The 144,179-nt window shown below is 43.6% G+C and overlaps 4 protein-coding genes across 10 annotated transcripts in view; 2 read left to right on the forward strand and 2 right to left on the reverse strand.

The window, feature by feature from the left end:
• The first annotated feature begins 30,210 nt into the window (after positions 1 to 30,210).
• On the forward strand, positions 30,211 to 80,428 carry LOC110534482 (vascular endothelial growth factor C). 3 transcript variants are annotated; one of them, XM_021619353.3, is made up of 7 exons: positions 30,211 to 30,866; positions 51,972 to 52,191; positions 52,490 to 52,680; positions 59,667 to 59,806; positions 69,027 to 69,139; positions 75,066 to 75,456; positions 79,128 to 80,428. In XM_021619353.3, exons 1-7 carry the CDS (start codon positions 30,738 to 30,740, stop codon positions 79,237 to 79,239), a joined length of 1,296 nt encoding a protein of 431 aa, XP_021475028.3. In that variant the 5' UTR covers positions 30,211 to 30,737; the 3' UTR covers positions 79,240 to 80,428. The 3 variants fall into 3 exon arrangements, with proteins under 3 accessions (XP_021475028.3, XP_090043711.1, XP_090043712.1); XM_090187585.1 differs by lacking the exons at positions 75,066 to 75,456; positions 79,128 to 80,428 and adding an exon at positions 70,597 to 74,046 and having other exon boundaries at positions 30,233 to 30,866; XM_090187586.1 differs by lacking the exons at positions 75,066 to 75,456; positions 79,128 to 80,428 and adding an exon at positions 72,361 to 74,046 and having other exon boundaries at positions 30,246 to 30,866.
• Positions 80,429 to 112,795: 32,367 nt separating this feature from the next.
• Positions 112,796 to 116,029, reverse strand: LOC110534484 (signal peptidase complex subunit 3). Its single transcript, XM_021619358.3, has 4 exons — positions 115,761 to 116,029; positions 115,025 to 115,175; positions 113,429 to 113,544; positions 112,796 to 113,001 (listed from the first exon to the last, which is right to left on the reverse strand). The coding sequence occupies exons 1-4, from the start codon at positions 115,901 to 115,903 to the stop codon at positions 112,869 to 112,871; spliced, it is 543 nt and encodes a 180-aa protein (XP_021475033.1). The 5' UTR covers positions 115,904 to 116,029; the 3' UTR covers positions 112,796 to 112,868.
• Positions 116,030 to 116,613: 584 nt separating this feature from the next.
• asb5b (ankyrin repeat and SOCS box containing 5b) lies at positions 116,614 to 126,425 on the forward strand. Of its 3 annotated transcripts, XM_021619357.3 has the most exons (8): positions 118,448 to 118,699; positions 120,157 to 120,214; positions 122,570 to 122,649; positions 123,128 to 123,235; positions 123,405 to 123,555; positions 123,733 to 123,867; positions 124,214 to 124,405; positions 124,934 to 126,425. In XM_021619357.3, exons 2-8 carry the CDS (start codon positions 120,163 to 120,165, stop codon positions 125,059 to 125,061), a joined length of 846 nt encoding a protein of 281 aa, XP_021475032.1. In that variant the 5' UTR covers positions 118,448 to 118,699; positions 120,157 to 120,162; the 3' UTR covers positions 125,062 to 126,425. The 3 variants fall into 3 exon arrangements, with proteins under 3 accessions (XP_021475030.1, XP_021475031.3, XP_021475032.1); XM_021619355.3 differs by lacking the exons at positions 118,448 to 118,699; positions 120,157 to 120,214 and adding an exon at positions 116,614 to 116,952; XM_021619356.3 differs by lacking the exon at positions 120,157 to 120,214 and having other exon boundaries at positions 118,243 to 118,699.
• Positions 126,426 to 126,626: 201 nt separating this feature from the next.
• The window catches only part of LOC110534485 (WD repeat-containing protein 17), a 31,670-nt gene continuing 14,117 nt past the window's right edge, over positions 126,627 to 144,179 (reverse strand). For 2 of the 3 annotated variants that reach the window (XM_021619363.3, XM_021619361.3), the window contains exons 3-27: positions 143,886 to 144,069; positions 143,031 to 143,261; positions 139,130 to 139,381; positions 138,725 to 138,847; positions 138,078 to 138,265; positions 137,710 to 137,878; positions 136,647 to 136,738; positions 136,229 to 136,398; positions 135,864 to 136,028; positions 135,404 to 135,606; positions 134,868 to 135,017; positions 134,495 to 134,625; positions 134,055 to 134,180; positions 133,705 to 133,860; positions 133,237 to 133,301; positions 132,951 to 133,083; positions 132,651 to 132,742; positions 132,384 to 132,483; positions 131,896 to 132,035; positions 131,351 to 131,462; positions 130,914 to 131,158; positions 130,553 to 130,654; positions 130,333 to 130,431; positions 129,960 to 130,149; positions 126,627 to 129,482 (exon numbers count right to left, since the gene is read on the reverse strand). In XM_021619363.3, coding sequence (XP_021475038.3) covers positions 129,363 to 129,482; positions 129,960 to 130,149; positions 130,333 to 130,431; positions 130,553 to 130,654; positions 130,914 to 131,158; positions 131,351 to 131,462; positions 131,896 to 132,035; positions 132,384 to 132,483; positions 132,651 to 132,742; positions 132,951 to 133,083; positions 133,237 to 133,301; positions 133,705 to 133,860; positions 134,055 to 134,180; positions 134,495 to 134,625; positions 134,868 to 135,017; positions 135,404 to 135,606; positions 135,864 to 136,028; positions 136,229 to 136,398; positions 136,647 to 136,738; positions 137,710 to 137,878; positions 138,078 to 138,265; positions 138,725 to 138,847; positions 139,130 to 139,381; positions 143,031 to 143,261; positions 143,886 to 144,069 — 3,738 coding nt within the window. In that variant the 3' untranslated portion in view covers positions 126,627 to 129,362. Of the gene's footprint in view, positions 129,483 to 129,959; positions 130,150 to 130,332; positions 130,432 to 130,552; positions 130,655 to 130,913; positions 131,159 to 131,350; positions 131,463 to 131,676; positions 131,698 to 131,895; positions 132,036 to 132,383; positions 132,484 to 132,650; positions 132,743 to 132,950; positions 133,084 to 133,236; positions 133,302 to 133,704; positions 133,861 to 134,054; positions 134,181 to 134,494; positions 134,626 to 134,867; positions 135,018 to 135,403; positions 135,607 to 135,863; positions 136,029 to 136,228; positions 136,399 to 136,646; positions 136,739 to 137,709; positions 137,879 to 138,077; positions 138,266 to 138,724; positions 138,848 to 139,129; positions 139,382 to 143,030; positions 143,262 to 143,885; positions 144,070 to 144,179 lie in introns of all 3 variants that reach the window. The other variant, XM_090187587.1, reaches the window with a different exon arrangement.

The raw sequence follows: 144,179 nt of genomic DNA on the forward strand, positions 1-144,179 counted from the left end.
TGAATGTACTGCTTTATCATTAAAGAGGATATCTACTTCCATGTTGTGACATCCCTGACCTGTTGCTTTTCTCTTATCTGCTGATATTTCCTCTTGGCAGAGAGCAAAGCACAACCATGTCAAGAATCAACAACAAATGTTTGAGTAAAATGTGTTTGATGTGTTCCCTTTAAACTGCGAATCAAACAGGCAATTCAGTACATAAAATGCTGCCAAATTGTGTTTGTGTAACACCAAGATTCGTGTAACACACCGACGGTAAACCCCACATACTCTAGGTGTGACAGGTTCACCTTGTGTGTGTAGTCTGTGAGGGTTCCTAATGATCGCCAGTTACTATGTTTTCACTGGCATCACTCCTGTGACACTCCACATCACATGTCGACCTCCTGTCACAATTAAAAGAGTTATACCCATGACAAATGGCATTCCAAGTCCTCTTGACGAGGCCTACCCACACACTCGAGATTAGACAGAGGGAGCTCAGGGTTAAACGCTGGCCCTCATCAAAACTATTAAGTACTTATAAGTTGTTCACTCTTGACATTGGCCAGGAAATCATTTGGGGTGACTTGAGAAATTGCTGCTGGAGATTTCCCAGAGAAAATAAGAGTGGAGTGGATGGGTCTGTGGGTCTGTCAGGGCAGTGACTGATGTAGCGGACATCACTGGTGCTAAACGTCTCTGTCTGACCCGCAGGGTACTGTCCAATCAGAGTCCTCTCTCCCACAGGCTGGGTGACACACTGCACTGTCTGCAGACGAGGTCTGGACCAAGACTGAAACCTTGAAGTTATCAGTGCGATGATGATGAAGATGAAGAGGAAGATGATGATGATGAAGCAGAGACGTTCCGAGAGTCAAACCAGGACCGTCCATGGGAAACTGTCAAAGGAGTTGTCTGAATTGTGGCATTACCACAGAGTGAAAGCAGACAATGTTCATGTAGTCAGGTTCCTCAAAAGAGATTTATTACTTAGCATAGCAAACTGAATAATGTACTGTAGGCTACTAACGGAGCCAAAATACACACAGTCTATTACAGTAAAGCTCACATCCTGCAAACCATTTAGACAATATTGGCCCTAAACGAGTCACAGATACCGAGTGGTACATCTCCAAGGCCGGTTCTCAGAGGGTTGTTGTGGGGTAATATGTTGCATGGTCCCACGAGAAGCTGCCAGCATGGCGACCTCATTGTCATCGTCCCTGACCTCTGACCTCTCTCTGCCATCCAATGGTGATCCAGTCTTTGAGACATGTCAAGTGACTGGGATCTTTATTTAGCTCTGGTAGGAAGTGGGAGCAAAGGACGTCTTTATCAAAAGTCAGTTGAGCCAATTGTTTTTTTGTTCTAGAATGTAGTTAGGGCCTGAGAGAGAAGGAGAGAGAGAGAGTGAGAGAGAGAGAGAGAGAGGGGGGAGGTAGGAATGGAGAGGGCATCTATTCAACTCATTCCAGACATGTACAAGGCCTATTTAGTATCGGTATCATCCTGATAGATGATGTGTTGCTGATGTATAGAATGCGATGTAATTTGACTCGCCAATAATGGCCATTTCTCATGGATAATTGCTCCCTAAATGGTAGTAAAGAATGATTGTCTGTCACACTCTGGAGCATTAGGCCAGCCATTATGTCTGCTAGGTGTTTCGTAAACTCATGGGTGCTAGTGACACATGACGCCCCCCACGTGTTGGCAGTGGGGGTAGTGCCTGGATGAATCTGTCATTGAGTCAGTGGGGTGATGGTCGTTATAAGTCACAGGGATATAGAAGCATAGACAGCATAGACATTTGGCTTGCTTCTTCAGAGAGGCTAGGGACTGAATGGGGCAGAATGGGCTCCAAATGCTAATTTCTTGATACTCTGACAATGATTCTGCAATTGGTTTTGTCGTACCTGAGCCTGTCACTTGGGCTTTTGATCTTTCAAATTTTACAAAAGGCAATGAAAGTGTACATAACATTGGAATCTATAGGCCCATTTCTAGGCCAGGTGATGTCCAGCACTGGGTATGAAGTCAATGCAGAGAGGTCACCAGAAAATCATCTATCATATAGAAACAGTTCATAATTGGTGTGTTTTCACACAGAAAGAGAGTATAAAAAATCCCATGAACTACCTTTGGAACCAGGTAATATTTCCGGACGTTATTCCGCTTGACAAAGCTTCCCAATGGATCCAGGAGGAAACCCCTTTAGAATGACTGGAGCAGAATGGCATTCCCGCCTCTCTTGGCATCACCGGAGGAATTCATCCTGAAACAAAAACAACTAGATTCCGGAATCCAGTGGCATTCCACAGTGACATAGACATAACGCTCCGTAGGCATAGTCATAAATACGAGTGACTCTTACCCCATTATCAATGCAGCAATTCACATAATCACATATGTACAGTATATAGCATGAAATACTTACACTACAGGTCAACAGTTTGGGGTCACTTAGAAATGTCCTTGTTTTTGAAAGTAAAGTACCTTTTTTGTCCATTAAAATAACATAATATTGATCAGAAATATAGTGTAGACATTGTTAATGTTGTAAATCAAATCAAATCAAAGTTTATTTGTCACATGCGTCTTTTCCTTTTGCGAATAATTGGGATGCCTGCCCTGTGGGGTGTTTGGAGAATATCGTGTGAGCCCTGCTTCCTGTTGTTGTTGATATTGCTGTAGTTGTTGTTGAAGAAATCTTCGTCTAATCCAAGGTGAGTAATCGCTGTCCTGATGTCCAGAAGCTCTTTTCTTCCGTAAGATACGGTTGCAGAAACATTACGTACAAAATAATTTACAATATCGTGAAAAAAAACACAATGACTATTGAAGGTGGAAACGGCAGATTTTTTTATGGGAATATCTACATAGGTGTACAGAGGCCCATTATCAGCAACCATCACTCCTGTGTTTCTCAAACTAGACACTCTAATGTGCTTGTCCTCTTGTTCAGTTGTGCACCGGGGCCTCCCACTCCTCTTTCTATTTTGGTTAGGGCCAGTTTGTGATGTTCTGTGAAGGGAGTAGTACACAGCGTTGTACGGGATCTTCAGTTTCTTGGCAATTTCTCGCATGGAATAGCTTTCATTTCTCAGAACAAGAATAGACTGACGAGTTTCAGAAGAAAGTGAATTATTTCTTGCCATTTTGAGCCTGTAATCGAACCCACAAATGCTGATGTTCCAGATACGCAACTAGTCTAAAGGCCAGTTTTATTGCTTCTTTAATCAGGACAACAGCTTTCAGCTGTGCTAACATAATTGCAAAAGGGTTTTCTAATGATCAATTAGCCTTTTAAAATGATAAACTTGGATTAGCTAACACAACATGCCATTGGAACACAGGAGTGATGGTTGCTGATAATGGGCCTCTGTACACCTATGTAGATATTCCATTAAAAAAATCTGCCGTTTCCAGCTACAATAGTCATTTACAACATTAACAATGTCTACACTGTATTTCTGATCAATTTGATGTTATTTTAATGGACAATTTTTTTTATTTTCTTTCAAAAACAAGGACATTTCTAAGTGACCCCAAACCTTTGACCGGTAGTGTATGTACTATAAATTAAGATTTTTTATAACCTACAGTATACGGTCGAATGCAGTCATTCAGTGAATTACCTAAATTCTTTAACTTCTAATAAACTTTGTCATCCTAATAAATGGGTATGTTTTGTTTTGTTATGTTCATAAAAAACAAACATTATAAGTCACACAACCTCTAAGAAGATTTGTTATCCAAACCAAATTATATCCGTCTGGGTCCTTTCTTCTGTTCTCTCTGTTCCAGTACATGAAAATTATAAAGTGTTTCCTGCACTAAACTATTGTACTATTCCGAGGTCTTCAACTGAGAGAGAAACAGGAACTGTGTCCCAAATGACACCATGTCCCCTATAGTGTTGCACTACCTTTGACCAGCAAGCATAGGGCTCTGGTCAAAAGTAGTGCACTATATAGGGAATAGAGTGCCATTTGGGAGACACACAGGGGCTTAATGTGAACCAGCACTTAGTCGTCGGCTCTCCCTCAAAAACAGCACAGTGATTGATTTGAACTTCATGTTCAAATGTTCCAATAATAGAATGAAATAACTCTGCTGGGGGTTTTCTTACACAAGTGGACTTGTGGCTCAGGGGATCTTAAGGTCGTTTTAGTACTATGACTTGTGGTTCAGTGGATCTTAAGGTCGTTTTAGCATTGTGTCTTCTGGACCTTAAGGTCATTTTAGCACAGTGACTTGTGGCTCAGTGGATCATAAGGCTAGTGAGAGAATAAAGCATTGTTTTATACAGTTGAAGTCGGATGTTTACATACACTTAGGTTGGAGTCATTAAAACTTGTTTTTCAACCACTCCACAAATTTCTTGTTAACAAACTATAGTTTTGGCAAGTCGGTTAGGACATCTAATTTGTGCATGACACAAGTAATTTTTCCAACAATTGTTTACAGACAGATTATTTCACTTATAATTCACTGTATCACAATTCCAGTGGGTCAGAAGTTTACATTCACTAAGTTGACTGGGCATTTAAACAATTTTGATAATTCCAGAAAATGATGTCATGGCTTTAGAAGCTTCTGATAGGCTACTTGACATAATTTGAGTCAACTGGAGATGTACCTGTGGATGTACTTCAAGGCCTACCTTCAAACTCAGTGCCTCTTTGCTTGACATCATGAGAAAATCTAAAGAAATCAGCCAAGAAAATTATTGCAGACCTCCACAAGTCTGGTTCATCCTTGGGAGCAATTTCCAAATGCCTGAAGGTACCACGTTCATCTGTACAAACAATAGTACACAAGTATAAACACCATGGTACCATGCAGCCGTCATACCGCTCAGGAAGGAGACGCGTTCTGTCTCCTGGAGATGAACGTACTTTGGTGCGAAAGTGCAAATCAATCCCAGAACAACAGCAAAGGACCTTGTGAAGATGCTGGAGGAAACAGGTTCAAAAGTATCTATATCCACAGTAAAACAAGTCCTAACTCGACATAACCTGAAAGGCTGCTCAGCAAGGAAGAAGCCACTGCTCCAAAACTGCACATGGGGACAAAGATCGTACTTTTTGGAGAAATGCCCTCTGGTCTGATGAAATAAAAATAGAACTGTTTGGCCATAATGACCATCGTTATGTTTTCAGGAAAAAGGGGGAGGCTTGCAAGCTGAAGAACACCATCCCAACCGTGAAGCAGTGGGGTGGCAGCATCATGTTGTGGGGTGCTTTGCTGCAGGAGGGACTGGTGCACTTCACAAAATAGATGGCATCACGAGGGAGGAAAATGATGTGGATACAGTTTATTGAAGCAACATCTCAAGACATCAGTCAGGAAGTTAAAGCTTGGTCGAAATGGGTCTTCCAAATAGACAATGACCCCAAGCAAACTTCCAAAATTGTGGCAAAATGGCTTAAGGACAACAAAGTCAAGGTATTGGAGTGGCCGTCCAAAGCTCTGACCTCAATCCTATAGAAAATGTCTGGGCAGAACTGAAAAAGCGTGTGCGAGCAAGAAGGCCTACAAATCAAATCAAATCAAATGTATTTATAAAGCCCTTCGTACATCAGCTGATATCACAAAGTGCTGTACAGAAACCCAGCCTAAAACCAGAAACAGCAAGCAATGCAAGTGTAGAAGCACGGTGGCTAGGAAAAACTCCCTAGAAAGGCCAAAACCTAGGAAGAAACCTAGAGAGGAACCAGGCTATGTGGGATGGCCAGTCCTCTTTTGGCTGTGCCGGGTGGAGATTATAACAGAACATGGCCAAGATGTTCAAATGTTCATAAATGACCAGCATGGTCGAATAATAATAAGGCAGAACAGTTGAAACTGGAGCAGCAGCATGGCCAGGTGGACTGGGGACAGCAAGGAGTCATCATGTCATGTTGTCCTGGGGCATGGTCCTAGGGCTCAGGTCCTCCGAGAGAGAGAAAGAAAGAGAGAAGGAGAGAATTAGAGAACGCACACTTAGATTCACACAGGACACCGAATAGAACAGGAGAAGTACTCCAGATATAACAAACTGACCCTAGCCCCCCGACACATAAACTACTGCAGCATAAATACTGGAGGCTGAGACAGGAGGGGTCAAGAGACACTGTGGCCCCATCCGATGACACAGGAAGAATATAACCCCACCCACTTTGCCAAAGCACAGCCCCCACACAACTAGAGGGATATCTTCAACCACCAAGGGGGTGCGCCAACTCAGACGGGAAGATCACATCAGTGACTCAACCCACTCAAGTGACGCACCCCTCCTAGGGACGGTATGAAAGAGACCTAGTAAGCCAGTGACTCAGCCCCTGTAATAGGGTTAGAGGTAGAGAATCCCAGTGGAAAGAGGGGAACTGGCCAGGCAGAGACAGCAAGGGCGGTTTGTTGCTCCAGAGCCTTTCCGTTCACCTTCACACTCCTGGGTCAGACTACACTCAATCATATGACCCACTGAAGAGATGAGTCTTCTGTAAAGACTTAAAAGTTGAGACCGAGTTTGCGTGTCTCACATGGGTAGGCAGACCATTCCATAAAAATTGAGCTCTATAGGAGAAATCCCTGCCTCCAGCTGTTTGCTTAGAAATTCTAGGGACAATTAGGAGGCCTGTGTCTTGTGACCGTAGCGTACGTGTAGGTATGTACGGCAGGACCAAATCAGAGAGATTAGGTAGGAGCAAGCCCATGTAATGCTTTGTAGGTTAGCAGTAAAACCTTGAAATCAGTCCTTGCCTTGATAGGAAGCCAGTGTAGGGAGGCTAGCACTGGAGTAATATGATCAAATTTTTTGGTTCTAGTCAGGATTCTAGCAGCCGTATTTAGCACTAACTGAAGTTTATTTAGTGCTTTATCCGGGTAGCCGGAAAGTAGAGCATTGCAGTAGTCTAACCTAGAAGTGACAAAAGCATGGATTAATTTTTCTGCATCATTTTTGGACAGAAAGTTTCACATTTTTGCAATGTTACGTAGATGGAAAAAAGCTGTCCTTGAAACAGTCTTGATATGTTCTTCAAAAGAGAGATCAAGGTCCAGAGTAACGCCGAGGTCCTTCACAGTTTTATTTGAGACGACTGTACAACCATCAAGATTAATTGTCAGATTCAACAGAAGACCTATATGTTTCTTGGGACCTAGAACAAGCATCTCTGTTTTGTCCGAGTTTAAAAGTAGAACATTTGCAGCCATCCACTTATGTCTGAAACACATGCTTCGAGCGAGGGCAATTTTGGGGCTTCACCATGTTTCATTGATATGTACAGCTGTGTGTTATCCGCATAACATTATGTTTTCGAATGACATCCCCAAGAGGTAAAATATATAGTGAAAACAATAGTGGTCCTAAAACGGAACCTTGAGGAACACCGAAATTTACAGTTGATTTGTCAGAGGACAAACCATTCACAGAGACAAACTGATATCTTTCCGACAGATAAGATCTAAACCAGGCCAGAACTTGTCCGTGTAGACCAATTTGGGTTTCCAATCTCTCCAAAAGAATGTGGTGATCGATGGTCTCAAAAGCAGCACTATGGTCTAGGAGCACGAGGACAGATGCAGAGCCTCGGTCTGATGCCATTAAAAGGTAATTTACAACCTTCACAAGTGCAGTCTCAGTGCTATGATGGGGTCTAAAATCAGACTGAAGCATTTCGCATACATTGTTTGTCTTCAGGAAGGCTGCGCCACAGCCTTTTCTAAAATGTTTGACAGAAATGGAAGATTCGATATAGGCCGATAGTTTTTTATATTTTCTGGGTCAAGGTTTGGCTTTTTCAAGAGAGGCTTTATTACTGCCACTTTTAGTGAGTTTGGCACACATTCGGTGGATAGAGAGCCGTTTATCATGTTCAACATAGGAGGGCCAAGCACAGGAAGCAACTCTTTCAGTAGTTTAGTTGGAATAGGGTCCAGTATGCAGCTTGAAGGTTTAGAGGCCATTATTATTTTCATCATTGTGTCAAGAGATATAGTACTAAAACACTTGAGTGTCTCTCTTGATCCTAGGTCCTGGCAGAGTTGTGCAGACTCAAGACAACTGAGCTGGTGTAACTGAGTCACACCTGAGTCAGTTACACCAGCTCTGTCAGGAAGATTGGGCCAAAATTCACCCAACTTATTGTGGGAAGCTTGTGGAAGTTAAACCATTTAAAGGCAATGCTACCAAATACTAATTGATTGTATATAAACTTCTGACCCACTAGGAATGTGATGAAAGAAATAAAAGCTGAAATAAATCATTCCCTCTACTATTATTCTGACATTTCACATTCTTAAAATAAAGTGGTGATCCTAACTGACCTAAGACAGGGACTTTTTACTAGGATTAAATGTCAGGAATTGTGAAAAACTGAGTTTAAAACATGTATTTGGCTAAGGTGTATGTAAACTTCAGACTTCAACTGTATATAAACATGACCTACACTTCCGATGAACTTACACCATATGATGACTGCTAGATCAACTGTACTATGCCCCCACATTTCATCAAAATATTATTATATTGATTTTTAAATTGTTAAAGTTGGCCATAGTATTTTCACCGCAAAGCATTCCAGACATTTGGTTTTCCACAATCTGTCCACAAAGGGTCATGTTAAAAAGTTAAAGGTTATAAGTGGCTGCCCCTCCGACAGACCTGCTCCCTCCATGAGTTTCCATAAATCACAGCGTCATTTCCTGTTTAGCATATTTCAGTCAGTCGGCAACCCGATCATGACTCATAGTAGCTTCATGGAAGTCTTTCCTCATGTTTCAGGCAGACAGGAAGTGTACAATCTGGAAGCTGTGACAGGTTGTGAGATGACCTCATCCCTAAATGTGTGCGTGCCTGTGTGTGAGTGTGCATGTAAGCCCTGCAGACTGGTAGTCATAATTCCACCGGAATTCCACACATATGACTCCATCTCCAATGAATTAAATCCCTAAAATAAAACGACTTGTTTGGCGGAGCTGAGGCTCGGTTCTGTACTATGACCTGTGTTTGAAAAGGTGCTCCATTTGCTCCATGTTGGTCTTTTTGTTTCCTTCTGATCGGGGTCACTTGGTATTCATACGCCCTATTGCTGGTAATAATTGTGAATGAATGCTGTGTAAAATTGAAAACACCTGGACGGGCAGTCTCCTGAGCATGGAGCAATTTCATTGGTCAGTTGTGTATTCCAAGATTTTTGTTCTTCCATATATGCAGATGAACACCTTGTTCAACATTTTTTTAAATAATTCTGTCCTGGATATCATTCATATCAACACTCGTAATCATTCTATTACTGTGAAATGTAGCAAAATGAAATTGTCAAAGTTGAGCAATTCCAATCAAATCATACTGTAGATAATGAATTTAGAACAGAGGCCCTGTTGCTGTTCTAGACTGAACCTGGTTGGAATTTAGAGTTCTGAGTTCTAACAAAATAAAGGGTTCAACCTATGGGGATTCCTTCTCTCTCTCTCTCTCTCTCTCGCTCTCTATCCCGCTCTCCCCTCTCTCCTTATCTCCACTGGGGGTCATGCCATAATGCTGTATGGAAATCTGTCTAAGGTTTCGGAACATTACGTTGCATTGCCGTTGCAGTCGTTCCAATCTGGAACCCATTGACATTCCATTTCATTAATGGAACCACTTGTCTCCTCAGATTCTTGTATTTTTCTATGCCAAACGGAATAAAATCCATTTGACATACAACCTCAGCACAACAGCTACTTCTGAATGATTGTGTTTCAGACTAGGTGTGCCTCTCAAATGACAACCTATTCCATGTACAGTGCACTACTTTTTTATCAAACCCCAATGGGCCCTAGTGCACTATATAGGGAATAGGGTGCCATTTGGGGTACAGATTAGTGGTGTTCCCATGCCAGGACCCTTCTGGTGTAAGAAAACAAAGGGACAGCCAAGGCATGTATGTTCTTTGCAGATATTAAACCTCTTAAAAGGAAAAGCCTAAGAAACACACGTTAAGCATTATTAGGAGGCAGATCAGTATCTCACCTCACTATTTCAATAGAAGTATAAAATGTTCCGTATTTTCAGCAACAAAATGTCTTGAAAACAACATACAGTAACTTATCCACTGTTTCCTATAAATGTAGGCTATCTAATTGTTTATTGCTGTTGCACCATCACAATCAATGATAAGAAATCATTAAGTTTGATTTATATGTCTGGACATTTCAGTGACGGATAGTCCCTGTGAGGTTGTGTGAAGGCAACTTGGGTAACTGGAGATTCCTGCAGGTTCCGCACAATAAAACCAAAATGTGCTGTGAGGTTGACAAATGTACAGCATAGAGTCCCCTGCCCTGACCACCCGTTAAAACATGGAGCTGCGGTGACAGCAGCAACATTATTCATAAGTAGAGTGTATTGTTATATGTTGGGAAATCAACACAGAAGAATATGGACACACACACAGTTGATTTGTGACCGAACCGCACTTTGGGCCCATGGCCAACACCATTGTCATCAGTGGGACATTTGTTTTAAGTGTTTGGTTACCTCACTAGCTTAACAGGCCCACTGCTCCTCTCGAGGAGGCAGAGCAAGTGAAAAAGGTCTTGAACCAAAATGTTGACGACAATAAATGGCAGATTGGTAAAACCTTGTGTGTGTGTGTGTGTGTGTGTGTGTGTGTGTGTGTGTAGCGGGAGTCGAGAAGCAAGTACAGGGAGTGAATCATTCAATAATAAATAAAACATGGAACAAACAAGAAACATGAAAGCGTACAGACATGAAACAGAAACATAATCAATAATGCCTGAGGAAAGAACCAAGGGGAGTGACAGATATAGGGGAGGTAACCAGGAAAGTGATGGAGTCCAGTAGAGTGTCATGAGGCGCAGGTGTGCGTAACGATGGTGGCAGGTGTGCGTAATGGTGAGACAACTGTCGACATCGAGTGCCGGGGAGCGGGAGTAAACGTGACAGTGTGGGAGTTTTTCTTCCTTCTTTTTGTCCTGAAAAGCCAAGAACAGAACAGGGAATTATAGTTTAAGAGCAGTATGACCATGAATCTACTCAAAAACTCAGTAGGCAACCAGAGCAAACGGGCAAAGGGACAGTGAGTAGTAACGTAAAATTGTGGCAAGATGTGGCAAGATACCGATACACTGATACATGACCCCTGAACAATAATACTGCCTCATCAAAGGTAGAAATATGTATGGTTTTCCATCAGACAACAGCATACATGTGCAGTTCGTTAGTGAAATAAAACATTTAGTCCTTGCTGGAATTGTGTCTCCTGACCCCTCCTGTCTCAGCCTCCAGTATTTATGCTGCAGTAGTTTATGTGTCGGGGGGCTAGGGTCAGTTTGTTATATCTGGAGTACTTCTCCTGTCCTATTCGGTGTCCTGTGTGAATCTAAGTGTGCGTTCTCTAATTATCTCCTTCTCTCTTTCTTTCTCTCTCTCGGAGGACCTGAGCCCTAGGACCATGCCCCAGGACTACCTGACATGATGACTCCTTGCTGTCCCCAGTCCACCTGGCCGTGCTGCTACTCCAGTTTCAACTGTTCTGCCTTATTATTATTCGGCCATGCTGGTCATTTATGAACATTTGAACATCTTGGCCATGTTCTGTTATAATCTCCACCCAGCACAGCCAGAAGAGGACTGGCCATCCCACATATGCTCTCTCTAATTCTCTCTTTCTTTCTCTCTCTCGGAGGACCTGAGCCCTAGGACCATGCCCCAGGAATACCTGACATGATGACTCCTTGCTGTCCCCAGTCCACCTGACCGTGCTGCTGCTCCAGTGTCAACAGTTCTGCCTTATTATTATTTGACCATGCTGGTCATTTATGAACATTTGAACATCTTGGCCATGTTCTGTTATAATCTCCACCCGGCACAGCCAGAAGAGGACTGGCCACCCCACATAGCCTGGTTCCTCTCTAGGTTTCTTCCTAGGTTTTGGCCTTTCTAGGGAGTTTTTCCTAGCCACCGTGCTTCTACACCTGCATTGCTTGCTGTTTGGGGTTTTAGGCTGGGTTTCTGTACAGCACTTTGAGATATCAGCTGATGTACGAAGGGCTATATAAATAAATGTGATTTGATTTGATTTGGAATAGTTGGTTCTATCAATATTAACTTAAAAGCACTGTCCATGATAGCTGTTGGTCTTGAATACTGTCCACGTGCAATTTTATACACAGTATGTGAGTACAGACAGCCTGTGTCCCTCCAAACTATTTTTGTTTGCACATAGCTGATAGAAGATATTGTCAGAAACGCTGGATTTTGATGATACAACTGATTGTTGTTTTTATTGCTTTGGTTCCCCCAAAGCTGATCTTCCTTAATCAGTTTGGTCAAAATGACAGCTCATCGAAAAGAACACTACAACTCTCCAACACCATTTTAAGAAAGAAACTACATTTCCCATATTATATTATTCTCACTCCATGAGATCATCTAGGTGCCCATATTACCAAACGCAACAACAACATTTCAAGATCCTCGATGTCCATCATCAATGAGAAAAATCCTAACAGATTGGTGACGCCCGAGCCTTCTATTGACCTGATGGAGGGAGTTTGTGCCCTCAGAGATGCAGGGTACATAATGCCTCAGCGTGCATATACAGTATGCGTTAGCATAACCTAGAGAGGCAGCATGCCTTGGGCTAGGATCACAGGCGACATTCCAAATACCACCCTATTCCCTACATAGTGCACTACTTTTGACCAGAACCCTGTGAGCCCTGGTCAAAGGTAGTGCGCTATGTAGGGAATCGGATGCTATTTGGGATGCGTCCACAGACTGCCTGTATTTCAACATGCCCCACTGGGACAGTGAACTGAAGTACCCTGTCTGGCTTCTTGGCAGGCTGCGAGGGAGCTTGAAATCACGTATTTATCAACCAGTTGAAGGCACGAAAGTCCATGAATTCTAGAAGTCGACATCGGGGGTTGCCAGGAAAAGCGGTGATAGATAAAGCGGTACCGCGGCAACACACAGAGGGTCAAGTCGCCAGATGTGAATTACAAGGGAAAGGTTTAGGAGGGGGCAGGAGAGGAGGGGGAGAGGAGAGGGGTGTAAAAGGATGAGAGGAGCGTGAATGGAGGAGAGGAGGGCTAGTGAGGAGAGAGAGCGGAGGGTATAGATAGAGGGAAAGATAAAAGAGAGAGAACTGAACAAAATGCTTGTTTTCTCAGCGGACAAAAGAGAGGGGGATGAGGTCTCTATGGGGTTAACAAGCGGTGGGTGTATAGAGAGTGGGGGGGGGGGGGGGGGGGGGATATTTGGCCGTCCTGTTCTGAGGTGGTCCGAATCCTCTGGCTCGGGTTTCAAGGGCCTCCGACGCCTCTGTTGTGAGAGGGGGGTTTAGACTTGTGTGTACGTCCAGGAAAACCAACAAACACACAAGGTCTATTTAAGTCCCCCAGTCAAAAAAACACAAACACCTCGAAACCCGAGCGGCCGCGAAAACCCAGAACAGCTCAACAAACAAAACAGGGACACTTGTCTGGTTCGAGGGTGAGCAGGGGACACACACTCAGGCATCCCAAAACAAAATGTGTGACAAAGTAATGAAAGGACTCTAGACTCAGTCTGCTTCATTCTGAGTCTATTGAATTCAGCTTGCCCCACTCAGTGCCATATAAGGAGAACGCAAATGAGCTAACTTTCCCTAAGCTAGCTAGCGTGTGGCTAATTGCTCACCGCGGTGCTGAGCTCACCCTTTGATGAGTAGGAGGCAAGCACAGACTGCTAGGAGAGAGAGTAATAATCAGTGCCCTTGTCTAGTGGCACAGCACACAAGCTATCCTACCCTACCAGCCTCCGTAGGCTAAGGAAGGAGACACAAACTTCCCCCCTACCGACATGCAATCAATAGCAGGGTTTTGGTTCCGTTTACGAAGTGCAGTATTAGAGGGGATTACGTTTCCTTTTCCATCAGGTTGTAAGTAAGCATGAACAAGTCCCATGAAGTTAAACAGACTCACACAGCCAGGGCAATGTTTAAGCCAGAAAAAGCCAGGGAAATCGCTCCATACAGTACCCTAAACATAACAGCCATGTGGTCCGGCCTAGGACAAAACAACATTAGTATTCTATAGCACTTCTGTAAGACTCGGTCTCTTCTAATGCGAGAAACGAGAGCGTTTACGCACATCCAAACTTGGAATAGGATTACATTGACATTTTAGTCATCTAGCAGACGCTCTTACAGGAGCAATTAGGGTTAAGTTCTTTGCTGAAGGGCACATCGGCAGACTTTTCACCTAGTAGCTCAGGGATTCAAACCAGCGACCGCTCAGTTACTGGCCCATCGCTCTTAACCGCTAGGCTGTCTGCAGGATCTGGACCATAAAGGACAAGCCAGAGAAATAAGGCAACGTCCACACACTATTCTAATGCATCTGAAAGCGAACCTGCTCCAGGGACAACCTTCAGATGGTTTATGGCTACGACTACACAAACAAACCGAACATAAACCATCACGCAAAGCCGACAGTAAGTAAAAACACATAGGAGGACGCTGGCTTTATGGTTCGTATCGTCTCATGAACGATGTGCGACTGCAAGACATCTCCCATCAGACAACAATGTACACTCGACTATTTCCTGTACTCCTTCTGTGATAGTAGTTACAGCGCAGCTCTTCAATAGGGGGCCGTAAAGAGACACAATATGACTGTAGGGCGCTGAGGTGCAGCGCACAAATCAAAGGCTTTTTACGTCTCGTCGGAACCAAAGCAAAGTAGCGCTGCAACCAGTGTCATAAACGTACCTTTTCCATATGTACTCAGACTGCTGTACTCACGGTCTATGCAGTATTCAGGCTGTTGTGCAAAACCCAAAGCAAATGTACCATTGCTTAGTTCAGTAGCTGTTAATGGCCTGCAACAACACAATTGTGTTTACCCAAAGCAAATGCTCCACCATATGGATTCCATTTACAAACTGTTATCTCCTCAAATAACACACCACAGTAGGCTTATCAAACCGTTTTTATGGGACATTAATATAACAGGCTTCATAATACATTTTATCGTCACGTACACCATAGAGGTGCAGTGAAATGTGTTGTTTTACAGGGTTAGCCACGGTTGTACGGAGCCCCTGGAGCAAGTTAGGGTTAAGTGCCCAGCTCAAGGGCACATCAACATATTTTTCACATTGTCGGCTCGGTTCACCGAACCAGCGACCTTTCGGTTACTGTAACAACGATCTAACTGCTAGGCTACCTGGCACCCTATTAGATCTGTTCCTAACTCCTGAGCTTCCTACAAGCTCTAAACAGACGCAAGATTCGGAGTGTTGCAATGTGGATTCTTGTCACAAAATAATACACCCCTGCAGTCGACTTACTTTTTTAGGACCTGAAAATTGAGACCCACACTATCATTCCCTCCGCAGCCGTATGGGGGTGGTGTTGTCGCTTGGTTCCTTGATCTGATCTATAGGCTATACAGGCTGTTCATCAAAGTAGCTATTTTGCATTGATAACCAAATATAACCCCAGCAACTGTTCAAACAGTAAACGAAACAGCAAGAATCCACCCCAAAGGGTATTTTGTTTAGAACTTAGAACTAGTGATTCCAGGCTATTGTGAAGTGGTAGAACCTGCTGTAGCCAACAAGCTAGCCATGTGCTTTTTTCTCCGTGACCGAAACATGATAACGTTCTATTTGTAGCTGATATGGGAATGAATAAACAAGCAGCCTATCAAAAAGGGATAATGTTTTAGGTTACACCAGAAATATAAGAATATTTGACAGGAAATATTGTTTTACTATAAATCTGATTATTTCACGTGGAGACTAAAAAGGCTGTTTTTAGCTAGGTTTAAGACAGCTAGTGTAACGGTTTTCTTGTGTCGAAGGAGAGGAGGACCAAAACGCAGCGTGGTGATTATTCATGGTTCTTTAATAAAGAAACTATACATGACTAGACTAACAAAACCAGCCCTATCTGGTGCAAACACAGAGACAGGAACAATCACCCACAAAACCCAACACCAAACAGGCTACCTAAATATGGTTCCCAATCAGAGACAATGACTAACACCTGCCTCTGATTGAGAACCATATCAGGCCAAACACAGAAACAGACAAACTAGACACACAACATAGAATGCCCACTCAGATCACACCCTGACCAAACAAAACATAGAAACATACAAAGCAAACTATGGTCAGGGTGTGACAGCTAGCTACTACTAGAAAGGAAAGGCGACTCTTACTTGTTTTCACAAAATGAAAAGACAAAAATAAAATACTTCGCTATCGCCCCTTGTGAATGGGAGTGGGACCGGCGAGGATATCGTGTTACCAAATAGTGTCCGCTACTCCAAAAAAATCCCACGACACCCATGGGCACGCACGTAGACCAACGAAGTGACGCTTTTCTTTCACAGAGGCACAAGCTTTCACCTTTATGTACAGTAAAGAACATACTCTTAATTCCATCTATAAATGTACATTTTGATTGCAATCAAAATACTTCCACTGCAGTTGGCAGTTAGCAGAAGACCTACTCTTTTCTTGACTGTTTATTGCTAGCGTTCAGAGTGACATTCTGTATTTTGAGATATTAAAGTAAAATACAGCTGGTCAGAGTGGAAATCTGTATGTTGAGAGACACTGAAGTAATATACAGTAAGCCCAAGACAGTAAATCACCAATGTACAGCAGATATTCATCATATTGGCATCTTCGGTTGGATGTAATTGAGATTCAGCTGTTTTTTTTACAAATCTTGACAGGACTATTTAATTAAAAAAAAAACTCATATTGTATTCTGCTCCTTGACCTGTGCTAGATCTAACTCCTCTAAACCCACAGAACGCCCCAACCAGTCCACGCTCTCCAGCCATCCAGCTAGCCTTGCAAAACAAGTACTTGTAGGCCAAGCCACAGTTTAACATTTCACTAACATCCTCAAAAGACCACAGTACAGTCAATCTATGGAGCCACCTGTGTATTCACAGTCACGAGCGCCAATGTGTTCTACAGCTGCGACCTGATAAAAATCCACAAATCCACGTTGACAGGTGAGTGGACCGGGGAACGGGGGTTGGCCAGAGTAAAGGCCATATTGACCCAGATCTAGACTGGTTTCCATCTCTGCTGGTCTCTAGGTGGTCGGGAGTTTCTCTCTCCATCTCTCTATAAAGTCCTACTAACAGCATCTCCATGCAGAGTGGTGATATACAGTAATACAGTACAAACACTGATTTATGGCAATAAATTGATTTATGAGCATTAAAATGTATTTTTGCCTGTTTTTCTACACAGGCGGTCAGGAAGGGACGCTTGCACAACACAGTCATGTTACTGTTACAGTAGGTGATAAATCACTCGGCTCCACTGTGAGGTTACGGCATATGGCAGTGGGGTTAGAAATTAAAAGACAGAACGTTGTTTGCTCTGAGGGGTGGGTGGGGGGGGGGGTATATAAACTGCAGGCAATTCCTGTTAGGGGTACACGCATTCCGGCAATACGGCCCGGCAGTATGTCCTCCTTGGCAAAGAGTGGCGTGTCGTCAAGGGTGAAACTGAAAATATATAGCATATAAGATATATGCTTTTAGCCTGATAAAGCATGAGAAATGAGTTGAGGGTGTCAGAGATGTTTGGATGTAAACTCGGTGTTAAGTTATTTCCTACGGAATGAAGCCAGGCCGCCACTATCATTGTTATCAGTTGTTAAACACCTCTACCTTTCTAGTCAAAATAATATTAATGATTTGTGTCACTCAAATATTTGACATACATTTTGTCTAACACAAGGTTGACCTTGTATAGTCCCCAGGGGGGGGAGGGCAATTTGGATGTAGAATCTACATCTTCTCTGTTATTCGTCCACGACTTCAGTCTCGAATTCCCAAATGACTCAAATGAACATTATCAGATAGATCAATCAGGAATATATCAGCAACATCAAGTGTCACTACTGTTTTGTCTCACTGTGTAATCTTGTTTGACTTCCAAACGTCATGCATGCATTTCCCAGAGCTTAGCATCTTGACGATTCAATAGGTTAATTAAAGGGCCAAGTGTTCGCCTAGGCTGCCACATGAACACAACTAGTCGACACTCACGAGACGCTATGGATCTCAGCTCAAGCCTAGTTGGCCTGCTGTGGCCTAGTCAGGGTAATTGGGTATGTGTTTCTCTCTGCCTCCCCTTTGTTCTATAACTAGGTTGGTTAGGAAAACAAACAGTCTTTGAATTGATTTCCCACCTTGTCACCTCCATGTTTTCACAGATAAAAACATCTACAGTCCCTTCAGAAATAATTCCTACCCCTTGACTTATTCAACATTTTGTGATACAGCCTGAATTCAAAATGGATTAAATGGAGAGAAAAAATGTCTCACCCATCTACACACACAATACCCCATAATGACAAAGTGAAAACATGTTTTGGGGATTTCAGGAAGAATTGTCATTCCAAGGACAAGGATGCTTGTTTGGTAATTCGTAAAAATCAGTCAGTAAATTTAAGATGACAGGTATATCAATACGTTGAGCTAAGGACTAAGATAAGACGTCTGCAGTCTCCAGTCTGTCATTAGTTAAGTTTCCCAGTATTGTCTAAGATAGCCTTCTGCATTCCCAAATGGCTCCCTATTACCTATTTAGTGCACTACCTTTAACCAGAGCCCTATGGGCCCTGCTAAAATGTAGTGCACTATGTAGGGAATACAGTGCCATTTGGAACATAGCCCCAGTCTAACTCCATGACTCGATGATGTACACACACAGATAACGGAGCAAATCCCCCGAAATTCTCCCTTGAATCCAACCTTAAACAACATTCTGTCAATGGAATTCCAGCCAAGTCAAAATATATATCGACCAAAGCAATAACAAGAAAAGACATCATCGTCGCTCTCCCAAAGTGCATCCCAAATGGTATCGAATTCAAAAGTAGTGCCCTAGGGAAAAGCCTCAAGACCGTACACACTCATTAGCTAACAAAAGTGTCAGAGTGAATGCAGTTACAAGCAATTTCCTAACGACATCGACGCAGGCCAGAAAGACAGTAAGACTATGGGCTAAGTCCTTGCTTGGTTTGCATCCAACAACATACTTTGCCTCGTTGGTTTGAATTCCTTTGAATTCCTTTGTCCTTTGCACTCATCTGACACTCATGCCAACTGCTTGCTCTGAAACAATCATACGATGATTGGCCCACCTTGCTGACTTTAAAAGAGGTCAAGTAGATGAGATAAGAAGTAAACGAGACGCAGGACAGCAGTATCTGTCTCCTCCTCCCCCAAAAAACAAAAGCCTCATTTGGTCCCATTAAAGATTTGAGAAAGGCAGCCGGGAGGAATGTTCTCATTACTTAAGCAGAAGTGCTTTGAAACAGTGGGTTTGTTTCTGCTACGGGATTATCCTTGACAGAACCTGGCAAACGTTTCTGGGAAATGGCCTGAATACCTCCCTCCTCCCCTCCCCGGTCAAGTCGCTCCGATCCGCTTCTTAGCACGTTCTCATTTTTCCCCAGTTTCCCTCCAACACACACTTTACGATGCTCTTGAAGGAGGAGTGAAGAATTAGCATGTTTCAATGTTCAAAACAATATCCTGGTTATATATGATGGAGTACTTATCCACGAGGTTGCAATATAAAATAATAAATCAAGACATTTCCTCAGATCCAAGTGTTTGAACACTACTTTAGACCAGAGCCATGGGTGCCATTTGGGTCTCAGTACAGGTACAGTGGGGCAAAAAAACTATTTAGTCAGCCACCAATTGTGCAAGTACTCCCACTTAAAAAGAATAGAGAGGCCTGTAATTTTCATCATAGGTACACTTCAACTATGACAGAAAAAATGAGGAAAAAAAATCCAGAAAATCACATTGTAGGATTTTTAATTTATTTATTTGCAAATTATGGTGGAAAATAAGTATTTTATTTTATCTCAATACTTTGTTATATACCCTTTGTTGGCAATGACAGAGGTCAAACGTTTTCTGTAAGTCTTCACAAGGTTTTCACACACTGTTGCTGTTTTTTTTGGCCCATTCCTCCATGCAGATCTCCTCTAGAGCAGTGATGTTTTGGGGCTGTTGCTGGGCAACGCGGACTTTCAACTCCCTCCAAAGACTCCCTCCACTGTATTTTCCCTCCACTTCTCAGAAGGGTGATGTTCCTTACTATTATAGGGGCTTCTCTGATGGCTTCAGGCAGGGGAAGGAGATGAAGGGTGATGTTCCTTACTATTATAGGGGCCTCTCTGATGGCTTCAGGCAGGGGAAGGAGATGAAGGGTGATGTTCCTTACTATTATAGGGGCCTCTCCGATGGCTTCAGGCAGGGGAAGGAGATGAAGGGTGATGTTCCTTACTATTATAGGGGCCTCTCTGATGGCTTCAGGCAGGGGAAGGAGATGAAGGGTGATGTTCCTTACTATTATAGGGGCCTCTCTGATGGCTTCAGGCAGGGGAAGGAGATGAAGGGTGATGGTGTCCATAGCGGCTGACGCCACAGGGAGCCGTCACTCAGCCACCCAGCGAACAGAGGGGCTGACATAGCTGTGGTTTTAGCGCCCATCTTTCAAGTCTGTTGTATTATAAAAGGGTGGGGGGGTATAACCACATACTATAATGTAGCAGAATAATATCAAGAGTATCAACAGACGAGAACCAAGAGGCCAAAAGTGTCAAGTCTGGGGTTTCATCGGTATCCAGCAGTGCCTTTTCTCTTTCCAACATTAGAATATTTCCTTTGGCAGCGGACCTTTCATAATTTCGCATTTCGATGCTCATTTCATATATTTCTACATTCCAGTTGCTCAACGTTTGCGTGGGGTGAGGAGGACATCTTTCTTTAAGCAGGGCTCCACTATTCCAACGTTTGTCCACCGGCCAACCCCTGTGCAGTCACAGAGACACGGATATACAGATACATGCAAACACACACTCGTACACACACACACATACTGTTCTATGTCTTCACACACACCTCTCTCCAAATCAGTTCACGAGCCTGCATCCCACTAGGTTGATTTACGTAGTTTTCTAGACTATAAAATGCTTTTTCTTCTACCCATAAAAGCTTAATGGGATGTTGTAGTATGTCGCCAGGTTTCAGTCAGTCATGGGAATATTCAGAAAGCGTCACTCTGTCTGTCTTCCAACTCTGAAAAATTCCCCAAATTCACATTCCAAGTGACTGTTCCGGAGGGAACCTCTGATGAGGGAAGCCAGTGACACTGCAATATTGGTCGTGTGCGAGAGGCTATCAGCTAAGTCAACTAAGTTATCGCTACAACGCTAAGTCTTTCGTAATCGGCATCTACCCTTCACATATGAACTGTATCCCAAACACCACCCTATTCCCTATAGGGCCCTGGTCAAAAGTAGTGCATTAAATAAGGAATAGGGTGCCATTTGGGAAGAAGCCAAGGCCTTGTGCTGCTTGATTTCCTGTGTTATGGAGACACATACTTTCAACAGCTTTTGACCGAAAGAGCCATAAATTCCAGGTCCTGCCGGGCCGGTTTGTGCCTAATGAAAGGAATGCGTCACGGTTTAATTTGTTTTTCCACAACCTTGAGTGCTTCGTCCTCCATTGCGAGGTTACGATAGGACGTTTGGGGAGCCACACACAACTACATACTGTAGGTCAAAGGTCGGGAAATGCCAAAGAGCGATTGAATGAGCTTCATTTGAAGAGTGGAACAGGGCAAATAGCATTAATTAAGCTGTGTCATACTGACAGATCAAAATCACACACACGGTTGTACACTGTCACGCTATTATAGAGACAAAGCAAAATGGAGAACAGAGTGAATAAGTCGGTGTCCCAATGCCATCCTATTCCCTATGTAGTGCCCATGTATAAGCCCATAGGACTCTGGTCAAAAGTAGTGCACTTCTAGGAAATAGGGCTCTATTTGGGAAACATATCTAATTGTACTTTAGGTAATTTGCTCCTTCCATCAAATAGTCTGACAGTCATCTAATGAGTGGACAGTCTGCGCCCCAAATGGCTCTCCGTTCCCTATAGACTGCACTGCTTTTGACCGAGGTCCATAGTGCTCTAGTAGTCACAATATAGGGAATAGTGCATCATTTGGGATGCCCTGTGGTGCGTTGAACTTTTCACCCACAGCTCATTGCAGAAAGCAGTACTCAACACAGCCAGGGAGGGAACTGCTACATGAGCAATAAGCCATTAGATCTGCCAAACCAGACTCGTTCCAGGACGTTGTAGTCTGTTTTGCACTATTTCAGAATCCATTGAATAATTACCTTTTGTACACACCTTAATTATTTAGAGGAAAAATCACATGAATCACATCCAAATAGCTGAGTCACACATTACGGTTATTATCATCACAGCAACGTTTGTAGGGGGGGGGGGGGGGGGGGGGGGGGGGCAAGCGAGAGAGAGAGGGAGTGTGAGTGTATCCTGGTCAGTGTGTGCGTGCACGTCTCTCTCTCTCTGAGCCTGCCTGATCATGATGGGGTGACCCAAGCTACATAAACAACAGTAACAAATCCTCTGGCCTGTTCTATGGGTAATGGCCTCTTTAAGGTCTGGTAATTACCCACAACCCTCTGGGGGAAAGCAGGCTGCCTGGTCAAGGTCCTTAAGCCTGAGACATTCAGACGTTTTCAAGACTGACCTGAAAATCCTAAGACTTTAGGCCATAAACTCCCAGGCAGGCTGTTTAATGGAATACTTGAATCGTTCTATGTATGGAGAGCTGTGCTATTTGTGGCATCTGTATGAGGGGATAATATCAACTATTCTGCCTTTACTTGGTCATTGAATGTTTCCCTCAGCATTTGGACATCAAACTCGTCGCTATAACAACCACTTGCGGAAAGCAGAACCCCACACGTGTTTAGACTTTCTCATAGGAGGAAACGGCTACATGTAATAAAAACACATGGAATAATCCTACAAATCTGTGTGAAGTAAATGTATATTTGGAGCGCGGGGGTTTTATCGCTAACACACGCGCGGGCCATATTTAATCAGGGCCAGTCGGCCGGCGTGAGGGAGAAGTATGCTCATTAAATGCCGTGTTTAGTGAACTGGGAGCCAGGCTAATCCCCATTCAGAGGTCTTAAACATAAACTTCCCAGGATGACTGATTTCCATACGAATGCCAGCAGGGCCAGAGGTTGGGATAGAAGGGGATCTGTAGGGGCCTTGTGTTGTGGTGTTGCAGCACGGCCCTCCGTGGGTCACGTCAAAGCTTCCCAGTGAGCGAGGAGGGTTGGGGAAAGAGGAAGGTGAGAGGACGGTAGGGGAAGAGGAAGGGGAGAGGAGGTTAGGGGAGAGGAGGGGAGGGGTTGGTAGGGGGAATTGGAAGGGGAGAGTGAGGGTAGGGGGAAGGGGAAGGGGAGAGGAGGGTAGGGTAGGGGGAAGAGGAAGAGGAAAGGGAGAGGAGGGTAGGGGGAAGAGGAAGGGGAGAGAAGGATTGGGGGAAGATGAAGGGGAGAGAAGGGTAGGGTAGGGGAGAGGAGGGTTGGGGGAAGAGGAAGGGGGAGGAGGGGAGAGGAGGGGGGGAAAGAGGAATGGGAGCGGGAGCCCTGTCTGTTAATGGATGGTGCTGAACTGTTAGATTTGGAGTATATCATCCCAAATGGCAGCCTATTCTCTATATAGTGTACCCCAGGTCAAAAGTAGTGCACTATGTAAGGAATTCGGTGCTATTTGGGATGAACTTTGGGAGAGCAATGAGGATGTTTTTTCAATCATTGCCTTGGTCGATACACACTACCGTTCAAAAGTATGGGGTCACTTAAAAAAGTTATTTGTTTCTGGCCATTTTGAGCCTGTAATTGTAACGGTTTTCCTCCTCTTCTGACGAGGAGTAGGAAGGATCGGACCAATATGCAGCGTGGTAAGTGTTCGTCATTTTATTAAACTGAACAGAACACTACAATACAAACTAAACAAAAAGAACAACCGAAACAGTTCTGTCTGGTAACTAATACAAAGACAGAAAACAACTACCCACAAAAACAGGCTGCCTAAGTATGGTTCTCAATCACAGACAACGATTGACAGCTGCCTTTGATTGGGAACCATACCAGGCCAAAACCAGAAATACAAAACATAGAACAAAAACATAGAATGCCCACCCCAACTCACGCCCTGACCAAAATAAAATAGAGACATAAAAAAGGAACTAAGGGCAGGACGGGACAGTATCCCCCCCCCCCAAAGGTGCGGACTCTGGCAGCTCCAGAGTGAAGGGCGACTCCGGCAGCTCCGGAGTGAACGGCGACTCCGGCAGCTCCAGAGTGAAGGGCGACTCCGGCAGCTCCGGAGTGAACGGCGACTCCGGCAGCTCCAGAGTGAAGGGCGACTCCGGCAGCTCCGGAGTGAAGGGCGACTCCGGCAGCTCCGGAGTGAAGGGCGACTCCGGCAGCTCCGGAGTGAAGGGCGACTCCGGCAGCTCCGGAGTGAAGGGCGACTCCGGCAGCTACGGAGTGAAGGGCGACTCCGGCAGCTACGGAGTGAAGGGCGACTCCGGGTAGCTCCTGACGGACTGGCGGCTCCGGCAGCTCCTGACTGACGGGCGGCTCCGGCAGCTCCTGACTGACGGGCGGCTCCGGCAGCTCCTGACGGACTGGCGGCTCCGGCAGCTCCGGACAGGAGGGCGGCTCCGGCAGCTCCGGACAGGAGGGCAGTTCCGGCAGCTCTGGACAGGAGGGCGGCTCCGGCAGCTCCGGACAGGAGGGCGGCTCCGGCTATGGCAGCTCCGGACAGGAGGGTGGCTCTGGCAGCTCCGGACAGGAGGGCGGCTCTGGCAGCTCCGGACAGGAGGGAGACTCTGGAAGCACCGGACAGGCGGGAGAACCTGGAGGGAGGAGATGGAGAGACAGCCAAAACATAGATCAAAAACATAGAATGCCCACCCCAACTCACACCCTGACCAAACTAAAATTGAGACATAAAAAAGGAACTAAGGTCAGGACGTGACAGTACTCAAACCCACAAATGCTGATGCTCCAGATACTCAACTAGTCTAAAGAAGGCCAGTTTTATTGCTTCTTTAATCAGCATAACAATTTTCAGCTGTGCTAACATAATTGTAAAGGGGTTTTCTAATGATCAATTAGCCTTCTAAAATGATTAACTTGGATTAGCTAACACAATGTGCCATTGGAACACAGGAGTGATGGTTGCTGATAATGGGCCTGTACGCCTATGTAGATACAGTGGAAATGCAAATGAATTACTTAAAAATCATACAATGTGATTTTCTGGATTTTTTTAGATTCCATCTCTCACAGTTGAAGTGTACCCATGATAAAAATTACAGACCTCTACATGCTATGTAAGTAGGAAAACCTGCAAAATCGACAGTGTATCAAATACTCCCCACTGTATTCCATAAAAAATCTGCCATTTCCAGCTACAATTGTCATTTACAACATTAACATTTTTCTACTTTTCTTTTGTGTTAGTAACTGTACGTTTGTTTATGTGTAACTCTGTGTTGTTGTATGTGTCGAACTGCTAGGCTTTATCTTGGCCAGGTCGCAGCTGTAAATGTGAACTTGTTCTCAAATGGCCTACCTGGTTAAATAAAGGTGAAATAAAAAATAAAATGAACAATGTCTACACTGCATTTCTGATCAATTTGATGTCATTTTAATGGACAAGAAATGTGCTTTTCTATCAAAAACAAGGACATTCTTAAGTGACCCCAAACTACTGAACGGTAGTGTATATTTTGACTTGGCTGAAATTCCATTGACAGAATGTTGTTTAAGGTTGGATTCAGGGGAGAATTTAGGGGGATTTGCTCCATTATCTGTGTGTGTACATCACCGAGTCATGGAGATAGACTGTGGTTACGTTCCAAATGGCACCATATTCCCTACATAGTGCACAATTTTTGACCAAAGTCCTATGGGCCCTGGTCAAAAGTAGTGCACTATTTAGGGAATATGGTGCCATTTGGGACAGATCATTGGAAGCACCAGAGACACCAGAGCTCTTTAACAAGTGTAATAGCTGAGTCTCACACAAGGCATGTTTATGAGATCATAACACAATCAGTCAGAGCTCTAGGTAGATTAAGCTGAAACCCCAAGATTACACAATTTCAACCCTGAATATTTTGCAAGGTTTCAGTCTAAAATGGATTAGGCACTGAAAGAAACTTGCTGTAATGAGTTAAAAAGTAGAGAAGAATCGCTCAACACATATCCAACTTCTTCTCATGAAATATTACCCATGTTCCTTGCAAAGGGAGGTAATTTCAGTCTTAGAAACTCATTGGAAAGAACATGAAACATTTCCCTCCAACACAGAAACCCAGCCAGCCCGCACACACCGGGTATTTCCACGTTTCCCTTCTTCTTTCAGGGTAATTAATTGTGTTCGGCGTCAACATTCCCAACAAAGAACTCTTATCTTGCTCCCTACATGTTTTCCCTCCATAGATTACCATGCGCTGTGGCCCCTACTGGCCCCTAGTAGTCTCAAGCTGATTAAGCTGGTAGTTCTGAGCTAGGCAACGAAGGCTAAAAGACAATGTAATCATTTGTAATCCCGGCTCAATTTCCTCCCTCAGATAGAGTATGCTGCCTTACCCACATGTATGGGGTAAGTCTTGAAACTTGAAACTGAATATGATTACTTCTAGAGAGTTTTAAACTCTCTTCGAGCATTTCATTTCTCCTCATTGAAATAATTAAGTCACAGATTTAAGAGGGCCTCTCTCCCGTGAAAAAGTTAAGAAAATGAAGGACGGAGAGAAAGCAGAGGATTGTGGGACTGAACAAGATTGGCCGTCTTTTCTACCACCCCACCACCCCTCTTCTCCCATCCCGTCATCCAAACTGATCGCCGCCCAGACACGGCTGAACCTGGGGAGGTTTTCTTAGCCAAAGAGGGAGCGGATGGCAGGGCCGTGTGGACACACACACGCACACACACGCTGCAAATTCCACTTTTTGGGGCCACCAATTCCCAAAGCAGAGGCTACAGTCATATGGTCCCCTTCCATTGTTCCCCAGTTCCGCCCAGCAGTCATTCCCACTGTGGGAACTAGCTGTACACACATGAGCAGACCAGCGGGCTGAACAGACGGGTGGTCAGGCTTCACTCAGCCATGGGATGCTGCCATGGCTTCCTATATGGGGGGGAGGTCTTATGGAGTGCTTATGTTTAACGACACGTGAAAGGTCAAAGTGCCATCCCTCACGGTGGTTTCGTGTGCCAAAAGGTGCGACTGCGACGCTCCCTGTCAGTATAGACCAATCAGAGGAGAGGGTGAAGAAAAGGAAGACAAGTCTTCATGGATGAGAGATGTGTCCATTGTAATGTTTAGCTAAGAGGGGAACTTTTACCACGTGTGAGAAAATCAAGTTGGACAATGAACAATGTCAACAAAGGGTTTTAAATGGGTAATGGCGGACAAATCTACACACTGAGAGTTCCACATCTACATGCATTGACTTGTCGAAGTGGTAAATATGACGCTCAACCAACACACAATTAACGAGTGGTTCACAGCAGGTTGTCTAAGTAACGAGTGGAAAGAGTAGCAGCCTACATTGTCAGAAGCAGGCAATTATTGTCAAACTAGACGACAAAGCCAGACGGAGCGAGAACATTGTTGGAGAGGACGGATTTGACTTCAAATAATTTAAACCCCTTTCAGATTTAAATTGAGTTTGCTGCTCAGTTTAATCCATGTTGACATCTTTTTGTGTTGCTGTTCAGATATTCTGACAGGAAGTTGATCCGGTGCCACCTCTTTAAATGACACTGAGCTTAGAGGTCCGCCGTTATAGGTCAGTGAACATTTCCCAGCTCTCCGTTCCTTCAAGCCTTCTAGGCATTTAACCTCAGAACTCTGCGACAGCGATGGGCGCTACGATGGCCACTGCCGTGGTTGACGTGGTGGATGAGATTGGCTATTTCAAAGAAAATAAACACACAGCCCCAAAACAGAAAGGAGATGCCAAAAAAATGTAATAAAGAGGCCTCCAGTTTATCAAAGTACGTCAAACAATAAGGAAGTCACAAAAACACGATAAGTGTTAATGACTTCCTTCAGGTGACAGCTTAAAACAGACTTCTGGTACCTTTAGTATGCAGGAAGGTTACAGAGGGACACATACTTTGACTTTGTGAGTCATACAGACAACCGTGAATCGGTAGGAACATGCGCATGTATCTGACACCAACGTCTTCTACCCGAGGCTGTCCTAATATGGACACCGTATTTATGGCCTTTACTGATCAGGTATAAGAACAGTATAGCTGCATGGTTGCCTGGTAGTGTATTAACGTACACAGCAGCAGTGCTACCATTCAACCAAACAGTGATTGTGAAATAGTCTGGCATTGGATATGTCTGCGAATAGACTCCATATTGACAGCTATCCCAAAGGGGAAATCAACATGTGAAACACTATTTGCAAATACATGCGGGTTTACTTTACATTACGTCCTACAAATTCTTGGTACACATGAAAACCAAAGCAAGATCCTATATCAGATTAACAATTAGTGGCTGAGTCTTTTATCTACAATCTTTCAGCTTGTGGTAGTAACACAATTGATGTTACCCGTGACCTGAGTCACTCCCAGCAATACCAGCAACCTCTGTAGTCATGGGCCATTCATAACAGGACTTAAGGTTTAGGACTCAAGGCGCAATGGTTCAGCCTACAGGGTTTGGGGAGAAAATCCGTTTATCCACCTCAGCATGATTCAGCTGTTGGTGGATATGGCACATAGATATACTCCTCATCCTAGTGTGGGGAATGTGGCATATCTACCAGCATCCTGAGGTGTCAGTCGGCCATTGCCAACTGATTCAATGTCTGATGTCTATTATACAATAATGACTCAATTTCTACTTTAGATGAAACTTCACCCAACTCACCCAACGTCTAGCAACCCAAAGGTTGCATGTTCGAATATCATCATGGACAACTTTAGCATTTTAGCTCATGTTTAATAATGAAATTACCTATCAAAAGGAAAGAAAAACAAACTGCAAATATTTAATACTTTGTAGCTACTTTGCAACTACTTAGCATGTTAGCTAACCCTTCCCTCGGCACTAACCTTTTAACTTAACCCTAAACTTAAGCATTTTAGCAACTTTGCAAATACTTACAACTTTTTAGCTACTTTGCAACAACTTAACATGTTAGCTAGCTCTTCCCCTAACCCCAACTTTAACCCCTAACCCTAACCCCTAGCATAGCTAACGTTAGCGTTAGCCACCTAGCCACAACAAAGCAAACGTTTAGCAAATCCTTATCCTTGGTGATCACACACCAAAACAGAAACATAAAACACAGCGAACATGAAAACACAGCAGCACCTAAAAAGACGCCACCATGTGACTAACTTGTATTATAATGGTTTACATCCCATAAACCGTATAATAAATATATCATCCTCAATTGATGTAGATGGAACAAACTTTAACTAAGCGGCTAGCATAATACAATACAGTTTAACAGTGTGTGTTTAACGAATCCATGAAAACTATTTGAGATTCTCTAGCTAAGTGAAGAGGGGCCACTTACAAGACTGTAAAGGGGGTTGGAAATCCTTCAGTGTGGCTTGCATCTCAAAGTATTATAAGAGCCCTCAATGAATTTGAGTAGAGAGACCCTGCAGAGCAGAGCACTCCAAACTGCGCTGATCTCTCTCTCTCTCTCTCTCTCTCTCTCTCTCTCTCTCTCTCTCTCTCTCTCTGTCTATTCAATTGCAATTCAAGTGGCTTTATTGGCATGGTAAACATATGTTTACATTGCCAAAGCAAGTGAAATTTCTAAACAAAAGTGGAGAAAAAAAAACAATAAAAAGTGAACAGTAAATATTACACACACACACACACAAGTTCTCTCTCTCACGCTGATGACGCTATACTCATGTTGGGCAGCGTTTCTGTAAATGATTTCGTTCTAAATTGCCACACCGAACCCACACAAATCTGGTTAAATGAAGTATAAAGCTTAAGACATATGGCAGTGCCCCGTGGCGTGGATTACATAAATAACTCGTAAATATATTATATACTTAATATGTCAGGCTTGAGATTATAAAACCCCACTTGCATTATGAAATTGATTGTTATAGGTTAAATAAAATCTGTAAATCATTAGTAGCGGCCACAGAATGCACCTTGCAAAAGTTTGTAATGATGGCAATACAGGGAAATGAATCGTATCCTTGGGGTTTGATAATTGGTAAAAGTGTTGACTCATGGCGATTTTAAGCATAGTTCTGCTATATACATATGCAGTACAGTCAGTGTACAACCATTGAAATACAGCAAGGACATTTAACTCTGCATGTTGAGTCCACAAGAGATTCGTCTCCAAGAGAAGGTGCGCGTGTCCTAACTCATGTTTCTAGTAGTAAATTGCAGCTATTCGGTGGAGAAACAGACTGAGCTGCTGGAAAGAAAAAACGCATGCAGGGGGAGGAGGAAAATCTAGTGACACCGTGAAATTGCATTAAACATGCCATTCTCTGCTCCGAGGACGTTCATGCTCCCCAAACTCTCATCTGCTCGCTGGATGGATGCCGCCGCCGACACAGAAGTTTGACGCAGAAAGCTCTCCAGCAGCTTTCGTTTCACGGAGAAAATAACGGCCTTATTTACCTGTCTCCATCATTTCTATGACAGTGGTCTCACGAACATTCGGATATCTGATGCGCTATTAATTTTCTTTTGAGGAAAAAGAAATCGAGAAAGAGCGCTTGACCAAAAGAGGTCAATAAATAAGGAGTACGTTTTTTTGCTCCGGATAAAGACATCTAAAATGCACTTATTTGGAATATCTGTTCTCCTTGCCAATTCAGCGATTCTCTACGCAAATCTAGCCAGTGAATCGAGTCATGAATTCAGTCATGACTATTATGATTATGATCAGGATCAAGGGGATGCACCGGTATGTATTTGGATACAAGTGTTCTATTTAACGCAGGCTATTCACATTACTTTATGCATTACTATTATCCATTGTAAATTATTCAATTGATATTCAAACACACTTTAACATTATATTGGGGAATGAGGGAAGGAGTGGAGGGTATGCAAGTCATAATATTTGACATAATAAGTCAAGCCATAATGCAAGTCATAATAAATTGGTGATGATGTAAGTTACTGAACATTCACTACCGTACAGCATGTAGTGAACATAGACATCACTGAAACAAGGGGGCACATCAACAGGAGGTCCTTTAATCTGAACTTTTAATGGGGAAATGGGGAAAAGGCTCGAAATACATGGAATTTGATTTACTAAGCATATACCTTTTCAATTAATGAAATCATAGACAGGATAATATTTATCTCCAGTATGTTCCCTCTCACAGCTGAGGGGGAGGGGAGGGGGGGAGTCAGCTATCATGGATGAGAGGGAGCGAGAGAGCAGTGAGAATTCCTCACAGTGAAAGGATGAAAAGGAGATTAAAGAAGAGCACTTTCAAATTAGCAGAAGAAAGGGGGGTGGAGGCAGGTGTCACTGTGTGTGTGTGTGTGCCTCAGTGTTTGTGTGTGTGTGCCTCCGTGTGTGCCTCAGTGTGTGTGTGAGCCTCAGTGTGTGTGCCTCAGTGTGTGTGTGTGTGTGTGTGTGTGTGTGCTTCAGTGTGTGTGTGTATGTGTGTGTGCGTGTGTGTGTGTGCGTACCTTGGCGTGTGTTCCTCAGTGTGTGTGTGTGTATGTGTGTGCCTTGGTGTGTGTCCCTCAGTGTGTGTATGTGTGTGTGTTCCTCAGTGTGTGTGTGTGCTTCAGTGTGTGTGTGTGTGTGTGTGTGTGTGTGTGTGTGTGTGTGTGTGTGTGTCTGTGTGTGTGTGTGTGTGCGTGTGCGTACCTTGGCGTGTGTTCCTCAGTGTGTGTGTGTATGTGTGTGCCTTGGTGTGTGTCCCTCAGTGTGTGTATGTGTGTGTGTTCCTCAGTGTGTGTATGTGTATGTGTTCCTCAGTGTGTGTATGTGTGTGTGTTCCTCAGTGTGTGTATGTGTGTGTGTTCCTCAGTGTGTGTATGTGTGTGTGTTCCTCAGTGTGTGTAGGTGTGTGTGTTCCTCAGTGTGTGTGTGTATGTGTGTGCCTTGGTGTGTGTCCCTCAGTGTGTGTATGTGTGTGTGTTACTCAGTGTGTGTGTGTGTTCCTCAGTAGCAGTAGGAGATAAGGAGACAGGGATAATCTTAAACACGTGGCTATTTGATCCTATAATATGACACTTAGTTGGAGGGATTAACACTGCTACTAGTTGACTTTTAGTGTCTCAAATGAGCCTGCAGCTGTTGATGATGCACTGAAAACACAGGTTCTCATTCTTAAACTCTCTTCTCCTTTCTCTCTCTCTCTCTCTCTCTCTCTCTCTCTCTGTGTGTGTGTGTGTGTGTGTATTCAGTAATGATCTTGTTATGTACTCCCATTGGCTCATAAAGATTATTTACAGTAATACATCTGTATGACCTGAAAAAACAAGATTTCCTATCTGGATAGTTTCACTTCCAGTACCTACCTCTGATATTAAGTAGTATCATAATGGCTTATGAAATTCACTGTGTAAATAAATGACCTCATATGCCATACATTTATAAAATCTAATGAAAACATTAAACACCTCCCATAGGGACTGGTGTGATTGGTCTGAGTGTGTGTGTGTGTGTGTGTGTGTGTGTGTGTGTGTGTGTGTGTGTGTGTGTGTGTGTGTGTGTGTGTGTGTGTGTGTGTGTGTGTGTTTAGGTGTATGTAATCACAGTTATGTTAACCCCCTGGAGTCGTTATTAAATTAAAAGTAATTAAGATAAATTTCATCGGAATTCAAGGACAACATGTTCAACCTTACTTTTTTTTAAATGCAAGTGGGAGGTATTTATCCTACGATGACTATGGTTAGGATACAGCGGTGAATATTTGTCCAATAACTACACTGGAACCCAGACCATGTGTGATTTCATAGTAAGAAACACATCCTGTGCAGGTTCAGTGTGTCTACCTCTTCAGTACTGTAACTACACTATAACTCACCTACAACTAGAGGTCATTTGGATGCATCAATCAGTGTTGGGTTCACACACACACACACACACACACACACACACACACACACACACATACACACACACGTCGAAGTGAGACATCCACTTCGAAAGAGTACTGAGGATGAATGGCTGTTCTAATGGGGCTGGAGAGTAGAAGAGGGCTGGGTTGAGAGGGTTGAGAAGGGGTACGCCCATGGGAGGTGAATAGGAGTAGGGTAGGTGCTGTTAGGGATAAGAGGGGCGGCTGTAATTTGTGGTCACCTTGAGGTTTGGATCAGACCTCAACCCAACCGTAGCATAGACCTTTGTGCATGCCGGTGGGTCTGTCTCAATAGTCTGGTCTGGATAATTGGTCTGGAGCTATTTCATGTTGAAACGTTGATTGCTTTGTGACTGATTGCTTTATCACACACGCACACACGCACACACGCACACACCTCTGTAAGGGGGGCTCTTGGTAGTGTAAGTACAGGAGGCCTGGGTGTTTGTGTTACAGTTGGTGAAGAATGCAGGGTGAAAAACTCCTGAGGCGATGAAGCGTACGGACCTGGAGTGTCAGAGAGTGGCTGTGGGATAGGGTCCATTACCTACTGCTCCCTAAGACAATGGACCTGACCTGGACTTAGCACTTAGCCTAGCTTCCCACTGTGTTGTTAAGGGGAATCCCTCTGGGCATTGTAAGATAGGGCCCCTGTATAGAGACATCCCCTAGCTCTTAGCCCAACATTTACCCCCTAGGCCAGTACCCCCTGTATAGAGAAATCCCCTAGCTCCTAGCCCAACATTTACCCCCTAGGCCAGTACCCCCTGTAGAGACAACCTCTAACCCAACCTTTACCCCACAGGCCAGTACCCCCTGTATAGAGACAACCCCTAACCCAACCTTTACCCCCTAGGCCAGTACCCCCTGTATAGAGACAACCCCTAACCCAACCTTTACCCCCTAGGCCAGTACCCCCTGTATAGAGACAACCCCTAACCCAACCTTTACCCCCTAGGCCAGTACCCCCTGTATAGAGACAACCCCTAACCCAACCTTTACCCCCTAGGCCAGTACCCCCTGTATAGAGACAACCCCTAACCCAACCTTTACCCCCTAGAGCACTTCATGTAGATGTGGCAGAAGGGGCTATACGTGCAATCAATATGGTTGTAGCTCCACCTCATCTTCTAGTAGAGTAGATGTGATTTTCACCATATTTCTTACACCTATAATATGGCATGTAGCAGACAATTTTATCCGAAGCAACTTGTTTGCATACATTTCATGTTTGGGTGGTCCGGGGTGTCGAATCCACTACCCTGGCGTTACAAACACCATGCTCTACCAACTGAACTACAAAAGACCACTAGCCAGTCCTCCCAGATACACTCAAGAGACTAGGTAGGGAGTAGGGGTTAAAGGCTGTTTCCTGTCTTCTCCATGACAGTCAGTATACTATGTGAAGAGACTAGGTAGGGAGTAGGGGTTAAAGGCTGTTTCCTGTCTTCTCCATGACAGTCAGTGTACTATGTGAAGAGACTAGGTAGGGAGTAGGGGTTAAAGGCTGTTTCCTGTCTTCTCCATGACAGTCAGTGTAGTATGTGAAGAGACTAGGTAGGGAGTAGGGGTTAAAGGCTGTTTCCTGTCTTCTCCATGACAGTCAGTGTACTATGTGAAGAGACTAGGTAGGGAGTAGGGGTTAAAGGCTGTTTCCTGTCTTCTCCATGACAGTCAGTATACTATGTGAAGAGACTAGGTAGGGAGTAGGGGTTAAAGGCTGTTTCCTGTCTTCTCCATGACAGTCAGTATACTATGTGAAGAGACTAGGTAGGGAGTAGGGGTTAAAGGCTGTTTCCTGTCTTCTCCATGACAGTCGGTGTAGTGTGTGAAGTAATCCGTTGTTCTCGTAAGCCCAACAGTTAGAACCCAGGTGGAAGAGATTACCTCACAGCTGCTTTCCTCAGCTCGACGTAATCTCTAGGTTATCTCTGTTACACAACCCACCTGTCCCAACTCCTGGTCTTACGACTGGATATCACTTTCAGCACTTTATCCGTTTTCACCAAGAAAGAACACCGGGTCAGAGTATCAAATAGGAGCTAGATGAGTCGGTGACATACCGTAGGGTTTGTATGTGGCTTAGGCAAAGGGAGAGAGGGTCAAAGTTCAGCCGTCCTTTGAGTTAGGACACTGTTGCAATTGAAGTCAGTATTACAAGAGAGCTGTCACTTTTATGGACAAACTAACCATTTCAATGTGGTTATGAATTGTCTACAATGGCAAGTATTTGAGTGCCTGCCAAAATGAAGAGGGAAAAACCATGTCAAAGGTTCAGTGGAGTATATAGGAGTCCCAAGCACTGGAATACAATAAGAGGACAAACATATAAACACATACAGTATATACAAGGCATTTTTCTTTAGAGGATGTTGATGTTGCTTTAACAATTGAGTTAATGCTTAGACGCCTTAATGTATACATGCCTGTACCCACCCAGGAGTACAATGCTCTCACTCTCTCCCTCTCTCTCCCACACAAACACGTTATTCTCTCGCTCTCTCTCTCTCTCTCTCTCTCTCTCTCTCTCTCTCTCTCTCTCTCTCTCTCTCTCAGTTGCTTCTCATGCCATCTTTCCGCCTCTCTCTTCTCTCTCTCTTTCTGCCTCATTCAGTCTGTGCTACTAAAGCGCCACTAACGACCCCCTCGTAAACCCAGGCCGTATGGTGAACCTTATGAACAACAAGCAGTCAATGATCCTCAGTTGAATCCTCAGTGTGTCCATATGTCTGTGACAGTAGCACAGTAGGAAGCCTTTGACTACCAGTACTGTCTGCATGTCTGCTACTGAACCCTCCAGCTCCCTCACACAGCAGCCAGCAGGTGGTAGCTCATAACAAAACTAGAGCTGTAAGCTAGGATCAACATCACTGTCAGATGTATAGCTGTGTGCTAACTCTGTCTGGTTAATGTAAAGCTGAGAACAGAGAGAAGAATGTATTCCCATGGTCCTTCAGGACAACTAATGGTGCCTCTCTGACACTCTCTTGCCCTCACCTCACCAACTTCCTGGAAACAGTGCAGTCAAGAAGAGGCCAAATGAGTTCACGGTCCTCAGAAGAAGTTCTGGACGTTTTCAAAACACATTTATCTGCAGTGGAGACCCTTTAGTTCAGCTCACGTGAGCTGGAAATGAACGGTAGCCACAGTGCCAGGTGCTTAGGGTGTAGTGTGACCAAACAATGCTTAATTCATATTGTTAAGATGATGCAACAAGTGTTTCATGATTTAATGAAGGCTGAACGCATTTTCTCTTGAAGTGCCCCCTAAAAATATGGTGCCTAATTGGTGCAACAATTGCTGTTTGATGTTAGCACCAGCTAGCAGTGATGTTATGCAAGTCTCATTTCTTCCTAACATCGAACATCTGCTTTCGTGGGGTTACTGACAGGGGCTGTCACTGCGTACAGGTGTAATCCTATCAGGGCAAATAGTAATTCACTAATCTGCCTCTTCCCCCATGTTTCCTGTACCATGTTTGACAAAGACCAGAACATCCCATAATAATGGAGGTACTGAACCGCCAAGGACCGTTCCATTCTTTTCACAACCTATTTGGATGAATGCTTTAACTAATAAACGCAAAATCTCTCAGAACACAAAAACAACAAACCCGGGCTAGAGAGTGTCAGTATAAATATGGACCTTTTAGCATGTTATCACCTACCATAATACTACACCGCCTGTCACTGCAAAGCTTCAGCGTTTATTTGTCACGTGCACAGGAGACAGCAGGTGGTAAACGGTACACTGAAATGGTTACTTGCGAGCTACTTCACAGCAAATCAATATCAAGGTGAGGGAAAATAATGTTAAGGAAATGATACAAAAAGTAAGAAAACACACGAGAAATACAGAGAAAGTAACACAGCAATAGAAGCTATACTTGCCCAGTTAAATGAAGGTCAAATAAATATTAAATATATACATACTGAATGTACAAAACATTAAGAACACCTTCCTAATATTGAGTTGCATGGACTCTACAAGGTGTCAAAAGCGTTCCACAGGGATGCTGGCCCATGTTGACTCCAATGCTTCCCACAGTTGTGTCAAGTTGGCTGGATGTCCTTTGGGTGGTGGACCATTCTTGGTACACACAGGAAACTGTTGAGAGGGAAAAACACAGCAGCGTTGCAGCTCTTAACACAAACCGGTACGCCTGGCACCTACTACCATACCCTTTTCAAAGGCACTTAAATCTTTTGTCTTGCCCATTCATCCTCTGAATGGCACACATACACAATCCATGTCTCAATTGTCTCAAGGGAAAGTAAAAATCCTTCTTTAACAGGTCTCCTCCCCTACATCTACACTGATTGAAGTGGATTTAACAAGTGACATCAAATAGGGATTCACCTTGTCAGTCTATCTCATGGAAACAGCAGGTGTTCTTAATTTTTTATACATTCAGTGAATTGAGCCTGTAGCTTAAAAAGACACATTTTGATGGGGATTTCTGTATTATGTTACCTAGATTGATGTAGGTGTGTGTCAATAGACTCTTAATGATTAATTAGATATGGCAAAATAGGACATTTATTATAGTAAATGAAGCAAACACAGATTTTTACAATAATTCCAAATATTTATCACGAGCTGAACCATTTAGAGATACTTTAAAAAATGTTCCTAAGCACAATTGAACCAGGCGCTGTAGACTGGAGCGTCCGTAGAGTCAGTGCAGCAGGCTGAACGCTTGACGTTCCTAGTATACCTAACATCTTCAGACTGAAGAGTAAAGAGTTGGATTAGACTCACAAAGGATATACAAGACTCCCAACTCCCATTTTGTGCAGTGGGGAGATTGAATGGGGGTCAATGAGGTTAGAATGCATCGTGAACAGGCTCAGCTCAGGCTACTTGTTGGTAGCAGACATTGTATAAAGCGGTGCTCCTGAGCTCTTCAGGTGTTAACATTTAACCTGTTTCTCATTGTTATGCTGATCCTGCCTCTCAACAACAGGTCTTTTCTGACTAGGAAAATGAAAGCAGATTAAAGAGAACGTGAAAGGTGCCCAGTTTGTTTTTCTGTGGTGATTAGATAATCAGATCCAACTCTCTGTAGTCAGAAATGTGTGCTAGACATGGTCATGGTCCTTGATTTTAAGCAATTTTGCTATGATAACATCTTAGTGTTTGAGAATATCTTCTGGAACGAGATATTACATATTATGCAGCATTTCAAAGCTGGACAAATGGGACCAATTTCATATGGGAGACAAATTCTAACAGAATCACAACAGCTAAGATGAGAGACAACGCTAGTGTACAGAGACCATGCTAGTCTACAGAGACCACGCTAGTCTACAGAGACCACACTAGTCTACAGAGACCACGCTAGTCTACAGAGACCACGCTAGTCTACACTGACCACAACAGTCTACAGAGACCGCACAAGTCTACAGAGACCACGCTAGTCTACAGAGACCGCGCTAGTCTACAGAGACCGCAGAAGTCTACAGAGACCACGCTAGTCTACACTGACCACAATAGTCTACAGAGACCGCACAAGTCTACAGAGACTACGCTGGTCTACAGAGACCGCACTAGTCTACAGAGACCACGCTAGTCTACAGAGACCACACTAGTCTACAGAGACCGCGCTAGTCTACAGAGACCGCGCTAGTCTACAGAGACTGCGCTAGTCTACAGAGACCGCGATAGTCTACAGAGACTGCGATAGTCTACAGAGACCACGCTGATCTACAGAGACCGCGCAAGTCTACAGAGACCACGCTACTCTACAGAGACCGCGCAACTCTACAGAGACCGCGCAACTCTACAGAGACCACGCTAGTAAGATGTAGCCGGAGCAGAAGGCAAACGTTTTACGTGCCCCCAACCGATTGTGTTTTTTTGTTCATTTATCTGCGTTGTTTGTAACTTATTTTTGTACTATTTTTGTACATAATGTACATAATGCTGCCGCTACCGTCTCTTATGACCGGAAATAGCTTCTAGACATAAGGACTGCGATTACTCACCACGGACTAGCAGAATCCTTTTTCTCTTTCACTACTCTGACGGAGGATATACGGCTCACTCGGGAACAGGCCCCGACCCCAGTGATCTGCGTGAAGAAGAGGCGGAGAAAGAGAGGCCAGAGGCAATCGAATAAACCCCCACTCTCGTCAGTTCTGCTTGCAAACATGCAATCTTTGGACAATAAAACGGATGAGTTATTGGGAAGATTAAACTACCAACGGGACATTACAAACTGTAACATTTTGTGCTTCACGGAGTCATGGCTGAACGACGACAATATCAACATATAGCTGGCTGGTTATACGATGTACCGGCAGGATAGAACAGCGGCGTCTGGTAAGACAAGGGGCGGCGGGCTATGTATTTTTGTAAACAACAGCTGGTGCACAAAATCTAAGGAAGTCTTGAGCTATTGCTAGCCTGAGGTAGAGTATCTAATGATAAGCTGCAGACCACATTACCTACCGAGAGAGTTTTCATCTATATTCCTTGTAGCTGTTTACTTAACACCACAGTCTTAGGCGGGCACTAAGATAGCATTGAATTAGTTGTATTTCGCCATAAGCAAACAAGAAAACGCTCACCCAGAGGCGGAGCTCCTAGTAGCCGGGGACTTTAATGCAGGGAAACTTAAATCAGTTTTACCAAATTTCTATCAGCATGTTAAATGTGCAACCAGAGGGAAAATAACTCTGTACCACCTATACTCCACACACAGAGACACATACAATGCTCTCCCTCACCCTCCATTCGGCAAATCTGACCATAATTCCATACTCCTGATTCCTGCTTACAAGCAAAAATGAAAGCAGGAAGCACCAGTACCTAGATCAATAAAAAAGTGGTCAGATGAAGCAGTTGATAAGCTACAGGACTGTTTTGCTAGCACAGACTGGAATATTTTCCAGGATTCCTCCAATGGCATTGAGGAGTACACCACATCTGTCATTGACTTCACCAATAAGTGCATCAATGACGTAGTCACCACAGTGACCGTACATACATACCCCAACCAGAAGCCATGGATTACAGGCAACATCCGCACTGAGCTAAAGGCTAGAGCTGCTGCTTTCTAGGAGCAGGACTCTAACCCGGAAGCTTATAAGAAAACCCGCTATGCCCTCTGATGAACCATCAAACAGGCAAAGCGTCAATACAGGACTAAGATCGAGTCGTAATACACAGGCTCTGACGCTCATCGGATGTGGCAGGGCCTGCAAACCATTACAGACTACAAAGGGAAGCACAGCCAAGAGCTGCCCAGTGACACGAGCCTACTGGACGAGCTAAACTACTTTTATGCTCGCTTCAAGGCAAATAACACTGGAACATGCATGAGAGCACCAGCTGTTCTGGAAGACCGTGTGATCACGCTCTCCGCAGCCGATGTGAGTAAGACCTTTAGACAGGTCAACATTCACAAGGCCGCAGTGCCAGATGGATTACCAGGACGTGTACTGCGAGCATGCGCTGACCAACTAGCAAGTGTCTTCACTGACATTTTCAACTTCTCCCTGTCTGAGTCTGTAATACAAACATGTTTCAAGCAGACCACCATAGTGCCTGTGCCCACGAACACTAAGGTAACCTGCCTAAATGAATACCGACCCGTAGCACTCACATCTGTAGCCATGAAGTGCTTTGAAAGGCTGGTCATGGCTCACATCAACACCATCATCCTAGAAACAATAGACCCACTCTAATGTGCATACTGACCCAACAGATCCACAGATGATGCAGTCTCTATAGCACTCCACACTGCTCTTTCCCACCTAGACAAAAGGAACACATATGTGAGAATGCTATTCATTGACTACAGCTCAGCGTTCAACACCATAGTCCCCTCAAAGCTCATCAATAAGCTAAGGACCCTGGGACTAAACACCTCCCTCTGCAACTGGATCCTGGACTTCCTGACGGGCCGCCCCCAGGTGGTAAGGGTAGGTAACAACACATCTGCCACACTGATCCTCAACACAGGGGCCCCTCAGGGGTGCGTGCTCAGCCCCCTCCTGTATTCCCTGTTCACTCATAACTACATGGCTTGGCACAACTCCATCACCATCATTACATTTGCCGATGACACAGCAGTGGTAGGCCTGATCACCGACAACAACGAGACAGCCTATAGGGAGGAGTTCAGAGACCTGGCCGTGTGGTGCCAGGACAACAACCTCTCCCTCAACGTGATCAAGACAAAGATGATTGTGGACTCCAGGAAAAAGAGGACCGAGCACGTCAACCATTCTAATCGATGGGGCTGCAGTGGAGCAGGTTGAGAGCTTCAAGTTCCTTGGTGTCCACATCACCAACAAACTAACATGGTCCAAGCACACCATGACAGTGATGAAGCGGGCACGACAAAACCTATTCTCCCTCAAGAGACTAAAAAGATTTGGCATGGGTCCTCAGATCCTCAAAAGGTTCTACAGCCGCCCCATCTAAAGCAACCTGACTGGTTGCTTTACTGCCATGTAATGGCAACTGCTCGGCCTCCGACCGCAAGGCACTACAGAGAGTAGTGCAAACGGCCCAGTACATCATTGGGGCCAAGCTTCCTGCCATCTAGGACCTCTATACCAGGCGGTGTCAGAGGAAGGCCCTAAAAATTGTCAAAGACTCCAGCCATCCTAGTCATAGACTGTTCTCCTTGCTACCACATGGCAAGTGGTACCGGAGCGCCAAGTCTAGATCCAAGAGGCTTCTAAACAGCTTCTACCCCCAAGCCATAAGACTGCTGAACATCTAGTCAAATGGCTACCCAGACTATTCGCATTGCCAACCCCCCCCCGTCCCCCACAACACTGCCACTCTCTGTTGTCATCTATGTATTGTCATTTAATTAACACTCCCTACATGTACATACTACCTCAACTATCCGGTGCCCCCACACATTGACTCTGTACCGGCACCCCCCTGTATATATTGTTATTTTTTACTGCTGCTCTTTAATTACTTCTGCGCATGTGAATAATACACATTTGATTTGATTAGTCGACAGAGACCACAATAGTCTACAGAGACCACACTAGACTACAGGGACCACAATGGTCCCGGAAAACATCAATAGCAGGTGACGAGATCTGCCTTTCATAACTGCACCAGTTTTCAGCCCGTCTCATTTCTTCTCTTCCCTGTTCAGCCTGTTCTGTTCACATATGGAACTACATCTAATCCCATACATGTGTTTTACCACTTCTCAAACAGTAGCGTAGAAGAGCATCCATCAGCTGAAGTTTAATTAGAAAAGAGAGAGCCTAGAGAGGGAAGGAGAATGAGATGTGGAGGAGATGTGGACTTTAACCTCCCAGCCTCTCCTCCTAAACTCTTGGCCTCTCTGCGTTGACTTTGTGCACGCGCCTTTAAATGCAGCCCTACAGAACCGAGGTGATTGGCGGTTTTATTCATACCGCCAACATACGGACTTGCCATTTGGAAGTGCACAAAGGTGGTAGAGGTGCAGAGAGAGGAGAAATCCCCCATTCATTATTAGCCTGGTTTCCTTTAAGCTCTGCCGGCTTAAAGAAAGGGTTCATTTCAAATGTCCTGGACCTCAAACAGAGGAACGGTGCAGTCAGAGGGAAAAGATTTACCGGTCGACTGGAGAAGACCCAGGGTCATAGTAGATAGTATCTCTTGATTGTGGCAGTATTACTTTCAAAATGGAATTCAACCAATAATTTCTCTGTCTACTGCCTTATAACCTAAGCCTGTCATGGTACATGTGACATACGAAGTCCGCCATAGTGATAATTTCAGTGGGTACACCAATTTGATTGACTTTCGTTACAAGTTTCACAATCAACTGTTCTGTTTGCCTAATCTCTATTGTTCTGTTTGTCATACCCCTCAGAAAGCAAAGGGTCCTCACAAGCTTCCCTGTTTGTCATGGGTACATGTTTAGGGGCCCCAGTAACTCTGAATGCACTGACACCGTGACTAAACAAGAGGGCTAGATAGGTGGTCTCCTCATCAGGAGTAGCAGAGTGTGCATATAGACTATCTGTAAACTGGTTTGGAGACAACAGGTTAGCTTAGAAGTCTTTGATTAATCGAGAACTCACTGAGGCAAGACGTTTGTTTAGAAGAGGAGTGTGAGCTGCATGCCTGGTCTGAAGTTACGACAGTGACACACCCGTACTCACAAATGAGCGCACACACATAAACGCAAGCACACACACAACAACACACACACGGCTCTGCGCTCCTAAGTCAGCTTACACCACACCACGACTGCCAGCGTGCAACCGCAGCACTCCAAGCGCTAAAACAACAAGTCGTGACGTAATGCCCTAGCGGCCAATACCGCTAAAAGCGATGAGCTCTGGGGAGCGGGCTCCCTCTGTACTGTATCAGCTTAGCGCTTCCAACTGCTCTGTGAAAACAATTACAATTAGACATCTGTGAGTGTAGTTCAAATTTTCACACAATTCTCTCTTGACAATACACGGAATTCAAGTTATTCAAGTGTATCTCAAGGATTTGCACATACAGGACCTGCCCTTTCAAGAGAAACCAACAGGTTAACTCTCAGACTCAAACGAGGACAATTAGCATAGAACAGCATGTAAGATACATGTTTTCTCCTGTCCTATACTTTGAGGTTTTCTCTCGCCCTTCAACCTGCTGCAGTATTTGAAAGTTGAGATTAAGTTGGAAAGACTCAGCATGCATTGGTAGACCAGTGTTGGGATCATGGCTTGAATGGATCTAGCTTTTGTCAAATGTACATCAAAAGTAGTTTTTTGTGCATTTCAGCTAACCCAGTGCAGGCTAGCTAACCCAGTGCAGGCTAGCTAACCCAGTGCAGGCTAGCTAACCCAGTGGAGGCTGGAGGTTGATGTGTGGGGATGTAAAGTCGGCCAGGCAGAACACCCTGGAAGGGGAGCTCAGAAGGTGGGCTATGCTACATCAGGCTCTAGTTCCCGGTGGTCCTATAGAGCCAGATAAATAGGCTGAGCTGATTGCTTTATTGCAAAAACCCTAAAGCAAGCAGCCATTCACAGATAAACATGTCTAATCCCACTAAAACACATCCCTCATGTCTGTCAGATATCTGCGAAACGAATCTGCAAATCTGTCAAGGAGGAAGGGTGACAAAATGGAAGCCAGTTGAGGATTACAAGATCAGTGTTCAAAATCCCTTTTCCTCCAAGTTCTTCTGCAAAGCTGATTGTATCTGGGCAATTACTCAATAATAGTTTATTGGGGTTTTCAAGGCTAATCCTATACTATGTACATTAACACTGACTATGATATTTTATTTGCTCAGACTTTGCACAGTGCAAGTTTTACATCTAATGACTATAGCAGCTCTAGCGCTAGGAATGGCAAAGCCATTCCCCCAAGGAAGAAGGCAAGTGGGTGAGTGAGTGTGGAAGAAGGAGGGTGGAATGATGCTGGCCTTGGGATGAGCTGTAGCGTGATGTACATGAGGAATTGTTGGAGTCTTCCTACCTACCGGGAGACATTTCAATCACGCCAGGTCTGCATCCCAAATGGCACCCTATCACCCAGTGATGACAGGGTTCCCATAAGGCTCTGGTCAAAAGTAGTGCACTAAAAAGGGAGTAGGTGCCGTTTGAGATGCAGCCCAGGAAATGATTAGTGATGAATAGCATTATTCAAATGAAACCTGCGGTCTGTCTGGGTTCAGGTCTGCTGAGCGGTCCCTACATGGTGATTTGTATCTCAGTTCATTTCGGGTCCATATCAGTAGAATAGGACAGATATCCCTGATATTGGCTAACCCTGCACACCAGATGGATGGAGGCATGGCGGTGCATGGGGCCCTCTCTTCCCCTTCCAACTCCTTCCATCTATATTGTGGTGGGAGTCTGCTCAGCCATCCAGAGCTGGTGTTTGTGCTGTGTAGCTGGGTCAGTGGAGTCTGGTGTTTGTCCTGTCTTACTATAGCTAGGTCAGTGGAGTCTGGTGTGTGTCCTGTCTTACTAAAGCAAGGTCAGTGGAGTCTGGTGTTTGTCCTGTCTTACAATAGCTAGGTCAGTGGAGTCTGGTGTTTGTCCTGTCTTACTGTAGCAAGGTCAGTGGAGTCTGGTGTTTGTCCTGTCTTACTGTAGCAAGGTCAGTGGAGTCTGGTGTTTGTCCTGTCTTACTGTAGCAAGGTCAGTGGAGTCTGGTGTTTGTCCTGTCTTACTGTAGCAAGGTCAGTGGAGTCTGGTGTTTGTCCTGTCTTACTGTAGCAAGGTCAGTGGAGTCTGGTGTTTGTCCTGTCTTACTATAGCTAGGTCAGTGGAGTCTGGTGTTTGTCCAGACTTACTGTAGCAAGGTCAGTGGAGTCTGGTGTTTGTCCAGACTTACTATAGCTAGGCCAGCTCCCCCAGTGCAGTGCTCTCTAATCCTGTCCTGTCTTACTGTAGCTACGTCCGGAGTGGTATACAATTGAAGTCGGAAGTTTACATACACCTTAGCCAAATACATTTAAACTCCCGTTTTTTCACAATTCCTGACATTTAATCCAAGTAAAAATTCCCTGTCTTAGATCAGTTAGGATCACTACTTTATTTTAAGAATGTGAAATGTCAGAATAATAGTAGAAATAATTATTTATTTCAGCTTTTTTTTCTTTCATCACATTCCCAGTGGGTCAGAAGTTTACGAACACTCAATTAGTATTTGGTAGCATTGCCTTTACATTTTTAAACTTGGATCAAACGTTTTGGGTAGCCTTCCACAAGCTTCTCACAATAAGTTGGGTGAATTTTGGCCCATTCCTCCTGACAGAGCTGGTGTAACTGACTCAGGTTTGTAGGCCTCCTTGATCGCACACGCTTTTTCAGTTCTTCCCAGACATTTTCTATAGGATTGAGGTCAGGGCTTTGTGATGGCCATTCCAATACCTTGACTTTGTTGTCCTTAAGCCATTTTGCCACAACTTTGGAAGTATGTCTTTGTCCATTTGGAAGACCCATTTGCGACCAAGCTTTAACTTCCTGACTGATGTCTTAAGATGTTTCTTCAATATATCCACATCATTTTTTCCCCTCATGATGCCATCTATTTTGTGAAGTGCACAAGTCCCTCCTGCAGCAAAGCACCCCCACAAAATGATGTGTATGTAAACTTCCAACTTCAACTGTATATGTAGATATATGAATATGGTTCTGGCTAGGTCCGTTTCCTCAGTACAGTGTTCTCTAAGCCTGTCCTGTCCTACACTAGCTAGGCCTGTTCTAGGTCCATTACAACCTATTCTCTGTCTCTTTGCCTGTCCTGTCCTACTGTAGCTAGGCCTGTTATAGGTCCATTACAACCTGTTCTCTGTCTCTATGCCTGTCCTGTCCTACTGTAGCTAGGCCTGTTCTAGGTCCATTACAACCTGTTCTCTGTCTCTAAGCCTGTCCTGTCCTACTGTAGCTAGGCCTGTTCTAGGTCCATTACAACCTGTTCTCTGTCTCTAAGCCTGTCCTGTCCTACTGTAGCTAGGCCTGTTCTAGGTCCATTACAACCTGTTCTCTGTCTCTAAGCCTGTCCTGTCCTACTGTAGCTAGGCCTGTTCTAGGTCCATTACAACCTGTTCTCTGTCTCTATGCCTGGTCCTGAGGGTCTAATAAATATGGATCAAAGTAATGGCTGTAACAGATGCTACACGTGTAATTCCTGTGTTTGTGCAGGTAGCTAGTAGTGGGATCAGGCTATGGAGAAAAAGACCATATCCTACTTTAGCAGCCTTCTGTTCCACCTTGCCTTTGGCTACATGCCATTCCATAATCTCTTATCCCCATTTAGCAGTAATGGTTCCTCCTCATGTACAGACCGTGGATGATATGCAGACATCAGAGATATTACGGTTCGTCATGGATCTGTTTTGGTTTGAATATTTAGTGGTTTCACATCTGGGGCTATAACATAATGTCGTCAGATCAAACTACAGATGACTGAATGTTGGATCTGACTTGACCCAAAGAGGATATGCCTTGGTTTTAAAGGATCTGTTTCGTGAGTTTTGTCCTGATGTACAACAGCGAATACAATTCTTTGTTTGGTTTCAAATAAAAATACTTTTATTTGGGAAGTCGAAGACTATTCAGTTTTAAATTGTTGGATGGAGTTAACAGAGTAAGTTACTATCACAAGTTAAGGACAGGAATAGTTTGAGGTTTTCCTGTCACTCCGTTGACATCAAATACATCATTATAAATAAGAATTTGTTCTTAACTGACTTGCCTAGCTAAATGTAGGTTATAATAATTTGTTGAGTAACTATCAGACCTATTACCTATTGGCCACTGCTATAGCATTTTTTCCAAACCAGGATGCTTGTTTGTTCTTAAGGGAACCATTTTCAATCGGTTATTTTACTTTCAATATGACTCATATCATTAGATTATGCGGTTTGGACATATTAGGAAATCTTTAATTCACTATTTTTGCAATATCGATGAGTCACTGTCTGACTTTGGCAGTATTTTGACTGTGTTTTTATTGATTATTGAAAATCTTGTCAGGCGGTTGGCTCACTAAATGTCACTCTAATGCAGAACATGACATCAGGCTCCGTCTTTAGGCAGTGTAAAACAGATACAAATGGACCATACAGTATCATATACATGGCAATACATTCATGGTAATATATTTGAAGAGGTAGATTCTAGTTGATTCCTGGCAACACGGATTAAATCCCTGGCCCTGCAGGTGAAGGGAAGAGAGGAATTCCAGGCTCAGATTGAGATGATCGTTTTGGGCTGCTGGATCCCGGATCTTAGAGGGGAGGGGGGACGGGGGCTTGCCTGGTACCCATAAACCTGCTCTGCTCTGCTTAGTCAGAGGAAGCACACACACTGCTCCTTCACCGTCCAGCCCAGGCTCAGGCTGTGGTTTATACCTGTCATCATAGGAAATACCTAGAGCCGTACTGTACAGTATAGGATGTAGCAGCCTTCCAGTAACTCAGTACTGAGGCCATCACTTCGGCCACAGGTTTCTCCTGTTCGTTACAGAAAGTAACTCCCACGCATATGATTCCATCTTGACATTGTTTAATTGTCCATTTTCCCTGACTAGGGGAATCTCACAGCCCTGGTTGTAATCTATGCAACCAGGGACTGGAGTTTTTCCTGGTCAAATCACATGGTCAGGGAAAACTCCTGGCCCTAGCCACTCCCTCCTAATGGTGTCAATTGAACAATTGAAAGTCAGTTAAATTTGCAATACTGTTAAGAGGTCATTCAAGTGCAAAGACAACAGCTTTTATGTTTGCTTGGTAATTGGAACCACACATGCTGATGATTAAACCACACTGGCATGTTATTACTGTCATAGTGGTCAGGAGGATTTCCTGTGCCTGCTTGTAGTGTGGCAATACTGTTCCATGACCATCCCTCAGTCATACATTCACCTTCCTGTGCCCGTGGCAGTGCATTTCACTAACAGCAGAGATTCGTCCAAAATGGCACCCTATTCCCTCTATAGTGCACTACTTTACTGCACTATGAAGGGTATACTGTGCCATTTTGGATGAAGACCAAGACTGACAAAAATGAACTTTGGCTGAGGTTTTATGTGTTACATTTTGAACATTCTTTTATCCGGACTGTATGTCTGTCCGCGCGGTCATTCATATCCTGTGACTTCCAACTTTCACCGCATGAACCCTAGTCAAAAGTAGTTAATGTAAGTGTCATCAGTGGGATTGCTTGGCAGAGTTCTGAACTGCATGGAACAAATGAAAGTGGTGTGTTTTGTGGTGGACGTGATTCATTTGAAGCTTTTTACTGCAGGGGGCTAAATCAAGGTCACACAGTGTTTCTTGGTAGTCTTAAACAAATCTACTTTGAAACAAAGTATACACCTCACACACATGGTTATGGGCTTAAAGAAGACACCTGTACCATGTCAGATATAGAGTTGAAATGTATTACATTTTGAGTTTGCATCCCAATAATATACTTTATATACATCAAAATAGACTGAAATATAACAAAACTGTTTGACATAGAAACACCGGAATTATTGGCGTGATTTAAAAACAAAAGTGTATTAATTATGAAAAATAATAATAACAGTCCACCCATGAGGCCACTAGGTCATTTGACTGCAGGAAAGGACTACCTATCAAATGTTCTGCCTTTCTACTGTACTATACTGTCAAGTGTCTACTGCCTGGTGGATGCATTCCACTGTGGATCCACTGTGGATCCTTATTCTGTGTTTACTTAAAATTGATTTAAGACGTCAGATGCCTCTTTCCCTAGTGAAAGAACGTGAGGGTGGACCAAGGTGTGAATAAGCTTACACACACACACACACACACACACACACACACACACACACACATACACACACACACACACACACACACACACACACACACACACACACACACACACACACACACACAGTGTCTATTGTTTCTGGTAGGAAACAGACCATTGCGTGTTATCTCTAGAACCATTGACAACTAACACATGAAAGGAGTCTAATACAATAGTCTTGTTCAGGCTTTCTCTGGTGTTTGAGTTTCCTGAATAAATCAAGGGGAAAATGGCCGCTTCCTACAAGGAATTGAATTCTACCTTTTCAACTGATACTTTGTTGAGGAAGCAGTGCTTGGGAGAGAGATGGTCCATGTCTAGAGGACCAGAGTTGAGCACCACCCGCTGTACAGGCGGTACACTATAGATTCCAATATATGAACGACTCTAAGGTTCCACTTTAACCTGATAGAAAGGTCAAGCTCTTTCTCTCTTTGTTTCTGGATCATGTCAATTACAGAGGAGCTGAGGTCGTATTGTCAGTTAACTGTTGGCGACACAGGAGTAAAAGATGGAACTGCTGTTCCATCCCGTTATCTGCTCTGCCTTGTTTATTAAGTCATGACATCTGATATCAAATCAAAGGCTTGAACCGGTGTCCTTGGAGGGTATCAGAGTCCAACAAGCATTCCCTGGACTGAATAATACAGCCAGTATGTTTACAATCTGTCAATTGTCTACGAACTGCAAAGCACGTCCCCTTTCAGTTCAACCCACTTCCTTGTCGTTTGGGTGAAATGTTTGCAAACAGCGCATAGCTCATCTTCGAAGACAAGATGAACTAGACAAATCAACATATTATTAAGTACCCTTCTCTGGAAACAACTCAACTAGGGAAAACATAATGGTTCATGTCTTTGTTGAATTTGCCTATCCTGTCAACGTGTTTTAAAACACTCAACATCCCACAAGCTTTAAGGCTAACATATGAGTCATGTGTATTTATAATTTATCATGTTCTCCAAGCCAAGCATTTAAGAGACGTGTTCTCTGTAAATTAGAGTCAAGAACCTTACATATCCATGGTTGTCAGCACAGAATAAAATGTAATGTCTATTTAATAATCCCAGCTCGGTCTTTGATAATAAACTATGATGAATTACCCAGATAGAGTCTGTCCGAAATTAAAAAAACATTTATCCTCCCCTTTTTTTTAAAACTTTCGCTTTTTGACACCTTGAAGGGAGACGAATGTGAGGGAGGGAGGTTTTCTCTTTCTTTCTCTCTCTTTTTCGGTTATCATCGGGGGTGATCAGTCATGACTCATGAGGGTCACTGGGCATGTTTCCTGGAATGTTCCAGGCAGCAGTATCACTTTTCATCGGCGACTCCTGTACACTCTGTTAGACAGTGCTCATGTTTTCACACTTTGCAAACTCGTATCCCCCAAGGAGTGGCGGGGTGGAGGGAGGGTTACGGGAGAGGGGGAGGCACGGCTGCACGATGAAACATTCTCACTGCGGACGCTGCTTCGGCTCAAGATCTCAACTCCCGGGCCGCGTTTAACACCCTGCTCGGCTTACTGAGTAAGCAGCCTGTCAATGGTTTGGCCGGTGAGGGACGACCGGGTGCTGAAGGTGTCCTAGACGATTCGGATACAGATGTCTTCCAGGGGTTGGTTGTACTGTTGAAGGAGAACAGGTCATTAGCTATAGTAGCGCCTCCCTACCCGTTCAGACAGTATTGGCCTGCCTCTCCACTGTGTAGACACCCCGAAGGCGTAACCGATACGTGTTGGTGTATTTTAATCATGTCTTAGCCCGTACGTTAAAGGATTTTTTCATCGTTCACTCCGCACCTATTTGTGGTTATCCTTTTTATTTTTTTCATTTCAATACTGGTCTGTGGTTTGATACAACTGTTAAAGGCAGCACAATACAAAGGGATTCTCAGCATTGAACGAGAATTATGTTTTGGAATGAATAGTAAAACTAACACAGTCGATTGAACTGATTCATGGCAGGTCATGGCAGATCAACAAGTACAGTAGCCTACTAAGGCCTGGTTTGCAGTCCGTGAATGAATGAGTGGCTTATTGTTCAAATAGCTTACATACAGTGTGGCAGGTAGCCTAGCGGTTAAGAGCATTGGGCCAGTAACTGAAACGTTGCTGGTTCGAATCCCCGAGCCAATTAGGTGAAACATCTGTCGATGTGCCCTTGAGAAAGGTACTTAACCCTGGCTGCTCCAGTAAGTCACTCTGGATAAGACTGTATGTAAAATGCATATCACCTGATTCCACTGCATCTTTGTTGGCCGACAGGAAATGCTTTACCAATGCAATTAAAATGGTTTAATCCAAAAGACCAGCACACAGCAGAACCCAAACTATATCAACCAATGAAAAGGCTCAATATGGCTAAACAAGCATTTATTGCACTTTCTAGGGAGTTAGTGACATGTATGTCTATGTCCGTGAGCCAAAACCATCACCATGAGATTCCTTTCTAAACACTCTTCCTCCTCCTAACAAATAACAATAAGATCTAAGTCAATTCACCAGATCATAATATTGTCTCCGACTGAGTTGACTCTGGTAACACAGTTCCTCGTGAACCCTGTCTGTATCATTCACCACACTATTGTGGGAGGTCTCCTCAAACCAAACAACCTTCATGTCTTCTCCCCAGTCCTTAATGTGTGATAACGGTACCAGTACATCAGTCCTTATATGGTCTCTCTGTTCTTTCCATCCAGGAGCCGTCGGAGCCAGACCTTGAGCAGCAGCTGCGCTCCGTGGCCAGTGTTGAGGAACTGATGAGGATAGTGTACCCTAACTACTATAGCGTGCTCAGTTGCCGGTCGAAGCGGGGCGCACGTTTCCCCCTGAGAGGGGAACACACAGCCACGGAAACGCGGTCGCGCAGCGAACTGCCGGCGTACGCTGGTGCTCCCTTCAACCCTGACACACTGAAAAGTAAGTGTTTGTTTTCAGGAGATGCTTTTTCTGTCACTGTTTGGCCTGTCTAGATTCGTTGGGTGTTGACCAACTGACCTTGTAGGATAGTAGCACTTGACTATAACAAACAATTAGATCAGTGCTTAGTTTTAGCAAACAAATTTATATCACCTAAAAAATAAAAGACATTTGATTGGCCACTTACCTTGACTGACGTCAATACAGGAAGTGCAATACAATACATGGTTTGTCGAATGATGATGTCATTTTAATGCTCTGGTCTTCCTGTCTGATTCTCTCAACGTGCATCCAACAGGTATTGAGTCAGAGTGGAAAAAGACCCAGTGCATGCCACGAGAAGTTTGTTTAGATGTGGGGAAAGAGTTTGGGGCGGCTACAAACACCTTCTATAAACCACCCTGCGTGTCTGTCTACAGATGTGGGGGCTGCTGCAACAGCGAGGCGCATCAGTGTTTGAACATCAGCACCTCCTACATCAGCAAGACGGTGAGTTACACACAGCCTGGGGGACCGCAAGAGGGAGGGGTGGACTGTGGTGTGTGTGTGGGTGGGGGTGTGTGTGCGTGCGTGCGTGTGTGTGTGTGTGTGTGTGTGTGTGCGCGAGTGTGCGTGTGTGTGTTGGCTAGTATGTTGGAGTGGGGTTCTTAAACAGCGGCGGTACTCAACTTCAGTCCTCACAGGCCACAGTATCGTCAGGTTTGCTTTGTCCCCAGGGGCTTAATCGATCAATCAAAGTCATTGATTGACCACAGATCACTCACAGATCATCATTTTACTAGTTGAACGGCAAGACCTGAAAACCGTTAGACACACAGGCCCCTGAGGACTGGAGTTGGGTTAAAGCCTTGCTTCATATGATTTAGAAATGGTTTAGTTGATTTGCATGAAAATGCCAAAACAACGCATTGTTTTTACTGAGTGTGATCTGTGGAAATTCCAATGACGTATTGGATGTACTCTGATGTGCTTATAGCTTCTTTAAAGCCTGCGCTTAGTTTTTCTCTACTAGACTGAGGGCAGTAAGGGGTTCATTCTCAGTGTCCCACCTTGATTCAGGGGGTAAACGGCAGGCAGGGGGTTCTTCCGCGAGGTTGTGTGTGTTGGAGTTATTAGCAGCTAGGCCTCTTTTAATTGTCCACTTATTTTGGGTGGGCTGACCCCAGCCTGGCTGTTCTGAGTCTGTGTGATTTAAAGCATGACACGCTCACAGTCAGGGGTTTGAGTTTGAGTCCTCCTGGTCAAGGCCATAACATTTCAACTGTTGTTAGACTGCTAATGTTGCTATGGAGACTTACCACAGCCTCTGTAAGTGTAGCTCAATGACCTACGTGACTTAATCCTGGTCACCCCTGGGAACCTAAGGGCTTTTCCTATAATATTTTCTGCCCTAACACATTTTTTTTGTATAGTATTAACATGGACCATCAATATATTTGAATCTCTATTTTAGGGGATCAGAAAAAAATACCGTAATAGTTGAGCAATTGTTTTCGTGCAAATCAACAGTGTAGTGTTTTTTATGACCAGTGAACTAGACTCATAAGGCCCTGAGATGTGATCTGCTGTGGGGTGGGGTGGGGTGGGGGTGGGGGGGTGGGGGTGGGGGGGGGGGGGGGGGGGGGGGTTCTGCTCTGTGTGGTACAGTAACTGATGTCTCTGTTTATGCTGTGTTTGCGTCAGAGAATAAGTATGTGTCAACATTCAAGGAGACACTGGGGGAGCATAGATGTTAGATTAGGACCCGTCTGTACAATTCAGTTGAGTGCTGGTGTGCCCTGATCTATGCAGATAAAACATATGTTCTCCATCCAAAGGGTTCTATATTTCTACATAGCTCTCATTAGCAAGACGCAGAGCACCAAGAATGAAATTGAAACCTGCAGTTCAATAACACAGCTAAGTAATATAGCCTACATGTGTTTGGTAACGTAACTACTTGTTCAACATTGGTGGTTGGATACAAACTAAGTTTGATTGGATTCAGATTGAAAATTTAAGCATGTATTTTCCATGCTATTCTGTCCATACAGATTTGATTGATTTCAAGCCCAACTACAGCTCCCATGACTATTTGATAGGCTTACTTGGAGACTCATAGCTAAACCACTGACTCATGTTACTACTGGGTATCCCCAGAGAAAGGCTAGCTTGTTGTGTCTACTCCCCCTGACATCACCCACAACCTTTGGATTATCTGTCGGTCTGTAGCCAGGCAGGCTGGTCTGTGGCCAGGCGGGTTAGTCTGTAGCCAGGCGGGTTTGTCTGTAGCCAGGCGGGTTTGTCTGTAGCCAGACGGGTTTGTCTGTAGCCAGACGGGTTTGTCTGTAGCCAGGCGGGTTTGTCTGTAGCCGGGCTGATTTGTCTGTGGACAGGTGGGTTTGTCTGTAGCCAGACGGGTTTGTCTGTAGCCAGGCGGATTTGTCTGTGGACAGGTGGGTTGGTCTGTAGGCCTACTGTTTGATTTCCACTACCAGAACTAATGGCCAATCAAAAGTTTCTCTAGATACCTCAAATTTTATGTCCACCTTATTTTATGCCCACCAACTCATGTGTTTGACAGGTCCGTCAGTCAGACAGATTAACTCGCTGAATAGTTAAGATGAACTTAATTAATAAACAGTTTACCTGACTTTTACTTTACGCGGCCTGCAGTATCATGGCGCCAACAGAGATGGTCTCCTCGCTTCAGGTCCTTAGGAAACTATGCAGTAAATAGTTTTTTATGTATTATTTCTTACATTGTTAGCCCAGAAAATCTCAAGCGTGATGTTGTACCCACTGTGACTATTAGCATTCGCACAAAACTGAAAGCGCAAACCACCGCATTAAATCATGGCAAGGCGACTGGAAACGTGACCGAAACGTGACCGAATACAGCTATTCCCTCTGCAAGGCAATCAAACAAGCAAAGCGTCAGTACAGAGACAAAGTGGAGTCGCAATTCAACGGCTCAGACACGAGACGTATGTGGCAGGGTCTACAGTCAATCACGGATTACAAAAAGAAAACCAGCCTCGTCGCGGACAATGACGTCTTGCTCCCAGACAAATTAAACAACTTCTTTGCTCGCTTTGAGGACAATACAGTGCCACTGACATGGCCCACTACCAAAGCCTGTGGGCTCTCCTTCACCGTGGCCAACGTGAGTAAAACATTTAAACGTGTTAACCCTCGCATGGCTGCAAGCCCAGACGGCATCCCTAGCCGCACCCTCAGACCAGCTAGCTGGTGTGTTTACGGACATATACAATCAATCCCTATCCCAGTCTGCTGTGCCCACATGCTCCAAGAGGGCCACCATTGTTCCTGTTCCCAAGAAAGCTAAGGTAACTGAACTAAATGACTATCGCCCTGAAGCACTCACTTCTGTCATCATGAAGTGCTTTGAGAGACTAGTCAAGGATCATATCACCTCCACCATACCTGACACCCTAGATCCACTCCAATTTACTTACCGCCCCAATAGTTCCACAGACGACGCAATCGCCATCAGACTGCACACTGCCTTATCCCATCTGGACAAGAGGAATACCTATGTAAGAATGCTGTTCATTGACTACAGCTCAGCATTTAACACCATAGTACCCTCCAAACTCATCATTAAGCCCGAGACCCTGGGTCTTGACCCCGCCATGTGCAACTGGGTCCTGGACTTTCTGACGGGCCACCCCCAGATGGTGAGGGTAGGAAACAACATCTCCAGCCTGGTAATCCTCAATACTGGGGCCCCACAACGGTGCATGCTCAGCCCTCTCCTGTACTCCCTGTTCACTCATGACTGCGTAGCAATGCACGCTTCCAACTCAATCATCAAGTTTGCAGACGACACTACAGTGGTAGGCTTGATTACCAACAACGACGAGACGGCCTACAGGAAGAGGTGAGGGCCCTTGTAGTGTGATGCCAGGAAAATAACCTCTCACTCAACGTTAACAAAACAAAGGAGATGATTGTGGACTTCAGGAAGCAGCAGAGGGAGCACCCCCCCATCCACATTGACAGGACAGTAGTAGAGAAGGTGGAAAGTTTCAAGTTCCTCAGTGTACACATCACAGACAAACTGAAATGGTCCACCCATACAGACAGTGTGGTGAAGAAGGTGCAACAGCGCCCTTCAACCTCAGGAGGCTGAAGAAATTTGGCTTGTCACCGAAAACACTTTTACAGATGTACAATCGATAGCATCCTGTCCTGTCGGGCTGTATCACCTCCTGTTATGGCAACTGCTCCGCCCACAACCGCAAGGCTCTCCAGAGGGTAGTGCGGTCTGCACAACGCAATACCGAGGGCAAACTACCTGCCCTCTAGGACACCTACATCACCCGATGTCACAGGAAGGCCAAAAAGATCATCAAGGACAACAACCACCTAAGCCGCTGCCTGTTCATCCCGCTGTCATCTATAAGGCGAGGTCAGTACAGGTGCATCAAAGCTGGGACAGAGAGACTGAAAAACAGCTTCGATCTCAAGACCATCAGACTGTTAAACAGCCATCACTAACATAGAGGGGCTGCTGCCAACATACAGACTCAAATCTCTTGCCACTTTTATAAATGTAATTAATGGAAATTAATAAATGTATCACTAGTCACTTTAAACAACGCCACTTTAATAATGTCTACATATCCTACATTATCCATCTCATATGTATATACTGTATTCTATAACATCTACTGTATCATGCCTATGCCGCACGGGTCATCGCTCCTACATATATTTATATGTACAGTTGGAAGTTTACAGAAGTTTACATACACTTAGGTTGGAGTCATTAAAAATTGTTTTCAACCACTCCACAAATTTCTTGTTAACAAACTATAGTTTTGGCAAGTCGGTTAGGACATCTACTTTGTGCATGACACAAGTCATTTTTACAACAATTGTTTACAGACAGATTATTTTACTTATAATTCACTGTATCACAATTCCAGCGGGTCAGAAGTTTACATACACTAAGTTTACTATGACTTTAAACAGCTTGGAAAATTCCCGAAAATTAAGGCATGGCTTTAGAAGCTTCTGATAGGCTAATTGACATCATTTGAGTCATTTGCAGGTGTACCTGTGGATGTCTTTCAAGGCCTATCTTCAAACTCAGTGCCTCTTTGCTTGATATCATGGGAAAATCAAAAGAAATCATCAATTGTAGACGTCCACAAGTCTGGTTCATCCTTGGGAGCAATTTCCAAACGCCTGAAGGTACCATGTTCACCTATACAAACAATAGTACGCAAGTATAAACACCATGGGACCAAGCAGCCATCATACCGCTCAGGAAGGAGACGCGTTCTGTCTCCTAGAGATGAACGTACTTTGGTCTGAAAAGTGCAAATCAATCCCAGAACAACAGCAAAGGACCTTGTGAAGATGCTGGAGGAAACAGGTACAAAAGTATCTACATCCACAGTAAAACAAGTCCTATATCGACATAACCTGAAAGGCAACTCAGCAAGGAAGAAGCCACTGCTCCAAAACCGACATAAAAAAGCCAGACTACGGTTTGCAACTGCACATGGGGACAAAGATCGTACTTTTTGGAGAAATGTCCTCTGGTCTGATGAAACCAAAATAGAACTGGCCATAATGATCATCGTTATGTTTGGAGAAAAAAGGGGGAGGCTTGCAAGCTGAAGAACACCATCCCAACTGTGAAGCACGGGAGTGGCAGCATCATGTTGTGGGGGTGCTTTGCTGCAGGAGGGACTGGTGCACTTCACAAATAGATACCATCATGAGGAAAATAATTAGCTGGATATATTGAAGCAACATCTCAAGACATCAGTCAGGAAGTTAAAGCTTGGTCACAAATGGGTCTTCCAAATGGACAATGACCCGAAGCATACTTCCAAAGTTGTGACAAAATGGCTTAAGGACAACAAAGTCAAAGTATTGGAGTGGCCATCACAAAGCCCTGACACCCTTCCTATAGAAAATTTGTGGGCAAAACTTTAAAAGCGTGTACTTGTTAGATATTACTGCACGGTCGGTACTGGAAGCACAAGCATTTCGCTACACTCACATTAACATCTGCTAACCATGTGTATGTGACCAATAACATTTTATTTTATTTTATTTGAGCATCGCTAGTTGATTTTACGGATAGTTGATCTTAAGCATTTCTTTCCTCTGCCCTCAATGAACTATTCTGTGGGTACAGTGGGAGTGTTCTTTAAGACAGCTCTTGGGTAGTGCTCACTTTCTTTCCCTAGATGTGAGTCCATTGTTAGGTACGGTACATCAAGACACCTTAAGGAATTTCTCTCATGTACGTTGCCAGCCTAACGAGGGGTTAGTGTGTTGTCTTTAGAGCGGTGGGGGGGTGTGTGTGATGCAGTGTAAGTGCATAAACACGGCTGTAAGGAGCCGGGTGTGGATGGGAAGGAGGGGCAGGTAGGGGAAGGTAGGGAAGCACCCCTCCCGGTCACCAGGGAGGACTTTCTGGGGCGACGTTAGGGCATGGGGGTCAGATCATCCCGTCATTACAGTATTTTTGCTATTCCTGGCTATTCCCCTCACGTATAAACCATTCCCAACCTCATCAATGTATTGGGATAAGGGTTGCAGTATTTATTGCGGGGGCATTTGTCAGGTTTTACTGCTTTCTTAAAAGGAAGCTGGAATGGCCTCCGCCAAAGCCCATGCCAGGGTGCTGAGACTAATCAGACTGGGCTGCCTTGGTAACATGTCTGCCAGGTGGAGGATCGGGGCGATTGCTTAGGTCAGTTTTAATCATCCAAAAGGACTATAGTCCTCATTGAGTGGCCTGTTATTTTTTTTGAGTGAATGTGGACTGACTTGAAACGTTGAAGGGAAGAAAAGTCTGGATTCAAGTCACAGAGACGTTTGTTTGCTATTCATGCTTTGGAGGCCAATGGCCATTCAGAGACTCACTCTCAATCACTGCTTGAGTCTACTCTATTCCTCCCTATGCGGCCCTAGGACTGAGTAACCTCAATGAATAGTGTTTAATTGATCAAGGCGTGATACAGAAAGCTCCTGCCGACACTCATAAAAACAAGCTCTCTTACCTCATTCCCTCTTTCATGGCTGCTATCCCGTCCACTTCAATGTTGTCTGTAGTTGTGGTTAGAGAGTTTATACACAGTGTGGTTGTGTGTCAGTGGTCTGCGAATTTAGAGTTGCACAACATGCCCCATTCTTAGCCTCACTTATCTGGTTGTTTTTAGATTTAATCTTCAACCCTCAAATGGTCCTGACTAGAAAGCTGCAAAGAAACTGTGGCAAAAGGTTGATCATCAAGTTTGGTTGTGCTGTGACATCAACTAGACAAATACAGGTTCTACAAAGTACTATTATCTCTGTCAGTTGCTTGATAATTATTATTTTTTTCTCTCATAAATGTCTGAAAACCACTATTCATTGTAGGTTTCACCATTATGGTGACTAAAGAAAACTGTCTAAAAGTCCTACTATCTGTTACTTGACTCATTTTCTCTCTCTGTTTCTCCTAGCTGTTTGAAATCACAGTTTCCAGCAGTACAAATAACAACCTAGTGACTATCAGCTTTGCCAACCACACCGTGTGCAATTGTCTGTCCAAACTGGACGCCTACAGACAAGTACACTCCATCATACGACGATCTCTACCAGAGTAAGTGTTCCTTTTCTTAATCCAGTCCTCTAACTTAGCTATGTTGATCTGCTCCTACCCCTGTAGGAGTTAGGGGTAATAGTGATAGTAGGAGAGGTTCTGTAAAGTATCTTCTTATATAGGCCTCTTCTAGTGCCTTTTTCTGGATTCCTAATCCAGTCTATGCCTTGTGTTTTCACATCCAGTACATTGGGTCCGCTGAATTAACTGCTCAAAGTGTTCTAGCAGATATCTGTCACAGGGACTTTTCCAAATGCCCAGAAAGTGAGAAGGAGGCATTGTCCACCACAGGACAGGAAATACACTTCAAGAACAGTTTGCAAGATGTTGCGGATGTATTTAAGCTTGCAAAGAGCTCGTTCCCGCACCAAGAAACTTAGGATAGCGTCTCCGCTGTCAGCATGCTAACCAAAAGTCCCCAGTTCCAACAAACTCGCTCAGTTTTTCCAGTCAGTTCCTGGATTCTGGTTCTCTTTATTGGGAGTATATGTGGTGAAAGGGTTGTGTGTGTTTTGGATACAGTGGGAGGTTGCCTTATGTTGTACAGCATCAGTATTTTCCCTTGAACGGATATAGAGGTTCATATTGGCCAATTTAGTGTGGACACCTATTGTTCCTGTGCTGTGAAGGCTTCCTGTCAGTGTGTTGATATAAGAGGTGCTACTACAGGAAATCCCAGCAGTGAACCGTGATTAACTTTCCATTTACGCAGGGCAGTGCACTGTGGAGCATTATGGACTGAGTCCATAGTCACTACGTGGAATGAGGACAGTTTAAAGGATTGCGTTTCTGTCACCAGACCTGAAATCACTTTTACATAATTAGAGTTAGTGTCATTTCCTCAATCATACACACACCTGTGCAGCACCCACTTGGTTGATGTAAAGATGAGATGTTGCTACTCCGGCAGTAAACGTCCAGAAGCATAACTTAACCTGCCTCAACTTATGAAAACTGCAGTATATCGTGAGCAAGAGGTTACACGGGAGATGTATCTACAGACAGCTCCTCGTCTTGTCTGTCTGCTGTGTTTACGTCAGAGGAGCAGAGGAGTGTAGACTTGGCCCCGGACCCGAACACCTAGCCCGGCCCCCAGTCTCACGCCCCCACATGTACTGTACATTAAGCCGTGTTTTCATACAGTCGTTTTCTGGGAGCGGTGGGAGAGTTAACTGTTGTTTGGCTAAATCAGAACAAGTCGGGAGACAATATTGTTTCCAGAGCCTCCACCAGACTTAGAGCAGTCCTTCTTCTACAGTAGGGTACATGTATCTAGAGGTTTTCCACCAAGCAGTAGCAATAATAGTAGTAGTAGCAGTAGTAGCAGTAGTAGGAGCAGTAGTAGCAGTAGTAGTAGCAGTAGTAGTAGTAGTAGTAGTAGTAGCAGTAGTAGTAGCAGTAGCAGTAGTAGTAGCAGTAGTAGTAGTAGTAGTAGTAGTAGTAGTAGCAGTAGCAGTAGCAGCAGTAGTAGCAGTAGCAGTAGTAGAAGCAATAGCAGTAACAGTAGCAGTAGCACTAGTATTATCAGTAGTAATAGCAGTAGCAGTAGTTGTAGCAGTAGCACTAGTAGTATCAGTAGTTGTAGCAGTAGCAGTAGCAGTAGTAGAAGCAGTAGCAGTAGAAGTAGCAGCAGTTGTAGCAGTAGCATTAGTATTAGCAGTATCACTAGTAGTAGCAGTAGCAGTAGTAGTAGCAGTAGCAGTAACACTAGCAGTAGCACTAGTAGTAGCAGTAGCACTAGTAATATCAGTAGTAATAGCAGTAGCAGTAGTAGTAGCAGTAGTAGAAGCAGTAGCAGTATTAGTAGCAGTAGCCCTAGCAGTAGCACTACTAGTAGCAGTAGCACTACTAGTATCAGTAGTAATAGCAGTAGTAGTAGTAGTAGCAGTAGCAGTAGTAGTAGCAGTAGTAATAGCAATAGCAGTGGCAGTAGTAGTAGTAGAAGCAGTAGCAGTAGTAGTAGCTGTAGTACTAGTAGTAGCAGTAGCACTAACAGTAGCAGTAGCACTTACAGTAGCAGTAACAGTGGTGATATAAGGAGCAGCAGGGTGGGGACGGCCTGTCAACACCCCAGGGAGAGGAGAGCAAGACCAGGGCTGCACAAGGCAAGCAAACAGGCTTAAGAGCAACACTCCATAAACACTTAGAATATACTATAGACAATGAGCTCATAGCTAAAAATTCAGGCCCAATGTATAACTCTGGAGCCTAGGTATACTCAACAAGGGCCCAGAGTTTGACCTGTTTCAGTTTACGTGTTCAGGAAAAACTCCTCGCCCCAAAATTGAATGGCTCATTTCAAACCGAAATAAGAAACTCAACACCAACCGACGTGTTCACTGGCCTTGTGATGTCATGTACTGTCAATTCATAGTCCCTAATGTGACACAATGTTTAGATCAATTGTAAATCTCTGTAAGTCTCATACGTGCGCTTTGTGTACTAACAAGGGATCTTGCTCTCTATTTCTGCTCGGCATTGCGCTGTTACAGTGCGACTAGTGTAAATGTTTATTGCCCTTGTGTCAACCCCACAGACTGAAGGATTAGCCTTTCGTCCGTTCTTGACATGCGCCGGCATGCCGAGAAATGACTCATTCCCCAAGGTGAAAAACTCTCTTCTAGCAATGCAATGGCAATTGGAACACCATTGATCTGTAAGCCCTAATATTCTCCATGTCCTAAAGCTGTGGTGTTGTTGTGACCGACCAGGGAGGACAGTATTGCCAAGAGAGAGCTGCAGATCGATCCCAGATGAGAGACCTGCTACAGCCAGATCCAGGGCTGCGTTACAAATGGTACCCTATTCCTTTTATAGTGCTCTACTTTTGACCAGGGCCCATAGGGAATAGGGTGCAATTTGGGATGGAGACCAGAGGTCCAGGTCGTGACTACCTGGCTGAAAGATCTATGGCAGGATATGAGCCATGCTACAAGGCTGTTTTGCACGAGCCGTGTCATAGGGGCCAATCAATAGGATAGGTTGAAGCACAATGAATTACAATGTAGGTGTTTTTGGTATGGAAAAGTTTATTTGTGTGTGATTAATGGATAGCATTACCTGACGTAGCAGGATAGCATTACCTGACGAATCTTACCTGACGTGACTAATTGAAATGCCTGGTCCTCTTTATGCCATTGCTGTAAATAAGAATCTGTTCTCAGTCAATTTACCTGGTAAAATAAGGATTAAGTCAAATAAGGCTGAGAGTCCATATTCAGGATGCCTATGATATCTGGCTGTGACATCACTACATATCAAATGATGGAATAAAGGTCTTATTTCAGAAGGAATGAAGTTGACAAATGATCAGCCTTCGTCCCCTAAGACCCTGAGTTGGTCCTGGAGTTGTCAGAACTATCCTTCCAGAGCGAGTCAGCAGACCAGTTTATTATTACGTGATATTTTACAGCAGGGGAAGGGGAAAACGCATCATCCCTCGGCGAGTAAGCTGCTCTCTCTCTCTCATACATAGCCAGGCATCGCTCAGCGCTTCGCGTAAGAAAAAGCAGATATGTTCCTAAGGCGAGCAGAACTTTGTTCTGCTAGTATGCATCCTAAATTGCACCCTTTTCCCTTTATAGTGCACTACTTTTGACCTGGGCCCATTTGGCTCCATCAAAAGTAGTGCCCTATATAGGGAATAGGGTGCCATTTGGGACACATCCCTTGTGTTTTTCTTCTTTGCCTTGACACTAAGGGGTGTCTCTTTCCACCATTCCTTTCTGCCTGTAGCTCTAGTGGGGGTATGGTTACATAGCAGCAACAGTTTATGTTATGATTGCGGATATAGAGGCATTAAAGCTGTATACAACATCTAAAAGTGACCTAATGGAGTCTAGTCTAGACCAATCCATCCCCAGAATTATTCTGGATCACAGAAATAGGACCAAATTAAGCTGTGAGGGCATATAAAGACTGAAACAGACCCGTGGGTCCAGTAGTAGAGCTCTGATCTTTCTCTGGTCTGTTTCTCTGCGGTTCTTTTCCATGGACCTTTACTCTTAACTGTTGTGAATGCTCAGGACACACAGACCATTACAAGCACAGGTCTCTCAACATGTGTCAACATCTCACCTATTGATATGAGTAGAAAAATCACAAGGAGATGCTACGGAATGGTCGTCCAGTTCTGTCGTCATATAAATAGACACGTATCAAAACCTACGGAGAATGCTGTTGTCTGAATGGCAACATCTCGTGATCATATAGTAGTCTGTAGGCTGCCACCGTTAACACAATGTGGTCTAATGTTACTTATCAAGACCCAGGGCTAAGAAGTGCCAAAGAAGGAGCTCTCTGCCCTCACACATACTGGACATAATAAACCATTAGAGAGATGAGCTACTCTTCAGAATGAAGAGAAATGCTTTCAACTTGAGAGTGTAAGGTCATCCCAATTCCTCAAATGTCAAATAATAGAGTGTGTGTGAGGTGAAAAGACTGGTAATAATTACGAAAAGTTGGCTAAGAGTTTCTCGCTCCCTTGCTTGTTCTTTGGGATGGAGAATTTGGGAATTACTCACAGGCGTAATGAAAATAAAATCTCTCTCTGGGATACCGCAGGATAAACAGTTAGCCGTTACCCGAGCGAGAGGAGCGAGGAGGAGCTCAAAGGGCACCCCATCCGTTATCTAAGATGACGTTTATCCTGGCGTGCGGCTGTCCGTCAGGCGGTGGGGAAAAAAACTCAGTGCCAATAAAACGCTTGATGTCAAGAGACGTAACACAGATGTGCTGCTGAAGCTTTGTTCCTCCCATTTTAAAAGATAAATATCTTTGCTTGAGCTTGTACAGTATGTGTGGGTAAAATGTTGAGTGAAGCTAGTCTTTCTACTCTGAAAGATGAAGGCTTTTTGCAACAGATGCGTAGCTAGTTTTACAGATGGACATTTAATGGGGGACCTATTCAAGAAGAGGACGTTTGGCATATGGAATGCTGACGTGCGTACTCTGTAGACCTGTGCCATAAATTGGAGCAGGAAAGGACAATGCAGCAGGTACCGCCAAGACTGCAGAGCTATAAAATATAACATTATGTACAGTGATGCTCTATATCACCAGATCAATTTAACATAAGAAAAGCTACTAAATCAGGTGGATGGCAACCTAACACACAGTCTACCTTCTATTGTATGCACACAGTTATTATTCATTTCAAATCCATCACATTCCAGAGGAGGCCCTGAACATACCAATCCATTTCTCATAGGAAATATAGACAGTATTTTATTTGCTATATGAATCAAAACAACACATACCAGAGGTCTGCACATACCACATACAAATCCCATCCCGATGTGAATTATAGACAGTAGTTGTACTATATTAATCAAATCACATGCAGCAAAGTCTCCTGGCTGAAGAAGAACTAACATGTTCCTGGGATTACCCCAGCCTATGTATTATCAAGGGGGGGTGACACCTTGGCTGTCTAAACGGACACGTCTGTTGTGTGTTACGAAAGGTGCACAGTGCACGTGTTGTTAATCAGATTACGTGTCTTCCTACGAAGCCACAAACATGCCAGGAGGGTGATTTTGATTATTTTTTCAGCCCTCATGAATGTGGTGTCTGCTTAAGCCACTGCGTGAATGGTGATTGAAAGCACATTGACAGTCCCTCAAACGTGTAGAGCTGCCACTGAGCCGTTTCATGGCAGCTTTTATTTCAAATAAATAGTCAAAAGGATATGTTGTTGTTTTCCGTATATAATCAACACAAAACTTTAATTTAGCCAACATCTGTTTCCATTGTTGCATTTGAAACAAATGCATTTGTGAATTCCAAACAGTTCATTTTTTCTGAAGTGCTCTAACCACTAACTGTAATTTGTTATCAGGTTGACTAAGCTCACTCTTCACTTTCAAGCAGGGGCACAACTTTCACTGGGGACGGGGGGGGGGGGGGGGGACATGTTCTGAAATGGCATTTTTGCCCCCCACAGTGTTATCATTGGAATGTGATACAAAACAAGGCAACTGTGTGCTTTAGGGCCATGCGGATGCCGCCGAACGGTCGGGTAAGCTGTTTGGAGTGTTTGTCTGACTGGATAAAAAAATGTAGTGAATTATGTCCCCCCCACTTCTAAAACGAAAGTAGCGCCCCTGCTTTCAAGCATATGGATGCTTACTGTGATTAGCACACCAATTGTGGAATGTCTAAGATATGTTTTTGGAGTTTCAGAGGTTCTGACCTCAAAGAGGCCTGACAAATTTTGTTATTGCGGGGATTTCCATAATAAAAGTGTCCGCCCATCCCCCTTACTCACCCCAACGCCCTCCGTTGACAGAATGTTGTAACAGGGTCACATACCAGACAGGACCTCCATTTAAAGACAGGATGATCTTAGACCTGGGGAGAAGAAGGCAGAGAGAAGGAAAGAGGTGAGAGGGCAAGAACGTGAGATGGGGAAGGTGAAGGAGGCTTCATGCCTCCCTCCCTGACTCCCAGGCCTACCTGAACGTTTGTGTATGATAAACCCCTGACCGTGCCACTTGTCTCACTCCCTCACCCCCCCCGACAAAGGGGGCTCAATCAATCGCAGATAGGGGGTAACCTTAGCTGTTACACCTGTCCACTTTCTCAGTGGGGCTCGGTGCAAAGGTGAGGGGGTGCTTCTCGGGGCAGGGATTGGCGGCCTGATATTGGGGTGATATATTAGAGATCAGGTCTGATATTGGGGTGTAACAGTATATTTGAGATCAGATCTGATATTGGGGTGATATATTAGAGATCAGGTTTGATTTTGGGGTGATATTTTACAGATCAGGTCTGATATTTGGGTGATATTGAGGTGTGATGCCCTGGTCGTTTGTTGAGCTGCCTGCCATGACTGGACCATTTAAATCAAACTGCCAGAGCAGAGGGGGAAACGGATGTAGAGACTGGGGGGGAGACGGAGGTTGAGTTGGAGGGGGAGAGTCATAAATCACTACCAGAGAAGGGTAAGACCTGCTTTTTCACTTCCATGAGGAAACAAATGGTCTACATTTTCATGGAGAAAAAAAGTTTAAGTTCCACTGTCAAGCCGTTAGTTTGCCTCTCGCACAGCTTGTGTATGGTTGGCATTTCCTCAGGACAGAGTTATAGAAAAGGATATATTACTGAACCAGAGGCCCGTTTTTTTAACAGTGGGTTTGCCCTTACGGATGCCTTTTCAACTGCACTGACCAGCGGAATGCACTGTAACACTTTACACAGTTGTACTGCACATCGAATAAAGCCTTAGACCTGCATGCACTCACAGTACGGTGGCTAGTTACGCAAGTGTGCGTCGAACGCAGCTTTATCAAACTGTTTAGGAATGTTCCATGCTGAGGGTAGTAGAGTTTGTTAGCATTTTTGCACCTAAACACATGAAGCTTCAAGTGTGAGTTCCAGGAGCTACAGCGGAAACCTCAGCTCTAGCACAGCACCTACCCTGGTGTGTAGCACACCGGAAAGTAAACACAATCATTCGTTTCATACACTTGTTTTCTTTACCGTTCCCACCTGCTCCATTCATATTCTCCCCCCTCTTGAAAGGATGACAACAACGATCCCCCATAGAGGCGCTAAGTGCTATTTGTTGGCTCTCTCTTCAGAGGCTGAATGGAGCTAATGTGGTTCTCTTTTCAGTGCAGTTCCTATAAGTAAATTAATCAATTGAAATAAATGCATTAGGCCGTAATCTATGGATTTCACAAGACGGGGCAGGGGCGCAGCCAATCAGGGGCGCAGCCAATCAGGGGTGCAGCCAATCAGGGGCGCAGCCAATCAGGGGCGCAGCCAATCAGGGGCGCAGCCAATCAGAATTAGTTTTTCCCCACAAAAGGGTTGTAAAACAGACAGAAATACTCCTCAGTATGTTCAGTGTAAATACCAATTCACTTCAATACATTTTAACTGGATATACTGCCATTTTATGTTTGTGTCCAAGCTCTTGCAATTCTACTGCTGTTGCATTCATGTGGGTTAGATGTCGCATAACAACAGTCCTTCTCCATATGAAGCTTATATAGAAGTGTTTTAAATGCATCTTCGATAGTACAAACATTTCACTCCACAACTCCACCCTGCTGAGAGCTATCCCTTTTCTTTCACAGCAGTTAAAGCAGCCAGAATCAAGTTTAGCTTGGAATGCGGCCGTGCTTCCACTGGCCAGCGGTTGTACTGTAGCACGAGCCGCGCGTTTGTCTCAGAGCAACAAGGCAGATGGATGGAGCTGACACTGGCTCTGATAAAGTCCGTGTGGGTCGGTTGCCAGTATGTGATTTCAACTGGACTCTCAGCAGTGGTCTAGCCTAATGTGTAACAGTATGAGAAAAAGCAAAGCACTGGGCTTCGAAGTGGATGATATCAGAAATGTCAAAACTAAATAGACCCATATTGGTCTGGCAAGTGTCAGATGTGCGTGTGAAACACGCTGGCCACGATGGTCAGTCATTTGTCGAATGTGTTTTGTCAATGGAAAGTGTGTGAGTAGGGAGGGAGAGAGAGAGAGAGAGAGAGAGAGAGAGAGAGAGAGAGTCAGAATCAGAATCATGTGGCGTGTGTGCCAGCCTCACCATGTGCTTCGAGTTATAGCGACAGACAGTGTCTCCGGTTTTGATCCTTTTCACTTTCCTCCCCCTAAATGATCATCTTCGTTGACAGATCCAAGGGCGATTGAAGTGCTACGTTCTAAAGTATTACTATGTGGAGTGGAAGGAAGCTCAAGAAGAGGTGAATGCAGCTCTAATCTAAAGTGAAGGGTCTTACCAATGCTAACCAATGTTTACTAGGCTACCAAATATATTCTTCTTACTTTTTTTCCATTGCTTTCCATTGTCTTCCCGAGAGTCCTCTCTCTTTGATGGTTGTTTGTCTAAACTCAGCCAATCAGCATCCCTCTTATCTTTAAGGGGGCAGAAATGTTTCATGTCATCAGACCCAATTGGCTTATTCACTCTCACTCTAAGATAGATGTGCTGAAAACCCTTAAAACAGCACTATCAGTCCAGCCCTGTCACATTTCATCCAACAACCAAAACAACATCAAATGCTACATAGCTTAGTGTCGTTTGGGCCAGGTTAATGAATGTCGATGAAGTGAGGAATTCCCTCTCCAGCTACTGGCACCCAAATGGCACCCTATTCCCTATATAGTGCACTACTTTTGACCAGGGCCCATATGGCTCTGGTCAACAGCCTCTGTCTGTCGGTTTCCTCCTCTTCTAATACTGTTTTCCCCTTACAGATGTCTGGTAGCCAATAAAACCTGCCCAAAGAACCACAGCTGGAGCAACCGCTTGTGCAGATGTATGGCGGTGCAACGTGACACCCCTCCCCCGCCCCAGATACAACACTCGGGTGAGTAGGCCCTCGTACTGATGCTGATACTGCACTTGTTGCACAACTGAATTACCGCTTATTAGACTGAATTACCACTTATTAGACTGAATCACCGCTTATTAGACTGAATTAGCTACCGCTTATTAGACTGAATTACAGCTTATTAGACTGAACTACAGCTAATTAGACTGAATTACCACTTATTAGAGTGAATTACCGCTTATTAGACTGGATTATCGTTTTTCGACTGAATTAGCTACCGCTTATTAAGCTGAATTACCATTTATTAGATTAAATTAACACATATTAGACTGAATTGCTGCTTATTAGACTGAATTAGCTACTGCTTATTAGACTTAATTACCTGTTAATAGACTGAATTACAGTTTATTAGTCTGAAATACAGCTTATTAGACTGAATGAGCTACTGGTTATTAGACTGAATTAACTACCACTTATTAGACTGAAATACCGCTTATCAGACTGAATTAGCCACTGCTTATCAGACTGAATTAGCCACTGCTTATCAGGCTGAATTAGCTACTGCGTATTAGACTGAATTACCGCTCATTAGACTGAATTACCGCTTATCAGACTGAATTAGGTACTGCGTAGTAGACTGAATTACCTCTTATTAGACTGAATTACCGCTTATCAGACTAAATTAGCTACTGCTTATTAGACTGAATTACCGTTTATCAGACTGAAATAGCTACTGCGTATTAGACTGAATTACCTCTTATTAGACTGAATTAGCTACTGCTTATTAGACTGAATTACCGTTTATCAGACTGAAATAGCTACTGCTTATGAGACTGAATTACCTCTTATTAGACTGAATTACCTCTTATTAGACTGAATTAGTTACTGCTTATTAGGCTGAATTACCGTTTATCAGACTGAATTAGCTACTGCTTATGAGACTGAATTACCGTTTATCAGACTGAAATAGCTACTGCTTATTAGACTGAATTACCTCTTATTAGACTGAATTAGCTACTGCTTATTAGACTGAATTACCGTTTATCAGACTGAATTAGCTACTACGTATTAGACTGAATTACCTCTTATTAGACTGAATTAGCTACTGCTTATTAGGCTGAATTACCATTTATCAGACTGAATTAGCTATTGCGTATTAGACTGAATTACCTCTTATCAGACGGAATTAGCTACTGCTTATTAGGCTGAATTACAGTTTATTAGACTGAATTACCGCTTATCAGACTGAATTAGCTACTGCGTATAAGACTGAATTACCGCTTATTAGACTGAATTAGCTACTGGTTATTAGGCTGAATTACTGCTTATTAGACTGAATTACCTCTTAATGTGGTGAATTATGTTTCTCTTTGAGTTCAATATTACTAAGATAGGCTGTTCTGAGGGTGTCCTAGTTGTGGTATGGATTGAAATGTGGAGTCAAGAGAATGTGTTGTGCACGATTTAACTGTCTTTTAATGTTCTCTTACAAGACTGTGACAGAGTGAAGCGATGATGCTAGAGTATCATAAAGAAACTAAAACGGACACAGAGAAGGACAATGTGCTCTTGGTTTTCTACAACAGCCCTCAAAATCCTCACAGAGACACAGACCAGCACTTGAGTCTCTTCAACAACTCACCAACAAGAGAACAACTCATTCCACTCCACTCAATGTGACGCGAGAACGTACCCGTGATCCCCATACACTATTTACAACCCAAGTCCACTTTTTCTCTAAGGCAGATGTTGAAAGCACCCAGTGAGTTGTCACTATGAAAACACAACATGGCAGTTGTTTTTCAGTAGACGTGGCTACGCAGTAGAGAGAACAAATGAGAGACAGAAGAATTCAAAAAGAATCCCAGAGCACTGGATTCCATGGCTTCGTCCCAAATGCAACCCTATTCCCTTTATAGTGCACTACTTTTGACCAGGACCCATAGTGGACTATGTAGGGAATAGGGTGCCCTTTGGGACGAAACCCATGGCTCGCGCCTCTCTACCCCAGCCACAAAATGTTTATGAAGCACTGAAAGCAGGAAGCCAATCAAACAACTCTGTTGTTGCATGAAAGTTAATCTCTCTTAACAGACCTTGGCTTCAAAGTTTACTTACTCATATTAAAAAGCGTCTGGGTAAATTGGGAACATCGAGCCATCAAGATTTGGTTTAATGGGGGGGGATCACCCTTTTTCATCAGCTGATATTGACTTTATGATCAAAGCACAGCTTTATCATGCAGTTGCCAGATTAAAGGTGTTGGTCATCTGTAGGTTTATTGTCCAGTCATACAATGACATTTACTGGCTGACAATTCATTGAATTTCTCATTGATTATCATTCAACCCCATTGCCATGTTCTACAATTTGATGGAACCCAAAGAAACATTTAGCTAGGCCTATATCTTCCACATTACAGACGACTAATTCAACGGGAGGACTCGATAGCAATAGTCATATGAGAGCAGCAGAGCTGATTTGGGTTTCCTCTTCACACTAATCAACTTTGACAGGCCCAATCAGAGGTAGATCAAGAAGCTTAGAGGTGCGTGCTCTGCTCTACTCCGCTCACAGGGACAGTTTATCCCAAATGGCCACATTTGAGACGCAACCATGGAATAGAATGCCTCCGCTATGCAGTCAGAGGCTCCCCAGGTCAGTATGAAACACCAACTGAAGTCTTCAGAGGAACAGACACCAAAACCTTAGAGCTGGACAGTTATAGCGCCTGTTTAATATACAGTTGGGGTCATTACTCCTATAGGGGATTAGGACTTTGATTTAAGGGAGACAGATACGTCATTGTGCCGTGGTTAATGTCCGTCCGGATTTAACCATCATCTAGAGTGCGGTATCATTCACAGAGGGAGGTGAGGTAGCTAGACCTGGGTTTTTTTTTTGACATTGGTTCGACTGCATCAGGGTTGTCACTAATGACTAATAGAGGGCTCTCGCTCCTATTTCTCTGCGGTCACATCCTCTTGCATGAAGAGAGTGAGTGATTGAGTGAGAGTGAGAGAAAATGAGAGTGAGAGTAAGGTAGAGCGAGAGAAAGAAAGAGAAGAGAAGAGAGAGCGTGTGTGAAGAGGTAATGAACGTTTATTAATTTTTTTCTACCACGTCTCAAGGTTTGTGGTGATCTCATAAGTCACATAAGTAATGGTAGTTATGGGTGACTCCCTCTGCAAATCAACCAGAGTTTGGATGTCAGCTAGATCCTTACTCCCGCCTGTCTCTCTGTCTTATCTCTTCAGATAAGCAGAACATTGGCTTATAATGATCTCTACCCAAGACAGAGGAGCTGGAGATCCGTGAGAGACCTTTCTAGCTCCATTAACTACAGTACACTACCTCCCTGACGATGACCAAAATCACAGAGACACCGTCGACACATCGTTAATTGCGGTCGACGTCAGCGGGCACAGTGTCAATCTTCTGTGAAAAACTGTTAAAAGAAAAAAGTTGACTTGGATGCCACTGAAAATGTGGTGATTATTTTCAGATTGCGCAGTTGTTGGACCGTTCCAAATCAAGCCAAACTTGATGAATGATTTACTGTAAATGCAACTCAATAATTGACAACTGACATTGATTCATGATTCATGATAAACCACAGTGCAACATTATGCATATTCAAGCATACCCCATAAGGGATACTTGACCAATTTTCGGATGTGTTATTGAATAGCATCAATCACTAAAGGCTCATGAATTATGAATTGATAGTTTGTTCAAAGTGGAAATGTATTTTTCTCTTTGTCTGAAGCACCACAACAGCCCCATATGCAAGCAAACAGTCCATTAATGTGTTAGGGTTGGAAAACCTCGCTGTGGTAAACATCTCCACGCGTTGCCATCGCAATCTGGGTCTGTTCATCAGCAAACACATAAACACAGAAACGACAGGAATTTAGTTCCTGACTGCAGCCAAATCTCTCTCTCTCTCTATCTGGAAGATATCCCATTTGTTTATTCGCCCGTGTTGTAAAGAAAACATCTGTTTGCTCCACTGGGGGTAAAATATATTGTGAGGAATTTAGGGCAGGAATGCTCATTCTATTCAATCTATCTCCAATAGTTTGCTGCTGTGATGTCAAACAACCTCTCTAGCTTTCAAGTCTGCAGAATACTGGTATGTTCTTCATATGTACAGATACAGGATCTAAATTTGACCAGTTTCTCACAGCAGGAAAATAATCCTGCAGCAACAGCAAATATAGAGGTTGATACATTTTTAGTTAGGGCAAATTAAGTCGGACATTTTTAAGTGGGAATTACAAACTTTAGAAGCTTTTAAAACCTTGAATACATTACGAGTTTGCATTTCCTGCTGTACAGGGAATTTCCTGCAACAAGAGGGTGATCAAATTAAGATCCTACATCTGTAAGCTCTTGAGAAAAGTGTTCCATACCATCCGATCCAGGGGGTTACAACATCAACGTCTCCACACAGACGACTAGCCGAAAATAGAACATTTCACAATCTGTTAACAAGTGCTGACAACTCACAAATGATAGCAACCAGGGATATAAAACACATCTGTCTTTAGAACACCTGCATGTGTTCAGATCAGATCACATCCTGCCTCTTCCTGGGTTGGGGTCAATTCCATTCCGATTCAGGAAGCGCCTCCTGAATTGACTGAATGGAAATATAACTGACCTCAACCCTGGTCTCTCAATAAGAATATGGTGAACTGACATGGAAATGCTAAATGTGTGTAATGTGAATGTTTTTATGCTTTTAATGTATGTTTTTATGTCTGTTTTTATCCTTTCAATGCCAAGAGTGCCAAAGCCAATTTTCAATTTTGTGCAAACCTAATGGGCAATAAAGTTTTGTAATGTACACTGAACAAAAATATAAGTGCAACATGTCCCATGTTTCATGAGCTGAAATAAAAGATCCCAAAAATGTTCCATAATATTATGCATAAAAAGCTTATTTCTCTCACATTTCTTTGCACAAATTTGTTTATTTTCATGTTAGTGAGTATTTCTCCTTTGCCAAGATAATCCATCCACTTGACAGGTGTGGCATGTCAACAAGCTGTAGAAGGTCACTCTAAAATGTGCAGTTTTGTCACACAACACAATGCCACAGATGTCTCAGGTTCTGACTGCAGGAATGTAAACTAGAGCTGTTGCCAGATAATTGAATGTTCATTTCTCTACAATAAGCCACCTCCAATGTTGTTTTAGAGAATTTGGCAGTACATCCAACCGACCTCACAACCGCAGACCACGTGTATGAGGTCGTTGCTCATGTCAACGTTGTGAACAGAGTGCCCTATGGCATTGGGGCACTCTGTTGGGTTATGGTATGGGCAGGCATAAGCTACGGACAACAAACGCAATTGCATTTTATCAATGGCAATTTGAATGCACAGAGATACCGTGATGATATCCTGAGGCCCATTGTCATTCCATTCATCCACCGCCATCACCTCATGTTTCAGCCTGATCTGTACACAATTCCTGGAAGCTGAAAATGTGCCTACTCACCGGACATGTCACCCATTGAGCTTGTTTGAGATGCTGTGGATCGACGTGTACGACAGCGTGTTCCAGTTCCCGCCGAATTACCAGCAACTTCTCACAGCCATTGGAGAGGAATGGGACAACATTCCACAGGCCACAATCAACAGCCTGATCAACTCTATGCGAAGGAGATGGTTTGTGCTGCATGAGGCAAACGGTGGTCACACCAGATACTGACTGGTTTTCTGATCCACACCAGATACTGACTGGTTTTCTGATCCACACCCCTACCTTTTTTTTTAAAGGTCTGTGACCAACAGTCATGTGAAATCCATAGATTAGGACCTAATGAATTTATTTCAGTTGACTAATTTCCTATGAACAGTAACTCAGTAAAATCTTTGAAATGGTTGCATGTTGTGTTTATATTTTTGTTCAGTATAATTCCAATCTAATCTCCTCCTCTGTATCTCTCTAGACTCGTTTGAAATGGATGTCTGCGGGTCAGATAAGGAGTTGGACGAGGAGACGTGTCAGTGTGTTTGCAGGCGACAGCTCCGGGCCTCGGGCGCATGCGGACCCCACCGCTACCTGGATAAGAACACGTGCCAGTGTGTGTGTAAGACGCTCCCATCGTCCTGTGGGCCACACCAGCTTTTCAATAAAGACACGTGCCAGTGTGTGTGTAAGAAGCTCCCATCGTCCTGTAGGCCGCACCAGCTTTTCAATAAAGACACGTGCCAGTGCTCCTGCGCCAGGACGTGCCCCAAGCACCAGCCGCTCAACCGCACCAAATGTGCCTGCGAGTGCAACGAGTCACCCAACAGGTGCTTCCTGAAAGGCAAAAGGTTCCACCAGGCCACCTGCAGGTAAATACAGCTTGATGATGATGATGATGATGATGATGGTGATGGTGAGGATGGATGAGAAGGATTGTTGAAAAGGAGGAGGAGGACAACATGGAGAAAGGTAAAGAATGGAGGATAGGGATGATGATGACATTCCAAATTGCTACCGGGACAGCCTTTTCAGGTCTTTTCAGAGCATATTTCCATAGCAGACCATATACATTAGCATAGTCATTGGTAATTCAGGTAGCCAGTCAAGACGAAGGACTGAAGGGGGGGATGAACATCTCCTCCGTTGAGCAATGTGGAAAGAAGAGACTAAGTGACTTAGAGGAGAGTGTGGTTTGGAGCGTTCCTGACTTATTAATGGCATTCCAGTTCCAGTTGATCCCAGTACTCTACTGGAGACGAGACTAGGGCATAGGGCTCTTGGCCAAAGAAGTGCACTAAATAGGGAACAGGGTGCCATTTGGGACGCAGCCTAGGTAGAAGTCCTGTTAGATCCATGCCGCGAAGCCACAAGGCTGTACCACAGCTGTGTTTGCCAAACCCTAAAATGACATGGCCTGTGTAAGACTAACCCTCTCCAGCTGGTGTGTAGCAGAGCCATGCTTCCAGACTCTGGGTAACGAAGAGAATGTATGCGGCCGCACATCCAGAGCTGTGGCGTGTTCTATCACTGACGCCAACAAAGCTAGAATGACGGGCTCAAATAGAACGTGAAGAGTTATTATGTCAGCAAACCACTGGAATATATGAATTATGTTAACTGATGACTACAATTGAGGACTCAAAAACATGTCTATTTGCACACAGGGAAACTCATATGAACTGCTATACTATATAGACTACATTGCCAAAAGTATGTGGACGCCCCTTCAAATTTGTGGATTCGGCTATCTCAGCCACACTCGTTGCTGGCATGTGTATAAAATTGAACACACAGCCATGTAATCTCCACAGACAAACATTGTCAGTAGAATGGCCCGTACTTAAGAGCTCAGTGACTTTCAACGTGGCACCGTCATAGGATGCCACCTTTCCAACAAGTCAGTTCGTCAAATTTCTGCCCCGGTTAATTGTAAGTGCTGTTATTGTGCAATGGAAACATCTAGAAGCAAAGTGGTAGGCCACATAAGCTCACAGAACAGGACCGTCAAGTGGTGAAGCGTGTACCGAGTAAAAATCCTCTGTCCCTGGTTGCAACCCTCACTACCGAGTTCAAAACTGCCTCTGGAAGCAATGTCAGCACACAAACTGTTCGTCGGGAGCTTCATGAAATGTGTTTCAATGGCCGAGCAGCTGCACACAAGGCTAAGATCACCATGCCAGGCGTCGGCTGGAGTGGTGTAAGACTCGCCGCCTATGGAGGAGTGGAAACATGTTCTCTGGAGTCATGAATCACACTTCATCATCTGGCAGTCCTACGGATGAATCTGGGTTTGGTGGATTCCAGGAAAAGGCTACCTGTCCGAATGAATAGTGCCACCTGTAAAGTTTGGTGGAGGAGGAATAATGGTCTGGGGCTGTATTTCATGGTTTGGGCTAGGCCCCTTAGTTTCAGTGAAGGGAAATCTTAACGCTACAGCATACAATGACTTTCTAGACAATTCTGTGCCTCACACTTTGTGGCAACAGTTTTGGGAAGGCCCTTTCCTGTTTCAGCATGACAATGCCCCAGTGCGGCCTCCCGGGTGGCGCAGTGGTTAAGGGCGCTGCAGCGCCAGCTGTGCCATCAGAGACTCTGGGTTCGCGCCCAGGCTCTGTCGTAACCGGCCGCAACCAGGAGGTCCGTGTGGTGACGCACAATTGGCATAGCGTTGTCCGGGTTAGGGAGGGCTTGGCCGGTAGGGATGTCCTTGTCTCATTGTGCCACAGCGACTCCTGTGGTGGGCCGGGCGCAGTGCACGCTAACCAAGGTTGCCAGGTGCACGGTGTTTCCTCCGACACATTGGTGCGGCTGGCTTCCGGGTTGGATGCGCACTGTGTTAAGAAGCAGTGCGGCTAGGTTGGGTTGTGTATTGGAGGACGCATGACTTTCAACCTTCGTCTCTCCCGAGCCCGTACGGGAGTTGTAGCAATGAGACAAGATAGTAGCTAAAACAATTGGATACCATGAAATTGGGGAGAAAAAGGGGTAAAAAAAAAAGAATAAAATACAATTTTAAAAAGACAATGCCCCAGTGCACAAAGTGAGGTCAATACAGAAATGGTTTGTCGAGATCAGTGTGGAAGAACTTGACTGGCCTACACAGAGCCCTGACCTCAACCCCATCAAAGACCTTTTGGAAGAATTGGAACGACGACTGCGAACCAGGCTTAACCAGGCCCGACCTCACTAATGCTCTTGTGGCTGAATGGAAGCAAGTCCACGCAATGTTCCAACATCTAATGGAAAGCCTTCCCAGAAGAGTGGAGGCTGTTATAGCAGCAAAGGGGGGACCAACTCCATATGAATGCCCGTGACTTTGGAATGAGATGTTCGACGAGCAAGTGTCCACATACCTTTAGTGTATATATGTTGGTGACATGAGATCGCATGACTGGTAGTCATACATGTTCATTTTCCAGATGCCCTCACACACAAATTGGACATAAATCATTTTAATTTCAAAGCTGACAACTGCTTTATTTTTAGAAGTCTGCAAGGAGAGAAGTCCTGTGAACACAAATCCGCCCAGGGTTGTAAATGAACTTGCAGTCCTGCACATTACACTGCGATAAAAACACTGGAATAAGGGCTGCCCAGTGATCTCACTCAGGTTACGCTGCCAGTTCTGCTCCTGTGGTCTTAAACCAGTGCCAGTTAGTCAATATGAGCCCTCGTTAAGGGCTTGGTGTTCATTGGTTACAGTACAACATATTTCACTGGCAAATAAAAGGTTTCACTGCCTCACTGCTGTAAGTTAACTGCTAGTTCCCCCTGCCTGAAGGAACAACCCACAACCCACTTCGGTGACCCCTTGTAAAACCACGTTAATATGATTTATGACTATCCATCTGCAGTAAGGATCCAATGTCGGGAACACGGCCGATAGAAGAGAATCTGTTTTCGTTGATTCCTGTTTTTAAAAGGTTAATTTCCCAAAGAAAATGTGTGTTATTGATTTCGACCCCAACTGAGGGAGTTTTTGTCAGACACCTGAGGGACTTCCTTATATCCATGCCATACCATTGACATATACTGAGTCAGAGGTTGTACCTAATAGGACAAATATTAAAAGACAGAGTATGCCAGAATTGAGTAATAAAAATGTGTCTTTATACATATTGTTAAAACTCCTGCACATTACATGATTTAAAGGGAAATTTAAAAAAATGCAACTTCATATTCATCCTCTCCAGTACCACCCCAACCTTAACATGTCTGAAAATGGCGCATTTCTGTGTTTTGTAGTAAAATATATAGAGGGACGTAAGTGTTTTCAATGACATCTTCGGTGTGCATCATGTGATTTTAACCAACTATGAGCATTGCCTACTATTTGCCTACTAATTGTCTACTAATAGTCATCTAATTGGACGATGATGTCATTGGAAACACATCTTCCTTTTTTTACTACAAAACATAGAAACACAACATTTTCCCATAGGTTGGGGAATTGATGTTGATGTTGGGGTGGTGCTGGAGATGATGAATTGTTTTAAAATGTCCCTTTAACATGAATGGTCTTTGTCTTCCCCTACTGTAGTTGCTACGGACCACCTTGTGACGTGCGGAGGAATCGGCGCTGTGCATCAGGTTTTTACTTCAGTGAGGAGGTCTGCCGGTGCGTACCAACATACTGGAGAAGACAGGATTAACTTTGAGTTCACATTATGCAGCTGACCTGCTAACCGATTATAACGATTAGAATCTATTATGCTAGCCGCAATCGTGTGGAGAAGTACCTAGCCTGGACCTAGGTCGGGAAATGGTTGAAAGGACACCGAGTTTGTGGGCTACTTTGGAATTATAAAGTGGCACTTGGGACATATTATGGACATATTGATGTGAACCCCAAATATCATGAGAGGATCTAATGAAAAGACTGAAGGATGGGGAGCAATTTTGTATTTGTTTGTTATTCGTATGTCAGATATTGATGATATAATTTATTGCCACTAAATGTTTGCCACCTCGTTGCCTATTGCCATTTCAATCTTTCCAAGAAAATACACTGTGATCAATATGTGTGTATCATGTGATGCCTCTTTAAAATTAAAGTTGTATATTGTTAACTTATTTCTAATCTAGTTTATCATATTGAATTGGAGTTACTGATTGTAAATAACTATTGTACACACGTATCTTACAATTATGATCTTATGGCAGGCTATATTTACGCAACAAAAAAACGTCATTTAAATTTCCATTATGAATTAACGCAAAATAGCATGTCATTTCTGAACTGCCATCCACAGCATACACATGTATGTTAGATACTTGACAATATACTATATGTCACTTTTATCTTTGGTCAAACCACCTCACCAGCAACACTAACATTGGACTCTCAGTTCTAGGATCATGATGATAGGGCCACAAGTTTTCCCAGGTTTGGCCCATTTTATGACATGATGAGGATATCCTATGAATGTATGTCACCAGTAGGAGACCTCCAAGGAAGGGATACCGTGAACTAATACATGTATCCTGCCTTGTCAATGAATGAATACTACTACTATAGAAAACCCTAATCAGCCAAATGGACAAGGATATCCAATCTACAGTACAGCAGTATGAAGACCAGTATGAGAATGCTCCTAATCGTCTGACCAAAACTCATTGGACAAGTGAATTAATGTTTCAAAGTCTACCATGAAAGAGACAACGGTCTAAGGACAATTGGTTACTAAGATGTTTCTAAGGTGCTCACGCCGTATGGGTTTAAACAAGAGCAGGTCGAGTTCTTGTTATAGTGTTGAAGTATGTCATGGTCATTTTCTACGTCAACTGTATATGTATTGTTCCTATGTTTTTCTACTGGAAAATAAATCACCAATTTCGCAAGACGCACAGCTATTCTGAGTTCAGTGTTTGGACTGATGTAACTGACTGTTGAAAGATTATGTGGAAGCAAATTGTTCCTTTTTACTTGTCCTGTCTTTTGTCTTGTGTGTAGAGAAACTAGAAATGGACGCAGAAAAGCGTTTGGGCGGAAGGGCAATGAAAGAAGGCAAGATAGATGGACTGTGGGTTTTGGCTTATTTCAACTGGAGAGTTGGAACGCTTTAATCTTGACATGGATATGCAAGCTAGCCACCGGGTTGGTATGTGAAAGACCACAGATGGCACTTAATAAATGTGTATTTATGAGCTTTGGAACTGGCCTGGGTCCACCTGATATTCACGCACACTTTTCGTCTGAGCACTGTAAATATAGTAAATCATTTGCTGCTCTTGTCCCACGCCAATGTTTCAGTGTTAGTGTGACGTGTATGTTTTTTTGTTGCTGTGCGTCTGTGCCTGTGTGTGTGTGTGTGTGTGTGTGTGTGTGTGTGTGTGTGTGTGTGTGTGTGTATGCCATATTCCTGGACATTCCCATTTTGGGCCTGCCTCAACTACTAAAGGTACCGCTAATTACATTATAAAGTATTTCAAAGTGCATAGCCCCCGAATAATGCCATACATTCATAGTTCCATTGGGAGGGGAGGGGTGAGAGGTAGAAAGGGGCTTATTGCTGGTCTCCCCAGTTAAACAGAGCTTCACCTCTTTCTTATTTACACACCAGGTGGGCCCTTGTCCTCTTGAACCCCCAACCCTCACCCCTTAATCATTGTTCACTTCACCAGTGTAAAACATCTGGAGCACTTTACCTCCATTACCTCCAACTATTCACTCTCTGTTACACTTTATCCAGACTCTTTATCTTCCACCCAGACTCTTTATCAACCACTCAGACTCTTTATCTTCCATCCAGACTCTTTATCTTCCACCCAGACTCTTTATCTTCCATCCAGACTCTTTATCTTCCACCCAGACTCTTTATCTTCCAGCCAGACTCTTTATCTTCCACCCAGACTCTTTATCTTCCATCCAGACTCTTTATCTTCCACCCAGACTCTTTATCTTCCATCCAGACTCTTTATCTTCCACCCAGACTCTTTATCTTCCACCCAGACTCTTTGTCTTCCACCCAGACTTTATCTTTATCCATACTCTTTATCTTCCACCCAGACTCTTTATCTTCCAGCCAGGCTTTATCTTTATCCAGACTTGTTATCTTCCATCCAGACTCATTATCTTTATCCAGACTTGTTATCTTCCATCCAGACTCTTTATCTTTATCCAGACCCTTTATCTTCCACCCAGACTCTTTATCTTCCATCCAGACTCTTTATCTTCCACCCAGACTTTATCTTTATCCAGACTCTTTATCTTCCACCCAGACTCTTTATCTTTATCCAGACTCTTTATCTTCCAGCCAGACTCTTTATCTTTATCCAGACTCTTTATCTTCCAGCCAGACTCTTTATCTTCCACCCAGACTTTATCTTTATCCAGACTCTTTATCTTCCATCCAGACTCTTTATCTTCCAGCCAGACTCTTTATCTTCCATCCAGACTCTTTATCTTTATCCAGACCCTTTATCTTCCACCCAGACTCTTTATCTTCCATCCAGACTCTTTATCTTCCACCCAGACTTTATCTTTATCCAGACTCTTTATCTTCCACCCAGACTCTTTATCTTTATCCAGACTCTTTATCTTCCAGCCAGATTCTTTATCTTTATCCAGACTCTTTATCTTCCAGCCAGACTCTTTATCTTCCACCCAGACTCTTTATCTTTATCCAGACTCTTTATCTTTATCCAGACTCTTTATCTTCCAGCCAGACTCTTTATCTTCCACCCAGACTTTATCTTTATCCAGACTCTTTATCTTCCATCCAGACTCTTTATCTTCCAGCCAGACTCTTTATCTTCCATCCAGACTCATTATCTTTATCCAGACTCTATCTTCCACCCAGACTCTTTATCTTCCACCCAGACTTTATCTTTATCCAGACTCTTTATCTTCCATCCAGACTCTTTATCTTCCAGCCAGACTCTTTATCTTCCATCCAGACTCATTATCTTTATCCAGACTCTTTATCTTCCATCCAGACTCTTTATCTTCCAGCCAGACTCTTTATCTTCCATCCAGACTCTTTATCTTTATCCAGACTCTTTATCTTCCAGCCAGACTCTTTATCTTCCATCCAGACTCTTTATCTTCCACCCAGACTTTATCTTTATCCAGACTTTTTTATCTTTATCCAGACTTTTTATCTTCCAGCCAGACTCTTTGTCTTCCAGCCAGACTCTTTATCTTCCACCCAGACTCTTTATCTTCCACCCAGACTCTTTGTCGTCCAGCCAGACTCTTTATCTTCCATCCAGACTCATTATCTTCCAGACAGACTCTTTATCTTCCAGCCAGACTCTTTATCTTCCACCCAGACTCTTTGTCTTCCAGCCAGACTCTTTATCTTCCAGCCAGACTCTTTATCTTCCACCCAGACTCTTTGTCTTCCAGCCAGACTCTTTATCTTCCATCCAGACTCTTTATCTTCCACCCAGACTTTATCTTAAACCAGACTCTTTGTCGTCCAGCCAGACTCTTTATCTTCCATCCAGACTCATTATCTTCCAGACAGACTCTTTATCTTCCAGACAGACTCTTTATCTTCCACCCACACTCTTTGTCTTCCAGCCAGACTCTTTGTCTTCCAGCCAGACTCTTTGTCTTCCACCCAGACACTTTATCTTCCACCCACACTCTTTGTCTTCCAGCCAGATTCTTTGTCTTCCAGCCAGACTCTTTGTCTTCCACCCAGACTCTTTATCTTCCACCCAGACTCTTTATCTTTCACCCAGACTCTTTATCTTCCACCCAGACTCTTTGTCTTCCAGCCAGACTCTTTATCTTCCAGCCAGACTCTTTATCTTCCACCCAGACTCTTTGTCTTCCAGCCAGACTCTTTATCTTCCATCCAGACTCTTTATCTTCCACCCAGACTTTATCTTAAACCAGACTCTTTATCTTCCAGCCAGACTTTATCTGTATCCAGACTTTTTTTTATCTTCATCCAGACTCGTTATCTTCCAGCCAGACTCTTTATCTTCCAGCCAGACTATTTATCTTCCACCCAGACTCTTTGTCTTCCACCCAGACTCTTTATCTTCCACCCACACTCTTTGTCTTCCAGCCAGACTCTTTTCTTCCACCCAGACTCTTTGTCTTCCACCCAGACTCTTTATCTTTCACCCAGACTCTTTATCTTCCACCCAGACTCTTTATCTTCCACCCAGACTCTTTGTCTTCCAGCCAGACTCTTTATCTTCCACCCAGACTCATTGTCTTCCACCCAGACTCTTTATCTTCCACCCAGACTCTTTGTCTTCCACCCAGACTCTTTGTATTCCAGCCAGACTCTTTGTCTTCCAGCCAGACTCTTTGTCTTCCAGCCAGACTCTTTGTCTTCCACCCAGACTCTTTATCTTCCACCCAGACTCTTTATCTTCCACCCAGACTCTTTATCTTCCACCCAGACTCTTTGTCTTCCAGCCAGACTCTTTATCTTCCACCCAGACTCGTTGTCTTCCACCCAGACTCTTTATCTTCCACCCAGACTCTTTGTCTTCCACCCAGACTCTTTGTCTTCCAGCCAGACTCTTTGTCTTCCAGCCAGATTCTTTGTCTTCCAGCCAGACTCTTTATCTTCCACCCAGACTTTATCTTTATCCAGACTCGTTATCTTCCATCCAGACTCATTAACTTTATCCAGACTCTTTATCTTTATCCAGACTCTTTATCTTTATCCAGACTCTTTATCTTTATCCAGACTTGTTATCTTTCATCCAGACTCATTGTCTTTATCCAGACTTTTATATTTATCCAGACTCTTTAACTTCTATCCAAACTCTTTGTCTTCCACCCAGACTCTTTGTCTTCCACCCAGACTCTTTATCTTCCAGCCAGACTCTTTATCTTCCAGCCAGACTCTTTATCTTCCACCCAGACTTTATCTTTATCCAGACTCTTTATCTTCCACCCAGACTCTTTATCTTCAAACCAGACTCTTTATCTTCCACCCATACTCTTTATCTTCCACCCAGACTTTATCTTTATCCAGACTCTTTATCTTCCAACCAGACTCGTTATCTTCCATCCAGACTCATTATCTTTATCCAGACGTTTTATATTTATCCAGACTCTTTAACTTCTATCCAAACTCTTTATCTTCCACCCAGACTCTTTATCTTTATCCAGACTCTTTATATTAATCAAGACTCTATCTTTATCCGGACTTGTTATCTTAATCCAGATGCTGGTTGAGAGAATGCCAAGAGTGTGCAAAGCTGTGATCAAGGCAAAGGGTGGCTACTTTGAAGAATATGAAATCAAAATATTATGTGTTTAACACTTTTTTGTTTACTATATGTTTTCATATGTGTTATTTCATAGTTTTGATGTCTTCACTAGTATTCTACAATGTAGAAAATAGTCAAAATAAAGAAAAACCCTCGAATGAGGAGGTGTGTCCAAACGTTTGACTGGTACTGTATGTATGTCTGTTCAAAGTAAGTTCCTTCCTTTCCAGAAACAGGGCTTTCCAATGACATGGTAGAACACGCTCTGTCTCTGAATTCCGTCCAAATGGTTTTCCCATTGGTTCACCTCAGAAGGAGTCGGACAGAACATGTGTGACTGTGGACCGTGAAATAGACAGAAAACCAGAAACAGCCATCGCATCAACAGAGGAAAAAAAGAAAGCTGAAAGAGAGAAAACATTGTCTCACTGATTTAACCCTTCTTTGACTTTTGAGGTCAACGATTAAAGTTTACATTCCACTGTATTAAAGTGGGTCGCCACGGGAACGGGATCAGGCCTTTGTTTGGTATTGGTGTGATCCGCCGAGCGGGAAACAAAAACACTTTGCAGGATGGAACAGACAGCCGTCTAAACAAACCAGGGTCTTGTTTAGGTGATTTGTTCTACAGTTCCAGACATTGAACACGGTGTGTTTAGGTAGAAAATTTACTAAGACTGTGGTAAAAAAAATATATATTTTTTTTTTTCTATAATCGTATAGGAAACATACATTGATATGAATTAGATTACATTGAGAATAAAAAATCTCGGGGTAGTCTAAAAAACAAATAACATTTATACAAGCATGCGATATGTGACACCGGCTACATCGAGGTCTCTCTCTGTGTGTGGTCTGTGTGGAGTGTGGTCTGAGTGCAGTGCTCATGGCCTAAAATCATTATGAAACAATTCCAGTCTCATTGTCAGGCTGCATAGTAGTTATAACACATCTGAGTGACCTGGCTACATCTGGGCTGAGTTATGTGTTCTGTGTCTGTCTGCTGTTAGTCCCAGGGCCAGGTCTCCTGTGGTGAGCAAGGCCTGTGTTAGTCATGTTATTTATTGTTGCTCTATTTAGCCACTCTCCCTAATCCAGTGTAATGTATGGTACATGGCTGTCAGGTGTGGTGCACTGTGGTGCACTACTATATATAAACGGTGTGGTTCCAGCCCTGAATGCTGATTGGCTGACAGCTGTAGTATATCAGCCCGTACACCACAGTATGCCAAAACATACATTTTTACTGCTCGATTTATGTTGGTAAACAGTTTATAATAGCAATAAGGCACCTCAGGGTTTGTGATATATGGCCAATATACCACGGCTAAGGGCTGTTTTTTTTATACCACGCAGTTTTTAATACTATATACAGTTGAAGTCAGAAGTTTACATACACCTTTGCCAAATACATTTAAACTCAGTTTTTCACAATTCCTGACATTTAATCCTAGTAAAAATCCCCTGTCTTAGGTCAGTTAGGTTCACCACTTTATTTTAAGAATGTGAAATGTCAGAATAATAGTAGAGAGAATGATTTATTTCAGCTTGTATTTCTTTCATCGCATTCCCAGTGGGTCAGAAGTTTACATACACTCAATTAGTATTTGGTAGCATTGCCTTTAAATTGTTTAACTTGGGTCAAACGTTTCAGGTAGCCTTCCACAAGCTTCCCACAATAAGTTGGGAGATTTTTGGCCCATTCCTCCTGACAGAGCTGGTGTAACTGAATCAGGTTTGTAGGCCTCCTTGCTCGCACACACTTTTTCAGTTCTGCCCACACATTTTCAATGGGATTGAGGTCAGGGCTTTTTTTGTTCTATTTTTGTTTCATCAGACCAGAGGACATTTCTCCCAAAAGTACGATCTTTGTCCCCATGTGCAGTTGTAAAACGTAGTTGGGCTTTTTTATGGCGGTTTTGGAGCAGTGGTTTCTTCCTTGCTGAGCGGCCTTTCAGGTTATGTCGATATAGGACTTGTTTTACTGTGGATATATATACTTCTGTACCTGTTTCCTACAGCATCTTCACAAGGTCCTTTGCTGTTGTTCTGGGATTAATTTGCAGTTTTCGCACCAAAGGACGTTCATCTCTAGGAGACAGAACGCGTCTCCTTCCTGAGTGGGATGACGGCTGTGTGGTCCCATGGTGTTTATACTTGTATACTATTGTTTGTACAGATGAACGTGGTACTGTCAGGCGTTTGGAAATTGCTCCCAAGGATGAACCAGACTTGTGGAGGTCTAACATTTTTTGGTGAGGTCTTGGCTGATTTCTTTTGATTTTATCATGATGTTAAGCAAAGAGGCACCGAGTTTGAAGGTAGGCCTTGAAATACATCTACAGGTACACCTCCAATTGACTCAAATTATGTCAATTAGGCTATCAGAAGCTTCTAAAGCCATTACATCATTTTCTGAAATTTTCCAAGCTGTTTAAAGTCACAGTCAACTTAGTGTATGTAAACTTCTGACCCACTGGAATTGTGATACTGTGAATTATAAGTGAAATAATCTGTCTGTAAACAATTGTTGGAAAATGTGATTGTGTTATGCACAAAGTAGATGTCCTAACCGACTTGCCAAAACTATAGTTTGTTCACAAGAATTGTGTGGAGTGGTTGGAAAAACGAGTTTTAATGACTCCAACCTAAGTGTATGTAAACCTCCGACTTCAACTGTTGGTCAGGTGTGGTGTAATACTACCAAATTGTTGTATGTTATATAGCAACAGAACCATGTAGAAGGTTTTATCTAGAGGGGCTACTGGAATAGTGTTTCCCTCTTTCACAGGAAGGTACGGACAGAGGAACTGCTGAGCTTTGGGTAAGGTTAAGTCTACCTTATGGGTCTTACACCTTGTACTTCTTCTGTTCCCCTAAACTTCTATCAGTCACCGGCAGATCTTCCACCTGTCTAAGGTTTCAGGATGTAATGTTAGTCTGCCAATAGTTTCAGGCTACATCGATAGCCAGCAAATAGTTAAACCAAAAAGCCTTTTGGTCATAAGGGGATGTGTTCCTCAAAATTCATTTTAATTCGACAATCAACTAGAAATGATCCTAAAAACGATTATTCATCTTTGTAACGCACTGATAACTAACCTCTGGTGCATTACTGAGGCCAAATGGAACACTGTCAAAACTGTACGGCCCGTAGCCAGTAACATACTGTACGAGAGTTGATGTCCACACATATATCCATTATGATTTACTTCTTAAGTAACTCATTCTCAGATTACCGTTAAACACAAACTGGATTATGGTTATGGAGTTATTATGGCGTCTGAGGGGTCTGTTGTCTGTACTGTTTTGCCTTTAAAACAGCTGTTGAGGTGAAGCTTATTTTCACATCTGATTAGGGAACACACCTCCCCCTCAGCCCACCAGAGAGGTCTGGCTTTCACCTCAGTCCAAACTCGGTGGTCTATCCTTATATTTTCTTTTTCTGTAGGATTATCCTACTGTCTACAACGCACGCACGCACGCACGCACGCACGCACGCACGCACGCACGCACGCACGCACGCACGCACGCACGCACGCACGCACGCACGCACGCACGCACGCACGCACGCACGCACGCACGCACGCACGCACGCACGCACGCACGCACGCACGCACGCACGCACGCACGCACGCACGCACGCACGCACGCACGCACGCACACACACACACACACACACACACACACACACACACACACACACACACACACACACACACACACACACACACATTAGCCACATTGACTGCATTCCAGTTACAACAACAATCCTGCCATTTGGTATTGTCCACTACAATGCGCTGGTGTGAACGTGTATCCCAGTGACATGTACTTGGAATCAGATATAGACTGAGTGACAGGTATGGGAAACAGACTCTGTGTCTTTCTGTCTTCTCAGAACTCATAAATCATGTTAGTGTTTGGCTGTTATGTGACGTGTTGGAAAAGACCATTGTTCTCTATGGGTGCGTACCAAATAGCACCCTATTTCCTATATAGTGCACTACTTTTGACCAGGGCGCATAGTGCACTACCTAGGAAATAGAATTCCCTTTGGGACGTATCCTCTGTCTCTCCGTAGGTTTATGGATCTGGCTGGGATGTGTAGTTCTGCTATTGTTTTATGGTTCACGTTCTTCCTTTAGAAAATGAGTGACATAAACGACTCATAAGGTTGCTCTAATATTGATCTCTCTCAAGCTGATAGTGTTAGGAATTTGGATCAAAATGGGACTTTTGTGTTATTATTGTATGAAACGGTACATTTCATGTGGAACTGGGCCTACCACAATTAGTCAGCAATATCCACAGGGATCTTATAGAAAGTTTGGAATTTAAATGAATTGTACGTTATGAGGAACAATGCCCTCCTCTTTCTCTCCTCTGTTGAATAGTCCAGGGCCTGTATTCTAATAGAGTAGGAGTGCTGATTTAGGATCAGGTCCTCGCTTTCCATATAATCTTATTTATTATGATCTAGATCTGATCCTAGATCAGGCCAAAATTTCCTCCACCCCCCAGTGGTCTGACTACTCCTGCCTCTGGACCTCACCCTCTTCCTGCCTTAGTACTCTGACCACAGTCCTTTTCTTCTACACCCGCTCAACAATCAACAGGAGAAATGTACCAGTCTATACTAGCTACAATCGCCTACCAAGAGGTTCCCAGGCGAAAGAAAGCTATGACCGCATGGACATACTGCTGTAGAACTTCAACCCCCATCCTTTTTTCTCACACACCTCATAACAAAAACAACATATTCTCCCATCCCCTGCCTTTTTACAATCCCATATATCTGACAGTCATAAAATAACTTGGATTGAAATTAATTGAGAGAAAGATATACGTTGAACGCCAACAGGTACAAGTCAAATCAAATGAAGAGAGAACCTTGTGGGAGAGTTCCAACGCCCTGAGAGTCAGAGTACCTTGAGCCCGATCAGAGGGTGTGTGTGTGTGTGTGTGTGTGTGTGTGTGTGTGTGTGTGTGTGCGCGTGCGTGTTGAGGCCAGCCAGGGTGAACATAAGGTTTTTCTAATGGTTGGTGTTTGTTTAGGCTGTGGGAAAGGGAAACCATTAAGTAGTAATGAAAAATGGATCTAAAGGCAAGAAAGGGAGGATGTGGAAATTACCAAGTGGGAGACTGGGTGTGTTTTTCTCTCTGCAATGAAAACGTCCATACGTCCACCTGCAAAGAGAAGAAGTCAATAATTGCAACACACTCCCTCCCACCAGCACACATTCTCGGATTACCGGACCTCAGAAAGCCTAACGCTCGGGGCCCATTCCTACAGGATGTGCCTGGTGAATCTGGATGTTGTATGTTGTATGTTGTATGCTGTATGCTGTATGTGTCATATGCAGAATTCTCAAGGTGCTTGACGTTTTCCTTATCTTCAGGTCAACTTGATTGTTAAAATCTCAGAGGCACAGTTTCCTTTGGTAACTCGGTCATGTGATTATGACATTTAAAACCTGCATTAAATTATGACTGTGAAAAGACTTACCAGAAACTGAAACTGCACAATTCGCCCTGACAATTTAGACCCTTGACCGACAGTTGGTGCGCTGTTTTTTGCTCCATCTATCTCTAAAATCCGCTGTCTGAAATGGATAATTATTGTTCATTTAGTAGTATTATAGACTAATAACAGTGATTGATGTCAGACGTGGGTCCCTCAGAAACAGAGTCTAGACAGAGAAACCAAATCAGAGATGGCTAGTAAAACCGACAGAGGACCTTGATTAGGGACACTGTTTGGGTGACTGGTTGACTGAGTAACGGACTAGGCATGCTAGTCTCTCTAAAAACCCACAGGGATGTGTTGTTATGCTGAGGAGGAAAGGTCCAGCGTGTGAGGAATGGACAGAGAGAGATGGTTGGTGGTCCACACCAAGCATGAGCCAATAGTCGGGTTACAGAGTAAACAAAAACACTTGTCACATCAAGACGAAGAGGGGCAGCACCAAATTCAACCCACAAGGCACACAGAACACTGTTGAAACAAGTAGAAGAAAAGTAAACAGAATATTAATCTAATTTTGAGTAACAGTAGTTCTTCTGCCCTGTCTTGACATATTTTTTTCTCAACTGTTGGATTGTTTCATTTGGCTGTAATTGGTTGTTTTAATCTTACACATTTTTTTAGACTTGGAGCTTTTCATGATAACAATATAATATATTTCGGACATTTTTCAAATGAGACTTTCTTCATCTTCTTGGAATACCTGTCACTTAAATACGTTCGATCTCGCTATTGCTGTGTAAACTGAAAAACAGACATTTTTCATTGGAAAGCATAAGTGGAATCAAAAAGATGTCTTGTCATTGCTTAGCAATTAGTAGCGGGGTAAAGGATGAGTATTGAAATGCATCGTTACTGGTCCAATATTACGTTTCCACCATAGAAACAATACACTACATCTGTTTAGTATTTTACACCATGGATAGCTTTTTAAACAAGACTTCCGGGGGGAGGAGGCAGAACCTCGGTTGTACTACAGGCAAACCGTTTTCTCAGAGTTTCTGTCCATTTAAATGGTGCGGTGATGTTGCTCCTCAACGTAAATGGCTCCAAGAGACAGCTGAGGAAAACCACTGATTGTTTAGACCAACTAGAAGAGAATAGAGACAGAGACGTTATTCTGTTCCAACCTTACTACTCAGACACAGGCACTACTGTTTCTCACAGGCACTAAAGTCACTGTAGCCCGATTTCGGTATAATGTAAGTAACACAAGTTAAGCAGACAAAGTTGGAACTGAACATGTTTTTATTTTCACTTGCAATTCTCGTTTGTGTCCGTGTAAAACAATTGTGGTTATGAATTTAATCAACCATTGCTTTCATAGGGGAGAAAAACAGCACAGGGCACTTAAAAAAAGATGGCTAGAAAGTGTATTTGTGGCACGGCTAGACAATCACATCAAACGTTCAGTTTTCTTTCAAAACATACATCTTTCATCAAATCCAAAAATCTTCTGTCCACTCAGCTATGATTCAGTCTTACTTCCTCTCAAGGTGTAAAGCCATCTGACCATATTCTCAAGTGGTCCATAGATCATGCAGACGGAGTTATACCCAACAGACTCCCCTGTGTTTATGGGTGGTTTTAGCTCTACGTTCTCATAGGCCACACACTGGTGATGCTAACTGAGATGACCTTCTCAGCAATGGATCCCTGACCCCTGACCTCTAGGTCAACTCCAGCAGTGTGCCTGCCTGACTACAGTGAGGAACTAGTGAGGATCCAGATTTTTCCAACACTACTACTAAGACTGAGAAAAAAAACTCTGATATAGCAACAATTCATCCAAAGAATGGGCACCAATTAGAATATATGAATCCTAATCCTATCCATAAAGAAAGCCTATACAGTAGTAGGTTCTATTGTATATGTAATGGGGTGTGTACTGGTGGCAGAGAATTCAGGCGCAGGAGAACGAAAATGGTATAAACGGAGTTATTTAATAAATGCTTACTTAACTCCGAAAACCAACACAAAATAAAGAAAGTGGGTAAAAACCTGTCGCACACCATAACATACTTGGCACCAATACATACAACGAACAATTCCTGACAAGGACATGGAGGAAAACAGAGGGAAAATATACAACATGTAATTAGGGAATTGAAACCAGGTGAGTGTGAAAACAAGACGAAACAAATGGAACATGAAAAATTGATCTGTGATGGCTAGAAGGCCGGTGACGTCGACCGCCGAACACCGCCTGAACAAGGAAAGGAACCGACTTCGGTAGAAGTCGTGACAGTATAGTTCTTCCATTATATCAGTAACGTCACTCACTAAAGCAAGAGGGTATGAACACGAGTTTAGAGATTGGGGCTTAGCTCCGTGTATCAGTTGCGCTTGATTTGAACCGTAATTGCCACCCACAGTCCCAGATAAACATGTCCTCCAATCATTTTATTTCAACTACATGCATACAAAATTCACTGGCACCCATATTAGGACGAAAAAAAAGTTCTCAAAGTTCTCAAAAAAAGTGAATATTTTCTCTTTGTTTTCTCCTCGTTCCATAACTCAAGCGCTTGCAGACGTTGGGGTGCATCGTAGTCCTCTCTAGCTGAGTTATGACCCAGCGTTTCCACATCAATCTGATAGCTTCCATCTGTCCACAACACTGACGCTCCTTTTTTGGCCCTCTCTGTACCCCATCAAGGATGATCTTCTTTACACTTGGAATGAAATTCAAACAGAATCAATGGCAATCGCCCCATTAACTAGTAAGTACAATTTAAGCCATAAACACGGAACGCTACCTAGAAAGGAAAGGCTTTTGTGTCTCTGCCTAAAGATGTCTTTTCTCACGTTTTAGAACGGCTTAATTGTCACAGACACTTGTTGGTATGCTGTTTTTGAAAATGAGAAAATGCTTTAACTTGCTTTTTTTAAACAAACATGAGTTGTACTATGTCTCCCCTTCTAAGGTTCATGGTAAGCTTAAGCAATAGTGAATTTATAAGAGGTTCATGAGCACCCTATTAAGTGTCTAAATGTATTTTCGTTGGGAATTGTGGAGATGTCCACCATGTTGAAGACTGATTCGCTACAGCGTTTAAAATCTAATTCTCACACTCCTTCTGCAAACCATGAAATACTGAGTAGGCCTCGGCGTGCCAATATCGCCACGGGGAGACACAGACGCGTTTATGTTCATCACGGCCACAAACTGCAACACCCCAAAAAATACTGCTGGGCTGTGTTAGAATTTGAACTTCCAGCTCAAGAGACGAAGACTAGAAGCTTGGCACAAGCTTGGTACAGCTAACTGGCTCCAACTATCTAACTGAGTTACCTTTGACGACTTTGTGTATGCCACAGGCAAAGGTCGGATTTCCATTCCTAGTCTAAATCCTATCACACACCTTGGTCTAAGCTTCCATACAGATGGAGGACCTTAATTTGAGCCAGTTTGCTATAGCAGGAAAGTTATCCTGCAGCAACAGGAAATGTGAATTATTTATGTGGATTATTATTCATGGACATTTTTTGGTAGGGGTTGATTTGACCTTTGTAAGGTAAAATCATGTCTGACATTTCAAAGTGAGAATTATAAACTCCAGAAGCCAATTTAAACCTCAAATACACTACAAATGTTACATTTCCTTCATTATAGGAAAGTTCTCAAATTAAGATGCTACATCTGTGCTTCCTCTTCATATTTTCCTCACTTTGCTCCTTTCCACACTGCAGAAGAGGGCCATCCATTCTAATCAAGGGGAACACGCCGCCCAAGCTTTGTCAGCGTTTTGGAGGGAACTGTGACAGGTTTGTTATACAAATCATCCATGTTCCTTTATGTTTCACAGGTCTCTCTCTCCAGCCAAGAGACAGACGTCCTACTTTCTCTATGGGACACAAATACAAATCCCATGAGACATTGAGTTTAGAGACAAGTCTCCAAGTCCTCTTAGTTACCAGTAAAGCCTGCAGTTTGTTTTTCAGTGCTATTCAAACTTTTGTCGGAGCATTGAATTTCAAACTAGAAAGGGCAGTGCAGCATCAAACCTTACAGTCCATAATTGTAAAACCAGCATTCTTAGTTTCGCTGTTTGACAGTAAGACCTTTGCTATAGAAGAGTTGCAAAATTAGGCTGCATCAACAAAAATAATATATTTGATGATTTGTATAATTTGCTGAAAATGAAGTTTTCCAGATGTTTTGCTTTTCATTTAAACTTCAATATTTTGCAAGCACCTTGTAGGTTACACAGAGGTCCTGAAGAAAAATACACCAGTCTCAAATTAAAATTATATTATATAAAACAAAGCAAATCTTTTCAAATGTGAGATAACCACCATTACAACTAACCAACCCACATCCTAACACCAATGAATACATCTAACTTCAGAGGATGTCTTTGGAATATAGGTTGTTGTCTGTGTTGTCCCCTTGGATACGGTTTGACAACAACAAACGCCTTAACCACTGAAAAAGGTTCTTAAAAGGATGGTCAATATCCTCCGCCAAGGGAAGGAAACCGTGTCAATTGCCTTGGTCTTACTGATGGTCAGATAAGCGTTCATGGCACAGTCGAAGCGTTTACACCGTATATTACATCATTGTGCCCATTATTTACTGTGATGCGCTCTTCCTGCTATTGAAATTGTGGATGACTTATGACCTCTGTGAAGGGGTGGGGGTGTAGGGGTGTGGGGGGTGTAGATTCCCATTATAGGTGTGTGTCTCTGTGATAGGAACGGGGTGTGTCTATGACTCAGTGGACAACAATGGAGAGGGTGGGTGTAAGGGTGGAGGGGTATAAATTCACAGCCCTCACAAAGCCTTTGCGTTCAGAAGCCAGTCGTTGCCCTGCATGCGTCTGTTTAGTGTGTTAAACAAGCAAATGTTGACTTGTTTTTATGTTATTTCAGTTACTTGTAGCTCCATAAAGTACTGAGTGACTGAGGAATAAAAACTCAAACCTGTCAATTCAAAACTAGAACTATTGGCCGCCTATCCAAAACAAACTGTGGTTTGTTACCCGTGTCCACAGCAGAAACGCCAAGAAAATCATCAAAAGCTGAATGAGATATAATACAAAGTAAATATGATTGTGTTTGAGAAATATTGTTTTATATGAAACACACTTAAAGATAGAGGTTTCAATTATGTTCACATCATAATTCGATCATTTGTGTAAATATCACAGTCATAATGGTACAAATTCATTTGATACTGGATATTTAAAGTGCTTTTAGAAGCCCTTAACAGGAAGATATTAAAATTGGACAAGAGAACCCTGCCAAATGGAACCCCTTTCCCTACATAGTTCACTACTTTTGACCAGAATCCCTTTGAGACCTGGTCAAACGTAGTGCATTATATAGGGAATATGGTGCAATTTGGAATGTAGCCCAGGTTTGTGAATGTAGCTGGCAAGAAAGTTATTTTGGTACCGTCTGTCCAATGGACTGGTGGTGGGGAAAACACAATCCATGAAAAAACGATGTAGTATAAGCTTGAAATGGAAAACCATGTATTTTAATTTCTCTAAATGAAATACTGATTTAATAATGATTTTAAAACATTCCTCTGTGCCATTGTTAATAAACATTACACAGGTTCCAGACAGAGGCCTCGTGCAGGTAGTCTACTAACTAAGGAAAAGGGTCAGCAATATAAGCCTTGCTAATACAAAGATGGCATGTGGGTCTACTGCTCTCTACTTAATCTCCATCAGGACTTTACAATGTGAGCACCAGCCCATCATACCACTTTGTACATCCGGCCTAATTTCCTGTAAACCTTTGTGGTGGTTAAATAACACGCAAGGGGTCTACTTCACATTACTGAGTAAAGTTGGCTGTAAAACTCAAGCCAAGGAGACCCTCCTCACACCACTACCCCACTATGGTGGGTGTCTTCAGGTGGGTGGAGGGGGAAACAATCTCAGTGCTGCCTGCCTTTAATGCTGGCTGGCTGGCTGACTGTGACTGAATTTGACGCTGGCTAGCTAGTTGATTGACTGACAGACTGATGGGCTGACTGGCTGGTTGACTGACTGACTGGCTGACTGATTGACCAGCTGACTGGCTGGCTGGCTGGCTGGCTGGCTGGCTGGCTAGCTGGCTGGCTGGTTGGTTGAATGACTGACTGACTGACTGACTGGCTGGCTGGTTGACTAACTGACTGACTGGCTGGCTGGTTGACTGGCTGACTGGCTGAAGAACTGACTGATTGACTGGCTGAATGGCTGACTGACAGACTGACTAACTTGCTGGAAATGAACTCGGCCCATTGTTGTGTTAGGTTATTAACATATCCATGTAACAGAACAGAAACACGGGGCGGCTGCCAAGACGGAAATGAGTCCCAACGCCTACAACTGGATGTCTGGGTTCCTGGTCTACTTCACTTTACTGAGTAAAGTTGGCTGTAAAACTCAAGCCAAGGAGACCCTCCTCACACCACTACCCCGACTATGGTGGGTGTCTACAGGTGGGTGGAGGGGGAAACAATCTCAGTGCTGCCTGCCTTTAATGCTGGCTGGCTGATTGACTGACTGGCTGGCTGGCTGGCTGGCTGGTTGACTGACTGACTGACTGGCTGACTGATTGACTGGCTGAATGGCTGGCTGACTAGTTGAATTACTGACTGACTGACTGACTGACTGGCTGAATGGCTGAATGGTTGACTGACTGACTGACTGGTAGGCTGGCTGGCTGACTTGCTGGAAATGAACCTGGTCCATTGTTGTGCTAGATAATTAACATCTCCATGTAAAAGAACAGAAATACGGGGCGGCTGCCAGGACGCAAATGAATCCCAACGCCTACAACTGGATGTCTGGGTTCCTGGTACCACACAACAGACGTCAACTGATAAGGAAAAACACTGGTAACAAAACAAGGAGTGGAGGACTGAGAGAAGTAGACATACATGACAGACAGTATGTGGACTGGGGACAACGTGTGCACTTACATGTGTTTGATTTGAAGGGAACAAATGGAAAGCTCATTCAATCACTCATATTGAAGAGATAACATAATTCACAACGTGTGGATAGGCCTACATGTATGGCTTTAATGTAAACGTGTGGTGCAGTATGAAATGTGTTGCTGCGCAAGGAATGCAGAAAACAAATTCTAAATGCCATGTGACAAATGGTTTTACTCTGGTATTCCTACTCTAAGTGCTTTGATGTCCACAAACAGTGGAGGCTGCTGAGGGGAGGACGGCTCATAATAATGGGTGGAACAGAGCAAATGGAATGGCATCAAACTCATGGAAACCATGTATTTGATGTATTTGCTACCGTTCCACCAATTCCGCTCCAGACATTACCACGAGCCCGTAACCCCAGTTAAGGAGCCACCAATCTCCTGAGGTCTACGTCAGCCACCTATGCCTCCATTCAGTCCACGGAACAGACCTGGGGACTGACTGACTGACTGACTGTATTGACTGTACTGAAGTAATAACTGCTGGAAAACAAAGCCACAGGAGTTGTTGCTGTTGATAGTCCACATACTGTCTGTCATGCATGTCAGTTAGTCAACCAGTCAGCCAGCCAGTCAGTCAGTCAGTCAGTCATTCAACCAACCTAGCTACAGTATCTTAAGATGAATGCAGTAACTGTAAGTAGCTCTGGATAAGAGTGTCGGCTAAATGACTCAAATGTAAATACGAATATTATTTTATGGTTGAGGGTTGAGGAGAAATTGACTAATCTTATAGTATTTTTTAATAAGAAACATGTGTTGAAAATGCCTAACCACTTGTATAATGTACACTTCAAACAGACATACATACCCCACCAGACACACCACTATGGGTTTCTTCACGGTACCCAAACCAAAGACAGACAATGCGTTGCTAAGTTACGTATACAGCCGTGTAGGTACGTGTTACATTTCGGCGACAGGGAAGACAGAATGAGGAAATACCAGAGAGAGCGGAAAAAAAGAGATGAATTCTAGAAATAACTCTGGAATGACGTCATCCACAAAGAGTCACACATGACACAATGACACAATGAGTGACATTGGGGTTATTTCCAGGAGGATGCACAGGGACTGGCGGTAAGAGCGAAACAACAGCAACGACTCCTGTGGCTTTGTTTTCCAGCAGTTCTTACTTCAATGCTAGGGGATTTACAGTAGGTACAATAGCAGGGGTCTCACCGCCTATTTGGAATTACACATTTTATCACCAGGGTTATTCTTTGTGTTTGGACTTTGGGGATCGGATCATACAATGCTGTAGCATTCTGGAGGTACTAGTCACTGCCAACCATTGGCAAAATATGTCTTGGCTTTGTGCTTGGAATGCCAACTGTGCCACCCTGGGCTCTGGGTGGCATTGGATCAGGACAAGAACAATGGAGCATTATGACTAACACACACAGACCTAACATCAACAACATGATAGTCTGTGATATGTGGTTGTCCCACCTAGCTACAGTATCTTAAGATAAATGCAGTAACTGTAAGTAGCTCTGGATAAGAGCGTCGGCTAAACGGCTCAAATGTAAATACGAATATTATTTTATGGTTGAGGGTAGAGGAGAAATGTACTAATCTTATAGTATTTTTTAATAAGAAACATTTGTGTTGAAAATGCCTAACCACTTGTATAATCTATTTGCGTACACTTCAAACCAGACACACCACTATGGGTTTCTTCACGGTACCCAAACCAAAGACAGACAATGCGTTGCTAAGTTACGTATACAGCCATGTCCTCGTGGAATAATCTGCCACCAGAGGTTACTCAGACAAAAAGCAAGTAAAGCATTTTCTGGGATAAAAAACATTGTGTATCACAGCGCCCCTCCTCTTTCCAAAGATCTAATTTAACTGTGTTTTATATTAGGAATACGAATATGTGTATATGAATAGTGTATAAATAGTATTTTTGGAGTAAAAATGTGCTTATTTGGAATTGAATGAAATACCTTATGTTGTTCTAGTCTATTATTGTTCTGTACATTTTCGTGTATTTCTACGTTTTATGAGGACCCCAGGAGGAGTAGCTGCTGCATGTACAATAGCTAACGGCGATCCTAATAAACTAAACTATAATCTCTTGGTTTCTATATTCATACACACATTAGCAGACACTGTTCCTCTCTCACTGTAACTCATTCTGTTAGATACGCGTGCCGAGGTGACAGCATTCTTACCAGGATCCAGGGCGAGCTCTGTCTTGACTCGGTTGTCAGCCAACCCAAGCAGATCATTAATGTTGAGGCTAATGACACAAACTAATAATGGAAAGACGTGAAAAATGCATACTATCGCAAAAATGTAGCAAACAAGCGCGGGAAGGCTACTTAAATCCACCTGTCCACAATGATTACCTGTGAGCAATCACTTGCTTATCACTCACCTGGCCCAGTTGCTGCTGCCTTCCAGGGTTGTGATGTGTGTAGAGTAAGTGTAGAGGGAAAGTTGACCTATGCCCTAAACAACTTCCATTCATAACAATACTATGTTTCTACGGGATTGGGGCAGATAAGTCAGCGTTGGGGGTCAATTCCATTTCAGTTCCAGTCAATTCAGAAAGTAAACCAAATTCCAATTCTAATTCTAAATGTTATTCTTTGAATTGCGTAAAAGAGAATTGGAATTGCAATTTCAGTATGCTCCCTGAATTGACTGGAATTGAAATGGAATTGACCCCCGACCCTGACAGGAGTAATACTCCACCAAGGAGGCTGTGCCTCCCAGACACTGGGAGAAGAGCCAGAATGGCATCATAACTAGGGCCAAAGATACAGAGGCTGCCAGAGAGGAGCAGCGCTTGCCACGGGTGAATGAGGGGGTAGCAAGGAGAATCTGTCTGCCTCAGAATTACCCCCTGCATTCCTCAAACCTGACTGAAAAGTAGCTAAACAAGGCATCACATGATATCAGGTATGACAAAGGGGAATTACAGTAAGGATTTTTTCCCAGTATGATCAGCATATTCCCCGTGAAGTCGTTTTTTCTTAAAGGGGATTGTATTTCCACAGGGATTGAATTTCCAATGAACAACATCTGAATGCTCTCACAAGCATATTTTATTTAACAGGAGAGCAAATTCAATTCGATTTTGGTCATGTGGTGGTTGCAATGTGTATGAATTCACTTTGCTTGTTGGCTCATTAGCTCACTGCACACTAAGGGAATTATAGTAACCTGTTAGTCACTGGCACACCAAACCATCGTCCCACCTGAATCATTTTTATCTCCCCCACATGGCTCCGAAAGGCCCATTTCCTTTCCAAATCTTGAATATTCCAATGTAGCAGCTCTTTCAACCTTCCCCTACCCAGACTCTGCATAATCGCATTGGGCTATCGTGAAGCGACTGGGAGTTGTGCCTCACACAAAGCATTAGCAACACTACACTTGAAAGGTACAATAATAGCAGCAGGCAGGCTGAACTTTGACCTCCCATGTCTCGTGTGCATTGTGATATGGATGCCATGAAGGTGCCATGTAATTGTGACCATCTGCCTGATGACCTAGTGTGATTCTCTCTCTCTTTCTCTCCCTTTCTCTCATTCCCTCTCTCTCTCTCCCTTTCTCTCTCTCCCTTTCTCTCTCTCTGCTCTCTCTCTCTCAGAGACTAGAGGGGCTTGAGGCTTGGGAATAAGATGAATGTTGTTTTCTTCCTGGAAGTTTGTAAGGGGGAGGGTGAATTTAAATTGTCATGAGGCTCTGCTGTTAAACTGCTGTTAAACTTTCCAGAAACTTAGACTAAAACACAAACCTGCCCGTCATCAATCTCTTTGTCTTTTGAAATGTCTTTAAAAAGTCCATTCATCAATGTCTATCTAACCCTTATTTGACCTGTCACATTAAGATTCAACAATGTTGTCAACGTGTGGATCCAGGGCAAGAGTCTAGAAGATCATAATGCGTTCACTATTCTTCTTCCATACAACTGTGCATGACTGAGCTCTCCTATTCGGCTATGCCCTGTCAGCAACATCACAGTTCTATGATCCAAGCTCTCGTTGTAATTTTGGAAAAGGACAACCCCAGAACTGTCTGCCTATTTTCTTTGTTTACTGATGTGTAACCAGAAGGGTGTCCCACTACTGCTGAAACATGCAGATTTTGGATGAGATAGCCCCCTGGCCGCAACACAACTGGCCTCTACTTGGTGGGGTGTGAATGTGACTTCAAGGCTCCAGGGTATCACTCAGCCCTTAGCTTACACACACACTCCCGACACACACACTCCTGACACAATAATATAATATAACAATGACATAATAATAATAATATATGCCGTTTAGCAGACGCTTTTATCCTAAGCGACTTACAGTGATGCGTGCATACACACACACATGCTCCTGATACACACACACACACTCCTGACACACGCATCTTTCTCCCTCTAAAACAGGTTCCCTCCCTGTTCGCCAGACAGGTGGATAACGTCGCCCTCCCGCGCTCTGTGTCTCTGACAGGAGGAGTTCCCAGGGCTGCTTAATACATGCTGATCGTGCCTTAGGTTTGCCCTTGAGTGATTACAGAAGCCCCTGTGCGATGCTTCTGAAGAAAGAGGTTGTGTGAAGTGGATCCACTCTGGTACTTCTGCTCTGTGTCACAACATGACAGAGAGACCTTTTATGTACCCTTCTCACACTACTGAGCTGTACTGGTAAAGCATTCACTATAGCTGGTAGATAGGATAATGTTTAAAAAAATCTGAGTCAACACAGTCCAGTTCGGCAAAATAGTGTGAAAAGGTTATCAGTGACTTTGTCACGTTCTGACCATCGTTCTTGTGTGTTTTCCTTGTTTTAGTGTTGGTCAGGACGTGAGCTGGGTGGGCATTCTATGTTGTGTGTCTGGTTTGTCTATTTCTATGTTTGGCCTGATATGGTTCTCAATCAGAGGCAGGTGTTAGTCATTGTCTCTGATTGGGAACCATATTTAGGTAGCCTGTTTTGTGTTGGGTTTTGTGGGTGGTTGTCTCCTGTGTCAGTGTTTGTCGAGATTGACATAGTCTGTTCCCTCCCTATCGTGTAGGCCTACTCAGTATCGAAGGTTTAGCTTCACACTCTAAATGTCAGTAAACTTTTTTGTGTTTTGTAACAGATGTCTCTTTCCATTCATCACATGGCACAGTTTGGATTGATTGATTGATTTTTTTTGTCAGTTACAATACAATACATACAGTATATTCGGAAAAGTATTCAGACCCCTTGACTTTTTCCACATTTTGTTACGTCACAGCCTTATTTTTTTCTCATCTATCTACACACAATACCCCATAATGACAAAGCAAAAACAGGTTTTTAGAAATGTTTGCAAATGTATAAAAAATACCCTTTGCTATGAGACTCAAAATTGAGCTCAGATGCATCCTGTTTTCATTGATCACCTTTGAGATGTTTCTACGACCTGATTGGAGTCCACCTGTGTTAAATTCAATTGATTGGACATGATTTGGAAAGACACACACCTGTCTATATTCGGTCCCACAAGCACGACTCCAACACCATCATTAAGTTTGCTGACGACACAACAGTGGTAGGCCTGATCACCGACAACGATGAGACAGAGGTCAGAGACCTGGCAATGTGGTGCCAGGACAATAACCTCTCCCTCAATGTGAGCTAGACAAAGGGCTGATCGTGGACTACAGGAAAAGGAGGGCTGAGCAGGCCCCCATTAACATCGACGGGACTGAAGTGGAGTGGGTAGAGTGTTTCAAGTTCCTTGGTGTCCACCAACAAACTATCATGGTCCAAGCACACCAAGTGAAGAGGGCACGACAACACCTTTCCCCCCTCAGGAGACTGAAAAGATTTGGCATAGGTCCCTAGATCCTCAAAAAGTTTTACAGCTGCAACATCAAGAGCATCCTGACCGGTTGCATTACCGCCTGGTAAGGCACCTACTCGGTATCTGACCAGAAGGTGCTACAGAGGGTAGTGTGTACGGCCCAGTACATCACTGGGACCAAGCTTCCTGACATCCAGGACCTATATACTAGGCGGTGTCAGAGGAAGGCCCCAAAAAATTGTCAAAGACTCCAGTCACCCAAGTCATAGACTGTTCTCTCTGCTATCGCACAGCAACAGGTACCGAAGCATCAAGTCTAGGACCAAAAGACACCTTAACAGCTTCTACCCCCAACCCATAAGACTGCTGAATAACTAAACTAATCAAACGGCCAACGGGACTATTTACATTGAAACCCCACACCCACCACCTTTTTGTTTTCACAGAGCTGCTATTCGCTGTTAATTATCTATGCATAGTCACTTTACAAATGACCTCGATTAACCTGGACCCCTGCACATTGACTCAGTAACCCCTGTATATAGCCTCGTTATTGTTATGTACATTTCTTGTGTTACTTTTGCATTTATTACATTTTTTAAACTTCAGTTTATTTAGTAAATATTTTTATTAACTTTATTTATTGAACTGCATTGTTGAATAAGGGCTTGTAAGTAAGCATTTCACAGTATGGGCTACACCTGTGTATTTGGTGCATGTGACAAATATAATTTGATTTGATTTGATTTGACAGTGCATGTCAGAGCAAAAACCAAGCCAAGAGGTTGAAGGAACTGTCCGTAGAGCTCCGAGACAGGATTGTGTCGAGGCACAGATCTGGGAATGGATACCAAAAAATGTCTACAGCATTGAAGGTTCCCAAGAACACAGTGGCCTCCATCATTCTTAAATGGAATAAGTTTGGAACCCCCAAGACTCTACCTAGAGCTGGCCACCGGGCCAAACTGAGCGATCAGTGGAAAAGGGTTTGGTCAGGGAAGTGACCAAGAACCTGATGGCCACTCTGACAGAGCTCCAGAGTTCCTCTGTAGAGAAGGACAACCATCTCTGCAGCACTCCAGACCTTTATGGTAGAGTGGCCAGACTAAAGCCACTCCTCGGTAAAAGGCACATGACAGCCCACTTGGAGTTTGCCAAAAAGCAGTTAAATGACTCTCAGACAATGAGAAACAAGATTATTTGGTCTGATGAAACCAAGATTGAACTCTTTGGCCTAAATGCCAAACGTCATGTCTGGAGGAAATCTGGCACTGTACCTACGGTGAAGCATGATGGTGGCAGCATCATGGTGTGGGGATGTTTTTCAGTGACAGGGAGTGGGAGACTAGTCAGGATCGAGGGAAAGATGAACAGAGCAAAGTACAGAGAGATCCTTGATGAAAACCTGCTCCAGAGCGCCCAGGACCTAAGACTGGTGCAAAGGCTCACCTTCCAACAGGACAACAACCCTAAGCACACAGCGAAGACAACACAGAAGTGGCTTTGGGACAAGTCTCTGAATGTCCTTGAGTGGCCAGCCAGACTTGAACCCAGTCGAACATCTCTGGAGAGACCTGAAAATAGCTTTACAGTGACGCTCCCCAAAACAGAGCTTGAGAGGATCTGCAGAGAAGAATGGGAGAAACTCCCCAAATACAGAAGTGCCAAGCTTGTAGTGTCATACCAAAGAAGACTCAAGGCTGTAATCGCTGCCAAAGGTGCTTCAACAAAGTACTGAGGAAAGGGTCTGAATACTTATGTACAGTACCAGTCAAAAGTTTGGACAAACCTACTCATTCAAGGTGTTTTCTTTATTTTTACTATTGTCTACATTGTCGAAGAATAGTGAAGACATCAAAACTATGAAATTACACGTGGAATCATGTAGTAACCAAAAAAGTGTTAAACAAATCTGAATATATTTTATATTTGAGATTCTTCAAAGTAGCCACCCTTTGCCTTGATGACAGCTTTGCACACTCTTGGCATTCTCTCAACCAGCTTCATGATGAATGCTTTTCCAACAGTCTTGAAGAAGTACTTACATATGCTGAGCACTTGTTAGCTACCTTTCCTTCACTCCGTGGTCCAACTTATCCCAAACTATCTCAATTGGGTTGAGGTCGGGTGATTGTGGATGCCAGGTCATCTGATGAGGCACTCCATCACTCTCATTGGTCAAATATCCCTTACACAGCCTGGAGGTGTGTTTTGGGTCATTGTCCTGTTGAAAAACAAATGATAGTCCCAATAAGCACAAACCAGATGGGATGGTGTATCGCTGTAGAATGCTATGGTAGCCATGCTGGTTAAGTGTGCCTTAAATTTAAAAAAATCAGAGTCACCAGCAAAGCACCATCACACCTCCTCCTCCATGCTTCACGGTGGGAATCACACATGCGGAGATCATCCGTTCACATACTCTGTGTCTCTCAGAGACACGCCGGTTGGAACCAAAAACCTCAAATTTGGACTCATCAAACCATCAAACGCCGGTCTAATGTCCATTGCTTGTGTTTCTTGGCCCAAGCAAGCCTCTTCTTCTTAGTGGTGTCCTTTAGTAGTGGTTTCTTTGCAGCAATTTGACCATGAAGGCCTGATTCACACAGTCTCCTCTGAACAGTTGATGTTGAGATGTGTCTGTTACTTGAACTCCATGAAGCATTTATTTGGGCTGCAATCTGAGGTGCAGTTAACTCTAATGAACATATCCTCTGCAGCAGAGGTAACTCTCCAATACCTTGACTTTGGTGTCCTTAAGCCATTTTGCCACAACTTTGGAAGTATGCTTGGAGTCATTGTCCATTTGGAAGACCCATTTGCGACCAAGCTTTACCTTCCTGACTGCTGTCTTGAGATGTTGCTTCAATATATCCACATAATTTTCCTCCTTCATGATGCCATCTATTTTGTGAAGTGCACCAGTTCCTCCTGCAGAAAAGCACCCCTACAGCATGATGCCACCCCCATGCTTCACGGTTGGGATGGTGTTCTTTTGGCTTGCAAGCCTCCCCCTTTTCCTCCAAACATAACGATGGTCATTATGGCCAAACAGTTCTATTTTTGTTTCATCAGACCAGAAAATACGATCTTTGTCCCCATGTGCAGTTGCAAACCATAGTCTGGCTTTTTTTATGGCAGTTTTGGAGCAGTGGCTTCTTCCTTGTTGAGCCGCCTTTCAGGTTATGTCGATATAGGACTCGTTTTTAGAGATAATTTTGTACCTGTTTCCTCCAGCATCTTCACAAGGTCCTTTGCTGTTGTTTTGGGATTGATTTGCACTTTTCGCACCAAAGTACGTTCATCTCTAGGAGACAGAACACGTCTCCTTCCTGAGCTGTATGACGGCTGTGTGGTCCCATGGTGTTTATAGTTGCGTACTATTGTTTGTACAGATGAACGTGGTATCTTCAGGCATTTGGAAATTGCTCCCAAGGATGAACCAGACTTGTGGAGGTCTACAATTTTTTTCGGAGGTCTTGAATGATTTATTTTTTATTTTCCCATGATGTCAAGCAAAGAGGCACTGAGTTTGAAGGTAGGCATTGAAATACATCCACAGATACACCTCCAATTGACTAAAATGATGTAAATTAGCCTATCAGAAGCTTCTAAAGCCATGACATCATTTTCTGGAATTTTACAAGCTGTTTAAAGGCACAGTCCACTTAGTGTATGTAAACTTCTGACCCATTGGAATTGTGATACAGTGAATTATAAGTGAAATAATCTGTCTGTAAACAGTTGTTGGAAAAATGACTTGTGTCAGGTACAAAGCAGATGTCCTAACCAACTTGCCAAAACTATAGTTTGTTAACAAGACATTTGTCGAGTGGTTGAAAAACGAGTTTTAATGACTCCAACCTAAGTGTATATAAACTTCCGACTTCAACTGTACAGGGGGTAACGGTACATAGTCAATGTGCGGAGGCATCGGTTAGTTGAGGTAATATGTACATGAAGGTAGAGTTATTAAAGTGACTATGCATAGATGATAACAACAGAGAGTAGCAGCAGTGTAAAAGAGGGGGAGAGGGGCAATGCAAATAGTCTGAGTAGGCATTTGATTAGCTGTTCAGCAGTCTTATGGCTTGGGGGTAGAAACTGTTTAGAAGCCTCTAGGTCCTAGACTTGGCGCTCTGGTACAGCTTGCCATGCGGTAGCAGAGAGAACAGTCTATGACTAGGGTGGCTGGAGTCTGTGACAACTTTTAGGGCCTTCCTCTGACACCAACTGGAAAAGAGGTCCTGGATGGCAGGAAACTTGGCCCCGTTCGCATTACCCTCTGTAGTGCCTTGCGGTTAGAGGCCGAGCAGTTGCCATACCAGGCAGTGATGCAACCATGCTCTCGATGGTGCAGCTGTAGAACCTTTTGAGGATCTGAGGACCCATGCCAAATCTCCTGAGGGGGAATAGGTTTTCTTCTGCCCTCTTAGTAAAAGTTAGCTTGTGGAAAAGCATAGTGCATAAGGGAAGTACCAAAACCTCTTGATATAGTGGAGGCGCATGCAAGCAGATGTGGAAATGTGGCTAGGATGGATGAAATTAGATAGTACAACCTGCAAAAGAGCCAATGTAAACCATGAAAAAAATGCACAACCCTCCCATGTTCTTGTACTTCCGGCACCGACAGAGATGGCCGCCTCGCTTCGCGTTCCTAGGAAGCTATGCAGTATTTAGTTTTTTTATGTGTTATTTCTTACATTGTTACCTCAGGTAATCTTAGGTTTTATTACATACAGTCGGGAGGAACAAGTGAGCAACGTCAACTCACTAACATTACAACCAGGAATACGACTTTCCCGAAGCGGATCCTCTGTTTGGCCTACCACCCAGGACAATGGATCGGATCCCAGCCAGCAACCCAAAACAACGACGCCGTAGAAGAAGGGGCAGACGGAGCAGTCTTCTGCTCAGGCTCCGTAGACGGGCACATCGCACATCGCTCCCGAGCATACTACTCACCAATGTTCAGTCTCTTGACAACAAGGTTGACGAAATCCGAGCAAGGGTAGCATTCCAGAGAGACATCCGAGACTGTAACGTTCTTTGTTTCACGGAAACATGGCTCACTCGAGACAAGTTATCTGAGTCAGTACAGCCACCTGGTTTCTTCACGCATCGCGCCGACAGAAACAAGCATCTCACTGGTAAGAAGAAGGGCGGAGGTGTATGCCTTATGATTAACGAGACGTGGTGTGATCATAACAACATACAGGAAATCAAGTCCTTTTGTTCACCTGACTTCCTCACAATCAAATGCCGACCGCATTATCTACCAAGAGAATTCTCTTCGATCATAATCACAGTCGTGTATATTCCCCCCCAAGCAGACACATTGACGGCCCTGAAAGAACTTCATTGGACTCTATGTAAACTGGAAACCACATCCTGAGGCTGCATTTATTGTAGCTGGGGATTTTAACAAGGCTAATCTGAAAACAAGGCTCCCCAAATTCTATCAGCATATCGATTGTGCTACCAAGGCTGGAAAAACCCTAGACCCCTGTTATTCTAACTTCCGCGACGCGTATAAGGCCCTCCCCCGCCCTCCCTTCGGAAAAGCTGACCACGACTCCATTTTGTTGCTCCCAGCCAGACAGAAACTAAAACAGGAAGCTCCCGGACCAACGCTGGTCCGACCAATCGGATTCCACGCTTCAAGATTGCTTCGATCACGTGGACTGGGATATGTTCCGCATTGCGGCAAACAACAGCATTGATGAATACGCTGATTCGGTGTGCAAGTTTATTAACAAGTGCATCGGTGATGTTGTACCCACAGCGTCTATTAAAACATTCTCCAACCAGAAACCGTGGATTGATGGCAGCATTCGCGCAAAACTGAACGTGCGAACCGCTGCTTTTAATCAGGACAAGGTGACCGGAAACATGACCGAATACAAACAGTGTAGCTATCCCTCCGCAAGGCAATCAGACAAGCTAGGCGTCAGTACAGAGACAAAGTGGAGTTGCAATTCAACGGCTCAGACACGAGGCAGGTATGTGGCAGGGTCTACAGTCAATCACGGACTATAAAAGAAAAACAAGCCCCGTCGCGGATCACGATGCCTTGCTCCCAGACAGACTTTTTTGCTCGCTTTGAGGACAATACAGTGCCACTGACACGGCCCGCTACCAAAACCTGTGGGCTCTACTTCACTGTAGCCAACGTGAGTAAAACATTTAAACGTGTTAACCCTCGCAAGGCTGCAGGCCCAGACGGCATCCCCGGCCGCGTCCTCAGAGCATGCGCAGACCAGCTTGCTGGTGTGTTTACAGACATATTCAATCAATCCTCATCCCAGTCTGCTGTTCCCACATGCTTCAAAAGGGCCACCATTGTTCCTGTTCCCAAGAAAGCTAAGGTAACTGAGCTAAATGACTACCGCCCTGTAGCACTCACTTCCGTCATCATGAAGTGCTTTGAGAGACTAGTTAAGGACCATATCACCTCCACCCTACCTGACACCCTAGACCCACTCCAATTTGCTTACCACCCCAATAGGTTCACAGACAATGCAATCGCCATCACACTGCACACTGCCTTAACCCATCTGGACAAGAGGAATACCTATGTAAGAATGCTGTTCATCGATTACAGCTCAGCATTTAACACCATAGTAACCTCCAAACTCATCATTAAGCTCGAGAACTTGGGTCTTGACCCCGCCCTGTGCAGCTGGGTCCTGGACTTCCTGCCGGGCCGCCCCAGGTGGTCAGGGTAGGTAACAACATCTCCAGCCCGCTGATCCTCAACACTGAGTCCCCACAAGGGTGCGTTCTCAGCCCTCTCCTGTACTCCCTGTTCACCCATGACTGCGTGGCCATGCATGCCTCCAACTCAATCATCAAGTTTGCAGACGACACTACAGTGGTAGGCTTGATTACCAACAACGACGAGACGGCCTACAGGGAGGAGGTGAGGGCCCTCGGAGTGTGGTGTCAGGAAAATAACCTCACACTCAATGTCAACAAGACAAAGGAGATGATCATGGGCTTCAGGAAACAGCAGAGGGAGCAGCCCCCTATCTACATTGACGGGGCAGTAGTGGAGAGGGTGGACAGTTTTAAGTTCCTCGGTGTACACATCACGGACAAACCACAGGTGGCTGAAGAAATTCGGCTTATCACCAAAAACACTCTTTTACACATGCACAATCGAGAGCATCCTGTCGGGCTGTATCACCGCCTGGTACGGCAGCTGCTCCTCCCATAACCGGAAGGCTCTCCAGAGGGTAGTGAGTTCTGCACAACGCATCACCGGGTGCAAACTACCTGCCCTCCAGGACACCTACACCACCCGATGTCACAGGAAGGCCAAAAAGATCATCAAGGACAACAACCATCCGAGCCAATGCCTTTTCACCCCTCTAACATCCAGAAGGCGAGGTCAGTACAGGTGCATCAAAGCGGGGACCGAGAGACTGAAAAACAGCTTCTATCTCAAGGCCATCAGACTGTTAAACAGCCATCACTAACATTGTGTGGCTGCTGCCAACATACTGACTCAACTCCAGCCACTTTAATAATGGAAAAATGGATGTAATCAATTTATCACTAGTCACTTTATATTATGTAATGTTTTCTTACCCTACATTACTCATCTCATATGTGTATATACTGTATGCTATACCATCTACTGCATCTTGCCATCTTGATGTAATTAAATGTATCACTAGCCACTTTAAACAATGCCGCTTTATGTTTTCATACCCTTCATTACTCATCTCATATGTATATACTGTACTCTATACCATCTACTTCATCTTGCCTATGCCGTTCGGCCATCACTCATTTATATATTTTTATGTACATATTCGTATTCATTCCTTTACACTTGTGTGTATAAGGTAGTTGTTGTGAAATTGTTAGGTTATATTACTTGTTAGATATTACTGCATGGTCGGAACTAGAAGCACAAGCATTTCGCTACACTTGCATTAACACCTGCTAACCATGTGTATGTGACAAATACATTTGATTTGGCCAATTAGATTTTTTTTAAACACAACCCTCCCGTTTTGGAGGTTTGAACTGTTCCTTAAGGCTGTCAAATCCACCAGCAGCTCGTGGCATTATATCTAAAGCAGACATATCCATTGGCTGCACAGTCGCATTAACATATAAATCCCATGCAGCCTTGTTTACAAATTCGAACAATGGAATGTAACCTACACCTCGATTAGAATTATAGAAATTCTCATTTCGTTTAATGATTTTTCATTTTGAGCGTAATTATTTCTATATAGCCTACACTTTCTCGTTCTGAACTTCTAACGCCAGTGGGGCGGGTGTGGCTTCGTGACAGTGCACAAGAGGCTGCTCACCAATTTGACAGCTCCCAACCCAGTTCCACCTCCAACACTGCCTAAACATCAGCTATAATGCGGGTGTCAGCTATCGCTTGTTAACGCATGATCTGATTGAACCTAGGCCTTCGTTTAGGAGATACCCTGGTGAGCTTTCCCCTTGTCTTACAGTGTAAGTCACTTTGGGTTTAATAACCTGTACAACTCTTCACTAAACACCCTTCGTCTAAATAGCAGGGCGCTCTGCTATACGCAGCTGAATTTCCCCAACTCTTGTTTGGTTCCCCTGCATATCACATATGGTCTAAGAACAACTCATATGAATTTGTTATTTTCCAAGTTATTTTCCAAGATTCAAATCAGTCTCTTGAATACAAATATCTTGCTAGCTATAATTACATTTCCCCTTCAACTGTGGCTGTTGTGTCAACAACCTTGGGCTTTTCTGTTCCTATTGTGTCATACAATGGATGTTTTTCCCCTCGCTACCACCCCAAACCCACTCAAATGTGAGGCCTTCAATTAAATGTTGAAATCGCCAATCTGTCTAGTCTACTACCTATGGACATTATTTAGAGGGACATTGAACTATGTTCAGTTATTTGGAGCACAAAGGCACATTTCAAACGATGCCGTTGTAGCCATTATATTCATATACCATAATTTCAAAACACTATGAACAGGACATATATTGTTTTGTGGAACTCAATTATAAGACATCGAAAATTATCTTATGGGCCTATGTCCATCATTCTAAATGTGGCAACTGTTTGTGGTCATATGGCGCCATCTGTCAGTAAAAAGTAACATTAGGCATGTTTTATTTTATTTTACTAGGCAAGCCAGTTAAGAACAAATTCTTATTTACAATGACCGCCTACCGCGGACGACGCTAGGCCAATTGTGCGCCGCCTTATGGGACTCCCAATCACACCCGGATGTGATACAGCCTGGATTGAAACCAGAAACCAGTGACTGTAGTGACACCTCTTGCGCTTAGACAGCTGCGCCACTCGTAAACCCTTTTAAACCAATCCTCTTCCGCTTCTCTACTAATAACCAATTGTACAGAATTATCTTTCAGATATTTTTTATAAAAAAGAAAGCAGTGAACAAACAACGTAATTATTCAGCGATTTCACATTGCCATTCATTACACAGGTACTGAGTACTACTGTAGAGTTACATGAAGCATGCTGATTCCTGACTTTCTAGTTACTAAGTCCATCTCAGCAATGACCATTTAAACCAAGGATTACTAGCAGGCATATCCTTGTTTACTCCTCGTTATTTCCTCACCTCTCTCACAGTGCATTAAGTAGAGGATCCAAGGTCTCTCCTGTAATCAGCTTTGAGAGGAATTTAGGGAAAAAAAGACAAGGACTTCACTGCTAGCAACATTTAGACAGTCTTTTTTCCTGCAGCAGCATCAATGCAAAAGGCATACAATTGAACCATTCCCAAATGTCCACTTTTATTAAAAGTCATAAAAGATGACAACAAACACAAACAATAGAACAGTTTAGTAGCTCTTGGTGGTCTCGTATGATTCGGGGAAGGGGACAGACATGTGGCCAGAGCCCATGACCAGGGGCAGGATCCCAGCGTTGGGCACCACATTCCAGGACAGAGTCAGGGTAATGTTTTTGTTCGCCCTGGTGGAGAGATCATCACACAAAGGCCTTAAACATCGTAGAGCATTCCTACAGAATTTCCCTTCAAAAGACTGCGAGACAAGCGGGAGAGGTGCCAAAAGCTGTCCTATACTGCCCTCTGCTGCATACAAAGGGTGTTCCATAACTATTCAACATGTAGGCCTAAATGCAAAACAAATACTTGTTTCTCTATGTAAAATCAGATGAAATTGTATTTGTCAGAGTTTATAGCAGGTTTAAAAGGTGTCGCAAAATGATTGTGGATGTGCCTTTTATACCTGCTGTAAACTGTGTGTGACAAACTATTTGATTCAATAAAATGACATCAAGTCAGATTCCACACCAATGCTATATCAAAAACATGATTCGTTATCGCTAGGTTACTGGCAGCAGAATAAAAGTGAGAGGGTGAACAGAGGGCGCTTACCGAAGACCGTTTCCGTCATCGAAGAAGAAGTACTTGGACTTCATGTCTCTGAGGTTGAGCTTGGTGCTCTCTCCTCTCAGCACGATCTTATCCCACAGAACCACCTGGTTCAGGGCCTGGAAGAAAGCACAACACGTCGCAGTTAAATATCCCTAGTTGGCAGCTATTTTACCATGCACTCCACCTTCCTAGGTGTCCTGATCCCAGATCTGTATCTAATCTAAATGTATTTGTCACATGAGCAGAATACAACAGGTGTATTCACTGTGAAATGCTTACTTACGAGCCCTTTCCCAACAACGCAGCGTAAAAAGCAAGAAATATTTACTAAAAATAAACACGGAAATAGTAACAATTAAATAACAACGAGACTATATACACAAGGAGTCCCGGTACTGAGTCAATGTGCAGGGATACGAGGTAGTTGAGGTAATATGTACATGTAGGTAGGGGTAAAAGTGACAAGGCAATCAGGTTAGATAATGAACAGAGAAGCAGCAGCGTTTGTGAAAGTGTGTCTGTGGCGTCAATATGCATGTGTGTGTGTGTGTGTGTGTGTGTGTGGGTAGAGTTCAGTAAGTGTGCATAGAGCCGGTGCAAGAGTCAGTGCAAAAAATATATTAAAAAAAAAGGGTGTCAATGCAAATAGTCCAGGTAGTCATTTGATTAACTGTCTTATGGCCCGCTGGTGGTGCGGTAGCAGAGAGAACAGTCTATGACCAGGGTGGCGGGAGTCTTCCTTCCTCTGACACCACCTGGTATAAAAGTCCTTGATGGCAGGGAGCTCGGCTCCAGTGATGTACTGGGCCGTACGCACTACCCATGTAGCGCCTTATGGTGGGTTGTCAAGCAATTGCATTCCAAATGGTGATGTAGCCAGTCAAGATGCTCTCAATGGTGCAGCTGTAGAACTTTTTTAGGATGTGAGGAACCATGCCAAATCTTTTCAGCCCCCTGAGGGGGAAGAGGCGTTGACGTGCTGTCTTCACGACTGTGTCCAATTCCTATAGTCATAGTTTACATTGAACTATACAGCACAGACAGACCTGAGACCAACCCAGGCTACTTCTTAGGATACACTATTTATAAAATCTCACCCATCAAACCATATTGCCTTCTTGGTTCCCACCAATTAAATGTGTGTGATCTGTAGAAGAACCAATGTGTCAACAGCGTGTGGCAACCATCCTACCCATGCCAATAGGAGGAACGTGTGATACTGATCATTGATACATCATAAAGGAAAGAGGTCAGTTCTTACATTGCTCCTGGTGGTGTAGAAGTATGACTATTTTTCTGCATTTCTATATATAGGGTAATCTACCTATAGAAGGTCATCCCTTCAAAGCAAGCCAAGAGGAACGTATGATAATTGATAGCTCAACAGGAAAGAGAACAGGTCTGGGTTGTGTTCATCACGGCGATTCTGCAAAACATTTCGCAACAGAAAACGTTTAGTCGAAAAGGAAAACAATTTGCAACGAAAACAAGAGTTCTATTAGATAAATTCAGGTAGGTACCTCCCCGATTATTTCTTAAATGGTCAACCGTTCCCGTTGCAAGACGTAATGTATGCACCCGTTGTAAGACACTTACGTTGCTCTTGGTGGTGTACTCGGCAGACAAGTAGAGGAAGAGCTGCTTGACGTTCCAGTCAAATATGGGCTTTATGTCAGCAGAGAGGTCAAAGGTGATGAACCCCAGGTCACTTCTTTCCCTGGGTCCTGTGAAGTCATCCACGTTTTTCCTGTCAAATGGTAAAGGCCGAGTTAGTTGTGTGCAGTGCATTGCATCCTAGAATTAGGCCAAGACATTCCTTTCACCACGTGGAACAGTAAGCTGTCAAAATATCTGTTTTTTTTGTCTTGGCTACACCATAGATAGTAGGCTACATTTACTTTATGGTTTCTGGCTGTGTGAAGATAGCTACATGTCAAAAGTAAGGTCGGAAACATTCCATCTGCTGGCAGCTCGTTTACAGTTTGACAAAATATACCGCGCTGACGTGCTGTTCAACTATTGGATACAATGTTGCAAGCAGCAGCTGGCATCCGGTCTGGCTGGCAGGCTACGTTGTAGCCAAAGACAAAAACAACGGTTGTTCATTGCTCAGGCAGTTTAATACACTGGTGTCTGTTAGATTGCCTGGCGTCAATATTGCCATATGGATTCAATGATCACCTCGAGATGGAATTAGTTAGCACCATTGCAAAGACTCATACACCGATCTAGCTATGTAGCCAACCTATACCTATGTATACGAATAAAAATGTGATCTATCTAAACCAAAGCAATGCATGTTCAATAATAATAATAACTAGTCATCACTCACAGCATTACTCTCGAGACGTGGATATCCACCGGTACCCTGCGGTCTTTGAACGCCGTCGTGATAAAACAGCCAAACGTCAAAGCTGCCATCACGCTGAGCGAGAAGGCGAAGAGGGAATTTGCCCTCGACAACACTGTATTCATTTTGAAATACAATTATATTACAGTTTCCTACACAACGATGCGAAACACTTTTACCCGCAACAGCAGGAAGTGTAGTTTGACACAAAGAAATACGGAACTGGATGTTTTTTCCGTAATCGATGGAACATTAAAGTGAAACATTGCCCCCATGTATTATGGAGGTGAACTACAGTTCGCACAACCAGTAAGAACTTGGAATGTCATGATAGTAGACAATTGATTGGATAATATAATTTTGAAGTAAAAGTATATGAGTCAAGATAATGTTAAACCTCAAGAGAAGAAATACTCAACACATATTTTTGAACCTTTCTGAAGCATCACAACAAAATGGAACAAACCACAGGTCAACTAAGTTTTTTTGTAATCATAGGTCACAGTCAGAAAGCCCCTGGCTATAGCTGTACTGTATTCCCTGCCCTAGGGCTGCTGGCAGAGTCTAAATGGCCATAGGCCTGTATCCACAAAGCGTCTTAGAGTAGGAGTGCTGATAGTGCTGATCTAGGTTCAGTGTTGCATTTTAGATCATAATGAAGAAGAATACATGGATAGGAGTGGCCTAAGCCTAGATCTGCACTCATACTCTGAGACACTGTATGACTATGGGCCCCAGTTGTCCCACAGGCAGGCAGGCAGCGCTATAATACAGCTGCTCTCTCCAACTTATCCTATCTGGTCTGGACCCAGCTGCTGAGGGGAATTTCTGTGTCACTCTGGGCTGGCATATGACCCAGTACCAGAGTCAACACAACACAGATAGCCAGGCCCCCCATTTAAATTTCCAAAACATTAGCAGCCAGCCACCGACAGCCAGGCAAGACATAAGCAAGGCTAGACAAGCAAGGAAGCAATGACTCCAAATGTGGATAGCCAGTCTTTTGGAACAGTACACTACTCCAATGTCTACCTCTCCATATTCGCTCTGTTTTGCGTCAAGCTCTTTGTCAAGATCAGCCTGAATATTCTCACCCACTTCTATGTGGTGAAGGGGAATCGGAAGGAGGCTGCCCGCATTGCAGAAGAGTTTTATGATTTTGGACAAGGGCACAGTAAGTAGCTGTTTCTGTGAAAGGCAACAGACTATTATTCTATAGTAGAGGGTCATACACACACTTTCCACAGTAACGTGTGTGTATTAGGGTATTCCAGCTTTCTAAAAGCTCTGTGTCTGTAACATGCCAGGCCAACTGTATCCAGTCTGCCCAGGAACTACCCAGCCTATCGTTGTGGCCCGGGGACATTAGAAACACTTAGATACATTGTGTATTAAATATACTTTCTTCTTGATGTCTTTCAATGCTCTTTTCATGCTGACGTATTGGGGGAACAACCACACCTGCATTGTAACAACAGCACCTGGGATGAGGGGAAAGACCCAGAACATTTGGCATCATGACGGCATGTTGGGTTGGCATGACAGAAGTCTCTGATTCAACATTGCTTCCGCCCTTGGCGTATTCCATGCACTGCAATCATCAAGTGATCTGATTAGATGACACATGAAATGTACATTTTTGAGCGTCTGTCAAATTAATATATTCAAGCCAGAGGTTTGCTGCTGTCCGTGTTTGCACAATTGCGCGTGCCCCTTGGATGGGTGTCATACCGTGGAGCTGTGCCCTTATTAAAATGCCTCACAATTCATAGACAGTTTCTATCACAGCTGAGACTTGGCAGTTACAGGCTGCAGCCTGTTGTCATACTCCACCTAGGTTACGCACAGCGACTGTCAGCCAGGAATGTTTTGAGCTGAACAGAAGCATGTTAGAGAGAGGTTAGAGAGGCTCTAGCTTTCCATCCCCAAGTACAACTAGTTTAACTAGTCTATTATGATTTGAAAACCTATAGTAGGTCTATTCAAATATGGCTCTGGAAAGACAAAATACTTATTAACTAGGTATTAAAATTCCCCTCTAATCAAGGACTATTTCAGACCAGGGACATCAGGTATGTGAACTCTCTGGTCGATCAAGAACTGATCAATGAATTTAGTACCAAAGAAAACCTGCATTATGTTGGTCCCTGAAATATAACCTGACAATTATGACCTTATAACATGACCAATGTTATAAACAGTACATGGTTTTTGCATTTGAATATTGCAAGCAAATGATTGTTACATAAGCAACTAGGCATACTCAAAAGAGCAAATACTGTACTCAACTCAAAGGTCAAACTTTAATATTTCAAACCATGCAGAATGAATCCTTTACAAACAGAACAGTTCCTAAGCCTGAGACCAGCGGGGTGAAGGCTTTTCTGGTCTAAGCCATTTCTTAACCTCTGATAAAAATAGCAGGGTGCCACTGCCACAGCCACCACATTCTCTTCATCCCCTCAGTCGTCTCTCTCTCTTCTTCACCCTATCACAATATCTCACCACCACACCTTCTTATCGCTTTCTCTCTCTCTCTCTCTTCTTCACCCTATCACAATATCTCACCCCCACACCTTCTTATCGCTTTCTCTCTCTCTCTCTCTCTCTCTCTCTCTCTCTCTCTCTCACTCTCTCTATCCCTACCTCACTCTCTGCCTGTTCATGTTATTGTCGTGCTTGTCCTTGGCTGTGAAACGACAACAAGCCGAGCAGCCAACCAGAGAGCAGGATTTAGACTGGATCATGGTGCACAGTGCTGCGGGGACAGATAGCTGATGTAAACATGCCTGAAGTTCCACCTGCAGAGAGCTCGAGCGAACAGCAGCCAGAAAACACGCAGAGGAAAAGAACGTTAGAGAACACAGACGATTACACCGCAAAAAAGAAACAACGCTGCTGGGGTATTTTAACTAGCCAAGGTCAGTAGCGTTTTACGCACACACAATTGCGTATTTGCGCACTGGGTGAGTGCGCCTCGGACTGTCACTGTGCAATGTTATTATAAGACACCTGTGCTGTTCGTGTCAAGTTTATTAGAGATAGACAGAGGGGTTGACATGGAAATGTTTCGTGATCACCTGTTCTGGAACATTCTCATAGGCATCCAGCCTATTTGGGACTGTGCTATAGCATGTGAAACGAAGCTCTATGATATAAGAATATCATGACATAATCAAACAAACGCCTTGGACACATCTGGTCAAATGGGTCCCTAGAGCAGTCCAGTGCTTATCCTATTGATGTGGATACAGATCCATATATCTTACATCATAACACGAATGCATGTTTTATTTATTTAACACATTATTATAGTGTATTATTATTTGTAGTAGTATTACTAGGCCTATGTGTAGTAGGCCTTGGGGTATGTGTCTATTAATGACTGGCCTACAACAGCTGAAGTTACCATGTGCTCTCATGACTCTTTCACACAAGACAATAAGAGTATGACCTTTGAACTGGACTAAGCAGCAGCTTCAGTCAATTAAACCTGATTATATCTCTTTAAAGGTTGTATCCAATCTAAACAGTAGCTGGGTCACATTAGGGTTGTAACTGGGTGATTACTAATTGACTTTGGCCTTTGACATTCAAATGTTCTAAATGCAGTAGTTTGTTATTTAAGCAGAAGAAATCAACAGAAATACAAATTGCAGATATGACAGCCCTTTCTGCTTCCTGTGTTCTGGCTCAGTGTGGCAAAAGCAAAGTCACATGTTCAGTGCACTGTTGCAATATTCATGAGAGCCACCATTTTACCCTGCTAGAATAGAGACACCCTGTGCTGTCCGAATGAGAATAATGGGCTTCAGCCGCACCAGGCAACCAGCTACAGAGGATCACCACCGTGGGAAAGGTTGGCTGGTTTCCTGGAGAATGGATAGAAAATAGAGAGAGGTGGGATTCCAGGTCACTGTTGCTGTTGTGACTGGAATTAACTACTTACTGTGGTTCTGACATGTGCTTCATAAGAACAGCTTCCAAACTCTACTTATCTCTGCCGCAGTGGTGGTCCCCATTGCCACAATGTTATGTTATGTATACCTTGATAGAGGAATCTCTGTTATTGTCCTTTCCCCCCCAAAAAATATATCAAAATGAATGTCATTTTTGGTCTATATATTAAAAAGGAATTCAGAATTTGCAACAACAAAAAATAAATATACAGTATTTTAGTTGTCCTATTCATCATGAAAGATAGTAGCAACAAAAGGCCATTTCAATGTACTACATGAGCTTGTCAGGTGATGCAGATGCCCTTCCAAAGATGGCCGGCACAGTCACAGCTCTGCCTGTGTGAATCCATGGAGTGACAACAAGACCCCTTCAGTACAATAACAGTACAGTATGTGACAGGCGCCCTCTTCTCCAACAGGCAGGAATGTCATATACCTATCAATGGCTAGATGTTCCGTGGGGAGACGGAGACATGGGTATGTAGTATTGAATATTGCTGTGTGATGTTTATGTGGAGCTCTTGCTGACATTTATTTATACTCAAGGCTCCCTCATAAAAGAGACTCATATCTCAATAGGATTTCACCTGAATAAAGGACTAATAAAATATAAAAAACACCTAAATGTTGTTCTCTGACGTGGATGGCAGTGTTGTTGGGTGTGTAGGGAGAGACTGAGCTCTGCTCTGCCAGTTGAACAAGGCTATGCCTGCCAGTTGAACAAGGCTATGCCTGCCAGTTGTACAAGGCTGTGCCTGCCAGATGGCCTGCCCGGTTGAGCTACAGCTATATATAGCTCCATCCACACAGTGAGAGAGTGAAAACCTATCCAGCGCTCTGTTATATGCTCCGTGATATTAGTGACAGCTGTGACAACTGGGTTTCAGTTTTCTGAACATATAAACATGGATAGTGGACTGGTACTACTGGCTTTTGGGAAGTAATTCTAGATTAGGATTACGGTAAGGATGGAATAATAAGGATACTGACAGAGAGTGAAGGCTATGATGAATGCTGTCAATGTATCAGACTTGAATGGTAATGTGCTGGTTATATATATATATATACATATATATACAGTGGGGAGAACAAGTATTTGAAACTGCCGATTTTGCAGGTTTTCCTGCTTACAAAGCATGTAGAGGTCTATAATTTTTATCATAGGTACACTTCACCTGTGAGAGACGGAATCTATAACAAAATTCCAGAAAATCACATTGTATGATTTTTAAGTAATTAATTAGCATTTTATTGCATGACATAATTATTTGATACATCAGAAAAGCATAACTTAATATTTGGTACAGAAACCTTTGCTTGCAATTACAGAGATCATACGTTTCCTGTAGTTCTTGACCAGTTTTGCACACACTGCAACAGTGATTTTGGCCCACTCCTCCATACAGACCTTCTCCAGATCCTTTGGGGCTGTCGCTGGGCAATACGGACTTTCAGCTCCCTCAAAAGATTTTCTATTGGGTTCAGGTCTGGAGACTGGCTAGGCCTCTCCAGGACCTTGAGATGCTTCTTACGGAGCCACTCCTTAGTTGCCCTGGCTGTGTGTTTCGGGTCGTTGTCATGCTGGAAGACCCAGCCACGACCCATCTTCAATGCTCTTACTGAGGGAAGGAGGTTGCTGGCCAAGATCTCGCGATACATGGCCCCATCCATCCTCCCCTCAATACGGTGCAGTCGTCCTGTCCCCTTTGCAGAAAAGCATCCCCAAAGAATGATGTTTCCACCTCCATGCTTCACGGTTGGGATGGTGTTCTTGGGGTTGTACTCATCCTTCTTCTTCCTCCAAACACAGCGAGTGGAGTTTAGACCAAAAAGCTCTATTTTTGTCTCATCAGACCACATGACCATCTCCCATTCCTCCTCTGGATCATCCAGATGGTCATTGGCAAACTTCAGACAGGCCTGGACATGCGCTGGCCTAAGCAGGGGGACCTTGCGTGCGCTGCAGGATTTGAATCCATGACGGCGTAGTGTGTTACTAATGGTTTTCTTTGAGACTGTGGTCCCAGCTCTCTTCAGGTCATTGACCAGGTCCTGCCGTGTAGTTCTGGGCTGATCCCTCACCTTCCTCATGATCATTGATGCCACAGGAGGTGAGATCTTGCATGGAGCCCCAGACCGAGGGTGATTAACCGTCATCTTGAACTTCTTCCATTTCTTATAATTGCGCCAACAGTTGTTGCCTTCTCACCAAGCTGCTTGCCTATTGTCCTGTAGCCCATCCCAGCCTTGTGCAGGTCTACAATTGTATCCCTGATGTCCTTACACAGCTCTCTGGTCTTGGCCATTGTGGAGAGGTTGGAGTCTGTTTGATTGAGTGTGTGGACAGGTGTCTTTTATACAGGTAACGAGTTCAAACAGGTGCAGTTAATGCAGGTAATGAGTGGAGAACAGGAGGGCTTCTTAAATAAAAACTAACAGGTCTGTGAGAGCCGGAATTCTTACTAGTTGGTAGGTGATCAAATACTTATGTCATGCAATAAAATGCAAATTAATTACTTAAAAATCATACAATGTGATTTTCTGGATTTTTGTTTTAGATTCCGTCTCTCACAGTTGAAGTGTACCTATGATAAAAATTACAGACCTCTACATGCTTTGTAAGTAGGAAAACCTGCAAAATCAGCAGTGTATCAAATACTTGTTCTCCCCACTGTATATATAACCAGCACATTACCATTCAAGTCTGATATATATATTTGTGGATGTGACCAATAAGAGCTTGTGTGATAGTGAAGCGCTATCACTGTAAACGTATGACTGTAATGTGTGTTGGTTTGGAGATGCTCAGTGTTTTGTCTGTCCCTCTCCCAGGGTCATGGGCGGACCGGTCCCCTCTCCACGAGGCAGCTTGTCAGGGCCGTCTCCTGGCCCTCAGGACCCTACTCTCACAGGTGAGTCACACACAGAGGGGCGGGGCACTACAACGCAAAGCGAACCCTAACCTTAACTCTTATCCTAAACCTAAACTCAACCCTAACTCTAGACATAACCTTAACCCTCAGTCTACACTATCTAGAAACTAAAAAGGGTTCTTTGCCTGTTCACATAGGAGAACTCTTTGAAAAAAAACCTTTTGGTTCCAGGTAGAACCTTTTACACAAAGGATTCTACATGGAACCCTAAAGAGTTCTACCTCTCTCTCTACCTCTACCTTCTGTCCTATGCAGACAGCCGAAGAACCCTTTTGGAACCCTTTTTTCTAAAGAGTGTAACCCGTATTGGAAACCTAACCGTAACCTTAGCAAGCAGCTGCTTCTCAACAGACAGTGTGTTGATAGTATGACCATCTGTAGAGCATTTACACAAAATAAAGTGTAGGGAAAGTGAGACCTATATAACGAATGCAAACATTTCTTGTTGTCATCCCAGGGTTACAACGCAAACATCCCTACCATAGACCATGTGACGCCGTTGCATGAGGCTTGTCTGTCAGACCACGCGTCATGTGCCAAGGCGCTTATTGCAGCTGGTGCCAATGTAAGTCATGACCAAACGGACGCACACACAAACACATAACGCTCCACGTCAGAACGAGACGTCATTATGATGTGGCAGCAACTCCTCTTTTTACATTCCGATTGACTCGCCTTTGTTGTAACTTATAGATACTCGTGGTTTTCTGACAATGCTCCATCTATCTGATCAGGTAAATGCCACCACCATTGATGGGGTGACGCCGCTGTTCAATGCCTGCTCAGCGGGCAGTGCCACCTGTACAGAGGTACTGCTGGAAAACGGTGCCAAGCCCCAGTCAGAGATGTGCCAGCCCTCGCCCATACACGAAGCCTCCAGCAAAGGTACTTGTAGGAGGACTGCCATTGCAGGATATGTGTGTCATACTGTCACTTTACTGTGTGGTTTTGAAATACTCTGGCTGTAATTTTAGTATGTTTCCCCCCTCTATTCTAAGATGAGAGTACTGAATGCGTTTCTGAATGAGAGTATCCTGGTAACACAGGGCGTATTGTGTGTAGGCAGAATTGCTTGTCTGGAGGCACTGATCACATGGGGAGCAGACGTGGACTATGATATTCCTCACCTAGGAACCCCCCTGTACATCGCCTGCATCTCCTCAGGACTCCAGTGCACACAGAAACTCCTCGATGGAGGTCAGTAACTAACCAGACACTTTGGTCCTAACTTCACATGATCTCTCCCATTGACGTCAATGCATTTTTGTATTTTATTTTTATAATTCATACGTTTGTCTTTTTTTTTCTTCTGTATTCTGCATTTACTAAGGAAAGGTATGTCACAGGACATTGTTTTACCTGATGCAGTACTCACAAACATGGAGCATGTTCAGGAGGGAGAATTTTTTTGAAACTGAGTGAAACGGGAAGGAACAACACAAACGTGTCCAATCAGAGCACAAATGAATGTTTTCTGTTGCAAACCATTTTGCTACAGTGTGACCTACTGAACTTAACCAGTGGTGTCTGGTTTACTCCAAAGGGGCCAATGTGCAGAAGGGCAGGTTCCTGGAGAGCCCGCTCCATGCAGCAGCTCAGAAGGACTGTCCTGAGATCATCAATGTGTTGTTAGAGTTTGGAGCGAACATTAACGCTAAAAACCTAGAGCTGAAGAGACCGGTGGAGTCAGCCCCACCTAACAGCTCAGCAGAGGAGACGTTACTGCTGTATGAAGGTAAGATTATTCTCAGTTCACATGGGATTATTAGCCTGATTCCAGATCAGTTTGCACTGTATAGCTAACTCATGCCAAACTTGTGGTCTGATCAGAAACCGATACGATAAGTTTTCTGATACTATTTCTGATCTGGGACCAGGTTAGGAAATATCTCCATTCAGCTGGTGGGAATAAGTCAGAATCCCTTGTAAAACATTGTTATTTGTTTTTCTCTGGGGCGGCAGGGTAGCCTAGTGGTTAGAGCGTTGGACTAGTAACCGGAAGGTTGTGAGTTCAAACCCCCGAGCTGACAAGGTACAAATCTGTCGTTCTGCCCCTGAACAGGCAGTTAACCCACTGTTCCCAGGCCGTCATTGAAAATAAGAATTTGTTCTTAACTGACTTGCCTGGTTAAATAAAGGTAAAATTAAAAAAAAAATTAAAATTTGCTTTATACAAGTGGATGATATTGAGGCTGTCTTGGATTAATCAGATAATATCTTGATCTCTTGCTCTCTCCCTCTGTTTCTCTCTCTCTCTCTGCAGCAACACCTCAGCCACTATATCAGCTGTGTCGTCTCAGTGTCAGAGATTATATGGGCCGATCTCGACTACACCTCATCCCTCAGCTACACCTCCCCAACCTTCTCAAACGCTTCCTCCAGTACAGATAGAACAGATCAACGCCCTCTCTCTCTCTGTCTGTTGCTCTCTCCCTTCTCTTTCTGTCTTTCGAAATGAGAGCATCGTCATAATAGAGGATATTCTTTATCCCATCCTCTCTTTTGTTTTCTCTCTGTTTCTCGCTCCATCCATTTCATCATCAAATGAATTCATTATTACTCAATGAACCTCATTTAAAAAAAATATTTTTTAAACAGAATGTCAAATGCACAGAAACCCTCCCATTCACTGACATCTGTTTTCACTGTTTCTCTGAGGCACCTACGTACAAGGTCATGTAAATATGTATATTCTGTTACATTGACCAAAACATGAGTTTGAATGTTCAAAAGAACTAAATATTAACACTGTATAATACTGTGTTATCAGTTCAAATGACACCCCCATTGCAGTGAACGTTGTGATCCCAACTTGTCAGAAAGTTGCCTGTAAAGATGTGTACTGGTGTAAATCATGTTTTTCTGCACAAATACTATCGAAGTCAAGTTGATCACCTTGCATGTCACTTTGGTTTTGTGTCCAATATTCCTGTCCACGCCATACGTTTAACTGCCTAATATTCATTGACCCAAATAATGAAAGGGGCCATTGCATGTTTAATGTAATGTATAACATAATGTACTTTAATGTACACAATTCATGTTCTGTCATCTTGTTTGAATGAGCTGCCTTTATGCTATCAATGATGCAAACAAGATACCATTATGTACCTTAATGTACGGTGTTATCTTGTTTGCATCATTGGTAGCATATATTTTTTATTAATATATTTTATTTGACCCTTATTTGACCTGGTAAGTTGAGTGAGAACACATTCTCATTTACAGCAATGACCTGGGGAATAGTTATAGGGGAGAGGAGGGGGGATGAATGAGCCAATTGAAAGCTGGGGATGATTAGGTGGCCGTGATGGTATGAGGGACAGATTGGGAATCTAGCCAGGACACCGGGGTTAACACCCCTACCCTTATGATAAGTGCCATGGGATCTTTAGTGACCACAGACCACACCCATTTAACGTCTTCTCCAAACGACGGATATATGCAGCTCATTCATTACACATTGACATGTGTACATTAAAGATTCATTGACTCTGGAAAAAGTAAAAAATATTCAAAATTGTACCCATGATACTCTGTGTCTGTCCTATATGAGGCTTTTATGATGTGAATAATATTGTATTTCAATTATTGTCTTATAACATTAGCCAACTAATATATATATATTATATATATATATATTAACGTGACCTGTATATGTATAACTCACTGAAAAATGAATAGTATTTTGCCAAAACTCATTTCACATACCTCTCACCTGTTTCACTCTAATAAATAAGAATTTTATTCCATGATGTGGTTGTCTTGGAGATTATACTTCTGGCATTTTTCAGCTGTGGTTTAGTTCAGTTGTTTTTTTTGTTGGTAGACTTTTTCGTTTTTTTTCTACAATACTAGATGGTGCTCTGGAGCAGGACCAATTTTCCCAATGGATTTAGAATATCCTTCACCTTTTCCATGAATCAAAACTATATCCTGCTTACAAACTTGACATGTTTACATTGGTATCGTCTTTATGTTACAAAACTAACATTTTGATATTTTCATGAACACATTTTATAAACTGCAATGGCAGTACAAACAAACTGTACATATGTCTAAGTAAAACAATCAATAAATAAACACATAGATAAATAAATAAAAACAAACGCATTTGAAGATAATTGAAGTATAGGTGAAAAACTAATATCAATACATTAGTAAAAAAAAAATTACAGCACTTATAAATTATGTGAATTATAAATTATGTAAAGTATAAATTATGTGAATAAATGTTTGATTCATTAAGCAGAAGGAAGAAAACCTCTTCTCTTTACATTAACTGTGATCCCTACTTACCAATATACTGTATGTTGCGGTGATAAATAGTTTTCTACTTTCTTAAGGCACAACCTTCAGGTATTAAATTTTTTTAAATGATTAATTAGCCTATTTATTCAAGTCTGTGTTTCAAAAGCAAAATGATTCTCAAACATTGCCTTTTTATCACAGCTTTCGGTTTAACATATAAGCTAGCTAGTCTTAGCAGGTTGTCACCCTGTCCGCCAAATTGTGATCGTACTAATGACTTGCATACAGAAGCTTGTCATTGTTATGAAATCACTTCAAATTCTGCAGTCCGGTGATGGCTACAAATGATTATGACGAGGTAACGCTGATGAGACTCAGAGACATTCTAAAGCGTCGACCCCACCATAGAATATGAGTTTTAATTCTATGGATCCAGTATCGTAACAGCTATTACACTTGTAAGTCCCTAGCCGTGTACAGTACCAACTACCTACCCTTCTAGCTAGCAACTGTGATCCCTGAAATAGTACTGCGCAACTCAATAGGAATTATAGTCTTATGTACAATACAATAACCTATTCACAAGTTAAAATAAGTTAGGGCTAGGGTCCTTTTTTCTCAATTTCCGCCTTACTGACGTGCCCAAAGTAAACTGCCTGTTGTTCAGGCCCTGAAGCCAGGATATGCATATAATTGGTACCATTGGACAGAAGACACTTTGAAGTTTGTAGAAATGTTTAAATTATGTAGGAGACTATAACACAATAGATATGGTAGGAGAAGAGCGAAAGAAAAACCAACCAGAATTTTTCTTTTTTGAGAGCGCATGGTTTTACAATGGAAAGTATAGGGAAATAATGAAATCTAGCTCCCAGTATGCAATTCCTATGGCTTCCACAGGGTGTCAGCACTCTATGTTCAAGGTTTCAGGCTTGTTTTTTCCAAAACGAGTAAGAATCCTGAGTTTAAGTACAAGGACACACTATTGGAAATTCGTGTATGCGCGCGCAATGAAGACAAGACCGACCTGCTAATATAATTTTTCTATTGAACATACTTCTTCTGTATTAAATATTATGGTTTGATTACAATTTAGGGTATCTGAGGAGTCAATAGAAACTTATTTTGACTTGTTTTAACAAAGTTTAGTGGTAGATTTTTGGATTCCTTTCTCTGCATGTTGAACGAGTGGATTACTCAAATCGATGGTGCCAACTAAACAGATTTTTTGGGATATAAAGAAGGATTTTATCTAACAAAACGACACTACATGTTATAGCTGGGACCCTTTGGATGACAAATCAGAGGAATATTTTCAAAAGTAAGTGAATATTTAATCGCTATTTGCGAGTTAATGAAACCTGTGCCGGTGGAAAAATATTTTGAAGTTGGGCGCCGTCCTCAAACAATCGCATGGCATGCTTTCGCTGTAATGGCTACTGTAAATCAGACAGTGCAGTTAGATCAACAAGAATTTAAGCTTTCAACCGATAAGACACTTGTATGTACCTAAATGTTTAATATCCATAAGTATTATGATTATTTATTTGAGTTACGCACCCTCCAGTTTCACCGGAAGTTGTCACTAGCGGGACGCCTAGCCCAAAGAGGTTTTAAATTGACAACTTTACAGGTCCACATAATTTTTTGGGGTCCAGCAGAAGTCTTATACATTCACAGTCAAACACAGTACTGTACAGACACGATGCTGCTAAGCTGTTTTAATGCGAAAGCAATCAAGTCCTACATCAATTATTTGACTGATTGATGCTAAGCTAAATAAAAGGCTAACAGGTACGTTTCTCTGTATTTGTTTGTTTGCTTGCTTTCGATCAACTACCACTGTAAGCCTACATCATCATACGCTTTGCTCTTGTACATGTATGTGTGCGGGCTAATTTCTGTAACAAACAGAAATGATGATGCAACATTGCGCAACGTTAAACCAACAGCAATACAACACAAATATGGTATTCATCAGTCAAATGATGCTGGTGCTATGACCATGAGCACAATAAGAATCACATAGCTCGTCGACTTGTCTGTCTGTGTACTGATGTGCACGTGACGGTGTGTCTAAAACAAGACAGCAGAACTACAATGGTCTCGCTCCTACATAGAAACACTACAACCATGCGAACCCTCTTTGTCAGTGTCTAAGTACGGCAACACGTTTTCTATGAGAAGCTGTAACACTGTTGACTGGATGACTTGTGGTGCACACATTGTAAAAAAGCACATAGTGGAGAGAACTCATTTTAAGCATCCTTCCAGCTCTCTTCTTTCGTTCTGGAACGTCCATCCCTTTTCCTTGTTTCTCTCCGGAAGAGCAGATGTCGGTCCTGACGTCGACCTTTTACGGTCGTGTGACCTTGGCCTCGGAGGCTGACCAATCAAATGCTATTAGTCCTGTAGCCCATCCTCGTTGGCTAGGCTGGCTCTTAGAAGGGGTTGAGACGGACACCCGTCCCCAGAGGTGAGAAAGGGTTCACTTTGGCCCACATAAGGGCGTCGTTCAATGATATGGCCGATTTACCGTCCTCAAGGAAAAACACAGGGCCCTGTGTGAAGAAAGGAAAACCACAGCACTACTTTTATTCTTCTACCATTGACCTTATCACCATGGCCTGCAAAACAGTTGAAAGGTTGAAGTAACGTCATCTCTCTCCCCTTGAATCACCAGAGGAAGTGACTGAGACACACTTGAAGCAGAAAGGCACTTCAAATCGTCGCTGTGGATACAGCTTGAGCAGCAATTTACTGATTACCACCCACATAGTGATTACCCACCACTAGGGGACTACAAATAGTAACCACTTATGGGTTATTTATAGCATGGTCCTCTTTACAAGGGGTTAGAAAGCATGGCGGTTTCGGGACTGGGTTGCTGCTGAGCCCTTTGTTTCCCTGACCCAGATTAAGCCTAGTCTCTAACCAAATTCTATGTCCTCCAAACTGTCCCTTTGTGACCAACGTATTTTTCTGAATACACTTTGATTGATTTATTATTATTAATTGGTTGATTGCTTGAGGCTGACCTGGATCCTGAGTCCGGTAAAGCAGGAGACCTGGACGTCAGAGTGGCTGGGCAGGTTGGAGCCTGTGACATAGTCGGGCCCCTCCAGGCCCCTGAGTGGCTCCTCCTGGAGTCTGTCTAGCAGATGGGCATGCTCTGCCTTCTGGGCCTCTGACGGAGGGGTGTAAGGAGCCTCATCAGGACCCCTGGAGCTGGGTGGCATGGAGACAGAATCAAACGATTCAGACAGGTAAACACCGGTGTGTTTTAATGTCAGACTTTGAACCTCAAACTGTCTTGCTAGTCCAATACTTGGATGTGATGACTAACGTATTTGCCAGGCCAGAGTAGAGTATATCAGTGTCATGGATTGATAAGACAATTCTTCCACTCACTTGATGAGAGACTGTGTGCAGGCCATCCATGCCTCCAGCTCTACAGAGAGTTGCTCTATCTGTAAGGGAACAGACACCTCTCTCCTCTTCATCAACTGACTGGGGAGGAAGGTGAGAGGTCAGAGATAGGGCTTTTAAATTCAACGTTGAAGCATTAGGTGATGTAGGTTCAACACAGACATTTAGAAAGTGCTCCATACTGTGTTTTTTTGCATCTTACCTGGTGTACTCGTAAAGTGCAGGAACAATGCTGGAGTACTGTCTTCTGATGGCCAACAGTGCACCGATGTAGCCAGATAGGATGAGCAGCTCACTTCGTGCTCTATAACACAGAAAGAACATCCAGGGTGAGAGGGCTGAGGACCAATCTACAGCAGCAGACGTTCTTATCCAGAGTGACTTACAGGAGCAATGAGGGTTAAGTGCTTGCTCAAGGGCCCCTTGACAGATTTTTCACCTAGTCAGCTCAGGGATTCGAGCCATAAACCTTTCGGGTTACTGGCCCAACACTCTTAACCACTAGGCTACCTGCCTAGACCCAGGTGGCATTGTCTCACACATTCTGATTCCCGTTCACTTACTCAGTGAACTTGGCAAGTATGAGCCGGTCCGTTCTAATGTAACCCAGAAGGTCCAGGATAGGATGGACAGAGTCTACGGTCCAGTCGGAATCACTCAGCTGTTCTTTGACGTGGGTGATGCCAACAAGCAGGGCTGCCTCGGGTTCTGGACTCATTAGATAGTACTTGACAGCGTTGAAGATGTCTCCCTCGCTGACAGCAGACTCAGCTAACGCCTGACACTCTTCCAGACTGGGAAGACCACACTGAAACAACACCACCAATTATTAACATGCATTTTATACTTCAATGTTGTTGTTGCTGACATTTTCATGTCATATTCTCAATAGGTCTACTTCTATGTTTTTCTGTTTAAACAATAAGGACAGGTTTCCCCGACCCAATTTGGACTAAAACGGATGCTCAATAGAGTATTTCCGCTGAAATTCAGCACCAACCTTTTCATGGATTTGGTCTATCTCCGAGGAGCTCCCAGGGTAGAAGGCACACAGCTTGGCCAGCAGGACCTCGTTGTCTGGGATCATCTGGAGAAGGTCAGACGCCAGGTCCCTGGGAAGGAGAAGAGTGGTGACATCAGTCCAGTTGTTGGATTGCAGAGTACACATCCACACATCCCTTTGAAAACCTAAGCAGTCTTTAGGAATGAGGTAAGGTACTGTACAAGACCAGGTACAACCGGATGGAACAAAAATCAATCCAGAATAAAGTCAAATCCTTTATCGCAGTAAACATAGGGTTATGATACATGAAACATGTATAATACCTGCTTTCAACTGATGGAAAGCTACAAGAAATGAGAAGATGGAGATGATAAACAAATGCACTCTGTATATTCACAATCATATGGAGAATATATATATATATATATATATATATATATATATATATATATATATATATATATATATATATATATATATATATATATATATAATCTAGCCTGTCATGTTCATTAGAGTTGAGAGTTGTAATTGGCTTTTACCAGGTGGGTGTGGTCATGTACTTCCTGGCTAGTAGCTCCAGGACGTAGTGAGTGGCCTGATTGGCTGATTCTCCCAACACCAGCCCTACACACACAGCCAGCTCCAGCTCATTACCCCGGATCAGACTGGCCATGGCTAGCTGTGGCGGACACACAACAACATGATAAGTTATGCATCTACTAAATATGCACATTTATGTTCACATTCATAGGCATTAGTGCTCTGTAGGTTTTTGCTCCAGCCCTACATGTAAACACCTGATTCAGCCAATCAAGGGCCAGAGGAGCCGCTGATTAGTAGAACCGGGTGTATTGGCGAGTAGGGTTGGAACAAAACCCTGCAGGAGGGTAGCTCATGACCAGCTTTAGGTTTCAGGTGCACAACTAGCGTACGCAACGGTGAATGTTGTGTGTGTATTACAAGAGAACATACAGAGAGGATCATATACGTAACCTTTGACGCCATCATGCCCTGTCTGTGTGTTTACCTCAGTGTTGTCCACAGCCAGGTGACAGCAGGCCGCCAGCACAGCACGGCCATCTTGGAAATACCACTCCGCTAGCTCCTTACATACACACTGCAGTAGCCTGGAACAACAGAGATTACACTTCACCCTCACAAGCCTGGGGTCATGAGGGGATATTCAGTTGCCCAGTATGGATGCAATGCACCATGGACAGGAAGGTGATTACGTATGCTGTGGAACACACCAACATTAGGCCAAATGGTGTATTTTCATGTGAAAAGGACACACCCGTTATATGCCTGTATGTCGTCGCTGTTTGTAGTGGTTGTATGGTTGATTACGGCGGTCTGAGGAACGTGGATGTTGCCTTCACAAGCTCCCTGTACAAGAACAACAACAAAGGTATGACGTTCGACAGCAATTTGGCTGACTGAACCTTCATCAATCCAGATAAGCCAATTAACATGGTGGTATGTTGTTCCCTCCTTTAGAGAACAGGGGTTCCGATTGGAACCAATACATGTTTTATATTATGTTACTTTGTTTTCTAACTATACAATTAATCATAGGATGCCAATGTTGTCATACCTGAGCCACTAGCAGCGCCTCGTTCAGTTGACCCCTGGCAGTAAAGAAGTTGACCAGCTTCCTCACGTCTCCCGTGGCGATGCAGTACGGGATGACATCATGGTTTTCTTCCTGCATCAGCTGGTCTGCTCTTCTACGAGGACACATGCATTGAGGAAGGAAGTCAACAACCACTGTTGTGGTTCTAATTGTAAGCCGCTCTGGATGAGAGCGTCTGCTAAATGGCTCAAATGTACATGTAACCATAAACATGCCTCTTGAATTGACAAACTAACTCAAAACATACCGTTGCATGAGTTTCTTCCAATACTTTATGGATACACCAGGGGCAACTGACAATGCCTTGTCCCACTGACAAATACAGAAAACATGACAAACATCATTATGTACAGCAATTAATGCTGTGATTGTTAATTTGACACCCTTTAATGGGGGACATACTGTAATGCCGTATGAGTCCATGTATTGTTCCTGATACACCCATAGTTGTTCTACACTCTTAGAAAAAAGGTTCTATCTACTTCCAAAAATGGTTCTAAGGCTGTTTCCATATGAGAACCCTTTGAATAACCCCTTTCGGTTCAAGGTAAATCCCTTCTACACGGAACCCAAAAGAGTTCTACCAGGAACCAAAAAGGGTTCTACCTGGAAGCAAAAAGGGTTCTACCTATGGGGACAGCCGCAGAACCCTTTTGGAACCTTTTTTCTTCTTCTAAGAGTGTAGCCTAGGGCCTAAAATGAATCCATCCATTACCTCTCCCAGTTCCACCATGAGTTCACAGTATCTCTGGATCTGCCCCAGTCTCAGATGGATCTCTGCTGCGTCTCTCAGTCTCTCCTCTTTACTGGGAGCCCCGATCCCCCCGCCGAACTTAGACATCTTCACTATGGTCAATTCCTGGGCCTCAGACTACAGAACAGACACATTGAAATGTGTACTGTAAGTGAATAGTTTGATGTTCTTTTGAAAAACAAACCCCTTAGAAATACGACTCATACGCTTGGTCCAAAATCACTCCATCCCTCACCCTTGGATGTTTGCAGATCTGAATGGACTGGACCATGTGTGAGATGAGACAGTCAGTCAGTCAGTGGTCGACTTACGGTTTTGAAGCGGACCAAGTGTTTCATGTGCATGATGCCCTTGCCGTAGCTCTGGGGAAGCAGACTGTCGTCCTGCCCATTGATCACTGACACCAGGTCCCACAGGTTATGACTGCCCCCTGGTGGCTGGAGGAAAGAACACAGAACAAGTATTCATAAGCACGTCATAAGAGTAGGTAGTATGTAAAGTACAGTACATAATACATGGTGATTCCAGTAATATGTGCTAATATTACTACCAAATAGGAGTACTAACTTAGAGATTTATCCATAGGTTATTTGATACCTGATGATGTAAAACTATACCAAGGAACAAACGACTATACTTCCATCAAACCATCAGATTAAAACCATGTGTCTGGACTACAGGAATGGAATAACTAAATGACTGTAAATAGAGTGCTATTGATTTAAGGAAAATTGCGAGTAAATATACTCACAGAGAAACATTCGGAGAACCACCTGAGTTTCTTCACCCGTACTTCACTGGAGAGTTTATCCAGCTCCTGCTTGATGTCTCTGGACACCTTCCCACAGAGCAGAGGGGTAGCACCAGGTACCATGGCCCTATCTGGAGGAGAGGAGGGGATATAGTACTCTACCATGCAGACACACACAGGTTCAGAATGATGTCATTCAGAATAATGGTTCTTGTGAGGCTATGTCGTGTTTGGACTGATAAATATTTGCGGTATCACTCTCTCACGGGTGGAGACAGAGTTATGAGCAATCAACATATTGATGTCATGAGTAATCAACACTTCTGTAACAATATAGTCATAGTAACTGGTGGGAGAGTGATAACTGACTGACCCGTGTTGCCGATGATGTCATCCCAGCTGTGGTCAGCCAGGACGTTGACCAGGAGCGGAGCGATGAGCGGAGTGAGGGACCACAACCTGACCGTAGAGTCCCGGGAACATGAGGCCATGGTGAACGGACGGCTGGGGTGGCAAGTCAGGCCTGGAGGAATCAGATCAGGTTACAGCATTGCAGACACAGTGTCAGTGTAGAAACAGTACCTTACATTTAATTTCACATTCATTGGCCTCTATAAAGCATAGCAGGTTTCCCCAACTGGTGGTCCCCAGATACTTTTATTTGGCCCCCAAAGTTTGTTAACAACTCAGCTCCAAGTGATTTGAATTTTGATTCCCACGCATAATAGTAGGAGTTATGTGATTGTATGCAAACGCAAGCAAGGTTTGAGATGATAATGTTTTAGTCAAATATGATATGTTTGGGCTTCTGGTCAGTTTGCAGTCTAGAAATGATCCTGGGCCCGTGGCTGAGTCTATTTGATGATGGCTGCAGTGTGGTGTTCCTGATTCATTACTGAGGACCGGTACCATAAACATCAGCGCCGTGGTCGTAGCAGGTGTCCAGGCAGGTTCCGTCCCTGGTGTCCCAGACTTTAATGGTGTAGTCCCAGCTGCCGCTGGTCAGCAGGTAGGGCACCTCCGTGTTCCACATCAGGCCTCGGACCGGCGCCGTGTGACCACTCAGCACGTTGATACAGGCATCCTGGGTATAATCCCAGATACGCACAGTCCTGGAGAAGGAGGGAGGGAGGGGTTATATACGGACTCCAATGTACATAATAGAGTGACTACTCAAACCAATGGCATCTGTATTGATAATGATAGCATATCAAATAACTACCTGTGTATCAGTATCTGGACAAAGTGTTTGCCATACATTATTCAGGTACTGTTACACATTGGTGGATGTGATAAATTACCCTAATGCAATGTGCTGTGAGACTCAGTGAAAGAACATATGAATAATGTATTAATGTGCTGCGTGTACCCGTCATCTGAGCCACTGCAGAGAATACCCTCTCGGAGAGGAGACCAGCGCACATGGAACACCTTGGCCAGGTGACCCGTGAACACCTTGAGTGGCTGGTCAGAACTGGTGGCCAGGTAGTACACACGCACGTTTTTATCCTCACAGCCCGTGGCTATCATGTCTCTGGGAATGGAGAGAGAAATAAAAAAAGAGTGAAAGAGAGAAAGAGACAGACAGAAGAAAGAAAGAAAGAAAGAAAGAAAGAAAGAAGGAAAAAGAGAGCGAGAGAAAGGATAGATCTAGTAGAATATAGGTAACTAACTGTATCTTCCAGTATACTTGTTATACAGTAATGAAGGTGAGCTACACAAGTGGACTCTTACTTGTTATTCTGGCTCCAGTCACAACCAAACACAGCAGCAGGGTGCTTGTACTTGTGTAAGATCCTGCCGTCGATGGTCCTAATGATGCAAAAGCCGTCGCCACTACATGTGGCTATTCTCTTAGAGTCCTTATGGCTCCATGCGATACAGAAGATACCATGATTCCCATGCTGTTGAATACACAAGGGAACAAAAAGTCTAAAACGTAAAAATAAATATTGATAAACTAAAGAGATTATTGATAGATCACTCTACTAACCTTTTCACACTATCATGCCGACCCGAACAAAACTGTGCTGGCTAGTGGATGCGTGACCAGGCTAGCTCAGTACAGCTTGGTTTGGTTTAGCTCGGTTCGGCTCAGTAGTGTAAAAAGCCCTTATGACTGTAGTGTTTTTCGTCAGTGTTGTTGACGTACCTCATTGAATCGTGTGATCATCTTGCCTTTCTTCACATCCCAGATGAATGCACCGTTCCGGGACGTGGCTCCGGCTATGCAGTTCAGGTCTCCTTTCGAAGAACACACACAAAGATAAAAAGAGACATATTTACGACTTCCAAATGAACGAACGCAAGAAAGCGCTACATGTTTCATAACTGGTTTGAATCATAAAAAAAGTGCATAAAGTTGACTTCTTAATTTATATTCAGTAAATCATTATTAATGGGAAAGAACTCAAGGTAACACTTTGCTTGAAAATATATACTTAAGGCAGTTTTCAAAATAAAAGTCAACATGACGAAATATGATATATAAAGGGTGTTTCGAATTAGAGCATGGGAAGGTCAGAGTATGAGTGCATACTAAAGTATGCGCACTGGGACATGCGGGCACTTCTCGGCGGCGTACTCCATTTGTACATGTTTTGACACGTGCATAGACGCAAGCTTCAATGGAAAGTGTGCACAGGAATATGACGCAACCATGTAAAAAAACAAACACGCTCAATTATTGAAATCAACGGGCATTATTTGAGCTGAAGCGAGAAAAAATAAACTGACTACAATGTTTTTTTTATATATTAAGAAATGCATGCTGTGTTATTTTTTGGCATGTTTACCTGCCTACAATATCCACTGTACTGTGCAGAGATAGCAAGACTAGTAATTCAATAGGGGGACTTGTTAGCTACTACTGTTAGCTAGCTAGATAGCCACGAAGAATTGACATCAACCTTGCATAACATTCGATTTAGGTCCTTTTTGCCTGTTAAACTGTCTGGTTAGCTAGATTATTACGAGTCACATATAGCTAGCTGATAGTTATTGTCCTGCCTGGAAGAAGGTTCACTGAATGGGGAGGTGCAGCGTGAGGTAGTACAGTAGGGGGGTGCTTCTCAAATGTCATGTCTTGTGCGTTCTCCACACTCTCGTCCTCGGAGAGTGCACTCGGAGCACGAGAGTGTGGAACAACGGTACAATGCATATTGAGAAACACCCAAAGTTTTATGGTCTGTGTGTGTTCTCTCCCCATGTCTTACCAGGAGCCCAGGACAGAGAGTAGACCACACCCTCGTTGCCGGGAGACGTATAAACCGCTGTGAGGGTGTTGATGTCCCACACCTTAATGGTCCCGTCAAACGACGCTGTCGCCAACAGGTTGGGGTCGTCTGGCTTGAACTTACAGTCAAATATGGTCTCAACATGACCCTGAGAACAACATATTGTTTCATGGTCAGGTATTCTTCAACGTGAACTGGATTGGGAGTTATGTACAACAGAAATCCAGACACAAACAAGAAATAGAAGAACGCCCTTAGCATCATCCCAATTTCCCTACCTCCCTTGCTACCACTTGTCCTCCCTTCTTTTCACCCCCCCACCCAATCTCTTCCCCTCCCTCCCTCACCAGGTCTCGTAGGAAGTCCCACTTCTTGGCTCCCATGTCGTAGAGCCCCACCCCTCCATCCATGAAGCAGCAAACAGCGTGGCCCGGGGGGAGGGAGAAGGCCTGGTTCTGGGATAGAGTAGGAGGAGGAACAGCCTCACTGGTGGATGATGTGTAGTGGCTCTTTGTCGGGGAGATGGAGCTCAAGGCTAAAAAGAGGGTAGGAGGCAAATAATGGCAGGGCCAGGAGGGGTCATAGCAAGAATGGGGAAAGAACACACAAAAGTTGCAGTTTTTCCAAGAGATATTGCAATCTTATGTCACAAGATCAGTCATTCATATCCAAAACTCTGAAGTTATTGTTCCCTTTTAGAAAAAAGGGATCCAAAAAGGTTCTTCCGCTGTCCCTATAGTGTAACCCTAGGTAGAACCCTATTGGGTTCCATATACAACTCTCTGTGGAAAGGGTTGTACATGGAACCCAAAAGGATTATGCCTTGAAACAAAACGGTTTTACCTCGAACCAAAAAGGGTTCTTCAAAGGCTTCTCCTATTGGGACAGCTGTAGATAGCACCTTTTTTTTCTAAGAGTGTGCTGCAGACTTTGGATTCTACCCTAATTTGTGGATTATTAGAGCTAATGTGGCAGTAGTGTGTCAGATGCTTACATTTCTTGGCCGGGGGAGAGTTTAACACATGTAAAGCATGGAAGCCGGTCTTCTTCAGTTTAAAGTTGTCCAGCGGTGTAGATCTGGACACGTTCCATATCCTCAGCACACCGACTTGAGAATCTGGGAACAGAAGGAACACGTTGGAACAGTGGTATTGACAGTTCTAAAGGCCTGAGCCTTACACACCTGACCTCTAGCTACCTACACTGAAAAACATACCCTACCTCGTGACCTTACCTTAACCCCCCAGTACCCTACCCCTTATACCCTACCCCCTAAATGCTTTACTTCTAGTGATGAACATGCCGGGGGCGCTGAGGACCCAGCTTTCCCCTCCCCCCTACACCCTGCACCCTAACCCATTGTACCCTACCCGTAAACCCTACCCCAATATGTCCTTACCTCCAGTGATGAACATGCCGGGTGCACTGGGGACCCAGGCCAGACACTGTACAGAGGCAGCTGAACTGGGGAAGCTGAAGGTAGTGACACAGGTGAGCCCCTCTGAGTCAACCATTCTGATGCCATTATGCTGGTTGGCCACTAGGAGGTAGTCTGTAGACAGGGGATCCCACTCCAACGCTGTGACCGGGTCCTCCTCGTCCGTCCCCTCTAAAGACTCCGGGCGCAACACGTGCTTCTGGTTTTTAGATCCTAGGACAGGAGAGGAGACCTGCTGCATCAACTGACTAAATAAAGTCACCACCGCCCCTAATGAAATACCGGGAGGTACCAAATAAAGGTTCTCATGTGGAAGAAAGAGTCAACAAATACATATTTAAAGGTTGTCTTTTTTCTTCCTGGAACTGATTCTACTGATAGCAGCTATTTCGAAGAAGGGTCTACAGAGGTAAGATCTTCATTTGATCACTCTTTTGTTACTGAGAATTTTCCTGCACAGCAGGAAATGCAAACTTGTATTGTATTCAAGGTTTTAAAAGGCTTCTATAGTATGTCATTTTCACTTTAAAATGTCAGTCTTGATTTGCCATAACAAAAAATGTATCAACCTCTACAAAATATATCCATGAATTATAATCCACATAATAATTCAAATTTCCTGTTGCTGCAGGATTATTTTCCTGCTGTAGCAAACTGGCTCAAATTAAGATCCTACATCTGTACTTGCAATAATTGTAATATGTGGTTGTTTTTCTGGATAAGACTGTCTGCTAGCTAAATGACTCAAATGTAAAATTGTTTGTAATAGGGAAGCGCATGCCCGGTTCTTGCCAGTTCTTGCCCAGCCCAATTGAGATGCAGCCACGGTCGAGAATGTCTATAGTCTATTGAGATAGCCTCAGTCTAGACTGAGTACGGATGTGTACTCAGTACGGATGTGTATTGTGAGTACGAATGTGTACTGAGTATGGATGGTACGGATGTGTACCAAACTCACTAAAAGTGGCAATAATAAAGCCTCTCTTGAAAAAGCCAAACCTTGACCCAGAAAATATAAAAAACTATCGGCCTATATCGAATCTCGAATTTTAGAAAAAGCTGTTGCGCAGCAACTCACTGCCTTCCTGAAGTCAAACAATGTATATGAAACACTTCAGTCTGGTTTTAGACCCCATCATAGCAATGAGACTGCACTTGTGAAGGTGGTAAATTAACTTTTAATGGTGTCAGACCGAGGCTCTGTATCTTTTTATTTGACCTTTATTTAACTTGGCAAGTCAGTTAAGAACAAATTCTTATTTTCAATGACAGCCTAGGAAAGGTGGGTTAACTGCCTTGTTCAGGGGATGAACAACAGATTTTTTTCTTAGTCAGCTAGGGGATTTGATCTTGCAAGCTTTCGATTACTAATTCAACACTCTAACCTCTGGGCTACCTGCCGCCCTGCCCCACCCAGACCCGCACACTAGGCTACCTATCTGTCCTCGTGCTCCTAGACCTTAGTGCTGCTTTTGATACCATCGATCACCACATTATTTTGGAGAGAGTGGAAACCCAAATTGGTCTACACGGACAAGTTCTGGCCTGGTGTAGATCTTATCTGTCAGAAAAATAGCAGTTTGTCTCTGTGGATGGTTTGTCCTCTGACAAATCAACTGTAAATTCCGGTGTTCCTCAAGGCTCCGTTTTGGGATCACTATTGTTTTCACTATATATTTTACCTCTTGGTGATGTCATTCGGGAAACATCATGTTAACTTTCACTACTATGCAGATGACACACAGCTGTACATTTCAATGAAACATGGTGAAGCCCCAAAATTGCCCTGGAAACCTGTGTTTCAGACATAAGGAAGTGGATGGCTGCAAATGTTCTACTTTTAAACTCGGACAAAACAGAGATGCTTGTTCTAGGTCCCAAGAAACAAAGAGATCTTCTGTTGAATCTGACATTTATCTTGATGGTTGTACAGTCGGCGCAAATAAAACTGTGAAGGACCTCGGCGTTACTCTGGACCCTGATCTCTCTTTTGAAGAACATATCAAGACTTTTTCAAGGACAGCTTTTTTCCATCTACGTAACATTGCAAAAATCAGAAACTTTCTGTCGAAAAATTATGCAGAAAAATTAATCCATGCTTTTGTCACTTCTAGGTTAGACTACTACAATGCTATATTTTGCGGCTACCCGGATAAAGCACTAAATAAACTTCTGTTAGTGCTAAACACGGCTACTAGAATCTTGACTAGAACCAAAAAATTGTATCATATTACTCCAGTGCTAGCCTCTCTATTCTGGCTTCCTGTCAAGGCAAGGGCTGATTTCAAGGTTTTAAGGCTAACCTACAAAGCATTACATGGGCTTGCTCCTATCTTTCCAATTTTGTCCTGCCGTACATACATACACGTACGCTACGGTCACAGACGCAGGTCTCCTTACGGTCCCTAAAATTTCTAAGCAAACAGCTGGAGGCAGGGCTTTCTCCTATAGAGCTCTATTTTTATGGAATGGTCTGCTTACCCATGTGAGAGACGCAGACTCGGTCTCAACCTTTAAGTCTTTATTGAAGACTCATCTCTTCAGTAGGTCATATGATTGAGTGTTGTCTGGCCCAGGAGTGTGAAGGTGAACGGAAAAGCACTGGAGCAACGAATCACCCTTGCTGTCTCTGCCTGGACGGTTCCCCTCTCTCCACTGGGATTCTCTGCCTCTAACCCTATTACAGGGGCTGAGTCACTGGCTTACTGGTGCTCTTCCATGTCGTCCCTAGGAGGGGTGTGTTACTTGAGTGAGTTGAGTCACTAATGTTATCTTCCTGTCCGGGTTGGCTACAACTTAGGTTGTGCCATGACGGAGATCTTTGTGGGCTATACTCGGCCTTGTCTCAGGATGGTAAGTTGGTGGTTGAAGATATCCCTCTAGTGGTGTGGGGGCTATGCTTTGGCAAAGTGGGTGGGGTTATATCCTGCCTGTTTGGCCCTGTCCGGGGGTATCGTCAGACCGGGCCATAGTGTCTCCCGACCCCTCCTGTCTCAGCCTGGAGTATTTATCCTGTCTTATCCGGTGTCCTGTGTCAATTTAAGTATGCTCTCTCTAATTCTCTCTGTCTCTTTTCTCTATTTATTCATTTATTTATTTTATTTTATTTATTTATCTCTCTCTCTCTTTCTTTCTTTCTTTCTTTCTTTCTTTCTTTCTTTCTTTCTTTCTTTCTTTCTTTCTTTCTTTCTTTCTTTCTTTCTTTCTTTCTCTCAGAGGATCTGAGCCCTAGGACCATGCCTCAGGACTACCTGGCCTGATGACTCCTTGCTGTCTCCAATCCACCTGACCGTGCTGCTACTCCAGTTTCAACTGTTCTGCCTGCGGCTATGGAATCCTGACCTGTTCACCGGATGTGCTACCTGTCCCAGACCTGCTGTTTTCAACTCTCTAGAGACAGCAGGAGCGGTAGAGATACTATGAATGATCGGCTATGAAAAGCCAACTGACATTCACTCCTGAGGTGCTGACCTGTTGCACCCTCAACAACCACTGTGATTATTATTATTTGACCCTGCTGGTCATCTATGAACATTTGAACATCTTGGCCATGTTCTGTTATAATCTCCACCCGGCACAGCCAGAAGAGGACTGGCCACCCCTCATAGCCTGCTTCCTCTCTAGGTTTCTTCCTAGGTTCTGGCCTTTCTAGGGAGTTTTTCCTAGCCACCGTGCTTCTACACCTGCATTGCTTGCTGTTGGGGTTTTAGGCTGGGTTTCTGTACAGCTCTTTGTGACATCAGCTGATGTAAGAAGGGCTTTATAAATAAATTTGACTGATGGATTGACTATCCTTAGACTATTGAGATGGCGCCTCAGTCTAGACTATCTTTAAACTATTGAGATGCAGCCTCAGTCTTACCTGGCTGGAAGATAGAGAGGCTCCCGTCTGTGTGTCCAAACACCACCTTGCCCTTCTTGACGGGGTGCCAGCGGAACAGACAGATATCAGACAGGAAGCTGTGTGCCTCCTTGTGGATGGTGACGCCGGCGTCCAGCCCGCTGATGGCCCACAGGTAGAGAGGGCCCCGGTGGGACACAAACGCCACGCCGTCACCTGCGTTCCAGCACCAGCTCAGAGACGCTGGGATGCCTGGGTGAGGGTACACAAGGGTTGGAGACACATTAGATACACACACACATTAGATACACACACACACACACACACACACACACACACACACACACACACAAAGAAAACACACACATTCACCCCCCCACCCGCCCACACACACTCTCTCTCTCCTAGAAAAACAAATAACACCAAACCACCCAGTCGTCAGCCATCTCCCTCCTGATAGAAGTCAGTGTAGCAGCAACAATAGCCAGTCCTAATGACATTACTAAGCACACAAACACTTCACTACACTGAGTCACCCTCCCAAGGCAACCCAACCTACTCTCTCTAGCCTCTCTGACAAGTCTCCCATCAGTAGTGTCTAAAGAGGAGCCTACTCCCAGGTAAACTCCCTTACCACTGGTCCACAGTCATTCCTCATTTCCATTCTGATGATTGATCAGAACCAGTATCTTTTGCGTTATACAGACCATGTGTCTCTATGTTCAGTACATTTGGTGTTATCTAGTCTGGCCACAGCTTTCCGCTCCACCTTGTTTCACTCTATTTGAAAACGTTTTCTCCCTACTGAACACACACCTCTGGCCCACCCACTCCCCTGTACATCTGCCTCCACTGGGCATAGTTCATTATCAGTACCTTTGGTGTTATCCAGCCTGGCCACAATCTTCTGCTCTGCCACGTTCCAGATGATGAGCAGGTTGTCAGCGCTGGCGCTGGCAAACACCTCGGGGTTGTGTGGGCACCACGATATGGCCGTGATGGTCTTCTTGTGCTCTGACATGATGGCTCGAAGCTTGAACTCATTGTATCTGTGGTCCAACTGCATGGGTGCAGATACATTGGTATTGGTGTTGCATATGTAAACAGATGGAGTGGCAGAGATAACGATAGATAAGGAAAACGTCAATGACAGAAATCACTGGCAGATTA

The sequence above is a fragment of the Oncorhynchus mykiss genome, chromosome 10, assembly GCF_057628025.1.
Source record: "Oncorhynchus mykiss isolate SJ-2025 chromosome 10, ASM5762802v1, whole genome shotgun sequence".
In the NCBI taxonomy this organism is placed as follows: Eukaryota; Metazoa; Chordata; class Actinopteri; order Salmoniformes; family Salmonidae; genus Oncorhynchus; species Oncorhynchus mykiss.

What these genes read in the sequence shown, in the direction of transcription:
- LOC110534484 (XM_021619358.3), bottom strand. Translation starts at nt 115,903, where the DNA reads ATGAATACAGTGTTGTCGAGGGCAAATTCCCTCTTCGCCTTCTCGCTC. An exon ending in AGTACACCACCAAGAGCAAC is followed by an intron (nt 113,545 to 115,024) that starts GTAAGTGTCTTA and finishes GCTTTCTTCCAG; the next exon opens with GCCCTGAACCAGGTGGTTCT. An exon ending in GATGACGGAAACGGTCTTCG is followed by an intron (nt 113,002 to 113,428) that starts GTAAGCGCCCTC and finishes TCTCTCCACCAG; the next exon opens with GGCGAACAAAAACATTACCC.
- asb5b (XM_021619355.3), top strand. Translation starts at nt 116,754, where the DNA reads ATGACTCCAAATGTGGATAGCCAGTCTTTTGGAACAGTACACTACTCC. An exon ending in ACACGAAGCCTCCAGCAAAG is followed by an intron (nt 123,556 to 123,732) that starts GTACTTGTAGGA and finishes TATTGTGTGTAG; the next exon opens with GCAGAATTGCTTGTCTGGAG. An exon ending in GACGTTACTGCTGTATGAAG is followed by an intron (nt 124,406 to 124,933) that starts GTAAGATTATTC and finishes CTCTCTCTGCAG; the next exon opens with CAACACCTCAGCCACTATAT.
- LOC110534482 (XM_021619353.3), top strand. Translation starts at nt 30,738, where the DNA reads ATGCACTTATTTGGAATATCTGTTCTCCTTGCCAATTCAGCGATTCTC. An exon ending in AGGATCAAGGGGATGCACCG is followed by an intron (nt 30,867 to 51,971) that starts GTATGTATTTGG and finishes CTTTCCATCCAG; the next exon opens with GAGCCGTCGGAGCCAGACCT. An exon ending in CCTCCTACATCAGCAAGACG is followed by an intron (nt 52,681 to 59,666) that starts GTGAGTTACACA and finishes TGTTTCTCCTAG; the next exon opens with CTGTTTGAAATCACAGTTTC.